The sequence below is a fragment of the Pinus tabuliformis genome, chromosome 9 (genome assembly GCF_031772625.1).
Source record: "Pinus tabuliformis cultivar Carrire ecotype Pingquan chromosome 9, CPIR1, whole genome shotgun sequence".
In the NCBI taxonomy this organism is placed as follows: domain Eukaryota; kingdom Viridiplantae; phylum Streptophyta; class Pinopsida; order Pinales; family Pinaceae; genus Pinus; species Pinus tabuliformis.
The window spans coordinates 861152157-861296335 of NC_142307.1; positions in this window are offsets into that span (position 1 = coordinate 861152157).

The following is a 144179-nucleotide window of genomic DNA, read 5'->3' on the forward strand; positions in this document are numbered from 1 at the left end:
GGGCTAGAGGGAAAAGGGAATTCATGGACAGTGACATATTAAATTTTGGTTAGAAGCTTGATTCACTATCTGAAATAGAAAGAGATAAACAAGGAATACCCGATTTTGATGGAAAGAGGAAGATCAAGGTTGCATGGTTTATGAAAATCAAAACATTGGAAGAGATTATTTTTTAGTGTGGAAACATAAAAAGTTGAAGAGAAGATGCATATGTTAAGCTGCTAGCGATTATTATGAATTTGAACAGTCTATCTATGACATATGAATTTAGATTAATTGTAAAGGAGAATCTAATGGTTGATTTGGAGAAGTTGAAACAATCACAAGTAACAAAGTTGGATGATATAACTAATTTTAGTGTAAAGGAAATTAGAAAATGGTTGATCACTTTTGTTGTATTAATAAAGAGTAATTTGCCTTGGTTTTGCAATTGAAACAAGAAGTAAAACAAATTGAGGAGGATATATTCAATGAACGTGTTAAGAAAGGAATTATCATTGCTCTGATGAAAGAGTTCATTGAAGCTAAAGTGAGGGAATTCGTTGTAGGAAACCTGATTGCAAGATATAGATGAGAGTTGAAGAATATGAAACTCTACTTTTTTGTATTGTAATTGTTTTAATGCATTGGAACATTTTTTTTTTCATCAAAACATTTAACTATTTATATTTTATGTATGCATTATGATGAAATATTTTAATTCTTGAATGTAGTTGCTTGTTATCTGTTGCAGATGAATTTTGGAAATTACAGTTGACAAGATTGCAATCAAAGTTATAATCAGGACACCTTTACAATTGAACTATTAACATTTTGATAAGTGATTTATCAAATAGAACCTATTTCTTCGATGATGGATTTGTGATGATAACTTATTTGAATTCAGATTATTGTTTTTCTATGTTTTCTATTTATGTAAACAATTGTGAGATAGTGTTTGACATGGGATGTTATATGGACTTGAGTCCTCAAATGTTATACAGAAAACAATAATTGAACATTTGTTTACTACTACTTTCTTTGCGCTTTTACATATTATCCAATGCTCTATAATGAGTAATAATTAAAATGCATTTATGTTTACTCTATCCTAATGCTCAAACTTTTCACCAGTTATTTCAATAATTATTAGTATGTTTTACATGTGAAGTTGTATCTATTGCATTTGTTGTCATTAACATTTGAATCTGAATACAATTCACTATGTTGATAACTATTGAGGGTTGTTTTACTATTTTTTTGTGTCGTATTTATTTATGAATGCATGTAAGAAAGTCAAAATGACACACATTAATGTTTCATTATATGGATTTTTCATTCTGCTAGAATTAGGATAAGAGTTTCCATAATGCAATGGAAACTGCTTGGCGTGAAAGCTCTACACAGTAACATATGATCATAATAATAATTATACATTGAACTATGATATCTTATTTTTACAATAGTCAATTGTAAATATTTTCTATAAGTGATTTCGTTATTGACGTATACAGTTTGTTGTCTTAAAATAAATAACTTTTTAAATGAGACCTATTGAACATAAAACCTTGTTTCATTATGGGAATCTTTTATTGTGAAAAACCCATATTAAATCTTATGTTGAAAGTCATAAAATCTACAGTAGTCAATTGTAAATTAGTATTTCTTAAATGTTACAAGATACAGAACTAGCTGCATGGAGGATTTGCAAGGAACATATGCATCTGCAGAATTAAGTATTTATATAACTCATGCTATATATAGAAACATGTTTAACTGCGAGCTTTATTAATAAAATGAAATTAATTTATAATATATTTTACCAATTGCAATAAAAAATAAATAATAATGTTATAGTTGAAGTTTTTCTAGTAATTGTAAACAATGCGGGAGGCATATACTGCATATGGAAAAGAGGTGGAATTGAAAAATTGCATTATGCATAAGCAAAAGTAAGGAGAATAATGAGAAATAGAAGAAACAAAAAACTTTCATTGTGAGGAGTGTACGTTTTCATTTTTGTAGATGGTATAATGATATTAACCATTTGGTGCTCAGTTGCCAAAATGGACAGATTGACATGTAATCAGAAACATAAATGCTATTACATCTACACTCACATTGATAGTGTAGTGGATGTGATTGTTTACAACCTCTGAGCTAGCTATTTTTATTAGTAAATATTCACATTTAATTTGTTTCGAACATGGAGTAACTGATTTCTGAATTTCAAGATTTGATTTTTAAACTATTTGTGCTATTTCTCGGCAATGTTTGTTTTGTTGTTTTTTAATTTCTATTTATTTAGTAAAACAATTTCACATGTATAATAGTAGCATGTATTAGAAATGAAACAAGGAAGAGAATTTAGCACTATCAACATTTATTCTAGTGGTGAAAAATCCTGTAGTTTGACAACTGTAATTTGATTTCCAAAAATAAAATAAAATGTGCTCATTTTTTAAAAAATTGTGTCATAATTTCTACTAATTTTTGGCTAGAATTATGGTATGTTTAGATTACTTGATTTATTTATGTTATTTATCATAAATGTAGATTTTTATATACAAAGTTGCTATATATTAGAAATGTCCCGTGGAAGGGATTTCATAGTCAAAGTAGGAACAAGTGTTTCTTGTTTAGCATATCATTGATCTATACCTATAGTGCATTGAAAGAATTGTTGGTTGAAAAATAAAATTCAAAGTTTGTTGTAGAAATGGCTTCAAGGAGAAGGAAATAAGTTATTTTCATTGATACTACTAACTCACTTGCATTTATCAATCATAGCTTTCAGTGATCAACTATGTATGAATGATATGTGAAGTTGTTTATGTAGGAGAAGAACAATGATAAGATTGGGTCTACCAGAATAGTGAATGCTCCATGCATTCGATAGGTATTTGATTTTAGTGAAATATTTTATCTATGTGTAGATAAGTTTCGTTTGGCAACAAAAAAATTTAACTATCAACAAAAGTTACTGATATTTCTTTGAATGCAGAGACATTTAGGCAGATATTGAAGCTATCAGTTTAGAATATGTGGTTAAGTTTGTCAAATGAAAATGAATTTCCAGTATCAGAGGAAAATAGCTTGAAATTATTATAGGAGTTTTCTTTGCCATATTCTGAGGTTCCTTCTGATCTTTCCTCTGTAGATATCACTTTATTTAGAAAATCGTTCAAAGAGTTTGATTAGTTGTATGAGTCTTTCATGGGCCTAGAAACTATGACCACTGTGTCGAGTTTCATTCCCTATCTGCTATATTACTCCTATAAAAAAAAATGTGTATTCGACTGGGTTGATCTTATTTCGAAAGAAATATGTTTTTAGTTAGTAGATTTGTAGAAGAGAAATATATTTTTCATGATGTTTTATCTGGCAATAGCCCTTGTTTTGAGTTGCACCTTGATGTGCTACCACATAATCCTAATTTGAGTGTTAACAAAGAACCGATGTAGTTTTTCTATCCCATATTGTGGAAGAAATAATTTATTTCAATTTTTTGTCTAATTCAAGATATTTTTGTAAAAAAATTATTTTCATGATAACTAGTAGACAACCCCATCGAATATCTAACAAAGCACAAGTTTACCTTTGGGGGAAAGGCATACATGAAGAAAGAGAAAACAATATGGTTATTTGAGTTTATGGGTTTCAAGATAAACTACTATTGCTTCCAAAAATTATTATGGGCAGGTATTTTTTATTCCGAAGTTTGCAAAAAATATTATGATTGGAAAGTTAATTTTGAATAGAAAAAGAAGAAAAAATTTATTTCATTGCCATTTACCATTGGCCAAGTAACCGTGAAGATTGGAAGTCAACTTGCAGAGTTTGTGAGGTCTTTGCATTATTTTAATTTAAAAGAAGTTGATGTAGAAGGTCTTTTTTTCATACATCTAGCTACGATAAAATGCAAGAGCTTGTTAAAAAAAGTTGCAAGAGAAAGAGAAAAGAGTCATAGTACTGCAAGCAATAATGAAGAAGGATCAATGACTGTTAGAGAAATTACTGAAGAAGAAAGTATTAGCAGTGAAACAAGGAGTAAACAAAGAAGCAGAAAAGTTGTACAACATTCTATTTGCATACTCACAAATTCTTTGTCTTCATCTTCATTTCAAAGAAAAAAAAAAAATATACATAAGTTTCATATCTAATTCATGGTTAGCTATTAGTTGTTGGAGATGACAAGAAGCTCCAATTGGTAAAATGCAAGAGTCATCTGCAAACAATAAGTAGTTAAGAAGCTATCAATGAGGAGATTGAAACTCCACTACCTAACTTGGCCAGTAGTTCTTTGAATGAAAAGAATAAAATAATGAAGCAAATTGACAAAGAGTTTTCTATTTTCGATGATCAGTTTATCGTTTTTCAAGATGCAACTATAACAGAGAGTAAGATATTGAAAATTGAAAAAGTTTGTCGCTTTTCATATATCTAGATTTATAGCCACAGATGTTTTGATATTGCATGAAGTGTTGGGTCCCTATAATACTAGTGATTACCCCATTACTATTGTAGTTATACCCCTTATTAATATTGTTGTGCCCCTATTGCCCCCATATTGTTATTACTGTGCCCCATAGAATCCCTCTATTGTTATTTTTGTGGCTTTATATCATTATTGTTAGGTCGGCTGGATTATACTGTGACTCCTTAGACTCCTATATATAGAAAAGAGGTTTTGTCATTTGAATCATCCAAGAATTGTTCATTTATGTAATGTAAAGGAGGTTGCCCCCTCGAAGATGCTGAATTTTAAGGCGTTCATCTATCTTTTCTATCTTTTCTTGAGCTGGTTTCATAACATTTGGTATCAGAGCTTTGGATTCTATGGTTTCGTTGTTCTAAACAGGTCATCGTGGCTTTTTTGCTATAACTTTTTTTATGCGACGTTTCAGAAGTTTCAAAAAAAAAAATTGAGAAGAAATCGCGCTAAACCTTGGGTCCGCATTTCAGAGCTTTTCACGCTATACTTGCGGAGATATGATCTGAGGAAGTTTGTCTTTTTGCAGACTCCTGAATTACATTCCAAACAGGTGACCTGGGGAAAATCGTCATAACTTTCTCTCTGGGGATCAGACTGAAATTTCGTAAAAAGGTACAGAAAGAGGATGAAATGTAGTTTCATGTGTGCATTTTTCAGATCCAGAGGTCGAAACAGTGACTCGTGGCAGGTCGTACAAGTTCGCTCTACTGAACTAGTCTATAATCAAGTCACTGTGGGAGATTTCGCATAACTCTTCCTTGGAGAATCTAATTTGGGTCAGACTTGGGGTATTGGAAAGAGGACACAAAGGGCTACTGCGGGTCACAAATTCAGAACTAGATGATTAGAAAGTACAGATATACATCAAAGGCAATATCGAGCTCCTACAAAGTGAAAAAAGGTGTGTAGATTTTCTTAAATTTTTGCTTAAGCTTGGTTTGAAAATTTATTTTGAAGGAATTCAAAGTGCATAATAGAGAATTATTATCGGTAACTGATGCCCCGAGGAAAGAAAATGCAAACGCCTAGTTAGGAACCTGAAAGCTCTAGCATGACTCATGAAGAAGAAGAAGAAATGTTATATGATATATCAAAATTACAAGAACAAGTGCAACAAGTGTCACTTGCACAAAAAGCAACAGAATCTAAGATGGATGGTTTAAGGAAAGATGTAGAAGCTAAGATGGATGGTTTAAAGAAAGGAGTAGAAGCTAAGATGGATTGTTTAAAGAAAGTCGTAGAAGCTAAAATTGATGGCATGGATGATAAGATGGAAGAATTGAAGATAAATATGAATAAGTTGCTACAAGAAATGGTCACTAAGGGTGGAAGGGTACTAAAGGAAACTCGTGATGAGAACAAAAGAAATGTTAATCATGATTCCATAGACTCTAATGTTGGATTGAAGACTCACCATATTCCAAAAATCGGTATGAGGAAGTTTGATGGCAAGGATCCCGCCACATGGATATTACAGATGGAGCGATTCTTCGATCTCAATAATGTGCAAAACACACAAAAGGTACGTATGGAAACTTTATATTTGGAACCAAATTAGTTTTTATGGTATCAATGGCTTTGCTCTCATAAACAATTTATCACTTGGGCAATTTTTACGGAAGAATTGATAGCACATTATGAGGATACAAAAAGCAACACTTTTTTTAGCCAATTGATAAGTCTCAAACAAAAGGGTTCAATAATGGAGCACATTGAGGAGTTCCAAAAATTGAACATAAGGGTAAAAGATATTCCAGAGGAGCATAGGATTGATGTGTTCATAGGGTCTTTAAATGATAATATCCAACATGATGTTCACCTTTGGGAACCTGATTCATTAGAGAAGGCATTCAGGTTAGCAAGAAAAATGGAAAGCAAAATTATGGCAACCAGGAAGCATACCACTCACAACTATAAAGACGGAAGTGTTGTTTCCCCTAGACTTCCACAACCTATAAGGTTGACACCACAACAATTGGAAGAAAAAAGAGTAAGAGGGCTTTGTTATTGTCGTGATAGCAAATACACTAAAGGTCATAAGTGTTCTGAGAAGAAATTATTCTACATAGATTGTGAAGAGGAAGAAGAAAAGGAGCAAGAAAGGTCAAAAGAAGAGGATATACTCTAGGAACAAAGCCTAGATGAAGAACAAATAAATCCGACCATATCTTGTAATGCATTGGCGGGGATTACCACTCCTCAAACCATCAAGATAGAAGGACAAATCAAGAAGAAAAACGTAATAGTGTTGATTGATTCAGGAAGCACCCACAATTTTATTCATTGTAAGGTAGCAAAAGAATTGAATTGATTCCTATATCCAGCACCAGAGTGTCAAGTGATGATTTCAAATGGAGGAACAATAAATTGCTCTGGAAAGTGCCATAATATCAAGCTATCCATGGGAGAATATGTATTGACTAGCCCAATGCTTTCCATTCCAATGGAAGGTGCTGATGTTGTACTAGGAGTCCAATGGCTACAATCCTTGGGTACAATAGCTTTTAATTTTCAAGAAATTTTCATCAAATTTTCTACGGAAAGAAAGGAAGTTGAATTAAGGGGTATTGCAGGGAAACCAGGAAAGATAATCAGCTCTAATGGTATCACAAAGCTTCTAAAAAAGGAGCAAAGAGGTGTAATTACACAATTATGTTCGCTAGATGTTTCCACATTGGAATCATCTATTTCTCCAACTCTCCAGAAAGTCCTGGACAATCATTCCAAGGTATTTGAGACTCCCAAAGGTCTCCCACCTATGCGTTATCATGATCATGCTATTCATCTGATTCTAGGAAGTGTTCCTCCAAACATCAGGCCATACAGATATCCCTATGTCCAAAAGAGTGAAATTGAACGTATGGTTGCAGAAATGCTAGAGGCTGGTATAAATCAACCGAGTCAAAGTTCTTTCTCTGCTCCAGTAGCATTGATGCACAAGAAGGATGGATCATGGCACATGTGTCCGGATTATAGGGAGCTCAACAAGCTCACTATTAAAGATAAGTTCCCCATTCCTGTCATTGATGAATTACTGGATGAATTGCATGGATCAATTTACTTCACCAAGTTGGATCTTCGTTCAGGATATCATCAAATCAGAATGAAGATTGAAGACATTCCGAAAACAACATTTAGAACTCATGAGGGTCATTATGAATTTTTGGTCATGCCTTTTGGCTTTACCAATGCACCTTCAACATTTCAAGGTTTGATGAATTCAATTTTGAAACCATTCCTCGGAAAATTTGTGTTAGTATTTTTTGATGATATACTAATCTATAGCAAGTCTTGGAAGGATCATGTTGAACATGTTGACAGGGTGCTACAACTATTGGAGGAGAAACAATTATATGCAAAAATATCCAAATGTTTCTTTGGAGTCTAGGAGGTGGAATATTTGGGTCATATTGTATCTCATGAAGGAGTTAAGGTAGACCCTAGCAAAATTAAAGCCATTAAGGAATGCAAAATCCCCACATCCATAAAGCATCTGCGAGGATTTCTCGGGTTGACAGGGTATTATCGCAAGTTTGTTAAGAATTATGGGAGAATAGCAGCACCTCTAACAACATTATTGAAGAAAGATGCATTTTCATGGACTCCGGAAGCAACAAAGGCCTTTGAACATCTTAAAGAGGAAATGCGCCAAGCACCGGTCTTAGCTACACCAGACTTCACAAAAACCTTATTATGCAATGTGATGCTTCAGGAAATGGAATTGGTGTTATTCTAATGGAAGATGAAACACCCATTGCTTTTGAAAGTCATCCAATCAAGGGAAAGTTTTTAAGCAAAGCTATTCATGAGAAGGAAATGTTGGCAATACTCCATGCACTTAAGAAATGGCGACCCTACCTAATGGGAAGACACTTCATGGAAAAAACGGATCATGATAGCCTTAAATACTTTTTAGAACAAAGATTATCCTCTGAAGAGCAACAAAAGTGGGTCACAAAGATGTTGGGTTATGACTTTGAAATCATCTACAAAAAAGGGAAGCAAAATGTGGTGGCAGATGCACTCTCAGGAAAGGATGAGGATGTGGAAGCATTTTTGTGTGCCATTTCTATTATCCAACAAGATTGGATAAACGAAGCAAGGGAGGAATGGAAGAGTGATGAAGAAGTGTGGGCACTTATTCGAAAGTTACAACAAGATTCTAGTATGTCTGATACATTTAGCTGGAAAAATGATTCGTTATGGTACAGAGATCGCTTATACCTCTATAAGAATTCCTAGCTAAAACAAAAGATTCTTATGGAATTGCACACTTTTCCCTTAGGAGGGCACTGAGGAATTTTAAAAACTTACCACAGGGTTAAGAACGAATTTTTTTGGGATGGCCTTAAATCAGATATTCAAAAGTTTGTGGCAGAATCTTTGGTTTGCCAACAAAATAAAGTTGAAACAATTAAGACACTGGGTCGATTACAACCTTTATCCATTCCAAGCCAACGTTGGGAGGAGGTTTGAAAGGATTTTATCACAGGTTTACCCAAGTCCGAGGGAAAGAGTGTCATCATGGTGGTAGTTGACAGACTTACCAAGTATGCACACTTTTGTGCATTATCACATCCATTTAAAGCCAGTATAGTTTCTACTGCATTTATGGAAACAATTCAAAAGCTACATGGAAACCCAAAGATTATTGTAAGTGACAGAGATCCCATTTTCACTAGAAATTTTTGGAGATAATTATTTTCTTGTCTTGGTACTCAGTTAGCTCATAGCTCATCTTATCATCCTCAATCTGATGGGAAAACTGAGATAGTAAACAAATGTTTGGAAGGATATCTTCGTTGCTTTGTATCTGATAAATAGACACAATGGTTCAAATGGTTGCCTCTGGCTGAATGGTGGTATAACACTTCCTTCCATACAGAAACAAACATGACCCCATTTATGGCACTTTATGGGTATCAACCACCATCCATCACATCATATTTAAGAGAAAATTCTAAGGTTCAGGCAGTGGAACATCACATCGAACATCAACAACAAGTCCTCCAAATCTTAAAGGATAACGTCGTGTTCGCACAGAATAGAATGAAACAATAGGAAGATCAACATCGCAGTGAAAGAAGTTTTGATGTAGGTGATTGGGTATTCCTACGGCTACAACCATATAAGCAAATGTCCCTCAAGCAAGCTAAGAAGGATAATAAATTATCACCAAAGTATTATGGTCCGTACAAGGTGCTGCAAAAGATTGGTACTATGGCATACAAATTGGAGCTTCCTGCAGCTTCTCGATTGCACCCATTTTTCCATGTTTAATGTTTAAAGAAGGTTATAGGCGACAAACTTGACGAGGACGGAAAAATTATATTGGAACCGGAAGCAGTCACAAAAACAAGAACTCGACAGCTACAAAATCGATCAATTTCAGAGTATCTTATTAAGTGGAAGAACTTATCCGCTGAAGATTCCACATGGGAGGATGAGGATTTTATGCAGAAGTATCCAGAACTACTCAAGCGTTGAGGACAACACTTTTTTGAAGGAGAGGGGCATGTTGGGTCCCTATAATACTAGTGATTACCCCATTACTATTGTAGTTATACCCCTTATTAATATTGTTGTGCCCCTATTGCCCCCATATTGTTATTACTATGCCCCATAGAATCCCTCTATTTTTATTTTTGTGGCTTTATATTATTATTGTTAGGTTGGCTGGATTATATTGTGACTCCTTAGACTCCTATATATAGAAAGGAGGCTTTGTCATTTTAATCATCGAAGAATTGTTCATTTATGTAATGTAAAGGAGGTTTCCCAATCGAAGAGGCTGAATTCTAAGGCGTTGATCTATCTTTTCTATCTTTTCTTGAGCTGGTTTCATAACATGAAGCCACTGGGAATGCACTTGCCGTGTCTATTAAGGAACAAAATCTAGATAACTTGATACTGAAAGAAACATTAGAGATGTTCGAAAATTATTTAAATCTGGGTCCTTTGTTAATGACTCCAATCAGAATACCAACTCAACAATCCCTAATTCGTGCTACTAGCACATCTCATAGATCTATTGGAGCACTACAACTAGTTAATGCAGTCGAATGTCATATATGGATGAGATTAGAAATCACTGAACATATATGGCAGATAGTTTCTGTTATGCTATAGTTAGCACAAAAAATCAACCCATTAGTCGATTTTCTCACAAATAATGCTACTAAAGGCAATCATTTCATCAACAATGACTTGCTTTCTTATGGTTAAATGCTTGAATTGCTATCTAATTTGAATAACAAAAATAAAGAACTATCAAATGATAATAAAATGAGAAAAATCAAAGCTGGATGGTCTAAGAGAATCATTACACTTGAAAACAATTTTCTGAATGTAAGGGAATAGAGAATAGAAGAGGTGATGTGTTTCTAAAGGCCATGAAAATTCTTAAATATTTAGATGGTCCATGCATTATATGAAATTCTGAATTGATTACAAAGGATACGCTAAAATTGGAACTGGACAAGAGAAAACAACCAATGAAACAATATTTTGATGTTATAAGTGATTTTATTGCAAAAGACATTGGAAAATGGGTAATTGACTTTGTCAGTATTAATGAAAGGAAATATGTGTTAACCGCTCAGTTACACGAGGAGGAAATGGAAATCAAAAACAATTATTTAATCAACATGGGAGGGTAGAGATTACAATGGGACCAATGAAAGAATTCGTTCAGGATAAGTTGAAGACATTGGTCCAAAGGGCCATGCATTCGGGAGGCAGCTGATAGCGAAACAATTATCCTATATGCATTTACAAATTGTAAGTGTCCTTAAATATTTTCATATTTGTTTTATGTTTACGAGTATTTAATCATCATTATTTATTAATTTTACTAATTTCACATAGTATATTAGTTGAATGCAGTTGCTTTATTTCTTTTGTAGCTTTCCTTTTACATCTTTCAGTTCATGTATTCACTTTTGGCAGATGTAGAAGTAAGTACATAAAGAGAAAATGCCGCAATAGTGGACTGAATGAGCTAATGAATTGAGCCATTGAGCATTTTCATTATTGATATAAGTAATTCGTGCTGAGAATCAGAGTTTTTAATTCTTAGCATCTAATATTCTATGTATTTGTATTTTGTTTATTTATTTCAAGTATAGCTATGATGATTGAAATTTGAAACTTGATATTGTTATTGTTGTTGCGATTGTATTACTTAATGTTATAGACTTATGCTTTGAGCATTTGTATTACGCTATTAATACATATATGCCAATAACATGAAACATGAAAATAGTTTGTTTTTCTATGAAATATAAACAATGTTCACTGTCATCACATTTTTAAGTTTATCCAGAGTAAGGGCGGAGCTTTTTGCAAACAACTTTTTTTGCAGAGTACAAAGATTTCGATGATGAAAGCTTCAAATCTTGCTACACAATGCACTTAATCCCTAGTTCTAATTATATGCCTATTTATACAAAGATAACTATAAACAAGTCTTTATGCTTATGCTCGTATCTACGAATAATTTTCAAATAAGGAATTTGTCCAGAAGTGCATAAAAACTCTTTTGTGCAAAGGAAGCTTTCAATGTGCAGAACACCGCACTTTGCACTAAAGGTTTTTATTACTAATATTTTAGTATTAAACAATGCATATTTGTTGCTTGCAATAAGACTAAGGTAACTGATGGAATTAGCGATAAATAATGCATATCCCCTGTCTCTATAGATAATTAAGTCAGGCCGACATTTCATCACACTTCACACTATTAGAACAATAATGAAAACACACTCGATAATGCCTTTGATCAGACATTGAAATTTGAGTTTACACCCAATACTGATAAGATTTGATGAAGATAATAAATATACTAAGGAGATATGATGTAGCATAGTCCATGCCTCTAATTCTTATTAATTGGTTCTCCCTAAAGAAATTTTTCCACACAATGAGTATTTATTCTCTGCACACACTTCCTCTACATAGCCACCTCTACATAGCGTCCTCCTCACATGCTTCCTCCATACAATAGAAGTGAGCCTTTGGAATATTGCATGTAAAATAAACCTGGAAAATAACGCCAAAAAGGAGAATCATCGAGTTGGAATGTTGCAATTTCTATTTATATTGCTAGATTTTATTGTTTAACAGAACAAAGCATAGCATAATGCACAATTCTATTTTGCTAAAGTGCGGAAGTCGTAATCAGTTCGCAAAACGTGTTTAGTGACATTTGTGCTTATGATCAAAGGATTTTTTGTTGCATAACTAAAGACTCTGCATTTTCGGATAAAACACATATGAAATACTAAATTAATTGATTGAATCCAATCTCTTGACAGCTTCCTTCGTGCATGATTCCTGCATACAAACACCTTCGAACAACTAGATGCTTCATCTGCACAACCACCAATGTATAAGCTTCACCTATTAAAATCCACAGGAATCGTATTGACATTAGCCTACTAGAAAACAAATGTGAACATTAGAGTATTAATAAGAATGAATATTAGACGTGTTGCAATTTTAAATTTGAATAAACCTCCTCGGTTTGTTAGTTAACTCAATTAGTAACAATTTATATGTTAAGATTAATATTTTGAAGATTTCAAAGTCATAACCAAATCTTCAAATCTTTATATTTTGTATTAATTTTGAGAATACACATTAACTGTAATAGTTCAATACTTTCAAAATCATGATTTTATGTTTGATATTTTAATGCTTTGAAATAATGCAAAGTTGGATAACATTGTCTAGTGATAATTCATATATATTGAATTGAATTTCCAATGAAACATTGTTGATAATATGAATTTCATTGCTCAATCCATAATAAAGAAACCAAATTTAAGTACCTTTATCCTAATTACCAAGTTTTCTAAAGAGAGAAAAATAGTTTATGGATCATTTCTTATGTGAATAGATAATGTGCAGAACATTTGACATGGATGGATGTATGGAAATAGAAACATAGCAATTTGTACCTGCCGACTAAGTGATCAATAAACAAAGTGTATAGTTGGAAAAAGTTTATTAATTAAGTTAATAACCATTTCAAATGTCAATTATTGATCAAATGGAGTTACTCAGTACGAAAGTAACTATGAAAAGTTTGTTTTTCATGTGCACAACCTATGTAGAGAATAAATGTGACAATACTTTTATAAATTTCGATATCGTATATACTATGAATGTTTACAGGCATCCATATATGTGTAGGATATCAGTTTCATATTAGTGAATGAAATGTGGACCTCTCTACACAATACAATTACATGTTGAGGTATAGCACATACAAGAGAAGTTGTTAGTTGTCATTGTGTAGAGAAAGCAGTGTGGAACAAGTCATGTGGATGAATTACAGACCTCTCTGCACAAATAAAAAGATATATTCGGAAGTACGAATATCACCAATAATATCGTATATGTTAATTTCTTACTAAAAAAATAGCAATAAAAGCCTTTAGTGGACGAAATAGATGAGACAAAAATGTGAACAAAATACGGACCTCTATGCAAAATAGAGTTACATATCAAGATATAGCATGTACAAAAGAGGCTGTGCACATCATCATTCTATGGAACAAGCATGGATTGAGACAAATTTAGTTGAAATATGAACCTCTCCATAAAAACACAAAACGATATTCATAAGTACGAATATCACCAATAATATCGTATACGTTTAAAATATTAGCAATAAAAGACTCTAGTGGACTAAAGGTGTACCTCTCCACATAATCAAGTTATGTGTCTAGATATAGCATGTATAAAATAAGTTTTGCATTCATCTTTGTGAAGAGAAAGAAGTGCAGAAAAAACAATGTGGATGAAATGCAAACCTCTATGCACGAATACAAAAAGATATTCAAAAATAAAAATATCACCAATAATATCATACACATTAATTTCTTAGTAAAATATTAGTAATAGAATCCTTTAGTAAATGAAACAAGACCTCTCCATACAATAGAGCTACATGTCGATATGGAGTGCATATGGAAAAATTGTGCAAAGTAAGCAGTGTGGAACAAGCAGTGTTGATTAAATTTGAACATCTTCGCACAAATACAAAAATATATTTGAAAATATGAATATCACCAATAACATCATATACATCAATGTAGATTTTAAATAGCAGGTTCATAGGGAAGTCAATGTTAAAGTATTTAGGTTAATATGGTATTATTATTATGTTTTGTTGCGCATATATTTCATTGTACATAACATGGGATATGTTTGTCAATTTCCCAAACAAATCTTCGCTTAATATTTCACTGTGCAAAGATAAGTTTGCAATTCTCGGATGTTATATCGCATAAATGTTTATGAAGGATGGGGTATGTGCAAGAGAATGACAAATATGATTATGTTTCACTATTCATAGATTTTACTGTGTAGAGTAAAAACTATGTTTGGGAAAGTAGTTGAGCAAGCGTATCCATATATAGCACGTGACAAAGAAAAATGAATGAAATATAGATTCCACTAAATTATTAGCAAAATATCATATTAGTATAGAGTTTACTTTGGTGTTATTTCGAATAGCAAATATGCATTATTAAATACTAAAATTTTAGCAATTAAATCCTTTACTAAAATATTAGCAACAATATCATATGATTTCAGTGTTTGATTTGCTGCTATTGGAAACAACAAATGTGCACTATCTAATACTAAATTATTAACTTTCTCCATACAATGGACTTATTCCACACTTCCACACAAATTCCTAATTTCAAACATAATTAAGAATATGAACATATACTTTATTTACAACTGAGGTATTATTAATAGTATAAGCATAAAGTATGCATTTTTAATACTAAAATATATAATCAATTGAATAACAATAGTATGCATTATTTTCAAGTAAAATATTATCAATAATCTATGCATGGACAATAATATTGAGAAAACATGCATTATTTAATACTAAACAATTAGCAATATAATCCTTTTGTGCTAAGTAGGGCAGTTTGCACATTAAAAGATTCCTCCACACAGCAGAGTTCTTTGGTACTTGAACACATATGCCTAGTTTGAAACATATTTGGAAATATGAACATAAGAATTATTTACACTTAAATTATCACCAATAATACCATTGCTTGTCACAATAACATATGGTCATAGATAGCTACACATCTACATGTCTGATGAACACTACCTACATCTTAGAAATCAACAGACACTGAACATGGGGGGCGAACTCGCGGTGGCATCTACATGGTGTGAGCCCTTCAATTACAAGGTGAAGCACTTCCTCCACATTTCTATTGATGGGTCCATCTTCAACACCATATTTTATTTGTATCCAATTTAAAGAAAATCGTAAAGTGCCTAGCTTAGAAGTTGAGTGAGGTGTAGGATTTGGATCTTTATTTGCATCTTCTAGATATCGAGAAACCAACTCCAAAGTTGTTAGAGCTCTATAGGTTCTTTTCTTTGCTTGAGGGCTTATGATACTTTAAAACATTAATTATAGGTTCAATTATGTGAACAATCATCATAATTAGGCAAACATATGTCTCATGTCTATGTCGATTTGTTAAATACATGCTTACGTTAATCGCAAAGGAAAATTAGTAATAATTTACTTTTACAGATTAAGGTTTAATGTTCAAAAGTTTTAAAAAGAATTGATACTCTTCACAATTTTGCTATTCTAAATTGTTATGCTTCCTTAACGGGGAAAAAAACAGAACAATGTAGTTGTGTAAATTCATCTGGGAACACGTAGCGTTGATTTTCTTTTTCAAAGGAAAGGCATTAAACTTAAATATTTGTAGTCCAACATTGTTTTTTTTCCTATTATTATTATTATTACAATTTTTTCTATCTACTAGTCCAACTATCTTAATTGTCTAATACATATGTTTAATATTCATATGCTAATGTCAAAATACCACTTACTAACTTTCATTGTTGTTCGTAGAAGCATTCACCAGATGTTCATCACTTTCTTTTCTAATGATTATTTAGCAACATTTTTCGGAAGTACAAAAGTGCTTGTACGAAGGTGGTTGTGTGAAGCTAGTTATTTGAAGGTATCATGTACAGTGAATTAAGGGAGTTATTGAGTGTGAAAGTAGTTGTGGGGATGAAGTTCTGTTGAGGTTATTGGGTGTGTGCGGATTTTATTCTAAATTTTTGTTCAAAGTTTACTAAGATAATAAATATACAAATCTTGTTTTTTTTTTTTTTTTTTTTTATATTTAGGGACGTATTTCATAATGTATAATTATTAATTAATATCAGTTTCAAAGATATCTTTTAATAGGTTTCATGTGTGGAGTTTGGAATGTCAATTTAGGGAATTATTGAGTGTGAAAGTAGTCGTGCAAATGAAGTTGTGTGGAGGTTGTTGTGCATGTGGAATGTTATGCGAAATTTTGTGCAAAGTTTATTAACATTAAAAAAAACAAAGCAACTACGCAAATCCATCTAGGAACACGTGGAGTTGACCATTTTTTTTTTTTTTTTCTAAAGGAAAGACATTAAATTTAAATATTCGTAGTCCATCATTTTTTTTCCTATTATTATTATTATTACAATTTTTCGTATATTCTAGTCTATCTTAAGTATCTAATACATATGTTTAATATTCATATACTAATGTCAAAATACCACTTACTAATTTTCATTATGTTGTCCATAGAAGCATTCATGAGGTGTTCATCATGCAACCTTTTCGTCATATACATTACAAACACAAGTCACAAGAGTTGGTTACAAATAGAATTCTCATTTGAGATGTACGATATTGTTCTTGGAATTGTAGACTGTGAATTACTATCATTTAAAATAGACTTGAAAAACATGTAACATTAGTGATAATTATCTGGTAATGACGTACAAAGTTTAAATATTATATGATGAGATAATAGAAAAAAATGTTTGGAAAAAATATGTTACTATCATATAGTTTTTATTTTTGAAGTACTCCCATCCAATGGAATTAGAAACACTTGTTTTTCTTAGTTATGTATATTTGATCTAACTCATATCATTATAGTAGAAAAAATGAATACAAGCATAACATATACTGTGAATGACAATCATAACTCTCCTAAGAGGCACGTTTATGTTTTATTGATTATACTTTGATTATATTTTCATTACATAATGCAACAATTGTTGTTGTTTATTTCTTTTTGTTCTGTGTGCTCCCATTGCCTTTGGGCCATATATATAATGTACTATGACTACAATATTTTTTAGATTTCTAGTAAACATATGACACTTAGAGATTTAGATTCATGACAACAATTACAAGGAAAAAAGTACTTTGAACATTCGTATAAGACTTTCGTATTTACTAAAACTAAATCCATATAGTATTTTTGTACATTACTTGTGAATTTTCTTTATCTTATTCCATTTCATTAGATAATTGTTACTTAGTTTCAATTATAGTGTTCTTTTAAGTAGTGGTTTCAGTGTAATATTTGTGAACATATAAAAGTCATCAAATTCAAATGATGTCACAGTAGACATGAACGATAGTGTGGACATAGCAATGAGTAGTACCACAAAAACACATATTGTAATATACAAAACATAATTAATGGAAACTATCGAAGAAATAAAAGAAAATAGGTACTTCTGGAAGAAATCAATTAACTCTATATTAAAATTTTCCCTTTATCCTCTTTTTTTTTACCTACCTTGATTTTTTTCTTTTCTTAAAAAAACAAAAAACATTTTTAAATTCAATGGTTATAATTAGGCAATATTACGTTGAGTTGATTCCATTGTTGATCAAAGATATCAGTAATAATATAACTAGAAAAAAAATTAATGGAGTTGTCTTGGTCATATATCGAACATTTTTGGACAAAACAAATAACTCAAAAGAATACCTTGTGCAAACTAAAAATGTAAGGAAGTAGAAATGATTATAACATTTCTTCGGCCAATATCGTTAATCAAACAACATGATTCAAAGATGATTGCAAATGTTGGTGTTTCTATTAAATATTTCAAAATTATTCCAAAACATAAATACAATTGTGGTGATTGTGAGAAAACATTTATCCAGCTTGTGCATAGTACCATTTTTTTCCAATCATGATAATTACCAATTTGTCACGCAATGACAATTCATTTCTAGTAGGCACAATCATAGATATTGCAATTTCGGCAACGTAAACGTCAATACAATATGTTCTAGATATCAGATATGACAATGGAGAATAGGAAAAGGCTATAGTAAGATTTCTTTTATTTAAAATTTGTGTCTTTTGAATTTCAGTCAAATAAAAAGACCAGTTACGTAAATGTAGGTCTGTATATTTCACTGTTTGGGGAAAAAATTATTCATTAACGATTATACGATTTTCATGTATTATTTTACAAATGTTGCATGTGTAAACAGTTCAAGTACACAATAAAATTGTTTTGGCATGTGTTACAATTCAAAGAGATTTGCAACAAAACATTTTTCCAATGATATTGTTAAAGTATATAGTTAAAAACAAGAAACCATTTTTCATACATCACAATCAACGTTCATTTGTGCAATGAACAAAAAAAATTGACAGTATAAGAAACTGTTTTTCCACGCTAAGCAGGATATGCACAGTAACCTATATCATATTTCTTAAATAGACATGGATAAAGAAAAAAAATAACAGTAAATTTTCATTTTGTGTTGCTAGGTATTTATTTTCTATATTGACTTTACAAAATTTTCAAGGATATCTAAATGTGGTTAGCTTATATAAGATGCCATTCGAAACTATATACACAAAATGTAGTACTCTAATCACAATTGCTATAACTATAAACAATACTATGCTTTATTGTAGTGCCTAGAACCAATACTTTGGATTTCTTTACTTTCATCATCTAAATTTCATCACACATGCAAATGAGAGGACTGAAAAAAAATGTATTCTAAGATGCGTCGAACTAGAAAAAGTATCACCTACACTACGTGAAATTTCCCATGACCAATACAGTGCACACAAAACAAATGTTATTGAAATATTGAGCAACTTCGAAATACATGACATATTTACGATAAGCCATCAAGAACTTAGTTGCATGTATACACTAATAGGTGTCTTTGTTTATTCTGTTAATAAATTTAGTAGCGGCACAATTTTAGCTCATTGAATTACTAGTCATCCTAATAGCTATTTCAGTTTACTCAAAATTTGTGATCTGATTTCTCATTATCAATCAGTTTATTATACCCATGTAAAAATAAGATTAACAATGTACTCATCACAACAATAAGAAATTTTTTTATACCAATACAATTGTTACTATGACATTGTAGATAAACTTAATCCAAGGAACTATTTTTTTTGTTCTAGCTCTCTGTTTTGTATTATGCTATGTCATTTTTTTCTTCTGTCATTATCATTTTTTCCATTATTTTCTTGATTTATAAAATGTGAGAGTTTTATAACTATGTTGACAGTGCTGGACCCACCAAAATGTTAGGGAATCTCTATTAACAAGGTTAATCCTCTCTATGGACAAAGACGATCTCTCTAGCCCAATGAGTAGGTCTAGCAACTAAAGTTACAATCAACTAGGCATCTTCCTAGGTTATAATTGAAAAGTAGAATGAAAGAGATGACCTACCTCATTCTAATGTTATTTTGATTTCCTTTGTTGATGGCCTTGAACCACTTGTGTCATGGACTTGTTCCTGCTTCTCTAAGCTCTTATGTACCTATACAAGTGATCAAGAGATATAAAAACATGCCAAAACCAATAGCAAATCCAATAACAACCTACTTAACTGATCAAGGAATGCCAAGCTAATACATACATGAAAATATATATTTGGGAAGATGAACCAGAAGTTGTATATTATTTAAGGAATAAAGGGAATCTTGCAAACATAGCCTTGATGTTGAAAGGCTCTCCTTGAGTGGTAATCCAAGTCCAAGCCAAGAAACTCTCCAAACACTCATTCTCCAATTCTAATGAATAGCCTCTAGGCACAAGCTGAGCATAGGGGTGGAAATGGACATAGACCAACCATTTGGGAATGGGAGAGGAGGAATTTATAGGCTGGGAGAGGGATTTAAGACTTCTCCAATCATAGGATTAGGCCCACATCTTGAGAAGGTAGCTCATAGAGATAAGAAAAAGAGGTCAAAATGGGAGGATTCAACCTCATCAATGCAAAACCACCTCCAACTCACCTCTTTGGAAGCTTCTAGATCATAAAGCTTCTCATCTCCTTCGGGAAAATTACCCTTTTGAGATAGTCCTAGGTATGTAAGGGAACAAATTGATGTCATCGCAGGTCAAACACAGTGCAAGAGTCGGCCACCATCGTTTTGAACCTCATAAGAGCAATGACTCTCATTTTAGGTTTTTAAGAGCTATTTCTTCAGGGAAATCTCAAGAGATTTTCCAAATGAAGTCTTAGGAGGGATCTAAGTTGTATACATGGTTGAGTATACTATATAATGGTCATTTTTCGAGCACTTCAGGGTATGTTAGAGGGAAGTGTAGGAGGCATGACAAAATACTGTGTAACAGATTCCCCCTAAATCTTGAAGGAAGAACAAGGAGTCATGACTGAGATGCTTTATGATATCTTTGCAAGGATGACGACATGCACTATCAGGAGACCTACAAATCAAGGACACATATACATATACATATCTGAGATCAAAACATGAATCCATGACATGGACGCAGCCATCTAGATGATGAAGACTATACGAAAAGATCCATGGTATGGGTGCCACCATCCAAATAATGAGGATCATCATACATATAAAGTTCCACGGTATGGTCACAACCATACATATAGTGGAAACATGTGTACAATCATGAATGACATATAAATCCGTCCAGTCTGAGTCATAACAGATAAGACTCAGGGTCTTCCACTCCATTCTGACTCAATCAATGTATGAACCCTAACACGCGAATAAATTTGTCGAAGTTGAACATGCTAGAAACCCACCTGATTATCGACCAATCAAGTGGACCTTTAACAAGTATGAGAGAAACCACCAATAGTGACGATGGCTCTCAAGGTACAATAGTACAATCCATGAATGTGATAATGAAGTTGAAGTCGAACACTCATGGAATCACCTGATCTAAAGTCAATAATGAAGACAATCATCGGATGTGAAGAACTGACCATTAGGGCATGCCAACTCTAAGGTATTGAAAGGGAGTTTCTAAGTCATCTTCCTAGATAATGAGTTGAAGTCGACAGGAAGCAACTCGTCGAAGGAGAGCAATGATGAATCCCCCATTATCGACATGAAACAAGGAATAAAGTGGAATAATATTCAAGATTGTAGAAATGACTCAAACATTGTATAGATAAAATCATACATATTGGAATTCTCTTGAACATCGACGACATGACTCCAGAGTGTGGTAGAATCTGATTCGACATAGGACTAAGGTCATGATGATGAAATGGAATAGTCAAATGAGAGGCAAAATGGATCACCCAAGCCTGGGAGGATAAGTGACTGAGTGAGGATATCCCAAACCCAACATGAGACTAGAAGAGTGTCATGTTCAAGAGAAAAATGCTACCTATACAAAGGTTGTCTCATCTTCATTTTTCCCCCGCTATTTCTACCGAGTACCCCAATTGTTTCTATCATAGGCTTGAAGGGGATTTTTATCATAGGCTTGAAGGGGATAGCATATGCTTGTCATGTAAGTTCATTCTTTGAATGAATCCATCCTAGTGAGTTTTACGAGCCCTAGGAAGGAGAAGCTTGGTCTCATCATGGTGATGAGTCTTTTGTCGTAGAGTTTTAACAAGTTTGATGCAAGAATAACTTGGTATCTTTTTCACATTTAGATATTTTGAAAAAGAAACGAAAAAGAAAACTCCATCATGTCCCTTTTTTTAATTTGTCCCTCAAACCCGAAAAGGTAGAAAATAATATTCCAGGGAAACTCTTGACCATGTCGACCAAGGTGTACCTTTTTTGTAAATTGTGAATCTCAGCCCAAAAAAGGGGTAAACGTATACTAAGATGACGTCGATTCATTTACTTTAACGAGTTAAAAAGTGTAATATGACTCCAGGGGTGTTATAGCTCCAAATCTCACTCTTGATGTTTGTGATGTTGCACTCATGGCCTAGGGCAACCCCTCCTTCCAGGCCTGGTCCAAATACTTTAAAAAATAGCGTTTTACTCCCTCTACATGACATTGCCCTGAGTTAAACGCATGTGTACGTGGGTTTGGGTATACCCAACCCACATATATTTCTTAAAACACTTAAAGAAAATTAAATCTCCTTAATTTTGGGCAGAGATCATGGGTTTTACCTATTGATTACCTATTGGTGCCTGTGGCCCAACTGTTCCTAATGAATTCTAAACTAAAAAACTACTTTGGGAGAAGTATAAAAAAGCTTCAATGGAAAGGCCTAAGGGAGGAGAGAATAGAGAGAAAAATCACTCTGTTGAGATTATCCCTGATCAGGTCTGAAGATCCTTGTGCTTCCAGCACTTACCCCATTACAGGAAACCCTTGTTTCCTTGAGTTATGATGTCTTTCCATTTGTTGAGATATCCTTGAGTGAGTTATGGAAGGAGCCTGTTGAAGGCTTGAGATTGGATGAATCCGGAGGACGGCTCCACTTCGAGCCTATGAAAGGAAGACTCAAGTGAAATCATTCCTCTCTATATTTTAGTTATCTATAATAAAATAAACACTTGTCTTGTTCCTGATATGAATCTTCTTCATGTTTATGATATCAATATTATGATTTAAAAATGAATTATTATTTCAATTTCATAACTAACTTTCAATATGATATGAAGTTGATTTCTTTATGATGTTTAGTCCATATACTGTTGTGCTTTCTTGAATCGATTGTTTTGCAGGTTAAAGGAGCAAAAGGAACTCTAAGAGGGTTTGGACCTTGGCTGGATCTTCCCAAACAAAGGACCCCTAGGTGCACCTCTCTTCGCGTAGTTTGTTTATATTAGCATCATGGCTGTGTGGAATGCTTGTTTTTCTTTATAGATAACCCCTGCTCTGCTAGGGTATTAACCCAAGACCCTAGGGGAAATTGTCCCTAAACAAGGGGGGTTCATTTTTCATTTATTTAATGAGTCTGAAAAAGATATAAAATAAAACTCATGAGAATTGGTCAATAATGATCACTGTTCACTTTGAAGGTACCTGTAACTGCACAAGAAACACACCCTTCACTAATATCTAGAGAAAATATTAGAATATTACAAAAATATCAACAAAAATGACTTGTAAAACTTATAAATACGAAAAAGTAATGTTATTTTTTACCATTTTACCAAAGTGAGCTCTGAAAGTGCATTTTGTGCCCTAATTCTCTTGATTTTCTAGTGGCTCTTGCGGGAGATCTAGGGTACTGTTTCACAAACCGTTTATGACAAGTAAGAGGCTCATCCGTGCTCTTGCATTTTATGACATTTTTATGCATTTTAAATGGTGACTTTTATGCTATAAGGGATGATTTTTAAAAATTTAGGGCGTCAATTACCATCATGGGTATGGTCATTGGACCTGCGATGATCATGCTCGAGCCCAAAGGCTCACGTGATGCCATCCCACTATTTGTAAAAAGAGACACGATGGTGTCGAGGGCAGATTTTATGAAGGAAAACTCTCTTTTTAAGAAAAAAATGATGATATTGATCCTTGAAAAAGGAATTAATGAGTGTCAAATGATGTTTTGCAGGAGAAAATGGTCTTGGAGTGGAAATAAAGAGGCCATGAGGTCGAATATTTCCAAGCAACTCAGGATCCTGAATGCATAACGCTCTAAGGAATTGTGGGTTGTTAAAATTATTTAGGACAACACGATTAAGGTCTCAGATGGAATTGCTACCCTATCTCATCAACCTATGCGATGTAGATCGAGAGATCTTCATCATAAAAGGTCAGGAACTAGAACTTGAGGAGCTGGATATCTACTTCATAATGGGATTGTCTCGGTGAGGGGAAGTGGTCCAAGTCTTTGGATCTCAACAAGGAGGTGAAAGGCCAAGGACTCTAGTATAGAGGCATTATCCTAGTGCCAAAATGACTAATGGAGGTAAGGTGAAGATAGCGACAATCACCAACAACCTCATCTTTGGAACAATTTTGTTCACTACGGCACGTGTAGGCAGCATACAAACCTTACATGAGGCTTCAAAATCTTAGTTCCAATATGCTATCACATGTTTGACCCCCAATGTCCTCAATTGGTGTGGAGGCCTTTTGGCAAAGATGAAATGGCAACTAACTAAGGGAAAGCATGGACACCTGAAGAAATTTGGGTTCGGTTCTATATTGGTGACCTCCTTTTTAAAGTGAGTGCCCTTATTTTGGTATCAGTGGGCAGAGGTACCAGATCCTGCCCCCTGAGATCCGAGACTCGTGCGATGGAGTCAACGCATGCCTCGAGGAGGAATGGGTCAGAACGTGCATTACCCGCCACATTTTTTCGTTTGGCTAGAATGCAAACTACTAGTGGTGGATGACTACACTTATGTTGGCATGAATTTCAGGTGGGATCCAGATCTTCCTTTGCCACAAGGAGAACAGTGGACCGATGTAGGTAAAAACTTGTTTTCTGGATTTTGTTTCAAATTTTATGTATTTATGTAGAAGTGTAAAATAAGACTCAACTTGTGATAAATGTGCAGATGTGAGACTAGAGAGACCACCAGGTATGTTGCCAATAGCACAGTGATTTTCACATCAGAAAGTGGGTGCAGACTACGAAGAAGGGGCATACCCCTTAGCCAAGATGGAGCGCAATCTGGAGGTGATAACTCGTGGAGTTCCATAGTATGCCACTACTGATGATGTTCCACCGTATTTGTAGAGACACACAGTGGGAGTCTTCGCGAGACTACGTCAGCCGCTAGGTTGATTGATCAGAGCAGTCTCATGCTATCATGAGCACTGTGCAGGCTGATAGTTTATCTAGTCCTTTTACACATTTTGGAGTTTTTGAAAACCAAGTGTCCTAGAACACTCTATTTTGATGTAAAGCACTATGAGATGCGATATATCTATATTTATATCTATATATATATATATATATATATATAGATATATATATATATATATATATATATATATATATATATATATATATATATATATATATATATATATATATTCATGTTTTATTTCCTACTTATGTGTCCATAACATGATCAATTTTATAAATGACACAAATTCCTATCAAGAACAAAATTCGCTAATGCATCTATTGATGTATTTAAATTATGCAGAATATGTTGATATGTAATGAAATCAAGACTTCTTTCCAGCAGTCTAACACATAGATACATACGCAATATTTGTGGATTTCTCACTGAGTAATGATTGTTTAATTGTAACACAATGATCTGTGAATCCAACTTGAAATCTAAATCCCTAATGCCATGTGAAATTGCTTCTTACAAGAGTTCAATAATTACACTATATGCAGTGATATTATTGGTTGTTTGTCCAAGGAAAATACCTGGTAATTAAATTAGCTCACAATTAGGGTCATAGAACTTGCCCATGCCACGGAAGAAATATTTTGTGTTCTACAACAAGCACCATCAGAAAAACCAACGTATTGTCTTGACGACATCTGCAAACCGAGTGGAACACATAGTAAGCATAGAAACGCATGTCTGCAAACAAAACAAACACATTAAAAATAAAAATGCACACTAACGAATTAACACACTAATGTTCAAAAGTTATTACATGAATTTCACGCCTAATACTTCTTGAGATACAACCCATTACGGGGTTTTGACAATGCATTTCCCTCATAATCACATAACTCATAGGCACCTTTTTGTAAGACATGCTTGATGATGTATGGGCCATGCCACATGGGTTCAAACTTTCCCTAATTTATCATTGGATTGATCATAAAGAAGGACCAAATCACCTTGACCAAAAGTGTGAGGAGAAACGATTTGTTCAAAATGAGATTTGACCCATTTCTTTTGAGATTCTATGTGCATCATAGCAATGTGACGAGTCTTGTTAAGCATCTCAAGATATAGTAGTCACTCCTCTTCAGGCAAGGTATTAAAAATAAGTTCAATAGCTAGCTTAAGTGAGGTGACTTCACATTCGATTGGAAGAGTTACCTCTAAGCCATACACCAGCTAGAATGGAGTGAATCCAGTGGTCATATTAGCAAAAGTTGTGTAAGACCAAAGAGATGAGAATAATATCAAATTCCAATCCTTTTTTTGCTTCCCAACAGTACGTTGAAGCATAGTAATTAAAACTTTATTAACTGCCTCAACTTAGCCATTGGCCTGTGGATAATAAGGAGTTGAGCTATCATGGTGAAGGCCCAACTGAGCAGTCATCTATGCCATCATGTGTTGACGAAAATGTGATCCATGGTCAGTCATGATAGCTTTAGGAACACCAAAACGTGTTATGACATGGTTAAAAAGGAACTGAGCAGCATTAATACAGTCAGCACTATATGTAGGCATCACCTCGGCCCATTTAGTAAAATAGTTGATGGCGGCGATTATATAACCATGCCCCCGGCCGAGCAAGGAATACATGTCATGAAATCAATGCCCCATCTAGAAAATGGATCAATGGAAATTACTGGGTGTAGGGGTGTGCTTGAGGCACATTACTTACAGTTGAAAATCTAGAATTCGTGGCATTTTGGAAAGCTAGAATGCAATATTTAAATATAAAAGGCAAAAAATAATCGGCGTGAAGGATTTTTTGAGTAGTGGCATATCCATACATATGACCGCCATAGGCACGAGAGTGGAAATCATTTAAGGTTCACTCAAACTCTTCAAGGGTGAGACACCTGTGAAGAATAGAGTCCACACTGACCTAATACAATGTATCACCAAGGATTCGATAGGGTTGGGACTGATGCCAAATGTGGCGTCAGTTAGATCAGGAAAACATAGATTGGAAAGTTTGGGTTTGGAGGTAAAAATTAACATCGCCATACCATGGTGTTAGAGGGAAAAGTGTCTATGCAGAACTGCTAATCCCACTAAGGTGTGGTAGCTACCTTAGAAACAAACAAAGTAAGGCTACTTTCATTTTCCTTTATGAAATATAGATGAGAGAAGAATAAAGGAGACCAACCTCTGTCTTGCGCTTGGTTCCTAGTTCGATTCCTCTCTCTCCTGATAGTCCTTTGCTACTTGCTTCCTTGTACACCCAGCTTCACAGAGTACCTGTAGAATCAAAGTAGCATAACACTATACAAGAACATGGATCTATAATCATAAACAATCTAGGATCAGATGTAAATTGACCATACAAATGCATGGAACATAAATGACACAAGAGTATGGAGGAAAACTTGAATAGCTTTATTGATAATCAAGAAAGAGCCAAGAGAGTTACAACCAGTTGTTCTGACCCAACATCATCCTCTCAGCAAGTAAGCCCTTCTTCACCTCATGAAAAGCTTAGATCACCCAACACTATGATGTTGCCTCAGGAAACCGACAGCAATTCCTTACAAGATGCAAAATTCCAGCCTCCCCTCCTGGATCTCTAAGATGAGAGATCTATATATAGATATTTTCAGATGTGTGAGTCAGCTCTGGGTTTTTCATTAGTGTCTTCTCTCTGATAGTTCTTAATTCCACTTGGAGATCTCATTGATCTCTTACTCATCCTTGGGCGATTCTGAGAGGCAAGTGTCACAGGAGAAGTTTCTGGAAGATTCCATGATCATCCACCTCGCAAAATGTCTCCGCCACTTGTCTTTTCTCATCCATCACACCCCATAGAATGGCTTTTTGAAATGCAACGCACTTCCCATGTGTACAACGTGAGATGCATCGCACCTTGGCCATGGAGCAAGTGAAATGATCCAATTTTGACCAGTTCTGAGTAGTTTTTCATTGAGAACTTCTGGGAGAAGCTGTAATCAGTTGAACTTGTTCTTTTAGGGGTTGGAACAACACCTTTAGGGACTTAGGAGCCCTTGGTTTATGGACATTTATGCTTGGGGTTGCAGTGCCCAAAAATGTCTATAACTGTTGCCCCCAAAGGCATGAGGTCGTTAATCTTTTTGATGTCGCATGAAATGCTTTATCATGAGGATCCGAAGTTCTTTCAAGCTGGAAGGAGACCTGTAATAAGATATAATACAATACATTATCTTCATAATATTTTCATGATCTAGCTGAGTTGGGCATTCCCATGCTCAGCTTTATAAATTCATTTTCATGTACATAGGACAGACAATCGTCTGAATGTAGACTGATGATTCTGGTAGAGCCATCATCCCTTTGATTGGATGATTATCTGTGCAGCAACGATGTAGATTTGATGTCTTTATTTCCCTAAATATATATCGCAGCCCAGATGGATGAAACTAGATCCAGGGTCTTCAATATCGTTCGATCTTCACCCAAAGTACAAGTTGATCCATGTGAGAAATGTTTTGGAGTTGAACATGGAAAGACATCGCCTGATTACCAGCCAATGATGTAAGCTATTAACAGGTGCGAGAGGAATCACCGATAATGATAATGACCCTCAAGGTACTGTAGTACAATTCGCGTGGTGTGAATAAAGGACTTGGCGTCGAACACCATGCAAAATCTTTCGGTCGAAGGTCATTGATGTAAACCTCTTGCCGGAAGTGAGAAACTTGCCATTGAGGCATGCAAGCTTCAAAGTACTGAAAGGGTTGTCCCTAGATCGACTTCTTGGATAATGAGCTGATGTCGACAAGAAGCGATCTGTCATAGGAGGGCCTTAATGAATCCCACATCAATGACACGGAATGGAGCAAATGATTTTAATGGAGGTGAAAACGATCTGGTGATATAAGGTTCAGGGTGGCGTTCATGAAAGAATGGAGCGTAAATGTATTGCAACGGGTGAGACACAGGTGAATTCTCTGAGTGACTTCTCTTGAACATATCGGTGACACTGACATGATGGATTGGTAGCACTAACCCCAAATGTGGATGGTGTGATGTGACCATGGTGATGTGACCGGTGAATGAAACAACCCAACCCGGCTTGGATGCGGAGTGAAAGTGTCATGTTCAAGAGCAACTTGCTACCAACAAAGTTTCTTCAAGTTTTCCTCCCAATTTTTCCCCAGTCATTGCTGACCAGTACCTTTTTATTTTTTTCAAGCTTGAGGAGGATAACATATGCTTGTTCTATAATTTTCCCTTCGGGAAAACCCATCGCTATGTTTTAACGAGCCTAGCAATAGTGAAACTCGTTCTTGTCTGTTATGGACAAGTTTGTCACTATTAGGTTTTAACGAGTTTAACGACAAAGATAACTCGGTCCTTTTCAATTTTAGAGAGTCTGAAAAGGGACGTAAAGGAAACTCCAAAAACCATTTTTCGTCATCTAATCCCTTAAGTCCGAAAAAGTATAAAACAATACAGAAGGGATGAATTTTCGATACTTTTTAACGAGCCGAATAAAACAAGCGCTCGATCTTTTTGTGTAATAATCCCTCAAGTCCAAAAAGATTAAAATCTAAAGGAGGGATAGCACTTCCGGTCCCTTTAACGAGCTGGAGAGGCCAATGGCTCGACAATATTTTCATATTTTACGAGTCAGTTGAAAAGAGCTTAAAGGAGACTCGTCTTTGAGGAACGAGCGATAAAATTGTGTAGCAGCTGATTCCAGGTAAGGTTTGGAATTTTCCAATCACGGCAGTGTTACAAGGATGGCTAACAGGATCACTCTTCGTAGCTGTTCCTCAAAAGGGGGTAAACAATCAAATGGAGGTGAATGATCGGCCAATACAGAGTGGAGGTGATGATGAGAACACGACCAAGGCTTTAAAGGCTGAAGTACTACATTCACAACGATTATTTACCAGAAATTGGTTCATTTTTTATTGAGATTAAACGCTGGGGGAAACATTTGCTCATTTCTTATGTTTATTTTTTAACGAGCATGAAGTCCACGTTAAAACTGCTCGATGCAGGTTTATTTTTTAACGAGCTTGAACCATGTGGTAACATTGCTCGTGGTGGGTTTGCATTCCCCCAGCATAATAATGCAAATCGAGGTGCATGCCCCCCAAGCTTCATTGCATTCAACTCGGTGGTTGGAATGAAGGTTTACCTTTGAGATTTGGAAAGGGATTTGTTTCATTTTTTAATGAGGTTGACATAGTAAAAGAACTATCCTCATGACTCCTTGTTTCATTTTTTAACGAGGTCGACACGAGATAAGAATCGTCCTCGGAATCCACCGTATTTACAGTATTTGATAGAAAATAAAAAACTAAAGGATGATCAAGGTCATTGGAATAATCTTCGTTGTAATCCAGGAGATGGGAACGATGGTGGTAATCTTCCCATGGTGCCTCTCCTAACATCATTGACTGAATGATTCCTTTGTCTGTAGAATGTACATGTGACCAAGGATCTGAAGAGGTACCATATTCCTTAGACCTATCTATCCAAACACTCGATGAGCATTGATTTGGGTTTTCTCCCCAAGCCAAGAAAATTGATTGCTACAATATTTCTAAAATGGTGATGATCCATGTTGACAAAATGTTTAGGAATCTTCTGAATCCATTAGATATAGAAGATTTCATATTGCAGGTTTCCACTGTGGCCACTTCCACCAGATTAATCGGAGGCGGTAGGGAAAAAGTACCCATTAAGGTAGGGTCTTTTAGGAGACCTACTCCGATATTTTGAAGCGAATGATTGCTTCCATGGATCATTGGAATGCTTCCCGTAACTTGTGAATTGTTGGGGAGAAATGTTTGTTGGTCGACGATTTTAATTTCTCCTTGAAAGGGAAATGAAATCTTCTTGAAGTAGGTCGACACAACTACGGCCATGGCATATATCCAGGGCCTTCCCAATAGGAGGTTGTAATCGAGGTTTCCGTCGATTACTTCAACATCAATTTCTATTGTTTTGCTCCCTAGTTCAACTTGCAAGTTACTTAAAATCCTGTTTGGAGTGTATGATCGTCGATAAAATGCTTTTAACATTGTTGACGATCGCGACAAGGGTGGTGAGCCTAAATTTTTCCAGCAACTCATCGACATAATACATGTAGATGCCCCCTCATCAATAATTGTTCGATGAACAGTTTTGTTGAGGGCTTTCACTTGAATAAGGAAAGCAGGTTGAGCTAGTAACTGAGGGTCATATCCTTCGTGATTAAAGGATACAAGATTGGAATCTGTTGGGTCAATCCCACCTATTACTGATAATAGATCCTGCTTTTGGGAGAGGCAATTTTGCGGTACCTCAAGTGTCGACATAGCGGACGGTGATTGGGCCAGGTCCTCTACTATATTATAATTTTGTGCTACTTTGGCACGAGGATTAAATGTCGATTTGTGTACTACTCCCTTTGGCGGCTTTATCGTTAGCTCAGGAATGATGGGCGGCGCAACTTCTGTCAAAGTTGTTGTCAAACTACTAGGTTGATCTTTATCCTTGTTGTTCGACAGCTGTGGATTCCCGTAATCTTTATTCCTTGTCAAAGCATCATTTTGCTGCTTTGAGATAGACAACATAAGCACTTGGGATCGGGAAGCATTTTGATTAGCAACCAGTTTGGTTCCCGGGTTTGGAAACGGATCATTCAATACTGCTGAGGTTTTTGAACTCTTAAAGAGTTTCCTAACTTCAGCTTTATATGGACAATCTCTCGTCCGATGATCCTCATCGCATATCTGACACCCTGCAGGGGGTTTCCTTTGCCCAAAAGGGTTTGCAGAAGGTTTTTTAGGAGATGATTCATCCTGCTTCTTTTTTCTCCCTTTCTTTTTCTTCTTGCCCCCTAGTTTCTTCAGTTGTTTGCCCTTGTCGGTCGACATGGCATTTACTTCCGAGGCGAGAAGTACCTCATTTGCATTTTGACTAGAAATCTTACGTCTTTTAGATGTAGCCTTTGTCGATTTCGTGCTTGTCGTACCTATCACACCATCACCGGCATGAGAGTCTTTGTTTTATTTAGGAGGGGGAGGAATGGAAAATTCCAGTCTAGGAGCATCAAGTATTTTATCGTAGAGCATGCCAGACTGAGTATAGATCAAGTCTAGATATTGTGCACGAGCAATAACTTGCTCTTCAGTGACGACTCCTCCCTTTGCCACATCTTCTGTAATGGAAGGTAATAATGACTTAATAAACCATTCAGCTAAAAGCTAATCAGGAACATAGATTTTTACCATTCTACGACGACGTCGCTACTCATGAATATGATCAGATATGTGAGTGGCCGTCGTTTGTTTGAAATTGGTAAGGAGTTCCGTTCCTGTTTCGTACCTTATCGGTAACTGAAAATGGGTTAAAAAGGTTGTGGCTAGGGTACTAAAGTTGTCAAACGTAGCTCTATGTAACTCGATATACCACTTTGCTGCCGGACCAGTTAACGTCCTCTAAAAAAGTCGAAGCCTAATCGAATCATCATTTTGGCTGTTTGATGAACACCACAGATGAAAGGTCATCACATGATTCGACGGGTCTTCACCCGGATTTCCATTAAATTTAGGAATATCTGATGGAAGTTTATGTGGAATCGTTGGCCACCAAGGGGCATAAGCAATTGGATAATTCGTCAGCCAGTTTAGATCTAGTAATTCTAGAGTTGCTACAAAGGGCAACTGTTGATTCAGGTTAGGCGAAGCATACCTAGGATAAGATGGAATCACCTAAGCAGTGGGTCTTTGCATACCAACATAGTGTATTTGATGCTGGTAACTTTGATAAGGTTGATGGGCATAACCATTATAATATGGTTGTTGATAACCGGTTTGGAAATGCGGTTGCCCATTACTTACAACGACTTGTTGCTCAGGTCCTTGATATGATTGTTGGAATGGCGGTTGTTGAGATTGAATTAGCCATGGTTGTTGGACCATTTGTTGTTGCCCAATACTGGGTGATTGACCAAGATGAGGAGTCATAGTACTTGTTTGAGCTTGAGGCGCTCCAGATAAGGAGGCACTAACCTAAGGTTGTGATTGAATCATTGAGACAAGAGGCTGTTGTATTGCAACCTGAGAAACTTGAGGTTCACCTACAACAGGTAGCGCTTGTACTTGCGACGCAGTCACCATAATAGGTATAGTGTGAATATTTGACACAGGGTGGACTGGTTGCATTGAATATACAACCCTTGGTTGCTGAGGCAGTATTGGTACCCAACCGCTAGATGTAATTCCAGTTTGACTTGAACTTTGTTGTAAACTCCCATATGGTTGTTCTTTGGGAGGGAACAATGAAAAGGCATACTGCCCTCCATATGGTGCAAATCTAGTACTTAAAGGGTAGATTGGCCTTTGAAGACACATTGGATCAATTTGTTGAGTTTCGACATAAGAAATACCAGATGATAATCCGGATGAAGCAATAGGAACTGACCATGTCGTCGAAACAGTCCCTGATTGGACTCTGGCTTGTTGTTGATAACTTGCCGGGACAGATGGTATACCATCAAACATCATTGGAGTAGCAGCAGGAGGCTCTGCCACTGCTGTGTCGGATGACACAGTCTTGGATGTCGATGGTTGTTCAGACATATCTAGTCTATCCAAAAGATTTTCTAGCGATTCTACAAGAACTTGCGATGAAGGGAGACTAACTTCTAAGACCAACGAGGGAACAGTGATGTTATTCCGATTAAAATAAATTTTAGACGCTTTGACACAACTTGTTTTTTCAATTTTTAAGAGTCGAGAAAAAACAAAAGATGACTCTAGTCGCCTTCGATTTTTAATGAACCTGAAGTGACAAGTGCTCAAATGGACCTTTTCCGTTAAGGAGTCTGAAAAGGAACGAAAGGGACTACTCTGGAAATCTAGGTAGAGGGATTACCAAACCAATCGCAAAACTGCAGAATACTTTTTACGGTACGACAGTCAATCTTCCCGAATGCTGTGTTCAGTGCATTGCGATCGATAGGGCGGCAGACACGGCTTCCTAAGGATAAAGGATTAAGCCTATTGTGGTCTCCAAAAATATAATCGACGATACGTGGGAGCACAAGTCCGTACTGGCACTTATCATCTCAAAGTGGAGGAATCACCCAACCAATAGTGAAAACAACAGTTACCAGGCTTTATGACACCGGCATACATCTCTAGCCTAGACTTCTAGATGTTTTGTGTTAGGTTCCGAAGCGTTGTTAGATTCATTAAATTTATTTCATAGTTGATCTTGCTTAAGAAACTTTCCTTTCAGGTTCATCGCGTGATGTAGACGTACAATTCCTAAAATGCAATCTAAGATGATAAACAGTCTTTTTATCTTCTTTGTGAAATGAAAATCCTAGCTACTAAGGAAAGAGAGACAGTATTCTTTCAACAAAGAGCAAAGAGCACACACTATATTCGCTGTCCTAAATCAAACCAATCAAACAGTCTAAATGCAAATGCACATGCATGTATTTGTTTTCAGCCTTCTTAATATGTGAATGATAAAAAGAAAGCTAGTGCGCAAATTTGAATTACTTTTCAAGCGACAATTACTAACAAGTTTCTTTTCAAAATCAAAATGAAGACAATGACAACACTTTGCAATTTGGAAATGAAGACTTGCTTTTGACACTAGAAAAACTACAAATTTAGATCAAATACAATAGTAACAGGGTAATCGACTATCAAGAGCAATCAGACTCTCTTCTATGACTGAAAACGACACTTGCGACACTTTCAAATCAAGAAACGACAGTGCAATTACGTTACCTTTTCGCAAAGGAGAACTGAAAATGACTCAACAAATACACAAAAACATTTACAGTTCTTTGCACAATGGAGGCAGAATATCAGCAAGGAAAGGGGTTTCAAATAGAGGTGTATTGACTATAGGTAGCAAAATTCTTGAATAGATCTGAAAAGAGTGAACAGAAACCAAAATCAGGAACAATGCCTAGTCTGATCAGCGCACCTGTAACACAGTGAATTTGAAATGCATCGCACCTACTACACTCGAGAAGTGCGCTGAATTTTAGATTCATAGAACAGAGAGTGCGCTGGGCCAGAGACGAGACTTTTCTTGGGTTCCGAGTCACAGTTTGCAGTTCAGTTCAGGGATTTTGGCCGAGCAAGTGGTAATCAGTAAATCAACAACAGGGATAGATCTAAGGAGGTTACTAGAGCCACCACAAGGGCAATTAGAGAGTTTGTAAATCAGTTGTTTAATTCATAAACAAAACACGGATATTGACTGAAGTGGCATTTATCTACTTTGCATTTGCATAGAAAATGCAGTTTGAAAGCTACCTGGCTCAACTTCAAGCTTCGTCTGTAAGTTTATAAAATACACAAATGTAGATAAACAAACAACCTAGTCACTCCCCAGTGGAGTCACCATTTTGTTACAGGGAAAAGTGTCTATGCAGAACTGCTAATCCCACTAAGTTGTGGTAGCTACCTTAGAAACAAACAAAGTAAAGCTACTTTCATTTTCCTTTATGAAATATAGATGAGAGAAGAATAAAGGAGACCAACCTCTGTCTTGCGCTTGGTTCCTAGTTCGATTCCTCTCTCTTCGGATAGTCCTTTGCTACTTGCTTCCTTGTACACCCAGCTTCACAGAGTACCTATAGAATCAAAGTAGCATAACACTATACAAGAACATGGATCTACAATCATAAAAAATCTAGGATCATATGTAAATTGACCATACAAATGCATGAAACATAAATGACACAAGAGTATGGAGGAAAACTTGAATAGCTTTATTGATAATCAAGAAAGAGCCAAGAGAGTTACAACCAGTTGTTCTGACCCAGCATCATCCTCTCAGCAAGTAAGCCCTTCTTCACCTCATGAAAAGCTTAGATCACCCAACACTATGATGTTACCTCAAGAAACCAACAGCAATTCCTTACAAGATGCAAAATTCCAGCCTCCCCTCCTGGATCTCTAAGATGAGAGATCTATATATAGATATTTTCAGATGTGTGAGTCAGCTCTGGGCTTTTGATTAGTGTCTTCTCTCTGATAGTTCTTGATTCCACTTGGAGATGTCATTGATCTCTTACTTATCCTTGGGAGATTCTGAGAGGCAAGTGTCACAGGAGAAGTTTCTGGACGATTCCATGATCATCCACCTCGCCAACTGTCTCCGCCACTTGTCTTTTCTCATCCATCACACCCCATAGAAGGGCTTTTTGAAATGCAACGCACTTCCCATGTGTACAAGGTGAGATGCATCGCACCTTGGCCATAGAGCAAGAGAAATGATCTAGTTTTGACCAGTTCTGAGTAGTTTTTCATGGAGAACTTCTGGGAGAAGCTGTAATCAGTTGACCTTGTTCTTTTAGGGGTTGGAACAACACCTTTAGGGACTTAGGAGCCCTTGGTTTATGGACATTTATGCTTAGGGTTGCAGTGCCCAAAAATTTCTATAACACATGGGTCAAGAGTGTTGATTAGAAATAGAGCCTCATCGGGTATCTTCTCAATAAAATCAGTTGAAGTGCTTGCAGATGGAAGAGCACAAATCAACTCAGCAAAGATGAGTGATTTCTTTGATTTGGGAGCAGTAAATTCCAAATCCAACTCCTTCAGGATAACGATCCATTTGGAGTATTTTCCCCCTAGTAATTGGTGAGTCAGTATATATGTCATGGGGTTGCAATCAAAAATCACCATTGTTTTCCTTAAAAGGATATAGTGTCGAAATATTTGGATATCATGAACGGTTGCTAAGGCAAATTTCTTGACATGGGCATATTGATATTTAGAAACGAGAAGATTTCAGCTCAAATAATAAACCACGTGCTCGTTTACATCATCTTCATCTTGAACTAACACCATAGAAATAGTAGTATGAGTTGCAGCCAAATATAGGAAGTAATCAAAATGATAATCATGGGGATGCAGTAAAGGAGCACTAATCAGCTTGTCTTTTAAGGTATCAAAGGATTTTTGAGCAACTTCATCCCAAATAAAAGCCATCCCCTTCTTAAGTAAGCGAGTAAAAACTTTGGCGAGCTCGGCATAATTAGTGACAAATCAACGGAGAAAATTAGCCTTTCCCTACAGGCTCTGCAATTATAGTAATGATGTAGAGTAGGTAAATTGACAATGGCCTCAAATTTCAAAGGATCAATTTGGATGCCTTTGTGAGACACCACAAAACCCAAGATTCAGCTGGACTCACCACAAAATACAAACCTGTGTGGATTGAGATAGATATCATATTGCCAACATCGTAAAAATATGGACCTCAAGTGATCTGGATGGTCACGACACTTAGCAAAATGAGTTGGTGTAGTATACCTAGGGGGGATAGTATGGGGTATAGATGGAGGTACACAAGGGAATAATGTAATAATGGAATGGGCCATAGTAATAAATAAAGTGGTTAACCTTTATCATGTAAACGACCACAAGTGGTTAACACTAATGTAATAAGCCATGGTATTAGATAGATGGTATTGAGGGAACCATGGTGATGGCCCATGGTATTGTATGTATGAGGCCTATATAGAGGCTAGAGTCTCCCCATTGAGAAATCTCAAGGATTATTGTATGAACAAGCATATGGCTTGTGGAGTGCTCTCCTTCCTTAAGGAGTGAATGTATGGTGTTTCCCTACCTTAAGAGTTTGATCAATAAATAAGAATTTATCTATATTTAGATCTTGTTATTTCTTGGGTTTATTTCTATTATCATATATTTATGGGTTATATCTATCACAAGTGGTATCAGAGCACTTTCTTGGGAAAAGCAAAGATTTTTTTTATTTTTTGCAGGAACATTTTGGGGCGGTGAGCTTGTAGATTAGATCAGTATGTTCTGGTGAAAATCTTGTAGAATCTCATTGTAGATCTAGGTTCTTTACAAAAAAATACCGAATTTGAAAAAAAAATCGGCTGAATCGGAGTCCGAATGAGGGAGATATCGTTGATTTAAAAATACACTGCGTTGTAGACATTTTTCAGGGTGGCGAGTTTGCATATCAGATCTGTAAGTTTGGGGGAAACATTTGTAGAATCTAATTGTAGATATAATTTATTTGCAAAAACATACACAATTTCAAAAAAAATCAATCGAATCCGAGTATGAATGAGAGAGATATTGCTGATTTAAAAATCAGCTTTGTTGCAAACATTTTTTGGGGCAGTGAGTTTGTAGATCATATCTATATGTTCTAGTGCAAAATATGTAGAATCTAATTGCATATCTGGGTTTCTGGTGAAAAAATACCCAATTTGAAAAAACAACGGCCGAATCGAAGCCCGGATGAGGGAGATATCGCTGATTTAAAAATCAGCTGTGTTGTATATATTTTTCGGGATGGCGAGTTTGCAGATCAGATCTGTATCTTGTGTGGCAAAATTTGCTTAATGTAATTGTAGATCTCGGTTCTTTGCAAAAAAATACCCAATTTCAAAAAAACATCAGTCAAATCAGAGTCTGGATGGAGATCTAATACCAGTGGACTACTCTTTTGAGTAGATATTATTATTTGTGTTCTTCTTATGTTTTGGGGATGAAACATGTTTAAGGGGGGTGGAATGTAATATACCTGGGGGGATAGTATGGGGTATAGAGGGAGGTACCCAAGGGAATAATGTAATAATGGAATGGGCCATATTAATAAATAAAGTGGTTAACCCGTATCATGTAAGGGACTACAAGTAGTTATCAATAATGTAATAAGCCCATGGTATTAGATAGATGGTATTGAGGGAACCATGGTAATGACCCATGGTATTGTATGTATGAGGCCTATATAGAGGCTAGAGACTCCGCATTGAGAGATGCCAAGGAATATTGTATGAACAAGCATATGGTTTCTGGAGTGTTCTCCTTCCTTATGGAGTGAATGTATGGTGTTGCCCTACCTTAAGGGTTTGATTAATAAAGAAGCATTTCTATCTATATTCAGATCTTGTTATTTTTTGGGTTTATTTCTGATACCATATATTTCTAGGTTATATCTATTACACTTGGTAAGTCGTCGAGGTATGGTTGAACAATGTGTGAAATGTCATGAAATGCATAAGACATTGCTCGTTAGAATGTAGCGTCTGCATTCTTCAAACTGAAAGGAAGATTTTTGTAAGTGAAAGTACCCCAGGGACAGATAAGGCCCATTTTACGTTGATCGATGGGTGAAAATTTAATCTGGTTATAGCCAAAAAAACCCTCCATGAACGAGAAAATCTCACTCCCAACGCATTTGTCGATGATTTGATCAATAAATGGAGTAGGATAATTTTCCTTAGGACATGCATGATTGATATCGTGGTAATAAACACAAACATATATTGTGCCTTGCTTTTTCACAATAGGGACGATATTTCACACCCAATCTGTCAATGGAATAGGATAAACAAAACTCACCTTTAAAGGCTTCTCCACTTCTACTTTGAGAGCAACAGCCTTTTGAGGGTGCATAGGGTGAAGCTATTGTTGAACAGGCTTAACACCAGGATAGGTCAGAATCTCATGCACCACTATTGCTGGGTCAATACAAGGCATTTCCTTGTATGACCATGCAAAGATGTCTCAGAATTATTTAAAAAGTTGAGTATAAATCCTGATCTCATCTGGAGAACAGGAAACCCCAATATGAATGTTCTCGAAAATTCTAAGTTTAATGGAAATGTCAAGAGGCATAGTAGCAATGATGTTCCCCATATTACCCTTCAACGAGACCTCATTAACCAAGACAGGTGTCTGAAGTGGAAGTGTGGGATAATGAGAAACATACGCTTAAGGACAGGAAGGAACTCATCGAGGTTAGGAAGAAAAGAAGAGTGATGATGTAGACTATTCCATAGTCTTTCATCCAGAGACATGACCTTAACGATACTCTCATTGGTGGGGAATTTCTCGTTCAAAGGATCTGGAGAATCCCAAGAACCAAGCCAGGGAGATGGCACATAAGTGTCTAGGTTCATATTGAAAACAGTATGACTTTCTAAAGCAACCATTGAAGCCTAGATGATTTCTTGATAATTTTTCTCCAATTGACTTAAAGGAATAGCATCGCCAAATAAATCAATTTGATCTGTAGTAGGGATAATCCAAGGATCTGTAGAGATCAAGATCATATTGATTGAATGAACATTTGGAGGTGGGAAAGGAAAAGTACCCATTAAAGCAATGTCTTTGAAGAGACCTGTCCCCACACTCTCATTAGGAATTTCATTATTTCCCATGTAAGGAACATTGTCATTCGATGAACCAAAAGAAAAGAAGGACAGTTGATCAAAAGTGGAAATTTTCCCTTCATGGGTAAAATGAAGTACTCGTAACAAAGAAGACACCACACAAAACATAACATGACTCCAGCTTCTTCCGAGAAGAAGGTTTTAGTTAAAATTGGAATATACAACTTCTACTCCTAATTTAACTATCTTTGCCTCCAATGTAATCAGAAAGTTCGTGAGAATACCATTAGGACGTGAACCTCTACCATCAAAGGCTTCCAAGGTGTTTGGAGACTGGCTAAGAGAAGGAGAGAAAATGGCTTTCCAACATGAAACTGGCATGATGCAGCTAGAGGCACCTTCATCAATAACCATCTGATGAATCATCTTTCCTTTGATAAGGACCTATATTAGAAATGCAATTTGATGAGGAAGTTGAGGCACATGATTTTCTAGATCGAAGGTAATCAGACTCAAATCAGAAGGATCAATCACACCAATGGTAGACAACAGTGACTTTCATTGGGTTGGAAAGGATTGGCGAACCTCCAAGGAAGACATCGTCAAAGGTGCCTGAGCTAAATCCTCAACAATATTGTAATGTTGTGCAGCTCTAGCATTTAGATTAAAATATGATTTCCAAAGAACACCTTTGGGAGGTGGTCGGATGATAGACTCACTGTTATGGCACTCGATATGGAGTGGACTAGAACTGGATGGAGTAGAAGTAGAAGGAATATCGGTAGCTTATTTATCGACCATCTGCTAAGGCATGGTATGATAGTCTTTAGTTCGAGTAACGATCGAGATAGGTGATGATCCTTGCATCATGAACACTTGAGAACCTGAGGAAGCGGAGGACTGTGGCTGGTCTACCAACTGCATCTGCTGAGATGGAAAGGGTTCTTTCAAGACAGTAGGAGTCCCTTTCAACAAGAAATTAACTTCAAAATGTCGGGTACAATCCTTAGTGTAATGGTCCTCCTCACATTTGAGGCAAGGATATTTCGACTTTCTCTTAGAAGCATCATCAGCAGATGATTTAGGAGTGTCCTATTTTGGGGCATCGGCTTTGGCCTTACCTTTGCCCATCTTTTTACCTTTACAGGCATTATCTACTATAGTAGAATGAACAACATGTACAACAGAGGTTTTAACAGGACCAGATGATTTTTTGGGGGATTATTGGAACCAGTGTTTGAGACTGACTTCTACTTCAAAGAAGCTTTCGTTGAAGTTTGAGACACAAAACCAATCACACCATCAACAGGTGGTGTATCCGGAGACTTTGATGTTGTCAGATCCGATGATGGTCCTTGAGCGTCTGGTAACATCTCATACAATGTGTCAGATTACAAATAGATAAAGTCTAGATACTAGACACAAGCGATAGCTTGCTCTTTAGTAACACATCCACCGATAGCTATGTCCTTAGCAGTCTTGCTAACGAATGATTTTGTGAACCATTTTGTCAACAACTCATCAACAATCTAAAATTTGATGAGGTGATGTCGACATGTCCATTCATGGATATGATCGAAAATGTGGGTCATGGTGTCTTTCTTAAAGGATTTAAGCAAATGAGTGTCAGTTTCATTTCGAACTGGAAATTGGAAATGAGTGAGGAAAGCCATAGCCAGTAGGTTGAAGTCACCGTGGGTACCTCGAGGAAACTGAATATACCATTTAGCGGCAACACCTGTGAGAGTTCTCTAAAAAATTCGAAGATGGATAGAATCATCGACATACGAATTGGAGGAGCACTAGAGGTGATATGTCATCACATGGGCTTGCGGGTCCTTCTTAGATTTTCCCTCTAATTTGGGGCAATCGCTCAGAGTTTTGGAACTGGAGGCTAGTAAGGTGAATGAAGAATGGGATCATTCATCAGCCTCAAGACATCGGGCAGCTCCAAAATAGCCAAGAAAATCAATTAAGTGTTAAACAATGTAGGTTTTAACCCCATATAGAAATTACTTGCATACGAATTCTTAAACATAGAAAATAAACAATAGCGAGAGCATAACACATAAAACAAATATACACAGAGACTTTCCCCTGGATCCCAAAACTGAGACTACCAAATTGATTTTTCGTTATGTTCCTTTCAATGTTACAATACATATATATACATGCTGAAGCATCCAATAACATGGACCGAAAACCATTGCACCCAAAACCTTGTGCGCAAACCATGCACAAAATGATATGTAGGTCTACCCACCTAATATAGGGTCCAAATTATTTTCCCAACATTCTCCCACTTATTGTTTTCTTTCCATAGGGGGCCACAGGAGAGCTTAGTCATTTATCCAGCCATGCAACGCGCATTGTTTCTCTACTCCATGAGAACTTCTCACAGCTCACAGATTTTTTCAATGCATGTGCAGTATTCTTCAAAGTGTCCACCTTTACCAACAACACCATTTTGTCTTCTATCATATCCCTCACAAAGTGATACTTGAACATCAATGTGCTTTGTCTTTGAATGATAAGCAAGGTTCTTTTCGAAGAAAATTGCACTTTGGTTGTCACAATCTATCTTATAGCTCCCTGTAGTAACCCCATACATGAACACAATATCTACAACCAAACTGCTTCCTTGCTTGAATGAGTGGCTGCCATGTATTTTGCCTCTATAGTTGATGGTGCCACTACAGATGTTTCTTACGTATCCAACTGACTGCACCTCCAAATAGGTTAACCACATACTGACTTGTAGATCTTCTCTTATCCAAATCTCTAACCCAATCTACATCAACAAAGCCATGAATATCCAACACTTTATCCAATCCTAGTCTTCCTTGGTAGCACAAACCACAATCACTAGTGCCACGCAAATACTTGAAAACTCGCTTCACTGTTGTCCAATGCTCTTTCCCTAGTTTTGACATAAACCTGATCAATACTCCCATTGCATGTGCAATGTCTGGAGTAGTATAGACCATCGCATACATCAGGCTATGGACTGCACTTTCATATGGAAAATGGGACATGTCCTCTTCCTCTTCTTGTGTCTTGGGACACTGTTCAACTGATAACTTTACACTTACAGGAATAGGAACCTCCACCCATTTACTATACTGCATATTAAACCTCTGCAGTATTATCTCGACATACTTCGTCTGGTTAAACCAGATTTTCCTCTTTGCCCGATCTCTTTTAATTTCCATGCCTAAAATATAGTTTGGAGCACCAAGATCTTTCATGTCGAATTTGGAGGACAATTGGGTCTTCAAATCTTGGACAATTTCTTTGTCATTTCCAACCAGCAACATATCATCCACATACAAGACCAGATAAATAAGATGGTCATCAATTAATTTAAAATACACACAGTGATCTGCTTTGCTTCTGGTGAAGCCAAGTCCCCATATAAACGTATCAAACATCCGATACCACATCCTTAGTGACTATTTTAACCCATACAGAGAATTCTTTAACTTGCATACCAGTTCTTTCTTACCCTTCGTCGTGAATCCTTCAGGTTGCTTCATGTATATCTCTTCTTCCAGATACCCATGAATAAATCTTGTCTTCACATCCATATGTTCTACCTCAAAATCAAAAGCAACAACAACAGATAAAAGTAATCTAATAGAAGCTACCTTGGCAACAGGGGAAAAAATATCACCAAAATCAATTCCTGACACCTGGGAATAACCTTTTGCTATCAACCAAGTTTTTTATTTCTCCACCTTTCCTTCTGCATTTGTCTTCTTCTTGAACAACCATTTGCTGCCAATGGGTTTCCTTCTAGATGGAAACTCCACTTGATCCCAAGCCTCATTTTTGTTCAAAGATGCCATTTCATCAACCATAGCTTCTTTCCAGAGTTTTCCATCCTCTGAATCTACTTCTTCCTTCACAGTTCTGGGATCATCATCAGTAATAGAGATAGAAAAATTTGAATAGAAAGAAGATGGACTATACCTTTCTGGTTGCCTTCTTTCTCGAACTGATCTTCTCACAACCAGAGTTTGTGGCTCTTCATCTTCTGATTCCTCTTCTGCTGTAGAGTTTGATTCTTCCTCCTTAAGCTCAAACTCTATCTTCTTAGGTTGCTTTGGTTGGACTTCATGTTTAATAACATATTTCACCTCTCTGAACACCACATCTCGGTTGTACACAACCTTCCTTGCTACTGGGTTCCAAAGCTTATAACCCTTTAAACCATCCTTATACCAAATAAAGATGCACTTTTCAGATTTACTATCCAACTTTGTTCTTTTCTCATTTGGAACATGTACATATGCATCACATCCAAATACCCTCAAATGTGAAAGAGAGGGTTTCTTACTAATCCATACCTCTTGTGGAGTCTTATCCTCCAACGTTGATGAAGGTGATCTATTGACCAAGTAACATGGAGTCTCCACCACCTCTGCCCAGAATTCCTACCCTAACCCGACACCATTGAGCATGCTTCTTGCCCTTTCCATCAATGTCTTGTTCATTCTTTCTCCAACTTCATTTTGCTCAGGTGTGTATGGGGTAGTCTTCTACCATGCTATACCACACTTCCTACAAAATTCTTCAAATTCCTTCCTCCAAAACTCTTCACCATTATCTGTCCTCAGCACCTTTATCTTCTTCTATGTTTGGTTTTCCACCAGAGCCTTAAATTCTTTAAACCTGTCAAAGACTTCAGATTTCTTCTTAAAGAAATATATCCATGTATTCCTTGAGAATTCATCTATAAATGATACATAGTACACATACTTATGCAGTGATGGAACCTTCACAGGTCCAAACACATCATTGTGCAAAAGCTCTAATATTTGTTTTGCTCTCTTACCACGAGAGGGGAAAATCACCCGATTCTGCTTCCCATATGCACAATTTTCACATAAATCAAAATCCAGAGAGTTATTATTCATACCTTCTACCATACCTTTACCATGAAGTATTTGAAGGCCCTTCTTTCCAATATGTCCAAGCCTTTGATGCCATAGCATGCCATTTTCTCTAGAGACCACTAGACTTTCTGCTTCACTTTCAGGAACCACATAACTATTGCACCCATCGACAATAGTGCTACCTTGCAGCTTGTACAGAATTCCAATCCGAACTCCATGCATCAATACCAGTGCTCCCCAAACCATCTGTAGGTATACTTCTCGAACACTATTTTTACACTTGCATCATCCAGCTTGCTTACAGAAATCATATTTATGGCTAATGCACGAATATGCAGAACACTCTAAAGTGTTCTAATCCTTCCACCTTGCAAATTTAACTTAAATTTTCCATGATCAATGATTTTAGCCTTCCTGTCATCCCTCAAGAAAACATCACCACCATCATATTTCTCATACTCGCAGAACCACTCCCTATGGAGAGTGAAGCGAAAGGATCCACCTAAGTCAATCAACCATGCCTCATTATCTACATGTGTACTTGAAGAAGCCAAGTACACATCCCCACCTTCAACTGAGGTCGTTTTATCCTCTACAGAAGGAGCATCATCATATCCCTTTCCTATATGAGGAGTTTTAGATTGATAGTCCCTTTTGTAGTGCCCTTCATTTCTGCATTTCCAACACACGTTTACACGTTTTCCTAGAGATTTAGATCTCCCACTCGATGAATTTTATTTTATGTTTTAGGACCGTCCTCATATAGACAAGGCATCACCATTCTATCTCTCCATATTTTTCCATCTAATCTCCTCCATCAGCAAGGATGAGACTATTTAATCAAACTGTAAAGCAGTTGCATTGCTGCCTATTGCAATAACCAGACTATCCCACGAATCTAGTAGAGAACACAATAAACTGATGCATTTATCTTGATTTGAAATTTTAATATCAACAGATAACAACTGACTTACCATAGTATTAAATTTGTTCAGATGCTCTGTCACTGAGTCTCCATCATTCATCCTTGGGTTATACAGCTTTTTCCACATGAACGTCTTATTCACCAGACACTTATATTTGTACAAAGTCCCAAACTTTTCCCACAAATCCTTCGCTGTAGCTTCCCCTGATACATTCAGCAATACTGAATCTGAGACACACAATCGTATTGTGCTCTTTTCCTTTTGATCCAACTTATTCCATTATTCATCAGACACTCTCGATGTTTTAGTACCTGGATCTACCGTGATCCACTGATATTTATCCAACAACAGATCCTCCATATTGAGTTTCCACAAATCAAATCTCTGACCATTAAATTTCTTGATCTCTATCTTTCCATTGCTCGCCATCTTCTTTCACCACCAGAATCAATCACACAGATCTCCCATAGAACAAGGTCTACCACAGACCAGAGCGAAACTCCTAAGCAACAAAGGTGTCCCCTTGAAGCCAAAACAACTCTGATACCAAATGTATGTTTCAACCCCATACATAAATTACCTGCATACGAATTCTAAAACACAAAAAATAAACAATAACGAGAGCGTAACAAATAAAAAAAATATACACAGAGATTTTCCCTTGGATCCCAAAACCGAGACTACCAGATCGATTTTTCATTATGTTCCTTTCAAAGTTACAATATATATATATATACATGTCGAAGCATCCAATACCATGGATCGAAAACCATCGTGCCGAAAACCATGTGCGAAAACCATGCAGAAGACCATAGGTAGGTTTGCCCACCTAATATAAGGTCAAAAAAAAATTCCGAGGGGCGTTGCCCCGAACCCCATAGAGGGGGGCTAACTGCCCCCGTCAAACCCCTCATACAAGGGGGGCTAACTGCCCCCGTCAAAACCCTCATACAAGGGGGGCTACTGCCCCCAATCTAACCCCCCAGTTAACTAGGGCAGCTGGTCGTGGAAAGAATATAACACAACCCAACAAACAACATATAAGTCCTTTGAGGAGTCCCAAACTACGGATTCCATCCTTGCTGGTAAGGCGTTTTCCCCCACAATGGAGGATTTTGTCCATATGGGACCTGATTTTGTCCCCACTGAGGGTTCCCTTGACCATAAGGTGGATTTGGTCCATGGCAGGCTTGATATTGTCCTACCATAGGCTGATGATAAGCATTGTATGTGAAATACAAGTTATAAGGTTGTTGAACCTATTGACCCTGGATGTAAGGAGATTGACCCTATTGCTATAGGGGTTGACCTTGGGCTTGCAAAAGGATGACCTTGCTGATACACATATAAATCTTGCTACTACCAAGGTTGACCTTATTGCTTCAAAGGCTGACTTTGTTGTTGTAAAGGCTAACCTTGCTGCTGTAAAGGTTGGAATTGTGAGGACAAAGGTTGAGAGGGCTGTTGAACAAGATAGGTTTGCAGCTGCAAAGGTTGTTGTGACTGTAGCAAAGGTTTTCCCTGCTACTGTAAGATTTTCCCTTGTTTCTGCAATACTTTCCCTTGTTGCTGCAAATATTTCCCTTGTTGTTGCGAAGGTTTCCCTTACTGCTACAAAGGTTGTCCTTGTGACTGTAAGGGTAGCTAGATAGTTCCTTGGCTTATACCTTGAGGGTATTGATAGTTCCCAAATTGAATCTGGTCATATCCACCAGGAATAATGGATTGACCAGGCTAGACATAAGCTCCCCCTTTAGGAATGCAAGACGGATTAACCAAGGCTTGCGAACCATATGGGACATAAGCTTGTTGGAGTGGAACATGAGCCATATAAGGCTATTGATATTGGATGTTACCTAACCTGGATAGACCAGCAGGGTTAGGAATAACACCATAATAAGGTTGATTAACTCCAACCATGTGTGTTTGCAATCCACTCACATTGCTTTCACCTAACACAAGAGGAGTATTCTGATCCTTCCCCCCAGGGAGTGGCACATTCTATCCACTTGATGGAGGGGTAGAAGAACTTACTGAAACTTGACCTAAAACAGTCAGTTGAACCAATGAGATAAGCTATGACAGAATGATAGGTTGAGTAGGCATAGAGGTGACTGCATTTTGTACAGAAGTTCGAGAGGTCCTGTTAGGAATGAACAGACCTGATGTAGGCATAGCATTGAAGACCAAATGGTGTTTTGATACAATGATGAGGCACCATGAGTACCTGAAACGAACTGAGCTAAAGTGGAATAACCATGTGGCAATGTGGGTCCACTAGTTTCAGGAAAGGTGAGAAATGAAACTCTTCCTTTATAAGGAAAGCCTTCTAGAGGAAATTCATATCCTTTCTCATCATCAATGTGAGGAGTATGTGTAGTGGAAACTTCTAAATGACCCAAAGAAGAAGTTGGGATTTCATCTTTTGACTCAAAAGATGGAAATAATTAGTGATGAGGAACCCGAGATGTATGAGGAGATAACTCCAAAGGACAACCAGGCCAATCATAGGGACTATAAGGGCACTAAGGAGATATCACAATAGAATCGAACAACAGATTTGACGAATAGACAACAAGCCTTTGTGGACTTTCAGGAGCCTACAGACTCTTAGAGATCTAGATAGGATTATCATAGGTATCTAGATCAAATGCTTGAGACGACCAGGAATATGATGGAGGTGGGTGAGAAGACAAAGGTTGGAAACTTCAAATAATCCCAAGTTCAATACCTTGATCCTCAAGTGACTAAGGAAGTTCTGGATGAACTCCTTCGGAGGACCCTTCAGTATCAGAAAATGAAGGGGAACTATGACATGAACTCAATGGTTCAGCCACAATGAATTCCTCTCAAAAGAAAAAAAGGAAAGGGGATTCGTTTAGGGATTTTAACAATCTTGAAATTAACATAGAGTTACTCAATATTGGTCCAAGAAGCAACTACTTGGGTTTGACATGTTTATTGTGGGAAGTTATTTTTAGAAACAGAAACTTTTCCTTTTCATCTTTTAAGATTCGATAAAAGGACGAAAAGGTGACTCTAGTCACTTTTAATGATTTAGAAATCTTGCAAGGACAAGTTTCTCGATGATCTTTTCAAATTTAAAGAGTAAAAGAAGATCGAAATGATTTCTTAGGTGAATCTACATAAAAGGAGTACCAAGTAACCATGAATTGCAATATACACCTCAACAAATAAATTTACCAAGGACTTGACGTACGTGTAGGAAATCTCCCTGAATGTTGTGTTCATTGTATCATGTTTACAGGGTGGAAAACTCAACTTCCTGTGGATAAAGGTTTGCAACCTATGGGGGTCTCCCTTTATATATACGATGGTACGGGGAGAACAAGTATATGCTAGCATTGTCTAATGCTGAAGTGAACGGCAGATGCTATGTTTTAAAGGTGTCAAAACATGTCTCTAACCTAGACCACTAAATATGAATGTGAATGTTTCAAATGCTCAGACTAATTGATAGATTTTAAAGTTGATCTTGGAATTATTTTTCAATTTCAAGGCTTTAACGATGTTACCTGTTCCTAAAATGAAAACTAGATGGCGAAATGAAATCCTTCAATTCGATGAAAGCTATCTATGTAGGGAAGAATATCACTCAAATCATGCATCAAACCAAATGGAAAAGTGCATCCATGACAATCTTCAAATTCTAAATGAAAAATATGAAGTCTAATCTTTCATATGATAAGAAAATGTAATTCCAAAAACAAACCTTAAAGCAAATCTACTTTAAAATATAATCATGATTTTTCTCTTTTCAGAAAAATGCAAATGTAATCTAGTGCAAAAGTAAAAGAGAATCAAAGCAAGCAAACAAATATGAAAATCTCTTTCACAGTAATGATTTGAATGCAACCCAAAATGCTTCGAAAACTGTGAGAATATTAACACTTTCACTTTCACTTTTCGAAACACCAAACTCAATGGAAACACTTCCTTTTGATTCAAATGAGACAATCAATGTGTAATCTATCGTTTGTCAAATGGATCTTAAGTAACATTCACAATATCTACTAATGAAAACAACTTAAGACACAAGAACCAAAAGTGATCTGCAAAGGATGTCTGAACACATGAGGACTCTTTAACACAGGTAATTGATCTCTGTTCTCTGATTAAAAGACCAACGAGTGGACGAAGGTTGACCTACAAGACCTAGAAAACCTAAAACACTAATCAAACTTCAAGCACACTCAAACGAAGTTAAAAGGTAATTGCAATCAGAAAATAAGAGAGTCAACCAAGATCACACTAGTAAATCACTGTGATAAGGCACACAAAATTGAAAATAAGAAGACAACCCCTAAATTCCTTAATTTTCTACAATCATAGCACCTGTTAGGAGGAAAGTAGTGATCATCACTACTGTAATAAACAAACTCGCGATATCATCGCGATTGTCAGGGTTAAAAATATGATGGTCGAGAAAAAAAAAAACTCAAAATCTTCAAGAACAACTCAAATCGACAACCTTCAAGTATCTACCAGAAGGTGGCACTGACTAAATACAAGCAATGAAGTCTAAAAATGAATGGTTGATCAAACTCGTCAAAAGACAAGGTGAATAAAGGGAATGAAAGGGTCACAGGTTCCCTAGTGGAGTCACCATTTTGTTGATAAGGTTAATCCTCTCTGCGGATAGAGATGACCCCTCTAGCAAAATGAGTGGGTCTAGCAACTGAAGTGACAATCAACTAGACATTTTCCTAGGCTATAACTGAAAAGTAGAATGAAAGAGATGACCTACCTCATTCTGATGCTATTCCGAATTCCTATGTTGAGGGCCTTGAACCACTTGTGTCACGAACTTGTTCCTACTTCTCTCAGCGCTTATGTACCTGCACAAGTGATCAAGAGACAACAAAACATGCCAAAACCAATAGAAAATCCAATAACAACCTACTTAACTGATCAATGAATGCCAAGCTAATACATACATGAACATATATTTTTTGTGAAGATGAACCAACAGTTGTATATTATTTAAGGAATAAAGGGAATCTTACAACCGTAGCCTTAATCTTGAAAGACTCTCCTTGAGTGGTAATCCAAGTCCAAGCCAAGAAAATTTTCAAACACTCCTCCTCCAAGTGTAATGAATAGCCTCTAGGCACAAGCTCATCATAGGGGTGCAAATGGACATAGACCAACCATTTGGGAATGGGAGAGGGAGTAAGGGCTTATCCAAAGATAGGATTAGGCCCACATCTCAAGGCAGTAGCTCATAGAGATAAGACAAAGAGATCAAAATGGGAGGATTCAACCTCATCTATGTGAAACCACCTCCAACTCGCTGCTCTAGAAGCTTCTAGATCACAAATCTTCTCATCTCCTTTGGGAAAATTACCTTTTTTGGATCATCGCATGTATGCAAGGTAATAGAGTGATGTCATCGCGGGTCAAACACAGTGCAACAGGTGACCATCATTGTTTTGATCCTCATAAGAGCGATGACTCTCATTTTAGGGTTTTAAGAGTTATTTCTTTAGGGGAAGTCTTAGGAGGGATCTCAGTTGTATACGTTGATTTGAATATTGTATAATGGTCATGTTTCGGGTACTTTAGGGTATGTCACAAAGAAGTGAACAAGGCATGGCAAAGTACTATGGAGCAATCTCCCCAGAAAGAAGTCCCAACTACACCTCAGACCTTTCAATGTAGGAGTCCCAACAATGGGTCGTACGGTATCTCCTTAACCGCGGTTGTGTGCAGAGGTAAGTAAGATGTCCTTTGTAGTAGAAAGGGTGTGACATGTGAAGCAAGCCAAGGAAGGTGCATGAATGGTTCTAATGCACGAAAGATGGAATGAGTGCAACCCTTGGAAACCTGTGTAAGCACACAGCTTGGAAGGGAACACACAAGCAAAGATGCATCATGAACTAGAAGGCAGGCGAAAAACCAATCCAAAGTGATGGTTAAACCAACAACACATCTTAGTAAGATTCATACATACATATACAGAAAGAGTCTATACATACATGTGTAAGAAGACAGATACATATATCATTAGAGTAACCAAGTTAACTGAAATACAATAAAAACATATGCTTGAAACGTGTTGACTCTATGATATTAAGAAGTGGAAGTTCCAATCATACAATACAACCATGACCAACCACTAGTCCTGATAATTAAACGTTAAAGTCACTACCACGTGCTGCTCCAAATGTACTAGCTCTACACTTTGGAGAAGCCAAGGCTCATTACAATACTCTCCAAGCTTTCTCTAAGATACTCCTATTGGAAGCTTGGTTGACCAAAATCCCTTACAATGAGTTATGAGGTTCTATAAATAGAAAAGGGTGGGGTGACCCTTGACATTCCCCTTTGTGACTCTTCACCTACCCTCATGACTCTTCAACTACTACATGACTGTTACATTCAACTATCGACACTTGGATTTTCACTTTACAAGATGTTACATACAATCTGTACATGTACCCATGTGAAACAAAATAGACTTGAGCAAGCCATGAAATTTATCACTAAGACTCAGACAGTTATGGTAAGATGAGCTCCTTGACATCCTTGCGATGATCGATGGTGGTGAACTGATGCCAAGCTTGGTCATCCGTGATGGTGTTCGCGCGCTCAATGGTGACATCCTCTTGAAAGAGAAATCTTTCCTCTGTTGCATCTGGGTACACCGATATGGCTCCTCTATCCAAGTTTTCTGATAACATGCTCATCATCGTCTCAAGTGAAACTAGACTAGAAACATATTGATGCATAGTGTTTGCATTGATCTTCAAGTGTCTGTTGGTGACTATGTGCATCAACCTATCGAAATACATGTTCAGCTCAAGTCGGACTTGGTTGTTGTCTTCACCTCAATGAGTGTGCCAATGGGTGGGATCACATGCATGCACACAATGACATCGATTTTCCTCAACACCCTTGCATGCGATCAACAACATTGCTCACCCTGTCTACTACAACTCCTTCTCTTGTATGTGCAACTCCTATACTTCCTTGAGGTTTTGCTTCATCTCCTATAACTCCTTCTCTATTTCTCTGTTTGCCTTCGCACAATTGTATTGTTATGCTATCACGTCATAGCCACAATATCCAAAGCTTCTTTCATCACTAGTCGATCTACTTGAACTTGCAACTTTTCTCTACCCCTTTGCTGTCAACAACCTTCCTCTTGCATTTGTCGCATGCATGTCTGCTACCTTATGCTACTATTGATGGTGTTACTCGCTGCGATGTCGTTGCCATTTAATCTTGATATCCGTGTCCATGAACAACTTTATGTCTTCATAGATAGTCAAGTTAATAGAAACTTGATCAACTGCATCCCAAATTGCACTTTCAATGGTGTCTTTGATTGTGCTCTTCTAGAAGCCATTGTACCTGTGCTGCTGAGAGGCAAATGAACACTTGTGATACTTGGAGACATAGAAACACCCATGTAAATTAATCTCCCAGTTGAAAACCAAAAGAAACTATAGGACTAACATGCAACATACTTGTGTGACTATCCGTGAAGTTTGCTCAATTTTCACTGGGAGGTTAGGAAGCTCACTGCCAAAACTGCACAAGGCATAGTCCAGGTTGTTGGGAGGCTGATTGACTACTAGTACTTTGAAATTCATAGTTCATCCTGGCTAGCTAAGGATTGAAACTGCGCAATGCACAATTTCAGTCAACAATGATATGCAAACCAGCAAACTGCATTATGCAGTTTCTGGGGCCAGCAAGGCACTCCCTCCTAGAATTGTGTAATGAAACCTTGGAGGTCAATGTTGGGCTAGATTTTCACAATTTCTGAAGGGAAGGTAGAGCCTTCACTTCTATAAATGTGCAATGCCAGCTGGGCAAGGCAACCCAGACCCTCCGATGGGCGACTGAAAACATGAGAAGTCTAAATTCATGGTGAAACTCAGTGTAAACAAGAGTGAATGGTCATGCATGCAAACAACAAGTGAAAGATATAGAAAGCAAGAAAGCATGCATGTGTGTGAAGAAGGGTGCCACAACGATGACTGTCGATGCAAAAAACAATGTCATCCATGCGAGAGCAGTGAGATGAAAACAAAAATTGAAACGGTGCTTCTACAAGCTAACATACATTAAAATGACATCAAGCGCTTATTTAAATCAAGAAAACAACACTTACACAAAGTGAAACACAAAAAGCGATAGAAATACAATACATGATGAGGGATTCTTGGAGCTCTGCAACCCTAAAGACCTTGCAGCCATGAGGTAAGCGGCACGGAATACCTCAAAAATGAGCGGACAGACACAAAACAAAGTGAATAGGTGGCTCAGAAATGGCAGAGGAGACTAGGAGGGGAGAGATCCCCTCCTACAGGGACGTGACAATGGGAGAAGAAATAAGCAACACCAAAGCATAGGTGGAACAAAGGACACTGGGACCAGTCTTGGGAGCACACTCGCAAGCAGGAAGCAAATGAAGATGTCTACCCTACGCAGTGGAGAAATCGAGGTTTGTCATTCCAATTAAAAAACTGGAAAGGTATAGAAGCTATATGAAATACCATGCATTGATCTACAAGTTCATTGTAGTCTGGCCCTCAGAAAAATAACTGACAAGATGGTTCCAACAGATGGCAGCCACGTGGCCACATTGAACTAAAGCTAGGAACATGCAGATTCTTTACAGTAATCTTCTCAAACCTGCAAGACAAAGAGAAAGTTTTTGAAAACAGACCATATTTCCATAACAATGGAGGTTTATTTATGAGGTATTGGGAGGAATGCTACACCCCAGACAAAGAAAAATTCCTAGCAGCACCTGTATGGGTTAGACTGTTTGGCATACCTATGGATTTCTATGACCCAAAGATACTTGAAGGAATAGGGAACACCATAGGTAGTTTCGTAAAGATAGTGGATTCAACTAAAAGAGGAAGATATACCTCGTATGCAAGAATATGTGTTTACATGAACATTGCAAACCCTATACTAGGTGTAGTTGACCTATAATATCATGAGGAGGTCTGGTAGCAGGCTTGGACTACAAATATATACCTTTTAGATGTAGAAAATATCATGAATATGGACACTTTTCAAGGAATTCCCCTTAAAAGCAGAGGAAGAGGAGAGAAAGACCAATCAACAGAGGAGAACCACTGAAGACGATGAGGGGTTTCAAGAAGTAAAAATAAATAAATGACCTACCAAAGAAATCCATAAGGATGGCAGGAAAGAACAGAAAACTAAAATTAAAGAGACAAATAGGTATGACATACTGCAAATAGAAGAAGGAAAGGAAGAAACCCAGAAGATGGACTACCAAGAAGAGACAGATCAGGAAGGTGGGGGGGAAATTATTACACCAACAACAATAAACAGAAATCTCAAGAAGAAATAGAAGTAAAGAGGAAAAAAGAAAAGGAAGTAAACCAGGAGTATGAAGTAATGGAAGTAGACATAAATAAAGGGGATGACCCAACCACAGAAGAGGAAATTCTAAGAAATCTACTGGATAAGTGGAAAAACCTGGATGAGCAGTTTATCCCAGAAGAAGATAAAAAACTATACAAAGACAACTTCCAAAAATACAAAGAAAAACGGGAGAGTGGAAACACGAGGATGAATGAATATCTTGGAGCACAACATGACAACAGCCAGTAACATCAAAACAAATGGAAAGGGGGGAAAAAATGAGGACAGAAGAACCTACAAGAATCCATTCAAGTAATGGGAGAAATGTTATTCAACACAGGAAGAGTCATGTCGCTTTCAGCGATCTTCCATCAAACAACCCAACCGTCTCAATGATTATTACATCATGGAATATAAGAGGGCTTAATAGCAAGGGTAAGCAAAGGTATCTGGCTGAGAGGATCAAAAAATGAAAACCTCAGATAATGCTGCTTCAAGAAACAAAAATAACGGGAGCAAAAATGGAGGAAATTCTTTAAAAAATCAACCCTTATTCTGAAAGCATGACAATAGATGAAAAAGGGAGTACAACGGGTATAACAATACTGTGGAATCCAACAGAAGTAATGGTTGACCTATGGATAGGAATGAGAAGGATTATATCAAGGAGATTTAGAATGGTAGGACACAAAGATTGGTTCCTTGTATCAGTGGTGTATGGGCCTGACATACTGCTTGAGAGAGAGGCCTTCCTAACACAGTTGCTTCAAATAGGAAACCTGCACACAGAAAAACTATGGGTGATAGCAGGAGATTTTAATATGATCACAACCACAACGGAAAAGAAAGGAGGATTGTAACAGGAGGATGCAGATATGGAGAGATTTAGGGAAACCCATACAACACTCCAATTGATTGATATAAATACTATCAATGGAAAATATAGATGGAATAATAGAAGAGGAGGCAGTAGGCAGATAGCCTCCAGATTGGAAAGGTTCTTAGCAACAAAAGACATCCTTGGGAAATCAATATATTCTACAAAGCAATGATCTTACGATGCCAAGGATCAGATCACTGGCCAATAAAACTTGAAATTTCCATGAACAATCAAAACTAGCAAAAACCTTTTAGGTTTGAAGCCTTCTTGCTAAGAGATCCAACACTAATAGAAAAGATGGAAACCTGGTGGGAGAACAATGAAGTAGAAATTCAAGGTAAGAATAAGATGCACACACTCCAATTGAGACTTAAGGAGCTAAAAGGAAAACTTAAGACTTGGAATAAAGAAGAATTCAGAAACATCCATAAAGATAAGGAACAACTCCAAATAGCAATGAAAAGGATACAACAAAAAATAATAGAAGAAGGAAGAATAGAGGAGCTTGCACAGGAAGAAGGAGAGGTGCTAATTAGACTGGAGGAAAGAAGAAAAAAGGAGGAAATCCTATGGTGACAAAAGTCAAGGGTTTAGTGGTTAAAACATGGAGAACGGAATACAAAATTCTTCCATCGAGTGATGCAACAACACAAGCAGCAGAATCGAATTTTCTCCCTCAAAAATAAGCAAGGTAACAGGGTAATCCAGAAAGAGGAAATGGAAAATCTCCTAATCCAACATTTCAAGAGCATACTGACAGAGCCACAAAGTAACAGAGATGAGGAGATATCAAAGATAAGACAATACATCCCAAAAAAGGTAAACAGGGATCAAAACCTGGCTCTTCTAAGGGTAATTACTGAGAATGAGGTCGAGGAAGTAGTCATGTCAATGGCTAAAAACAAAGCCCCTGGTCTGGATCGTTTTACAGTAGAATTCTTTCAAGCAACTTGGAGTTTCATGAAAAAATATATTGTTAACATAGTAGAAGAATGAAGAAGCCATAAAAGAATGCACCCCACATGGAATGCTACCTTTCTGGCTTTAATACCAAAAGTAGAGTAGGCTAAAGAACCCCATAGCTTCAGACCAATAGCTCTTTGCAATGTAATCTATAAAATTATGGCCACCATAATGGTAAAAAGATCACAACCTCCACTCCCAGAATTGATAGCAAAAGAATAAATAGGGTTTGTGAAAGGGAGACAGATGGTGGATGGGATTGTAGTTGCGCTAGAGGTGATCCACTCCCTAAAGAAGACGGGAAATAAACAAATGATGGTTAAACTTGACTTAACAAAGGCCTACGATAAACTCAGCTAGAAATATCTACAAGAGATCCTACATGCCTACGAATTTGATGATAGATGGATAACATGGATAATGTCCATGATATCCACACCAAGTATGTCAATCCTGCTTAACGGGAACCCTACTGACACCTTTAAGCCATCCCGCGGCCTAAGACAAGGAGACCCTCTCTCACCGTTCCTGTTCATTTTAGCAGGGGATGGATTAGGTGATTTAATCAATGCCATAGCAAGTAGAGGAGAGTTCAAAGGGCTAAACAAAAATAACACATCAGCAATTTGTGGATGATGTAATGATGTATAGCCAAGCAAACCTCAAGGAAGCAAAAAAGCTAGGGGAGATCTTATCAAAATTTACATAAACTTTGGGAACAGAGGTGAATAAAGAAAAAATTGAAATCTTCTTCTTCAACATGCCAAGAGTGAGCCAAGCCTTCCTGGCAAGAACAATGGTTTCAAAATTAGGCAGTTTCCAACAAAATACTTAGGAGTACAATTGAGTGATTAGCGGTACAGAATAACGAATTGGTAAGGTTTGATAAGGAAAATTCAAAAAAGAATGGACAATTGGACGTTTAGAATGCTTAATACACTGAGATGTCTCATACTCCTGAAATCAGTTCTTTAAGCCATGTGAGTCTATCAGATGGCTAGTTAAGCGATCCCTAAGACCATATGCCAGAAAATGGTGCAAATCTTCAAAAAAAAATTGTGGCAAGGGGCAAACGAATCAAAAGAAGGGTCTCTACTTTCATGGACATGGTTAAGCAGGTCTATCTTAGAGGGAGGTCTAGGACTAAGAGACCCTTATGTTTTAAACCAAGTCGTGGGGGCAAAATTATGGTGGAGATGGATTCAATGAGGGAATGACCTATGGAAAATGCTGTGGCAATAGAAATATGAGATAGCAAGGACTCCGGAAGGTAAAATCCAAACCCTGTCAGAATGGAAAGGCTCAACAATTTGGAACCTGGTAAGTATGAATAGAGCCCTGATAAGAGACAATAGCTTCTGGGAAATTTGGAAGGGAGACAAAGCAGATTTTTGGCAGGACGCGTGGAAACAAAGAGGAACCCTGATTCAAGAACACTAGCTACATGAAATCCAATAGTACACAACCCAAATAGTGGAAGACGCAGTAAGAAACTGTTGGGTAGTTGAACAAATTAGTTATTGGAGACAATGGGAGATGAAGAGTGACTGGCCCGAAGCCCCAGAAACTGATCAATGGACAACCTATCAAAAAGAATTGGCAACCAGGAAAATAGCAATTAAAGAAGGACCAGATATAATAAGATGGGGCAAATGCATAAAAGGCATGTTCACAATCTCAAAAGGCTACCATATGAAAACAGGAGGAGCTATAAACGTAGACATAAAAAAATGGAAAAGATTTGGCAGTTAAAAACCTGGCCAAAAGTGGCGTTTTTACCTGGGCAGTGCTACATGGGTGAGCCCTGACTTGGGATCAATTAAGAAGGAAAGGGATGCATGGGCCTTCACGATGTGCGTTATGCCAAAATCAAGAAGAAACCATGGAGCACGTCGTAAATTCCTGCAGTGTAAGTAATAACCTGTGGAAAAATCACCAACAACTTTTTGAGATTACAGAAAGAAATTTGGGGAGCATCAAAATAACAATAGAGCAGTGGATAAGCAAGCCATACCGCAACACAATCCTAAACCATGCTTGGAACCCGTCAATCAGGTTTCTCCTATGGAACATTTGGAAAGCACGAAACTGGGTAATATTCAGCGAAGAAAAAAAGACAAAGGGGAAATCTAGAACCAAATCATGAAAAACATAAGAGAAACAATCATCTTGGGAAACTGGAAAGAGGAAGATTGGAAGATGGAAGGAACAGAAACTAGCATCATGAACCGACTAGAAATCAAAGTAAGAAAATCAATCACCATAGGGAAGGAACATGATGTAGGTAAGGCAAGAGCCAAAGAAAGATACAAGAACCCTCCACAAGGATTCATAAAACTAAACTTCGATGGGGCAGCCAAAGGCAACCCAGGGGAGGCAGGTATTAGAGGGATATTAAGAGATGAGGAAGGAATGATCAAATGGGCATATGCAATGGACTACAACATTGCCACAAACAATGAATCAAAATACCATGCACTAAACAGGGGACTGGAGATAGTGATACGAGAAGGGTACCATAGACTGCAAATAGAAGGTGATTCCATGCTGGTCATAGAAACCATAAAACAACTACAACAGGAAACACCAGTGGAAGAACTAAGCAAAAGCTAGAGGATGGCGTGGGTAATAACAAACATTAAAAAGCAACTTCAGCGGCTGGTGTACACCATCTCGTCCCATGTGAAAAGGAAAGGAAATGCCCTGGCAGACCTCCTTGCAAACTAGGGATGTTGAAATAGAGAGCAACAATTAGACGTAGGAGAAGAAGACCTTAGCCAGAATGAGGAAATGAACCAAAATGATACAAGCAGTTGAAGCAGATAGGCAACATCTAGAGAATTCGGGTGACACTGATGGGAGGGTAGAAGGACGAGGGTAGGTGCAGGCAGGTTAGCACATATCACCCACGGAACAGCAAAGGAAAGAAGAAATGACAGAGAGGACTTGGATGATGAAGAGAGAAGAGAAAGGACTGACCCGAGCAGCACTGGGGCAGAAATGGAAAGGGGTGGGAGAAGGGAGAACAAGATAGCAATATCGAGAAGGGACAGCAAGGGAAAGCCAAATGGAAAAGCGGAGTCAGCAAATGGACAGTAAGAGTAGCTGGGAGAAGAAAAACATTAATGAAGCACGGAGGACATGACATTTGGGCAGCATCCTAAGGAAAGTGGGACAGAAAGTGAGCCAAGGATGGACGGAAACGGGGACAGCTGGAGGGAACATTAAGACAGGGGAATATTAAAAGAGTAGAGTCTGAGGGAAACCATGCACTTTGCATGTGGACGTGAAAGAAGGAAGGTGGCGAGCGAGAATGCATAGATTGCAAACAACAACTCCAGAAGATAGAACAGCGCAACCAGATGTTCCACCCTTCTTGGAAAAATGATCTATTATGAAGTATAGAGTAGGCATGAAGGTAGATAGGGATGATCTTCATCATCTTAGATTCAATTACAGAGTTAGGGTAGTTTGGGATAGGGAAGAACCCCTGGAATCCATGGCTGGGAAGGGCGGGTATAAAAGTAAGGAGAAGAGAAGAAAGGAAATGAAGGACCCATCCACCCATGTCCCCTGTAATAGATTTGAAGCCCTGGGCATCTCAAACCCTGAGCCTCCACCTATTGAGGTGCACTCGGTCAGGAGGGAAAGGAAAACCTAGAAAAAATGAGAGCAGAACCAGGAGCATCTCATAGGGAAAACAGAAACTGAAGAAAATTGGGAAGGTGACGTTGGACGAGAGGAATCCAAACCGAGGATATTGATAGGAAAACCTAGGAGAGATAGGAGTGGCCATGAAAGAAAGGTGATCACTCGTCCCAGAAAAAGTATGCTAAATCTCATAACGCAACTCTAAGTGTTGGAGGCTTGGAGCTTGAAAGCAATAGAGAGGCCCTGGCTCTGCAAAAACGAGAAAGACATAGGACGAGAGGAACTATGCATAGGGGTGGTAGCACTACCCTACTCAATTATATAACAGCAAGGGCTAAAAATGATAATTGTGTTTATAATGTGATAGCTCTAACAAATGGTAAGGGGGCAACTGCAACCTAGTCAAAGCATTCTAAGGATAAGAGCACCAGGACACTGACAAGAAAAAACATGGTACCTAGGCGTAGTAAGAGAAATGTAAAACAAGAAGAAGGAACAAGAAGCACAGGACAGAAAAAAGGAAGGAAATCGAATAGTGACTAGATGAAGAAACTAATTGACGCCTACATGGAGGCAAATTCGCAGGAAGTCCGGGACCAAATTTTGGGTTGGGAACGCAACCTCAAAAAAAATATAAGAGGCGAGGACCTCTCTATGCATGAGTGGGAAGAAATGTTACATGACCCAGGTACAACAAATGGAAGGAAATCTCTCTATCACAGGACTCTGCAACAGTACTGGATAATGAAACATATTGTTGCTCGAGCCATGACCCTACATAAGGAACATATAGAAGGGAAAGTGTTGAATAGGCAGGAGAGAAAGAAGGAACCAAAACTAGGAAGAGGGGAAATTATGAAAGAACTGGCGACCATCCAGACACAAACATACAGGAAAAATCTTGCCTTCGGCCTAATTGAGTAGACTCTATTGGAGATAAAGTGGAAAATGTTCCAGCAGGGAAGAGAGCTTCCAGGCCTAGGGGTGAAGCCGCAGAATTCTGGCAAGAAGATGTTGAGCCCGAAAGAGAAGGCAACATTTCAGATAGCCTCCTCGGATGAGGAGTAGGTTATTTGTCTTTAGTTTTTTGAATTTTTTTGTTTTAAAGGCCAAAGATAGGAATTTGGGAAATGGATAGTAAACACAAGATGATACTGATGAACTTATTTAAATTTTGGAGTGGATACAATGCTGATCAATGGTCACCTGGTTTCCTTTGTGCAGGTGACTAATCGAAGGTTTTGAATGTAAATTTTCGAAAAAAGTAAATGCATAAAGTACTACCATGTTTACAAAAAAAAACAAAGCGACAGAAATGCAGCACAGGACATGAGAAGCAGACTTACCCTGAAACAACTAAGATGAAATTGTTGAAGACTCCTGGTTGCAATGTGGGATGTCATAGCTACAAGGTCAATGTGAGGAATGAGCTCTACAACATCCTGGTTCATAAGTTTTGATAAGATCGAGGTTATGACGTGCATGCCACTAATCTAGGAAAAAACGACACTTGGCGAGAGGTTTCTAAAATGATCTATGCATGTAACCTACATATACTAAAAATAGATCCCTAAAATCTAAGGATGCCTTTTACATTCTGCCTTTTCCTATTTCGGGAATAGAAGCTCATGCATGCAAACCAGTTTTTCTCGGTCCCGAAGGCAACAAGTCAAACTGAAGGTACATGCATCGGTCTACGATCCTGGAATGAAAATTTGTGCAGTTTGTGGGCTAAGAAGAGATGGTTGTCTGTCAAGTATTATGTAATTTCTGGGCTAAATAGGTCACTACCTCCAAGAATTGTGCATTTTATGGGCTGAGGCCAAATGCTGGGTCAGATTGTGCAGTTTTGTGAAGGGGGACTACCTGATTATTATGCAAAATTCTAGATCCCAGCAGGTTGTCTAGCTAATTTGCACAATTTTTGGAGGGAAGGTTGGTTCCCCTCCAGAATTGCACAATTTTCTGGGGCAGTCTCTCAGCCAGTAAATAGTCTAAGTCCAGAATGACAGTCTACAGGAGGGAGACAAACAGGTTGACATGCATATTCCAGTAGGCCACTGAAACTCAGCTTTAGCCTATGTTCTTGACAGTGCAAGACATGTTGTTAAGGATGGTTTGCAGGGAGGATCCAAAACGAGGCTAAGGAAAAATTTTCGAGGGTTTTTGTATCCGCTATAACACTTGGCGACACACTGGTAGATCTTCGGCTCTCTACATGGACCTTGTTCATGAAAATCAAGTCTAATAGCTCCAGAAATATTGTTCAGTTCTCTGATCGTCTCAGCTTCCACACTTGCTTGATTGTAAGATGTAGCATTCACCATGCTCTTGATTGATTGACACACATTCCAAGCTAAGTCAACACAGTTGTTTCGATTGGGATGAGGGGAATGCTAATGCACAAGCTATATTATAGTCAAAGTTTAATTTTTCATCTCTGGTGTTTCTCCGCTGCCAGCAGGCCTGAACAGTACCCTGACAGAGTCACGCACTCTATTGCCAGTGAGCCTGGTCAATATCCCAGTGGAGTTACTTGTATCACCTCTCTATGCTGGAAGCCGTTCTCCCCTTTTGCCTTATTAATTTTCATTTTTTTGAAAAATTTTCACCTTTTTATTTTTTCATTTTTCATTTTCATAACTGGGCATAAGACTTATTCATTTCAGAGGTGGAAGAGGGATCTCAACTTATTGAGAGCATAAGAGGTTGTTCCTTTAGAGAAGTAGTTTGTATATACCTCTGATGGCCTTGTTAAGGTTTCCCCCCTCACCTTATTCTACTTGATTGAGCTGACAAGGGTTAACCCAAAACAACCAACTAGAGTAGGTGACACTAGTTAGCGCACAAGAATTTTGTTTTCACCAAGGCTCACTTTGATCATAACGTATTTTCAATTGATGTGTCATGGACTGAAGACCACAAGTTATTCATACAAAAGCAGGAGGACAGATAACCAAGTATTGATAACTGCACAAGTCCTCTTGTTCTTTACCAAGCCTCTTTCAAAAGTCACACACGGTTTCATGTGAAACTAACCTACAAACATAAACAAGCAAAAAAACAACAAAAAAAAAGAAAAAGAAGAAGTAAATGTGTAAGTAAAGCGAGTAAGAAAACAAGCAGGCACACAAACATACATGCAAAGTAAGAAGAAAACATGCATGCAAGAAAACAAACCAAAAGCAAACACTACTCCTACTCCTAAACTAACAGTGCATGGGTCTGCTCATGTAAAGTGATGCTTCCATTGCAGCCACCAATGCATTGGTCGACCCATGTTGGTGAAGGCATGGTTTGCGAACTGTATAGTTATGTGAAGCAACAAACATGAAAGATTTAACACTAAAGCTAAACACACTTCGCGCTTAAGTGAGTCCACAAAAAAGAAGTGATTGAAAGCACATGACATGTATTCCATGGACTTGCCATGGTGTTGTGCTACATTGTGTGAAGATGTTAAGCATACACATTCTTCGTACTGTGACATGCGAGAAAATGTGAAAATGGTAGACCACTTACATTGTGCATGTGTGCTCGCTTTGTAAGATTATTCCAATGCAAGAGCAATGGGATCATGCAATTCAAGTGGAGGATGTGAAATCTGTGTGCGAGATTGATCTTCAATGCATAAGTGAGGGCTTGACATAAGCATCAACTCAGGCTGAAGTGCCTCGAAAACTTGTGCGGTTTCGACTTCATCAATAGGTAGATCATTGGAGACCAGTGGCTTAGACAAATTAACAATGAGTGAATCAACATCGTGATCAAATGAAGAAGCACAGAGATCATGATAGCCATGATCAGAAAATTCAGGATGTTCATCAGCATCCTCATGATTTGATGAATCACAGAGAGGGGTAGATGAGAAGCAAGAATGTTCACCCTCTACATTTCCGGAAAAAGCAGATGAAAAATCAAGTGGATCTTCAATGAATCATTTTTCCTCTCCATTGTCGGATGATGGACTGACATCTGGTGTGTTTTGTGAATGATCAAAAATGGGTGCATCTGTAGACGAAGATACACATGCGAAATTAGGGATGGCAGAATCACCAAAGATGTTAGGGAAAAACAGAGGAGGCATGGATAGAAGGGAATCATCCTTCGTCACAGGTTGATGTTCAATCTCCCAGTCATAATATTCATGAATGACAATGTAATTTGGTTTTGCGACACCAACTATGTCGATAGCTTGACCCTCATTCACAATAGTTGTAGAGTCCAAAATGGAAGAACACAAGACAGTGCAATTTGAAGGATCTGTGGAACATGAAGATGAAGGTTGTGGCAAAAACATGCATGTGACAACCCATGGGATTCACAACCAAATCTCCAAAAAAATTGAGAGAAGTGATGTTGGGAGGGTGTGGTAGTTGAATAGACACATGTGCATGTTTTCCCACATCACCCTACGATGGTGAAGTTGTTTGATCAGGGTACAATGGACAATTACTTGTGATAGTGACTGTGTCTGTCTGTGATTGTGTTGCTTCATCAATGAATTATGCTAAGTGGGGTTCGAACTTGAACTTCATCTTCGGATGGACTAATTTGTTAAGGAAATATTCAAATCTGTCCATGAGATACTAAAATTTAATCTGACTTTTCAAAGTTTCAAACATGAATAGAAGGAAGCGCTTTGAAAAATCCATAGGTGATTCATGTGGGACCTTCCATTCCTTTTAAAAAAAATTATCAAGTGATTCAGGACCAAAATGGCGAAAACAGATTCAATTAGATCATTGAACTGTCTAAATGAGTGCATAAAATTATGAGGCAGCATGCCACACCATTGCAATTGGTGGTCGCGAAGTGTGTGTGTGAGCAGTGAACATGCCTCTATTTCATTAAAATCTTGCACATTCTCCATGAGCACATGGAAGTCATCTAAGTGCTCAGGCTAGGCCATCTTGCCTTCACCATCATATGTGATTCATGACAAGCGATCTCAGAACTCCATATCGACTTGAAAGATATGTCCATTAGACAGACATTTTAGAGGGTGAACTATAACAAGCTCCATGATAGATGTACGAAGATTCCAAACAAAGTGTTAGGACTCATCTTGTCATATAGCCCTCCTTCTAGCACCATAAATGTTGATGGTGCTAGACCCGCAAACATGTCAGGAGATCTCCCTGGTAAGAGGTCCCAACTAGACGTCAGATTTTTTGGTGTAGGAGTTGTAGCAGTGGGTTGTACGGTATCACCTTGACCGTAGTTGCGTGCACAAGTAAGATGTCCTTCTTGGTAGCAAGTGTGTGACATGCGCAACAAGCCAAGGAAGGTGCATGAATGTTTCTAACACAAGGGTGGTGGAATGAGTGCACCTCTTGGAAACCTGTATAAACATGCAGCATGGAAGGGAACACACGATCAAAGATGCATCATGGATTGGAAAGCAGGCGAACCAACAACCTAGAATGATGGTTAAACCAAAACACATCTCAGTAAGATTCATACATATAGATACGGAAAGAGTCTATACATAAATGTGTAAGCAAAAAAATACATATATCATTAGAGTAACCAAGTTAACTCAAATACAATAACAACTTATGCATGAAACGTGTTGGCTCTGTTATATTAAGAAGTGAAAGTTCCAATCATAGAGTATAACCATGACCAATCACTAGTCTTGATAATAGAACATTACAATCACTACCACCTGCTCCTCCAAATAGATGTACTAGCTCTGGACTGTGGAGAAGCCAACGCTTATTACAAGACTCTCCAAGCTTTCTCTAAGATACTCCTATCAGAAGCCTGGTTACACAAAATCCCTTACAATGAGTTATGAGGTTCTTTAAATAGAAAAGGGTGGGGTGACCCTTGGTATTCCCCTTTATGACTCTTCACCTACCCTCATCACACTTCACCTACTACATCACTGTTACATTCAACTATTGACACTTGGACTTTCACTTTACAAGATGTTACATACACTCTACACATGTACCCATGTGAGACAAAATATGCTTGAGTGAGCCATGCAAGCTATCACTAGGACTCAGATAGTTATGGTAACAGAAACTCTTCAACATCCTTGCAATGATCGACAGTGGTGAACTAATGCCTATCTTAGTCATCCGTGATGGTGTCCATGCGCTCAGTGGTGACATCATGCTGAAAGCGAACTCTTGTCTCTATTGCATCCAGGTACACCAATATGGCTCCTCTGTCCAACTCATTTGATAACATGCACATCATTGTCTTGAGAGTAGTTGGACCAGAAACATACTGATGCATGGTGTCTGTGTTGATATTTAAGTGTGTGTTGGTGACTATGCACATCAACCTGTTGAAATAGATGTTCATCTCCAACTAGACTTGGTTGTTGTCTTTGCCTCGGTGAGTGTGCCAATGGGTGGGATTGCATGCATGTGCACAATGACATCCATGCTCATGAACACCCTTGAATGCGATCGATAGTAGTGCTCACCTTGTTTGCTCCATGATAGCTGCTGAATAGGTCTATAACCTGTATGGGTGCAGTTTCATCAGTATGTGCATGTAGCACCTCCCGCTGTACCTATTCCTGCTGCAGCTCCATCTCTCATCTGTTCAACTCTTGTTCTTCCTTGAGTTTTCTCTTCAGTGCCTTCAAATCATTCTCTGTTTCTCTCTTTGCTTTCATACGATCCTCTTGCCATGATGTCACCTCATAGCTTCAATATCTGAAGCTGCATTCATCACCAAAGGATCTGCTTGAGCTTGCAACTTTGCTCCACCCCTGTGTTTTCAGCAACCTTCCGCTTCCACTTATCACGCACAGGTCTGCTACCTTCTACTGTTGTTGATGGTGCTGCTTGCTGTGATGCCACTTCCATTTCACCTTGATATCATTGTCCATGAACAACTTTATGTCTTCATAGATAGGCAAGTTCATAGACACTTGATCGACTACATCTTGAGTTGTGCTTTCAACGATGTCTTTAACTCTCCTGTCCTAGAAGCCATTGTACCTCTACTTCTTAGAGGCAGACGAAGACCTATGATACTTGGAGACATAGAAAAACTCATGGAAGGGAGTCTGTTAGTCGAAAACCAAAATAAACTGGAGGACTAACATGCAACATAGCTATGTGACTATCTATGAAGATTACACAATTTTCACCGGGAGGCTGGGAGACTGACTACCGAAACTATGCAAGGCATAGTCTGGGCTATCAGAAGGCTGATTGACTACTGGTACTACACAATGCAAAGTCGAACCTGGCCTACTGAGGACTAGAATTGCACAATGCATAATTTCAGTCAGCAATGACATACAAACCAGTAAATTGCATTGCGCAGTTTCTGGGGCCAGTAAGGCACTACCTCCCAGAATTGCACAGTGCAACCCTAGAGGTCAGTGTTGGGCCAGATTTGTGCAATTTCTAGAGGGAAGGCAGAGCCTTCACTTCCAAAAATATGAAATGCTAGACAAGATAGGTAAGATCCAAGCCAAGGCAGCAAAAACCTAGCGACGTGCGATTGAAAACATGAGAAGTCTGAATGCATGGTGAAATTGAGCATAAACAAGAGTGAATGGTCATGCATGTGAACAAGAATTCCATGATTTAAACAACAGGAAAGCATGCATGTGTGTGAAGTGGGTCGCCGCAACGACGACCGTCGGTGAAAAAAATAGTGTCATGCATGAAGCAGCAGTGAGATGCAAATGAAATTTGAAACGGTGCTTCTATCATCTAGCATACATTAGAACAACATCAAGCACTCATAGAAATCAAGCTGACAACACTTTCACAAAGAGAAACACAAAAAGTAATAGAAATGCAATGGAAGACATGGGAAGTAGACTTACCCTAAAATAGCTAAGTTGAAAGTGTTGAAGACTCCTCGATGCAATGTGGGATGTTAGAGCTACAAGGTCGATGTGAGGAATGAGCTTTGTAATGTCCAGTTGTTATAGGGAAAACTAGTGTCGATTCGAACTGCTAGTCCCACTAAGATGGTAGCTATCTTAGAAACAAACAATGAAAGCTTTTCAAGAGTTCCTTTAAGTGTGATAGATGGAAGAGAAGAAAAGAGGACCAACCTGGATCTTCTGCTTTGATCCTAGCTTGATTTCCCCTTTGCTTGATAGAATTTGCAACTTCTCTCCTACTTGTCCCACTTCAAAGAGTACCTGTAGAGTTAAACTAACACTAAACTATCAAAGCATCTCTATCTAAAACATCATAAACAATGCAAAATCATAAACACATTGATCATACAATTGCATTCATAAACAATAAGATTCACAAAAACAAGATCATATGGAGGAACACTCAAAGAACTTTATTAATAATAATGTAAGAGAGGATTACAACCCAGCTATCTAATCCAGCGTCATCCTCCTAGTTGTAGAAGCCCTCTTCACCTCATGAACAAGCAAATCACCCAACAATGCAATGTCTCTTCTCACCAACAAACCAGCAACACTTCCTTACAAAATAAAAAATTCCAGCCTCCAGATCTCTCAGATGAGGGATCCATTTATAGATGTCTTGCAAGGGTGTGATTCTGCTCTGGGTCTTTGATTAGTGTGATTCCATTGATAGTTCTTGGTTCCACTTGGAGATTTGATGATCTCTTACTCATCCCTTGGCGAATTGAGAGAGGCAAGTGTCACAGGAGAAGTTTCTAGAAGATTCCATGATCATCCACCTTGCAAACTGTCTCTACCATTTGTCTATTCTCGCTCGTCGTACCCCACAGAAATCCATTTCAGTATGCATCACACTTGGCCAGTTAGGCAGTCAGTATGCATCGCACTTTGCCCATGGAGCAGTCTGTATGGTCTAGTTCTGGCCAGTTCTGAGTATTTTTTCAGGTGGAACTTCTGGGAAATGATGTAATCAGCTGATCATGATCCTTTAGGGTATGAAGCAACACTTTTAGGGACTTAAGGAGTCCTTAGTTTATGGACATATGAGTTTGGGGTTGCAGTGCCCAAATATGTCTATAATAGATGAACCCTAAAGAATGAGGTCGTAAATCTTCTGATGTCCAGAGAAATGCTTTATTCATGAGGATCCGAGGTATTCGAACTGGAAGGTGACTTGTATAAGATATAATACAATACATCATCATCATATTATTTTCATGATCTGGCTGAGGTGGGTATTCCCATGCTCAGCTTTATTAATTCATTTTCATGTACATAGGACAGACAATCATCTGCTGTTGCAGACTAGTGATTCTTCACATGAAGAGTCACCTTCCCTGGTTTAGATGACTATCTGTGCAGCTTCTGTGTACAATTGATGTCTTTATTTTCCTCAATATATCACAGCCCAGATGGATGAAACTAGATCCGAGGTCTTCAAAACTCATCCAATCTTTGCTCGATGTACAAGTTGATCCATGTGAAAAGATGTTCTGAAGTCAAACATGGAAAGACATCATCTGATTACCAGCCAATAATGTGAGCTGTTAATAGACACGAGAGGAATCACCGATAATGATGATGACCCTCAAGGTACTACAGTATAATTCATGTGGTGTGAATATTTGAGCTGATTTCGAACACCATGTGAAGTCTTTCGATCGAAGGTCATTGATGTAAACCTGTTGCCAGAAGTGAGAAACTTGCCATTGAGGCATGCAAGCTTCAAAGTACTGAAAGGGTTTTTTCTAAGTCAACTTCTTGGATAATGAGGTGATGTCAAGAAGAAGTGACCTGTCATAGGAGGGCCTTGATGCATCCCACATCTACAACACAAAAAGGAGCAAATGATTTTTGCGGAGGTGAAAACGATCTGATGATATGAGGTTCAGGAATGGCGGCCATGAAAAATGAAGAGTGGATGTAATGCAGCAGATGAGGCATTTGCTGGATGGTGAATTCTCTGAATGACTTCTCTTGAAAATATTGGCGACACTGATATGGACTGGTAGTGTTAACCCCATGGATGGCACGGTGGACTAATGGTGACTGTGAATGGAAAAACCCAACCCAACTCAATCACGGTGATGGAGTGAAAGTGTCATGTTCAAGAGCGACTTGCTACCAATAGAGTTCTTCAAGTTTTCTTCCCACTTTTCCCCAGTCATTGCTGACTAGTACCTCTTTATTTTTGACAAGCTTGAGAAGGATAACATATGCTTGGTCTATAATTTTCCCTTCTGGCAAACCTGTCACTTTATTTTTAGCGAGCCTAGTGTGAGTGAGACTCGTTCTTGTCTAGGTGGAGAAGTTTGTCGCTATTGTTTTAACAAGTTTAACGACAAAGATAACTCGGTCCTTTTCATGTTTAGAGAGTTTGAAAATGGATGAAAATGAGACTCCAACAGTCCTTTTTTGTGGCATAATCCCTTAAGTCCCAAAAAGTGTAAAATAATACGAAAGGGATGACTTTTTGATAGTTTTAAACGAGCCGACAAGGACGAGTGCTCGATCTTTTTTTAATAATCCCTCAAGTCTAAAAAGATTAAAATATATGAGAGGAATGGCGTTCCCCTTACTTTAACGAGCTGGGAAGGCCAATAACTCGACAATCTTTTTATATTTAACGAGTCTAAAAATAGTTTAAAAGAGGCTCGTTTTTTAGGAACGAGTGGTATTTCTGGGTAGCAGTTGGTTCCAGGTAAGTTTGGAACTTCTAAGAACATGGCAGTGTGAAGAAGGTGGCAATCAGAATCACTCGTCGCAAATGTTCCTCAAAAGGATAAACAATAGGGTGGAAGCATATGGGTGGCTAAATGAAATGGAGGTGATGGAAGGAACACAACCAAAGTTCAAAAGGGCAGATAGAAAAGCAATTACAAAGGGTATTTACCAAAGGTGGGTTTATTATTTAATGAGCTTGAACCTTGTGCCAACATGTGCTTAGTGCAGGTTGATTTTTTAATGAGCTTGAACCTTGCAGGAACATTGCTCTTTTTCCTTTTTATGTAAGCTAGGAACGACCAAACTATAAAGCTAAAAAGCTAAAAAATGAAATTGGTCGTTTTTTCTTGTATAAAAAGGGTTTGCATGCCCCGAGCATAAAAAAAAGTATTCAATAACCATATGGAAACTTACTGTGGTTAAGCAAGATGATTTTTTGTCAATACTTAGACAAAACACTTTCTGCACTTTGTCCGCTAAATAGACAAAGGTGAAAGGTCACTTAGACCGATCAGATAACATATAAGGAAACTTATCTCTATAGTTGGGTTTTTCTGGAAAATAGACAAGGGTTCAATGAAAGCTTTTCAAGAGTTCCTTTAAATGTGATAGATGGAAGAGAAGAAAAGAGGATCAACCTGGATCTTCTGCTTTGATCCTAGCTTGATTTCTCCTTTCCTTGATAGAAATTTCCACTCCTCTCCTACTTTTCCTACTTCAAAGAGTACTTATAGAGTCAAGGTAATAGAAAACTATCAAAGCATCTGCATCGAAAAAATCATAAACAATGTAGAATCATAAACACATTGACCATACAATTGCATCCATAAACAATAAGATTTAGAAATACAAGATTATATGGAGGAAAACTCAAAGAACTTTATTAATAGTAATGCAAGAGAGGATTACAACCCAGCTATCTCATCCAACATCATCCTCTTAGTTGTAGAAGCCCTCTTCATCTCATGAACAAGAAAATCACCCAACAATGCAATGTCTCTTCTCACCAACAAACCAACAACACTTCCTTACAAAATACAAAATTCCAGCCTCTAGATCTCTCAGATGAGGGATCCATTTATAGATGTCTTGCAAGGGTGTGAGTCAGCTTGTGTTTTTTATTAGTTTCATTCCACTGATATTTCTTGGTTCCACCTAGAGATTTCATGATCTGTTACTCATCCCAGGGCAAATTCAGAGAGGCAAGTGTCATAGAAGAAGTTTCTAGAAGATTCCATGATCATCCACGTTGCAAACTGTCTCTTCCATTTGACTATTCTCACTCATCGTACCCCACAGAAGGCCATTTCAGTATGCATCACACCTGGCTAGTTAGGCAGTCAGTATGCATCGCACCTTGCCCATGGAGTAGTCTGTGTGGTCCAGTTTTGGTCAGTTATGAGTAGTTTTTCAGCTGGAACTTCTGGGAAATGATGTAATCAGCTAACCATGATCCTTTAGGGTATGAAGCAACACTTTTATGGACTTAAGGAGTCCTTAGTTTATGGACATATGAGTTTTGGGTTGCAGTGCCCAAATATGTCTATAACAGATGCCCCCTAAAGCATGAAGTCGTAAATCTTCTGATGTCGGGTGAAATGCTTTATTCATGAGGATCCGAGGTAGTCAAACTGGAAGGTGACCTGTATAAGATACAATACAATACATCATCATCATATTATTTTTACGATCTAGTTGAGGCGGGCATTACCATGCTTAGCTTTATAAATTAATTTTCATGTACATAGGATAGACAATCGTCTGTTGTTGTAGACTGGTGATTCTTCGCATGAAGAGTCATCTTCCCTGGTTTAGATGACTATCTGTGCAGCTTCTGTGTACAATTGATGTCTTTATTTTCCTAAATATATCGCAGCCCAGATGGATGAAACTAGATCTGGGGTCTTCAAAACTTGTCCAATCTTCGCCTGATGTACAAGTCAATCCATGTGAAAAGATGTTCTGAAGTCGAACATGGAAAGACATCGTCTGATTACCAGCCAATAATGTGAGCTGTTAACAGACGCGAGAGGAATCACCGATAATGATGATGACCCTCAAGGTACTACAGTATAATTCACGTGGTGTGAATATGTGAGCCGATGTCAAACACCACATGAAGTCTTTCGGTCGAAGGTCATTGATGTAAACCTGTCGTCAAAAGTGAGAATCTTGCCATTGAGGCATGCAAGCTTCAAAGTATTGAAAGGGTTTTTTCTAAGTCAACTTCTTGGATAATGAGATAATGTCGACAAGAAGTGACCTGTCATAGGAGGGCCTTGATGCATCCCACATCTATGACGTAAAACGAAGCAAATGATTTTTGTGGAGGTGAAAATTATTTGATGATATGAGGTTCAAGAATGGCAGCCATGAAAAATGAAGAGTGGATGTAATGCAGCGGATGAGGCGTTTGCTGGATGGTGAATTCTTTGAGTGACCTCTCTTGAACATATTGGCAAAACTGACATGGACTGGTAGCATTAACCCCATGGATGGCATGGCGGACCAATGGTGACGGTGAATGGAAAAACCCAACCCAACTCAATCACGGTGATGGAGTGAAAGTGTCATGTTCAAGAGTGACTTGCTACCAATAGAGTTCTTCAAGTTTTCTTCCCATTTTTCCCCAGTCATTGCTGACCAGTACCTCTTTATTTTTGACAAGCATGAGGAGGATAACATATGCTTGGTCTATAATTTACCCTTCGGGCAAACCTATTGCTTTGTGTTTAGCGAGCCTTGCATCAGTGAGACTCATTCTTGTCTAGGTGGACAAGTTTGTCACTATTGTTTTAATGATTTTAATGACAAAGATAACTTAGTACTTTTCATGTTTAGAGAGTTTGAAAATGGATGAAGAGGAGACTCCAATGATCCTTTTTCGTAGCATAATCCTTTAAGTCCAAAAAAGTGTAAAATAATATGAAAGGGATGACCTTTCGATAGTTTTAAGTGAGCCGACAAAGACCAGCGCTCGATATTTTTGTTTAATAATCCTTCAAGTCTAAAAATATGAAAATATATGAGAGGAATGGTGTTCCCCTTACTTTAACGAGTTGGGAAGGCCAATAGCTCGACAGTCTTTTTATATTTAACAAGTCTAAAAAGAGTTTAAAAGAGTCTCGTTTTTTAGGAACGGGTGGTATTTCTGGGTAGCAGCTGGTTCCAGGTAAGTTTGGAACTTCTCAAAACATGGCAGTGTGAAGAAGGTGGCAATCAGAATCACTCATCGCAGATGTTCCTCAAAAGTGTAAACAATCAAGTGGAAGCGTATGGTTGACCAAATGAAATGGAGGTGACGGAAGGAACATAACCAAAGTTCAAAAGGGCAGATAGCAAAGTGATCACAAAGGTTATTTACCAAAGGTGGGTTTATTTTTTAATGAGCTTGAACCTTGTGCCAACATGTGCTCAGTGTAGGTTGATTTTTTAACGAGCTTGAACCTTGCGGGAACATTGCTCTTTTTTCTTTTTATGTAAGCTAGGAATGACCAAACTATAAAGCTAAAAAGCTAAAAAATGAAATTGGTCATTTTTTCTTGTATAAAAAGGGTTTTCATGGCCCCAGCATAAAAAAGTCTTCAGTAACCACATGAAAACTTACTGTGGTTAAGCAGGATGATTTTCTATCAATACTTAGACAAAACAGCTTTTGCACTTTGTCCGTCAAATATACAAAGGTGAAAGATCGCTCGGACCGATCACATAACTTACAAGGAAACCTGTCTCTATAGTTGGGTTTGTTCACAAAATAGACAAGGGTGCATCTCCCCTAAGGTTCGTTACATTCACCAGACTACTCGTGGTAATTAGGTGGATGGAATGAAGGTTCCTTGACAAGATCAAGTGAAAGACTTGACTTGGAACTTTGCTCAGCCTTGTTTCATTTTTTAATGGGCTTGAAACAAGACAAAGAATTCTACTCAAATCCTTAGTTTCATTTTTTAACGAGGTTGACACCAGTCAACGAACTATCCTCTGGAAACCTTTGATCACAACTCATAAGGGCTCATGAAGGAAAGATCTGGTTCCAATGTGCCCAATACATAATGTACAACATCACTGAACTGATCGTCAGATGATGTAGGTACGGCAGGTCTTGGGGGCAATACCTTACGAAGATCCACACTATCAAAATGGTCAAAGTTCATCTTAATCTTTGATGATGTAGAAGATATCATATGACAAGTTTCCACTATGGCCACTTCCGCCAGCTTACTCGGAGGCAGAAGGACAAAAGTACTCATTAAGGAAGGGTCTTTTAGGAGACCTACTCTAATATTTTGAAGCGATATAGAGCTTCCATGGATCAATGAAATGCTTCGGGTAACTTGTGAACTGTTGGGGAGGAATGTTAGTTGGTCAATGATTGTAATTTTGCCTTGGAAGGGGAATGCAATCTTTCTAAATTACGTTGACACAACCGCAACCATAGCATAAATCTAGGGCCTACCTAGTAGGATATTGTAGTCAAGGTTTCCATCAATGACCTCGACTTCGATTTCTACTATCTTGCCCCCTAGTTCAATTTTCAAGTTACTTAATATCCCATATGGCATGTATGTTCTTCCGTCGAACGTTTTTAATGTTGTTGATGATCGTGACAAGGGTGGAGAACCTAAAGTTTTCCAGCAACTCATCGACATAATACAAGTAGATGCCCCCTCATCATGAGCAGTTTTGTTGAGAGCTTTAACCTATATGAGAAAAGAAAGTTGTGTTGGTAACTAAGGTTCGTATCCTTTATGACTAAAGGCCACTAGATTGGAATTAGCTCGATCAATCCCACCTATCGCTGATAACAAAGGCTGTTTTTGGGAGGGGCAATTCTGCAGTACTTCAAGTGCCGACATAGCGGACGGCGATTGGGCAAAATCTTCCACTATATTATAATTTTGTGCTGCTCGAGCACGAGGATTAAAAGTTGATTTATGTACTACTCCCTTAGGCAGTTTTATTGTTAATTCAGGAACGATTCTTGGGACAACTTCTGACGAAGTTGTTATTGAACTGCTGGGCTGATCTGTAGCCTTACCGTTCGATGATTGTGGATTTCCATAATCTTTATTCCTTGTAGATATCAAAGCATCATTTTGCTGTTTTGAGATGGATAGCATAAGCACTTGGGATGGGGAAGCACGATCACTAGCAACCAGGTTAGTTTCTAGATTTGGAAATGGATCAGTCAATACCACTGAGGTATTTGAAGTCCTTTTGAAAAACTTCTTGACTTCAGCTTGATGTGGACATTCTCTTTTGTAATGGTCCTCATCGCATATGAAACATGGCTGATTAGGTTTCTTCTTTCTAGTAGGGCTTCCAGAAGGTTTTTCAGGAGTCGAATCCTCCTGTTTCTTCTTTTTATTTTTCCCTTTCTTCTTGCCCTCTGGTTGCTTAGGATTTTTGCCTTTGTCAGTTGACACGGCATTGACCTCCGACGCAAGAGGTTCTTCATCCACTTTTTGACTAGAAACCGTACGAGCTTTCTTAGATGTATCCTTTGCGATTTTTGTGCTTGTCGTACCTATCATGCCATCACTGGCATGAGAGTATTTGTTTGATTTGGGAGGGGGAGGAATGGAAAATTATGGTCTAGGAGCATTAGGAATTTTTTCGTAGAGCATGCCAGACTGAGTATAGATCAAGTCTAAATATTGTGCACGAGCAATGAATTTCTCTTCAGTGACAACTCCTTCCTTAGCCACATCCTCTGTAATAGAGGGTAAAAATGACTTTATAAACCATTCAGCCAAAAGATGATTAGGAATGTACGTCTTCACCATTCTTCGACGACGCTGCCACTCATGAATATGATCAGATATGTGAGTGGTTGTCATCTGTTTAAAGTTGGTAAGGAGTTCTGTCCCTGTTTTGTACCTTATTGGTAACTGAAGATGGGTTAAAAAGGTAGTGGCAAGGGTGCTGAAGTTATCAAACGAAGATCTAAGCAATTCTATATACCATTTAGCTGCCGGACTAGTTAATGTTCGCTAAAAAAGGTGAAGCCTAATCGAATCATCATTTAGGGTGTTGGATGACCACCACAAATGGAATGTCATTACATGATTCGACGGATCTTCACTTGGATTTCCATTGAATTTAGGAATATCAGAGGGAAGTTTATGAGGAATCATAGGCCACCAAGGGGCGTAAGAAATTGGATCATTCGTTAGCCGGTTTAGATCTGGTAATTCTATAGTTGCTACAAAGGGCAATTGTTGATTCAGGTTAGGCAAAGCATACCTAGGATAAGATGGAATCACCTGAGTAGTATGTCTTTTCATACCAACATAATGTATTTGATGTTGGTAACTTTGATAAGGCTGATGGGCATAACCATTATAGCATGGTTGTTGATAATCGCTTTGGAAATGCGGTTGCCCATTACTTACAAAGCCTTGTTGCTCAGGTCCATTGTATGACTGCTGGAATTGTGGTTGTTGATATTTGCACCAGCCATGGTTGTTGGAACATTTGCTGTTGTCCAATACTGGATGATCGACCAAGATGCGGAGTGATAGTACCTATTTGAGCCTGAGTCGCTCTAGATAAGAAGGTACTAACTTGAGGTTGTGGTTGAATCACTGAGATGAGAGGCTGTTGTATTGCAACTTGAGAGACTTGGGGTTGGCATACAACATGTAGTTCTTATACTTGCAATACAGTTACAATAGCAGGTGTAGTGGGAATATTCGACACAGGATGGACTTGTTGCATTGAATATGCAACCCTTGGTTGTTGAGGCAATATTGGTACCCAACCGCTGGATGTAATTCCAGTTTGACCTGAGCTTTGTTGTAAACTCTCATGTGGTTGTTCTCTAGGAGGGAACAATGAAAAGGCGTACTGCCCCCCATATGGTGGTAGTCCAGTACTTAAAGGGTAGATTGGCCTTTGAAGACACATTGGATCAACTTGTTGAGTTTCAACATAAGAAATACCAGGTGAGAATCTAGATGAAGAAATAGGAACAGACCATTTCGTTGAAATAGTCCCTAGTTGGATTCTAGCTTGTTGTTGATAACTAGCTGGGACAGATGTTATACCAGCAATCATTGTAGGAATGGCAGCAGGAAGCTTCGCCGTAGCTGTTTCAGTTGACACAGTCCTAGATGTTGATGGTTTTTCTGACATATTTAGTCTATCCAAAAGATTTCCTAGCGATTCGACAAGAACTTGCGGTGAAAAACAACTAACTTATGTAGTAGAAGGATGTAAGTGGATCCTAGTTCCAAAATGCACTGGAGTGCTAGGTGGAAGATCCTCTACTATCTCTTCTATAGCAATCAATCAAGGTGGAAGTGGTAGACCATCGGGTCCGTAAAATATTTCTGGAGCCAAAGAAAGTGTAGCTTTTGCAGTAATAGATACTGGAGGGTTGATACCTTCTGAATTCTGGAATTCAACTTCCAGATGTTTAGGCAAGTGAACTTCAGTTTATGGATTAGTCCTAGGTGGATTTGTTTCAGGAATAGAGGTGTCTATCGTTACACTAGGATTAGTTCTAATGTCTTCTTGTAACTGCAGAACTTCTTCTGTAAAGGCAGATGTACCAGATATAATTGGAGTAACTGTACTCTCTGATGATGTTGAAACACAAGTTTCAAATAAATCAGGTGAATTCGACTCAGTTAAACGAGAACGCTTTGCTCGAAATGGTTTCGTTTCTAGGGTCAAAGACGTTTGACTCGCTAGTCTTCGTGAACGACGGGGTTTTGATTGACTTTCTTCCACAATTGCGGATTACTTGATCAACTCAAAAAAATAAAGGGAAAAAGTTATTTTGATTAAATGAATTTTAAGACACTTTGACGCAACTTGCTTTTTCAATTTTTAAGAGTTGAGAAAAAGCTAATGGTGAATCTAGTTGCCTTCGATTTTTAATGAGCCCGAAGTGACAAGTGCTCAAATGGAGCTTTTCTTCTAAGGAGTCGAAAAGGAACGAAAGTGACTGCTCTAGAAGTCTAGACAGAGGGTTTACCAAATCAATCATAAAACTGCAAAATACACCGTGGTGATAAATGATAGAGAAATTACCAAGGACTTATGTACGGTAGTCAATCTTCCCAAATGTTGTGTTCAGTGCATTATGATCGATAGGGCAGCAGACATGACTTCCTAAGGATAAAGGATATCAGCCTATTGTGGTCTCCCAATAAATACATGACGGTACAAGGAGCACAAGTCCGTACTTGCACTTGTCGTATCAAAGAGGAGGAATCACCCAACCTTCGATGAAAATGATAGTTACCATGTTTTATGACACCGTAACAGATCTCTAGCTAGGCTTCTAGATGTGTTGCGTTAGGTTCCAAAGCATTTCTATGTTCATTGAGATTTATTTTTATGGTTTATCTTGCTTAGAAGTTTGTCTTTCAAGGTTCAGCGCGTGATGTAGATGCGAAATTCCTAAATATGAAATCTAAAATGATAAACAATCATTTATGTTCTTTTATCAATGAAAATCCTAGCTACAAAGGAAAGAATATGATGATTTTCTTTCAGCAGAGAGCATAGAGCACACACTAAATGCACTTTCCTAAGTCAAATTTCACATGAAATCAAAATGCAGATGCACATGCATGTATTTGTTTTCCGCTTCCTTAATATGTGAATGCCAAAAGGAAAGCTAAGTACAGATCTGAAATATTTTCTTTCAAGGAGACAATACTAACAATTTTCTTTTCAAAACGAAAGAAGGACTAAGACGACACTTTTTGATTTCGAATTGAAAACTGTTTTTGACACTTGAAATACTAATAATTTCAAAATCAAGTATAAAGACAAAAGTACAATCAGCTATATAGAAGAGGAAGACATTACGACATTCTTCTTTTGATTTAAGATGACAATTATGACACTTGCATCAAAAACGACAGTTCAATTAGAATACTTTCGACATAGGAATACTGTAAATGATTGAAAAATACACAAAAACATTTACAATTCCTAACTGATGGAGGCTGAAATAACATGAAGGAAGAAGGTTTCAGCAAGAAGGTACTGATCATGAAAAACATTTACAATTCCTAACTGGTGGAGACTGAAATAACATGAAGGAAGAAGGTTTCAGCAAGAAGGTATTGGTCATGAACAGCAAAACTATTGAATAAAGTTGAAAACAAGGAGAAAAAAACCAAATTTCAGAGAAGAAAGCATAGTTCACTCAATCATCGCACCTACAACACAGGGAAAAAGGGATGCATCTCACCTGCAACACACGAGAGGTGCGATGCATCCAGGTTGCACAGTTAAAAACATTGCGATGGGCCAGGGAACGAATCTGAGATTGGTTTTTGATCAAAACTTGTAGTTAAGTTCAGTGATTTAGGCTGAGTAATGATGGACAGTCAACACAAAGCATAAGGGTAGGATCTGATGAGGTTATGAGCTACCACAAGGGCACTTAGAATGCTTTGTAAGTTAGATGTTCAGTTCATAAACCAACCCGGAGATTGACTGAAGCAGCATTCATCTACTTCGCAATTGCATAGCAAAGGTGTTTCGAAGGCTAGTTGGCTAAATTCAGGCTCCATCTGTAGTTTATAAAGTAAACAATAAACAAACAAAACAAACTATTCGTTCCCAGTGGAGTCACCATTTTGTTACAGGGAAAACTAGTGTCGATTCGAACTGCTAGTCCCACTAAGATGGGTAGTTATCTTAGAAACAAACAATGAATGCTTTTCAAGAATTCCTTTAACTGTGATAGATGGAAGAGAAGAAAAGAGGACCAACCTAGATCTTCCGCTTTGAACCTAGCTTGATTTCTCCTTTCCTTGATAGAATTTGCCACTTCTCTGTTACTTGTCCCACTTCAAAGAGTACCTATAGAGACAAAGTAACAGCAAACTATCAAAGCATTTCTATCTAAAACATCATAAACAATGCGGAATCAGAAACACATTGACCATACAATTGCATCCATAAATAATAAGATTCAGAAATACAAGACTATATGGAGGAAAACTCAAAGAACTTTATTAATAGTAATGTAAGAGAGGATTACAAACTAGCTGCCTGATCCAGCATCATCCTCCTAGTTATAAAAGCCCTCTTCACCTCACGAACAAGCAAATCACCCAACAATGCACTGTCTCTTCTCACCAACAAACCAACAACACTTCCTTACAAAATACAAAATTCCAGCCTCTAGATCTCTCAGATGAGGGATCCATTTATAGATGTCTTGCAAGGGTGTGAGTCACCTCTTGGTTTTTGATTAGTGTCATTCCACTGATAGTTCTTGGTTCCACTTGGAGATTTCATGACCTCTTACTCATCCCTGGGCGAATTCAGAGAGGCAAGTGTCATAGGAGAAGTTTCTGGAAGATTCCATGATCATCCACCTTTCAAACTGTCTCTGCCATTTATCTATTCTCGCTCATCACACTCCACAGAAGGCCATTTCAGTATGCATCACACCTGGCCAGTTAGGTAGTTAGTATGCATCGCACCTTGCCCATGGAGCAGTCTGTATGGTTCAGTTTTGGCCAGTTCTTAGTAGTTTTTCAGGTGGAACTACTGGCAAATGATGTAGTCAGTTGACCATAATCCTTTAGGGTACGGAGAAACACATTTAGGGACTTAAGGAGTCCTTAGTTTATGGACATATGAGTTTGGGGTTGCAGTGCCCAAATATGTCTATAACACCAGTTCATAATTTTTTATAAAGTCGAGGTTATGACGTGCATGCCAGAAATCTAGGAAAAAGTGACACTTGGCAAGAGTTTTCTAAAATTATCTATGCAATTAACTTCTAGCTGCTAAAAATAGATACCTAAAATCTAGGAATGAATTTTCCATGTTTCCTTTTTCTATTTCAGGAAAAGCAGCTCATGCATGCAAATCAATTTTGCTCAATCCTGGAGGGAACTGGTCAACCTGAAGGCACATGCATCAGTCTGTGAGCCTGGAATGAAAATTTGCGCAGTTTCTGGGCTGAGAAGAGTTGGCTATCTATCAAGCATTGCGCAATTTCTTGGTTGAACAAGTCACTGCCTCCCAAAATTGTGCAATTTCTGGGCTGAGGCCTAGAGTCGGGTCATATTGCATAGTTTTGTGAAGGAGGACTGCCTGATTGTTCTTCAGAATTTTGGAGTCCATTAGGCTACCCAGCTGATTTGTGCAATTTCTTGAGGGAAGGTTGGTTCCCCTGCAGAATTGCTCAATTTTCTGGAAGAGTCTCTCAGCAAACAAATAGTCTAAGTCTAAAATGTCGGCTTGCGAGAGGGAGATAAACAAGCTGACATGCACAGGTCGATAGGCCACTAAAACTCAGCTAAAACCTAAGTACTTGACAGTGCAAGACATGCTGCTAAGGATGGTTGGTAGGGATGCTCCAAAATGAAGCTAAGGAAAATTTTTGGAGGGTGGTTGTAGCTGCTACAACAAACTACTCAAGCTCAGTGACATTACTTTATAGTAATTGTCTTCTTCATTTGCAAATTAAGTATGTTTTTCTTGTTTAAATAGTCATTTAATACAAGATTTGAAGAAATATCTAAATAACTCATCATACAAGGCTCAAATAATTTTCTAAACCGATATAAATTACAAAACATTTTGCATTTATACATAGATCTGTAATCCATAATAGTTTGATATGTTTCTTTGCATTAACTTTGTTGGCAATATTACATTGCATAGTCTTTAGCATACACTGAAGTTCAAAATTTATTTAGCAAATAAAAGAAATTTGATAACGCATTGTCTATTAATGAACCATTGTTTATAGGAAATAACGATTGTATTGATTATGCTATCGAAAATGAGAACTGATTCATCTATTCATGATTTGCAATAACTCTTCTGGTAACATTCTTACGATATCTAGTTCATCTTTGAGATGCATAAGCATTTGTTGAAGTTCTTGTATTTTATGAATTAAAATTAAAATATATTTTCTAAGCATTAAGTTATCTTAGCTGAGCATTAAAATTATATCCTTGCTTCTTGCATATATATCTTCCTCTACATCCCTACCACTGTTTCTATAAGCCATTTCTTCGTTGTTAGTAACAAATAAAAAAACAATAAATAAATTATAAAGAAATACCTTAAAACACTTAATAGTTTCATAACAAAATGACCATTGAAAACTTGTTTTTATAGGAAAAAAGCATATATATAATGCGTAAGAGACAATAGGTAATATAAATCAAGAATTGACATTTAATTTCTAAAATGACATTTAACTACTATGGATTTCAATGATGACCATTAAATAGTAATCATTATCAATGTAAATAGTACTAATTTTTCTGAAAATCAGAAAAGACAGTTGTAAAATATGCTACTTTAAGTCATAGACGTTTTACTTGAATTCCAATTGACATGGTGTAATTGACACGATTACGTTTCATTATTAATCTACCTTACACGCTTTAGAAATCAATGTTGACATACTATTTTATTAAAATCGTAAATCGCATTCTATTTTCATTAACGAAAGCTCTTTTGCGAATAAATAAAAGTAATTTCTGTAATTATTCATCAAACTAACACGTATCAAGTAGACTTACTATGTAGACTTGTTATGCTACCCACTAGCTTTTACTTTGCAAAATTAATTTTGGAAGTTGGATGTCAATTCAACACTTGAATCCCTTTTTTCCTTTCTCACATTATTTACATATTAAATGAACTATGTTCACTGAAATAAGTAATGTGTCTCATTTATGTCTTATTGCCACTTCTAACTACCGAGATAGAATCTACAGTAATCACATATTAAAATATATTATAAACACTAATGTTATACTACACGGATAAGGATTATAATATGTGATATCAAATTTGTAAATGAAAATTGATACTACACGTTAGCATTGAATTTTTTCGCAGCTAAACTCGGAACTTATATATGAGTTCCGAGAAAAAAATCTACACAATTCTTTAATGTGAAATGGGAGCGTTCGTAGAATCAAAGCTTGAAATCTTTCTCCACGCTATAGACTACCACATAACCATAAAGAAGGCTTGTGTTCAATGATATCAGATTGTTGATATTTGAGAATACAGAGATACACATTACTTAAAATTAAAACATTACAAAAGAAAATATGGAATATTTAATACTAAAATATTAGCAATAAAATGGATTATTTATAATTAAAATATTGTGAATAATATCGTATCGGTCCACTGGTTACCTCGTTGTTTTTAAAAACAACAAATATAAATTCCTTCAATTTGAATGTTGGTGGATTCTAGTTCATAGTGCCTATGGAGGAAGTGTGTCCACCCATAGCATACATGAAAGAAGCCATGCAAATTTCATTGTACAGAGTAAGCATGAGCTAAGACAAAAGTGCAAGTGAAATGCGGACCACACCTAATTAGCTATAGAGGCAAGTAGATACACATAATTTATGATTAAAATATTATCAACAACTGTATTATTCCACCACTTGCTTCAATGGTATTGCAATTATTTAATACTAAAGTACCAAGCGCGGTGATTCACAGATTAAAGCTTCGTACGCACAATGGACTTTTCATACACTTTTGTACATATGCAGATTTGAAACATTATTTACAATTGAAGTCTACTTAAATAATAGTAGGATACATTATTTACAATTAAAATATTATCAATAATATATGCATGAACAATGCTATTAGGTGCACAATGCAAACTTCAAAGCTTCTATTGCTACAAACAAAGCTTTTGATCAATGAAATGTGGTTTTGTACACAACTTTGTGTGCAATCCGCACTACGTTTACTCACTTGATTACTCATATGCATTATCTATAACTAAAGTATTAGAAATAATATTAGCAATAAAATTGTTTACCTAAAAGTGTATAAATCCACACAAAAAACATTTTCACATAAGAGCATAAAGAAATAGATATATGAAATATTATTTACAATAACAATATTATAAATAATACGAACATAAACAATGTTATTATTTGTGAAAATTTTACTAAATTGACTGCTTATATGCATTATTTATCACTAAAATATCAACAATAATATTGTCACTTAATGCAAACTATGGATATACGTACAATGAGAACTTCCACACAAGAATATGTTTGAAATATATATAATATTAGCAATAACTTTGCATACGTTAACTATTTATTGAAATAGCTATTCGCTCTCGTTGGGTCTCCACATATAGAATGTACGAAAAAAGCGGTGCGGACCAAGCAATGTGGAAAATATGGACCTCTCCGCACAATAGTGTCCATATATAACACATACAAAAGAAGTTGTGCAGCCGTAGTTGTGCATAACAAGTAGCGTGGAATAAACAATGTGGATGAAATACAAAAATATCCACACAAATACAAAAAAATATTTAGGAATACGAATATCACCAAAAATATTGTATACCTCAATTGCTGGCTAAAATATTAGCAATAAAACCCTTTAGTGGAAGAAATGTGGACCTCTCCACACAATAGAGTTATGTATCCAAATATAGTGCGTACAAAGGAAGTTATGTAGTCATCATTGTGCAGAGAAAATAATGTAGAAAAAGCAATGGAGATGAAATACAGACCTCTCCGCACAAATAAAAAAAAGGGTTACTAATTATTTGAAAGAAGTTGTGTGGAGGAAAAAATAACGAGGAAATGCAAGTGCAAAAAACACTCTCGAATAAGGATTTAATAACGTATATATGATAAAATGACTAGCTGTGTGGAGAAATCTATTCAACAAAATACAACTCATCCGCACATATGCCTAATCATTTACAATTGAAATATTATCAATAATTGAGTTGATATTTTTATATTATTTTATTATTGGAAAACAAATACGTCATTACCGAAAAAACACTATGCAAAATAAATCAATTATTTGTATTTTAGTTTATTATTGGAAAACAAATACATCATTACCAAGAAAATAATTAATAACTTTGGTGCGAGAAGCTTAGTCTGTTTTGCAAAAACGAGAAACTTAACCTATTGTGCGGAACTTAGCTCATTCTATGAAACTTATAACATATTGTGCGGAACTAAGCTCATTATGCAAATATTATAACATATTGTGCGGAACTTAGCTCATTGTGCATAGTTATTTATTTTATCTTATTAATGGAAAACAAATATGTCATTATCAAGAAAACACTATGTAAAAAAATGCAAAACTTAGGTCATTATGCAGAGCTTATAGCCTATTGTGCAAAACTTAGGTCATTGTGGAGAGCTTATAACCTATTGTGCAGAACTTAGTTCATTGTGTTTTAGCCAATTGTGCGAAGGTGAGAAACTTAGCCTATTGTATGGAACTTAGCTCATTGTGAGGAACGTATAGCATATTATACAGAACTTAGCTCATTCTGCAGAGCTTATAGCCTATTTTGTGGAACTTAGCTCATTATGTGGAATTATTTATTTTATTTTATTATTGGAAAACAAATATGTCATTACCTTTACTATTTCAAAACGAATACATTATTGCGGAGAAAACAACTAATAACTTTTGTGCGACAAACTTATCCTATCGTGCGAAAGTGAGAAACTTATCATATTATGCGGAACTCAGCTTAGTGTGTGGAGATTGTAACCTATTGCATGGAACTTAGCTCATTGTGTAGAGTTTATAGCCTATTGTGTAGAACTTAGTTCATTGTGCAGAACTTAGCACATTCTGCAGATCTATTTATTTTATTTGATTATTGGAAAATGAATGTGGTTACCTTTATTTTCCAAGAAAACAACTAATAATTTGTGTGTGACAAAGCTAGCCTATTGTGTGGAACTTAGCTCATTGTGCAGAGCTTATAGCCTATTGTGCAGAACTTAGATCATTGTGCTAAGCTTATAGCCTATTGTGCAGAACTTAGCTCATTGTGTGGAGCTATTTATTTTTTTTATTCTTAGAAAACGAATATGTCGTTACCGAAAAAATACCCTGCAAAAAAAACAATTATTTTATTTCATTATTAGAAAAGGAATGTGTCATTACTTTTATTATTGAAAAATGAATATATTATTACCAAGAAAACAACTAATAACTTTTATGCAACAAATTTAGCCTATTGTATAGAAGCGAGCAACTTGGCCTATTGTGGGGAATTCAACTCATTGTGCGGAGCTTATAGCCTATTGTGTGAAACTTAGCTCATTGTGCGGACCTTATAGCTTATTGTGCAAAACTTAGCTCATTGTGTGGAACTATTTATTTTATTTTATTATTGGGAAACGAATATATCATTACTAAGAAAATACTATGCAAAAAAGATAGTGATAATGGAAAAAACTAATTGCATTGCAACTATTACCCTTGTTTAAAATGCCTTTGAAAATTTGGTACTAGTGATAATGGGAGGGACTACGTTGAAGCGATTACCCTTAGTTTAAAATGGCTTTGAAAATTTGGGCCTTCCACGCAAGCGCTCATTATTCTTTTTAATGTATATACATCATGCGCCTTTTAAAATGGCTTTGAAATTTTCATTTTAATTTGAAAATGATTAAATAGAAAGTCCAAAGTTTTGTTTCATTTTATACTTTGTTTTTATTTTTATAACTTAATAACTTTGAAAATCATTTAAACCTTAAAAATGGAGAAACTATACTGGAAACTTTTTCCAAGCTTCTGCCTATTTTATAAGGATGAGGAACTATACTGGAAACTTTGTCCAAACTTCTACGTATTTTATTATAAAAAAAGAGGAGAAATTCGGCTTTGTGGTATCATTATTCAACCCCTCTGGATACTGTACACCTATTCAGAGGCACGAAGACAGTAAATTACAGTACATTGACTCTCGTGCCCACTGCCAACTTTCTAATCCTGCTTTCTATCTTTATGACATTGGGGAGATTCATAGTTGTCGATATGTGGTCCATACAAGTTATTTCGAAAGACTGAAAAAAGGGACAAATGCGAGAAAGCATGTTTCACCAACTCTGAACGGAATCCGCAGACTCTTAGCCTATCAACTTGAATGAACGTTGAAAGGAATCTACCAACCCTAAGTCCATCATTTGACGTGGGCATTGTCTTAAGATTTTAGATGTTCATTGGTGTCCTTTGATGCATAATAGCAATCAATGGATCAGAATCAATTACTGTATAATGTTTAGTTGGTTAGTTGGATGCGGCCTAATTATGGTATTATGATTAAAATTCAATTAGTTTCGTAGACATCCACTTCCCTCACATCCGCTTGGTCCCCGTAAAGATGTTAAGGTGCTGCTACCAAGAAAAATCAATTGCTAATTTTTATTCGCTGTAACATTCCTATGCTACTACCTATCCTCCTTTGACCCATAGGAAAGTAACCAGAAAACTCTCTAAAAGTGCAACTGAGCCTTGCACCCCTTGCTTTTGCCTCAAACCTTGCATACCCCGTTTGTGATATTTTTCTTTTTAGCGCTTTTGGGTCATCCAAAGTGAAGCCACATTGATCATGTGTTGATGACGGTGCAATAACATCGTAATATGTGACATCGCATTAAAACGAGGGATAACAATAAATATTTTAAAACTAAAAGTAATTAATTCAAAATGAAATTATTAATAACAGTAAGTTTAATTTTTTAAACATTAAGCTATTAATGTAATATGAAAAGATAAAAATTAGTTCAAGGTTAAAATTATTAGTTTATTATGAAACAAATATTTTCGTTGAAATATTGTGTACATGTGTCACATTTAAAAAAAAATGGAAATTAAAATAGAGAAAATTATTTTCACTAGATCACATTTTTTTATTAGTTTATGCTTCCCCAAGGACTATAGCATTTACTTCACAGTAAAAGTACATTGAATTTGTATTATTTTGTTCAGTTTTTACAATTTTAACCAAAGTTTTCAGAAAGTGTTGAATATTTCTATTTTCTTGTAAATTCAAAAATGATTTTTAAAATTTTAGAAATATTATTTCTAATTTTCCGTTGGTTGAGAGAGCCTTGATGGGACATTATTCCCTTGGTGGAGGATGATCTATTTTTGGTATTTGTCAATGCCTCACAAATCATTTTAAAATTAAGAAAAAAAAACTAATTTTGAGAGTGCTCCTTCAGTCAATGAGTGTTATGACAATGGTATTGACATAATGTTTTAAACATGTCCTTTACGTAAGGAGAGGGTGGGGGGTGTGGAGAACGGGGGTGGCGCGTTTTTTTCGGTTAGTGATATGACACTCATAGCAAGACATGTATTGCTAGTGCACTTATCTCTTATTATTTCATTTTAAACTTATTTCCATTTAAAACTTTTATAAATTTAGTTGTGCAAAAAACAATTGCATAGAGTTGTGAACTTGTGTGGAATGAAAGATGTGCAGAGAATGGAATATGTATGGAAGAATGGGGTGTAGAGGCAACTTTACTCTATAGACAAAAAATTAATTTAACTATGAACAAAAACTTTAATTTGTAATGTTTGGTGGATCAACGTGAGATGAGTGGTTTTCAAAACTAGATAAAGTGGTTTATAAACTAGAAATAGTGAATCTTGGTATTCAAGTTTTTTGAGTAGTATGCGCATGTGTGAGTTCACATTTGTGGATTAAATACTTATTATTATTATGCAGTGTTGAATTAAGTCTTTTTAACATGTTTGACCAAGTAGTGTTGTGCGGTTGAACGGGTGTGTGGAGTAGGGAATAAAGACTTTTTCCCGCAATGTTTCCACGAAGGGTTGTAGAGGGAACTTTATTCCACATAGATGGCAGAAGCTTAGTAGCCAATAAATGAACTATATCTTTTATGTGTGTGAGAAAGGAATGTTGAGTAGAAGAATGGGTGTATGGAGCAAGGTACAAAGACTTTAATTCGAAGTGTAATAGAAACTATCACATGCACCTCTATACTCTATACAATGTATCAACTATAGAACATTACTTTTATTAAACTAATAATAATGCAATTGCATGAGTTATGACATCATTAGGCAGAGAAATAGCATAATACTGATAAAATTTATATGATATGCAAGGATATGACCTTCACACTTGCGTATTCAATGAATTGAATGTTGAAAAGACTAATATTTACTTGCAATGATTTTTTTTGTTAATCTATGATACAAAGATTTTATAACATGTTTCAAACCAAAATAGTAGCAGGTGGTGACTGTATAACGAAATAAGTCAACGAACATTTGAAATGGTTAGCAAAGTGAGGAAATAAGCTATTTGCAGTGATACAAATAACTCATTTTCTCATATTGATACCAACTTTGATGGATTGACTGTGTATTTGGAATAGTAGAATGTGTGATATTTTCTCTTTGAAGAATACATTTAAAAGATGGGAGTATTGTTGGAGATTCAATTACCTCACATAAACTATTACCCCCAAAGCTGAGTTGGCATAAAATCACATCCTTAGACTTTCAATAATGTAATGAAAAGTACAAAATTATGAATATAAGGTCTTTGGTAGACAATATTAATTGACTATTGATGAAAAATCAAGCTTCAGGAAGTTGCGTGTGATGAAAAAAGGATAAGTCTATCTCAGAGTAATGTAGTGTGATCTTCCTTATCATTGATAGTTAGTACAGGTTGGAAATGTTGTTCAAACTCAATTGGAAATTAAGATGTGATTTTATGTGATGCCAACTATGTCATAAACTATTAATTCATGGTTGGGGGTGTTAGTTGGAGAATACTTTAGTGTATGATGGTAGATCTTTCTCCAATATTTCAAATTATGTTCAAAGATTTGGGTTTTTCGATACATTGTATATAATGGATAACTAATAGAGGTAATGTATGCGAAGGTACAAATTATTCTAAAAGAGAGATTTTGTTCTTTTATTTGGAAACTTAGTTGAATGCGTTGGTTTTTTATTTCGAATAGATTATAATGTTTATTTCTCTTTGCATTGAAATTTTTGAAATTTCCACTATGTGTGATCTTAGTATTTCTATTACCGAAATCAAATAACTTGAATGCATTGAACATAAAGCTACCGACATAAAATATTAATTCGTGGTTGGTTGCATTAGTCTGGGAATACTTTACTGTATTGCAATAGTTTCTTTTCCAATATTTCATATTCAAATATTTGGGTTTAGTATTGTGCGGGAGTTAGCTACATGGAAGAAATGTGTGGGGGAATGTATGCGACTCATTATAGATGACTTGAATGTGTTGTGATAATTAGCTTCACACCATAGTGTTCAAAACTGCATGTTAGGTAATTTGTAAATAAAATTTTGTTCAATTTTTTTTTGTAGTTCGATATAAAATAAAATGAATCAACATCGACATAGTGGTGGGGACCAACTCAACCATCAAGTTGAATTGTTGTAGAAGTTAGTTGAACACGTATTTGCATAATATTAATTTGCAATTGTCTTTGCACATATTTATATTTACGATTATTATTGGCAGTTTCTTAGCTAATTCTCATGATCACAGGTAATTCATATTTATTTTTGTATCTTAAATTTATATTTCTTTTAACATGTATATCAATGATATTAAAAGTACTGCAAAGTGTAGAGTAAATGGAGAAGATGGTTTTAGAATTTCAAGATTTATTTGCATAACTTTCTATAAACGTTGGCTTTCGTATCTTCAATTTATTTTTATTGAGAGTGTTATGTATAATAGTTTTCACATGAGTAATAGTAACAACTGTGGGAGAATGGGTGTGTAGAGAAAGAAAGAGAAAAGGAAAATCACAAACAAGTATTATGCAAAGACATGCTCAACTACCTCTAGAACAAATCGGCTTGATGGTTGAGATGGTCCCCACCACTATGTCAATGCCTAGTTGTTTTATTTGATATCGAACTACAAAAAAAATATAAAAAAAAATCGCCCAAATTTGATTTATGAATTACCTTGAACGTAGTTTTGAAGAAACAATTACATGTAGCAAGGAACAAAAAATCTCTTTCATAATAATTTGTACCTCCACATAAACATCCCTGCACATTTCTTCCATGCACTGCCCTCCCACACAACACTACATATTAATTAATTAGTTAGCCATGTTTTATTATGAAAATTTGTACAATGAAAACTTTCACAAATTCTCAAAGTAAACCATTAGTATGGTCTATATATTATATGTTATTATATTAATTTTTTTATTATAACATTAATCATTCGGAACAATGTATCAACAAAAAGTTGTCGTGAAAAGTGTGGAGGAGTGGAAGAAGTTGTGTAGAGTGTGGATGTGCATAAAAATATTTCATTTTGTTTCTTTTGTAACTAAACACAACTCCACATGTTTCTTGCTCGACACACCCGCTCTCTTGCACAACACTTCTTCACACACAATAAAAATACATTTCATTGTATATTTCATAATAAATATTAAACTCACAAATGCATTCAATATTGCATAATAAGTATGTAAAAATATTGAACATAATTTTGACAGTCGAACATAAAATCATCGAATAATCTCTATATTAAATAAACATTACCCACATCAATTAAGCCTCAAGAGAAAATGTAATTGGTGATGCAGAACATTATGAATTAAATTTTCTATTCCATGTTCTTACTGTTCTTTCTCCTTCTCCCAATCCTTTACCTAGTAGTCTAATAACATTACAACACCTATATTCTGATCTGATGATGTTCATGGAAGATAAATTTTGTAAATTATGTCAAATTGGATCATCAAAATAATTTAAATGTTATGTATGAAAGTGTTTTATTCTGTTTTCTAATCTAATGAATTTGTACAATTTTAAGTGGGTCGAAATACATTCTCTAATATTGTTTGACTAACTATAAGATTTTCAAATTTGATAAATAAAAAAAACAAGGTAAGAAATCACATCGCAGAAAGGAAGACACGACATAACAGAGTGAACTAGTTAAACATTACAACCAAAACATAGTAAATAATCTTAGTAAATAGCATAGTACAAACATCAATACTCAAAAGGGGGAGGGGAGATTATGCAAAGTGCAGATGAAGAAATGAGTGGGAGGGAGGGTGAACAAATATTCCTCCACACCTCTGCACAATGTATCAATTTTAACAATTTTGTGGACTATGCAAGTGTCTTGAAATGAGAAAGAATACTTTTCAACTTGACATGAAAATAAATTTGTTGTCTATAAATTTAGTCCACACATTTTTTCAGTTAGTGTTATGACACTAGAGGTAAGAAAAGTATTGCTATTGTTTTTTATCTCTTATTATTTCATTTTAAACTCTTTTCCATTTAAAACTTTTACAAATTTATCTATGCACGAGAACAATTGCATAGAGCTATGAATTTATGCAGAATGAAGGATGTGTGGAGCACAAGTTATCTGCAGGAGAAGGAGGGTGCAAAGGGAGTCTTTTTCAGCAAAGACAAAATTATTTTAACTAGGAACAAAAACTTTAATTTGTAATTCTCAGTGGATTGATGTGAGATGTGCAATTTTCAAATCTAGAAATAGTGGTTTAAAAATTAGAAATAGTGAATCTTGGTATTCAAGGGTTCTAAATACTATGTTCAATTTTTTATGCGTGTGAAGTAGTTTTGTGCAGCAGAATGAGTGTGCATAGAAAGAAAGAACTATTTTTTTATGCAATGTTTTAGTCCTCCTTATGCACACATTTCTTGTAAAGGACAATACATGTCACTAATCAATTAATAATGTGGGATGTGGTTTCATAAGGAACTTTATTCCATAGACATGAAATTATTTAAACTTTAAGTAGAAACTTAGAATCGAATATAAAAAAAATTTGTATGCAATATAACTTTAAACTGAGCATGCAGAGTAATAGAAACTTTGATCCACAATGTTGTTGTCCTACACATAAATTTGTCGTCGAAAAATATCTTCCACACATTCATTTTTTTGAATGCATCCAAATACTATGTGAATTTGTGATTTTATAATTGTGAATTAAATACTTATTATTGAACATTCAATTTAGTGTACTTTTAATGCGTGTGAGGAAGAGGTATTGTGAAGAGAGAACAAGCGTGTGGAGAGAATGACTGTGCACTTAATGTTATTGAATTTCATAGATTTTTGTTTTTGGAAACATTGGGTGTTTTAAAATTAAATTGTTAAAAATGATTGTGGAGCTTGTTGAGCTTTTGGAGAGGGTGAGTTTACAAATACAAGGCTTATTAATAGTTTCATACAATAGTCAGAATTTGGCTTGAACAGGTGTGCAGAGAAAGGAGCATAAAATTCCTTTGGTAATGTTTCGACCATCCAGATAAATTTGTTGTTTGCATTGATGCTCTTTTACACATCTCCCTCTTGTTAATATTGAAACTAAAACCATTTAATATGATGCATTTGGCATTGAAACTCCAAGTCTTATCATGACTATGTGTAAACTATGATGGGAGATTCAAAGGAATCTTGATTTAATGGAATTATCCTCTTTTCTTCGTTCACGCATCCTTGTTTTCATAAGTAGCTTGCAATTGTGTTAGCTTCAGCTTCATCGGGTGAAGCATTAGCATAATATTGATACAATCCAAAATATATGCAAGGAGATGACCTCTGTACGCATATATTCTGTGAATTGAATGCTAAAACGACCGATATTTACCCATAGCAGTACTTTCTATTAATCATATATACTATTTAACTTTATTCATGAGTTATTGGCTGTTTTTATGACAATGAATAAGAAAATATATGATATGAAGCTATTAGCACAAAACAAACAATTGATTAGGACACAAATATAACCATGCAAAGATGAGATCGGTCAATCAGGATGGACATCGAGATGATAAAAAATATGGATGCTACCTTTATCTATGATACAAATATTTCATAACATGTTTCATGTGTAAAGTAGGAGCAAGTGGTGACTATATAGGAAAACAAGCAAGCAATCATTTGAATTTCCTAGCAAAGTGAGGAAAAGGGTTATTTGCAGTGATACAAACAACTCATTTTCTAATATCGAGTACATATTTGGAATAACAGAGTGTGTAATGTTTTCTCTTTGTGTAATGCATTTAAAAGTTGGGAGTATTGCTCGAGCTTCCATTTCCTTACATAATTTATTACCTCCAAAGTTGGTGTGGCATAAAATGACATCCTCACTTATCAATTGTATCTAAATGGCATGACTAATTACCAAATGAAAATAATAAATTTCTAAACATAAGGCCATTGGGATACAATATTAATTCACTATTGATAACAAATCAAGGTTCAAGAAGTGGCATGTCATGAAAAAGGGATAATTTTATCGCAAAGAAATGTATTGTGATGTTTGTTATTATCGATAACCAATATAGGTTTGAAATATCTTTCAACCTCAATTAGAAAGAATGATGTCACCTTATGCAATATGAGATGTGGAATAAACTGTTGATTCATTACTGGTGGCATTTTCACATTAGCTGAGGAATAATTTATTATATTGTGATATTTTGTTGTCGAGTATTTCATATTATAGTGAAATGAAATTCTTGTCTAGGTTTGAATATTGGGGGTTTTGGATACATTGTATATGATGGCTAACTAATTGCTTAATATATAGTGTTGTGCAAGATGGAGGTGTGCAGAAGAAATGTGCGGGTAATGTATGTAGAGGTAAAAAATATTATGTAAGAGAGCTTCTATTTCGTGCTTTGTGTAACTAGCTTAAACACATTAGTTTTTTATTTTGAATGAATTGTAATGTTTATGTTTCTTTGCATTGAAATTTTTGAACTTCCCACTACATGTGATATTTGCATTTCTCTTAACAAAATTTACCGACTTAAATTCACTAAACATAAATCTACTACCATAAAGTATTAATTCATGGTTGGTGGCATTAAGCCAAGAATACTTTAGTGTGTTGCGATAGTTATTTGTCCAGTATTTCATATTATGATCTTTGTCTATGTTAAAATATTTAGGTTTTGTGTTGGTGGGATGTAGGTGTAGAGAAGAAAGGTGCAAGGGAATGTATATAGATGCATAGAATATTTTGAAAGATATTTTATGTTTCTTTCTTTGTGCAACCGAATTGAACAAATTGTGATAGTTTGCTTTGCATCATATTCTTCAAAACCGTGTGTTAATTCATTAATAAATCAAATGTGGTTCAATTTTATTTTTTTTGTATTCTGATATCAAATAAAATGAATTGACATTGACAAAATGGTGGGGAATAACTCAACCATGAAGTTGATTCATGATGGAAGGTAGTTGAACACATTTCTGCACAATATCTACTTGTGATTGTCCTTACACAATTTTCTATTTATAGTTATTATTGATAGTCACATAGCTAATTTTCATGATAAAGATAATTCATGTTTATTTTAAATCATAAATCTATATTTCTTATGGCACGTATATCATTGATATTGAAGCATGACCAATGTGTATATGAAATAGACAAGATGGTTTTGGAATTTTGAGAGCTATTTCCATTACTTCTCATAAACATTGGCTTTGATATCCTTAAATGATATTTATTAAGAGTGTTGTTTGCAATAGTTTTCACACAATTAATAGTAATAAGTGGAAATTATGAAGAGAGTAGATAATTGTAAAGTTAATCATATTTGAGAAGGTTATTCATTGACAGAGTAATTTTTAAGGCAAAGTAAAAATGGGTAGCAAAGGAAGGAAATAGGTTATTCACAATCATATGATTAACTCAACTGCTTGTATTGAAGAGAACATTGATTGGTCGACAATGTATGAGAAGTATGTGAATTTTCTAATGGAAAAGAAAACAAGAAACAAGATTTGGAGTAGAGGATTAGAATATTCTAAATCTGTTCCATAAGTCTTTAATTTTAAAGAAATTGTTATTTGTATGCAAACAATTTCGATTAAAGAACAAGAATAATTATGCTAGTAATGAAAAATATTCCTTTGAATCCAAAGGCATTTATATGGTTACTCAAGTTACTCAAACTGAATCAATGTTTAAAATTGTATGATGCAGATAGTTTTTTGAAATCAAAAGCAAGCAGGGTTGACATTATTTGAGAATTCATTTCCCGAACTTCTTAGGTTCCTTTCGATCTTTATATACTATATATTTCTTTGTTTAGACAAATTTTTAGGGACATATTTTCTTTGTGCCCACATGATGGGCTGAGAAACTATAATGAATGTCCCATTTTTTTATTTATTTCGTATATCACTCATACAAAAAAGTTATATATATTGACTTGGATGATGTCATTTATAATGAAATAGATGTTTAGTTAGTTAATTTTTCCAATATAAGTAGATTATCTATGATGGTGTATCTGATAAAAACCCTCATGTTAAGCCATATGTTTGACGAATTACCCTGTAATCCTAAATTTAATTTTGGCGAGGAACCACTGCAGTTCTGGTATCATATAGTGTGGAAGTATACATCTCCTTTAGATTTTTATTTAATTCAAAATACATCTCCTTTAAATTTTTATTTAATTCAAAATGTCTTTGTAAATAAAGTCTATTACATGATAACTAGACAAGAGCCTCCTTGAATATCTACACAGGTTCAAGTTTTCCTTTTTGGAGAAGGGGAGGATGAAGAAAGAGAATGTAATATGGTAATTCAAATTTATGTTTTTGAAGATAAGACATTTTTGTTTCCATAATTTGTTCTAGTTACGTATTTTGTTGTTGAAGCTTGTAGGAAATACATACATTGGCTAGTTATATTTGAACATAGAAAGAAAAAATAATTTATTTCTTTTTTATTTACTATTAGAGAATTCATTGTGAAGAATATGACTCGCCCTATAGATATTGATAAGAATTTATATGCTTTTAACTTAAGTGAAATTGAATCCATTAAATCCTTTGATACAATTTTTTTTTTTGATGAACACCTAGAGTTTGTTAGGTATGGGAACTTGTTTCTAAGAGCTAGAGAGTAGAGTGAGGAAAGTCACAATGAACCAAAAAAAAATTAAGAGTTACTAATAGATGTCGAAGGAATCGTTGAAGAAGAGAGTGTGAGTGGCATAGGAAGATACAAGAAAAGAGGAACAAAATCTACAGGACAATCTCAATCTTACACATGTGGTATTGTTTGAGTTCATCCACTAGTCAAGAAAACAGGAAAACTACTGCAACTGAAAGGTTGGATCGCAATGTGTTATTATGTGGTAGAGATGATGATGATGCTCTTCATAGAGTCACTCTAGAAAGAGAGCACATGATGCAATCATTTGAATCCAAGAGTCTACACAAAATTGGGAGCATTGATGAGGCTATGGACATAGAAGTTGATAGCGTTATACTACCTGATTAGGTTAGTACTTGTTTGAAAGAAAATCAAGAAATGATGGAGCAAATTGTTGAAGAGGTCACTACGTTCGATGTTTTCCCTATCACATTGTAAAATGAAAATTATGATAGGGGTAGTAAAATATTTAGGATTGAAAGATATCAGTTTGCAACAAAATGGTTATTGATTAAGAATAAATGGATGTTGATGTGTCTAGGGTTGGAACGATACCGCTTAGGAAATTGCATCAAGCTACTAGTGGCATGCTTGCATAATCTATTAGGAAGCAAGAAGTAAAAATTATGAAACTGAAAGAAAGGATAAAATAGTTAGAATATGCTCTAAATTCAAGTCCTTTCTTAATGAGTCCATTGACAATATGTGCACTGCCATTGGCAGTTTCTAGCCTTGGAACATCCAATAAATCTGGTAAACCCATCAACCTCCTTAATGTACTGAAATCATATAATATCAGTAATATATCCAAAAAAATTAAATTATTGAATCTTCATGGCAAGGAGCTTTTGATCTACGAGATTTATTCCATAGAATTAGGTCGTATGTTGAGTGGGTCAAAAGCGAGCTCGAGAGAGACATAGAATTAATAGACAATGCATTACTTACTTTTAATCACAACCTTGATTTATTGTTTAACCTAGAGAAAGAGAAGTAAGGACCCTTAGATGTTAATTGAATGATGTAAACCAAATTTGCATGTGATGAGAGAATCATAACATTAGAGGAAATTATTTATGAATGTGGAAGCATAGAAAGTAGAGGAGCTAACACATATGTTAAGGTGGTAGAATTATTCGATAGTTAAATGGTTTGCACATTACATATGATTCTGGATTAATTTCAACGGAAAATTGATGGCTGAATTGGAGAAGCTAAAGCAATCAAAGGCAATAGAGTTTGATGATATAATTGATTTTAATGTAGAGGAAATTAGTGAATTCCTAATTACTTTTTTTAGTGTTAATGGAGAGTACCCTACCTTGACTATACAATTGCAAGAATAAGTTAAGGAGATTTAGTAAAAGATATTCATTAAACGTATTAAATAGGAGAGCACTGTCATTAAGATGAAAGTATTCATTAAAGCTAAAGTGTTTTAGACTATGCTTTTACATATTGTAAGTGTTTGAAATATTGGAACATTCATTTTTCTGTTTATATTATTTAATTATTCAAGTTTCATGGATACATTACTATTAAGTCATCTAATTCATGAATGCAATTTGTTGTTTGTTGTTGTAGGTGAATTTTTTACATTGTAGTTCACGGGTGCGCAATCCTAGTCCTCATTGGGATGAATGAATTTACTTTTGTGATTTAAGTATCAAGATTTTGATAAGTGCTTTACACGAAAAATATTATTCTCTACACCATGGATCTATATTCAATCATTGATTCAATTTTGATTAATGTATGTTCTAATTATTATATTTTTTACCAATTATGTAATGAATTATGAGATAATGCTTTGTATGACATGTTGTATAGGTTTGAATTCTATTAGGTTGTGATAAAATACTAATTGAAAATATGTTTTCTGATATTTTCTTTGAGATTTTATATATTAGTTAATGTTTTGAAATTGATGATTATCAAAACGGTTTTCTAAATACTTTACTCTAATACTGAGAGTGTTAACAAACATTGTTATATAGTGTTTTTCGTATGAACTTGTATAGTTTTTGATTTTGTAGCATTCTCCAAGAACATTGATTGAACATATGTTTATGAGTGTATGCTTTTGTTATTTTATATTGTATGTAATGGCCTATAATTGATGACAATGAAAATGAATGTTTAGCGAGAGTTTTGGTTCTCATAAATAAGTTCCATATGTAATGTTTATTTTAATCATAGCTATGGTGATTGGCATTTGAATATGAATACAATTGTTGCTGTTGTAACTTTGTTGGTTATTGTTAAAGGCTTGTCAAGTAAAAATAATTAGAGAAATTTCGAGGTAGAAAATGGACCTCCAAAGGATTATTATAAAATAACAGTGGAAATAATAAAATATAATTAGATTACCTCATCAAGTTTTAGATGGAAAAAAGAAAAAAATTATGTTTTCAACTCTCAGAAATTTCAAGTGGGAGCACTCGTTGGATGCAAAATTGAATTTTGCATCCAAGGAGTACCCATGCTACATAATTTTGATGGAGTCTACTAAATGAGAAATATGAAATACATGGAAACACATGATTGTAATCATGCTTTTTTCATGTATTTCACATTTTTCATGTAGTAAGGTCCATCAAAAGTATGTAACATGAGTACTCCTTAGATGAAAATTTCAATTTTGCATCGAACAAGTGCTCCTATTTGAAATTTGAGTAAAATAGTAGGGAGATAAGTTGAAAAGTAGTTTTTTTTTTTTTTTTACCTTTTTACTCCAAAAATGGTGAATCAACCCCCACCATTGACATCATCATATTGAATCCTATTGGTTCTTATAAAGTTGGTTTTTGTTGTACATTTTTGTTTTGAGGCCCATTTTAGACCTCCAAATTTCTATAATACTTGATTACTCTATTTTAGTTCTGATTTTGTTTACGAGTTTTGAGTAGAATTCTAAGATATTTTTTTGTGTAAGTTTTCAAAAATATTTTTTGAGCTTTTATATGATATCTATTGTTGTTTTTATATCCAAATTTACTAGTTTCGAATATATGTTTTTGTTTCATGCATCAATTAGGTGTAAGACTAAATTATTGTATGCTTCTATAATTGTGCAAGGAATCAAATGATAATTATTCCTTCAAATTGATTGACGCTTTACCTTTCTACATTGTTTATTTTTGCATAGACATTAGCTTATCACGTGTCTATACATACTCACTACTGCGCATCCAAACACATTTTTCTTTTCATACACTTTTGACGAGTACCTATATCGATCAAAATCTAATCTAAGAACATTCATTCTCTATTTTTCTGTGCATGTCTTCAAATTTTCAATTCTCATGATATTTGACATATGTGAAATGTACCATATAGTTAATAAATATTCCACAGTAAGCACTAATGATTATTTTAAAATTAATTGAGGTTTAATTAATGGATAATCAGGACATTGTTCAAGTGCTTAATAACATTTAATTTGACACATTGTGTAATGATCATTGTGCATTTTTTAGAAATGAAAAAAATATTATATCTTGGGCATGAATATTTTGTTGTGCGGAGTGTGAAAGAAGTTCACATATAATCTTCATAACTATTCAAAGTGTTGAAGTGCAGAGGAAGAAATGAGCGGGTGCGGGGCTAAATGGAGTGGAGAGGAAGAAACTCGATAACATTGACACGTGGTGTTGATTGCGGAGGATTTTTCTTCCTGTACATCTCCACACTTGTTTCATAATTCCAGTATAAAACAAGAAGCTGGTACACAGAACTTACTTCTTAAAATCTCGCAGCTTTCTGGAAATAAAAGTCTGACTCTCTAGTTCTTCTCCTCAAGGAACATGCACGAGTCTCTAACGACCTCTCTCCACGGGTCTTTACTCAAGCGCCTTACAGTTCAACCTCTTTCAGATTTCAGAAACTATCCTCAGACATGCAGAACTCTCCTCAGACAGACGGCCCAGTAGGCTTCGATATTAATAAAAAGCAAGAACAGAAATACAAAGCTTATTACAACAGAAGCGTCTCAGAGTTCATTACAACACCAATGCTCTCAATCGAACGATGATCTGAACTCATGAGGACTCTTTCTTAAATAGGCCTGAAATGAATCTAAACTTAGCTAAGACATGACATAAAGTAGAAATAATTGAGGGTCCTATCGGTATCTTTTTCCACCGACGGTGTCTACTCAGTCTTTCTTTTGTACAAAAGATTCTTGTCACAACATGTGACCAACACTGTCACATTGCTGACAAGAGATTCTTTTACCAGGGTCCCATCGGACTCCTATTCTCCCATAAATCTTCTTTTGACGATCCGGCAGATGGTTCGTACTCATCGATGAGCTGTTGATGGTATCTATTCATAAGTCGGTCATACCGCTCTTTGATTCCTTCGTTTGGATCTTGTGCATCTGTCATTTCTTCTTTTTCTTTTGGCGACATTATTATACGACGAGATGCTGCAGATGATGATTCTCCCTTTATGATATTTGTTTTGATCTTGTGAAGTCCTGGCCGTTGTGGTGTATGCATCAATTCTTTCTTTTCCCACTTGTTCAAAAAAGGAAGAGCACTTATCTCAATATCAAGGAAAGAATCTTTAAAATCATTGCGTGTTGCGGGTGATCTCTGTACTGCCAACTCTACACCATCTAATGATTCCCATTTGAATATCTGAAACATATTGGTTGAGCTCTCGATAGTGTGTTGAATTGATAACCTGCAGTTTTCACTCAAACAGTCCCTATGTTGCCATCCTAACTCAAAAATCATTGACGTGCATATCCTTTTTGAGATCATCAAACTAATAATGTGGATGACATTATTGTTCCAATTTGGAGATAAGACTGAGATGGTGATTAATGCCTTTTGATTAATTGCAAATTTTAAAGCTTTTGGCTGTCCTTGTAGACTATCCATTTTATCAAGAATTTGGATTTTCTCTACCAGTCTTAAATTTCCAAACTCGTGGAACCATTCAGCATGCTGTTTGATTAACTCCTGATTGTTACTAGTTTCAGAATTACCAATCCTTTCATGATTGAATACTTGAGAAAAAGGATTTGGTTCTATGCTGTCTCTAATTCTTAAACTATGAAAATCCCACTCATAAGCATATGGCTTCAAATACTGTATGGATCTTTGTATGCACTGGGATACTCTGGTAACTTGGATTTTTCTGCATTCTCCTCCTTGGATCCTCCAATCTACAAAATTCTCAAATATTTCATACTGAGGGAATGTGTCAGTATTTGCATACTTCTCATCAATCCTTTGAAGGAAAGAGGATTCTAGTTCTTCAAAAATATCTGGAATCTTTAAGGAAACCAAATATTTTATCATTTCTTCTTTCATGGGAATTTCTTCTAGATCCAAAATCTTGGCACTTGTAAAAAGACTTAGGGCAAAATCAACACTTCCTATGATTTGATAATAGTTCAAAATTCTGAGTGTCCAGATCATTTCTTGTGTGTAAACACTAGACCATAAATCAGATAAGCTTATGAAGAAAAGCTTAACCTTCATATTTGGTAAAGAGAAAACTTTGACCAAATTTTCATCTAGGCCTAATGATATACCCAAATTCTTTGACTGCCATGCTTGGCATCTTCTGATCCACCAATTTCTCCTTAGTCTAAAACTGACCACTTTCTTGATTTCATCTGTCACACGGCTTGCATGATTTTCTAAAATTCTAAATCTATCTACAAAAGTGGCAAAACTATCATCTGCAGGGTTCTTGCCCGGAATCTCAAAAACTGAATATTTACAGGTTATGAACATTTTACTCATATCTCTGGTTAGAACGTCTGTCAAGAAATTTGAGTTGCCTGGTATCCACTCAACCTAAAATTCAAATTGCTGAAACCAGATTTGCCATGCCAAAATTCTGCGTTTTGCAAGTTGTCTTGAAATCTTTGCTGACAGAAAATACTTAAAATTTTTGGAGTCTGTTCTGATTAAAAACTTAACCGAGGTTAGATATACCTCAAACCACTGAATTCCGTTGAAGTTAGCTAATGTCTCCTTTTCAACTATGAAGTAGTTTTCCTGACTTGCTGTAAACTCCCCAGAAGCATATCCACACAAATTTTCTTCAATCTCTCCTTTACTATTTCTTCTTTGTTCTAGAAGTACAGATGACCAAAAATCAAGTGAAGCATCAGTTTGTAAAATTAATAAACCGTCACCTGGCAGTTGAAGCTTTGGCAGATGCTGACATTCTTCTTTGAGATGTTTTACTGCTTCAGTAGCTTCCTCTGACCGTCCTCCGTTGATATATCTTCTTATAGGAGCTGTCTTTTCTGAGAGATTTGGGATATATTTGTCAAAGTAATTCAGAACTCCAATAAATCTTTGGATTGCCTTTTTATCCTTTAGTTCATCAAGAAACTGTGTTAATTTTGTTAGCACATGGGGCTGCATTTTAATAGAACCATTTGCAACATTTATCCCCAAAAAATCAATGATGTCCTGAAATAAGGACATCTTAGTTCTTGACAAAACAATTCCATGATTTTTAACTTCTTCAAGAAAAATCTCTAGATGTTTCAAATGAGTATGTACATCTAGACTATGAATCAAAATATCATCTACATATGTGACAAAAATGTAATCCATCCTTCTTTGGAAGAAGGCTGGAGCGTTCTTCAAACCGAATGGGACACCTTTCCACTGATAGAATCCTGCTGGACATATAAAAGCTGTTTTATGTCTATCTTCTGATTGAATTTGGATCTGGTAGTATCCTGACTTCATATCAAATTTACTGAACACCTTACTATGCTGAATCTTTTGCATAATCACTTCTGGTCTTGGCAATGGATAATTAAAATTATGAGTAATGGCATTAAGAGGTTTATAATTTATAACCATCCGTGGTTTTCCTCTTACTATCTCAAAGTGATTTCTAACTAAAAAATGCAGAACATGCATAGTGGGAATCACTAGGTTCTATAAGCTGCATCTTTAGCAGTTCTTGAATTTGATTCCTCATTCTTGTTCATCAGCTGGTGTACAGGGAATCACCTTTCCTTTCACTCCATTTTCATGTAAGGTGACTATTTCTTGCATCGGACTTTCAGTTTCCCAGAATTGTTACGGGTTGTCCGAGCAACTTTTTAGAAGTCTTTGGTAGATGTCTCTCTGCTCTATAGACCAATTTTCTTCAATACATGCCGATTGTTTATTTACCTTCTCTGCTCCAGCCTCATAAATCTTTAGGACTTCTTGCCAATCATTTGAATCTTTAGTCGGCCTTCTAGTTCCTACTTTCTTTTGGCTATTCTCGCGCCTAGCTTCAGAATTTGCAATACTTAGCCTGGGCACAGATATAGCTTTCTTCTTCAAATTTATTATCAGCTTATCTTGGCTGATAGTTACTGGGAGCACAAAATTTATAAATGGCATGCCTAACATCAAACTTGCTGAAGGGTCATAGTGCTGAATTGCTGAAATTTTAACAATACTCCCCCCAACTTTTAAAGAAACATTGTCTACATAGTGTGTGAGTTGGACAGATCCTCCAATTGTTTCTGAAACCAGTATATTCTTTAATGGTTTCCACAGAGGCTTAAACAAAGATGGTCTAGCTAGATTATTAGATCCTCCAGTGTCTATAAATGCATCTACTGAAATCCATTCATTTCTGACTTGTACTTGCACTGGGATATAAATCAAGCTATCTGTTTTGACAATCTTTTTTAACAAAGTGTTTTGTTCTTTTCTTATAACCTCTGGTTGTGGTATACTGGTTGATGGTGCTATTTTCTTTTCAAATGGACAGAAGAAATTTAACTGTGGCAAAGGTAATGCAGACTGTTTACTTTTGTCTGGTGTCACTGATATTTCTGATTCTTCAGATTCTTCCTCTGTATCAACTCCTGTCTCACTTGATGACTCAACAGTTGAAGAACTTTCGATTTCACTATAGTGCTATTCACTAGAAAAATCATCATCAGAACAATTCAAACAAATATTCATTTTCTGTACAGGATCTTCATCTTCATTAACTGAAACTTTTGTAAGAATATATACATCATAAATTTCTTCATCAGATTCTACTACAGACCAATCATCTTGAAGCTCTTCAACATCTATACAAGCTTTGAGTTTACTAGATGATTTCTGGGGACACTTTCTGGCAAAATGTCCTTCCTTTTTACAAATGAAACAACAATTGTTGTTCCTTGGAGCAGTTCTCTTTTTCAAATATCTGAATTTTCTGAAAGGTCTCTTCGGGTTCGATACTCTTTTGGGTTTGTATCTACCATACCTTTTGTATTTCTTCTTCTTTGATTTAAAATGCGTCCATGGTAGTACTGTTTTGCAGACATTTGAGCTTGGAGTGATGTCATGCGCCTTCTTTTGCCAACATAAATATTTGACTTTTTCTGACACTTTAAACAGAATATCAACCCAATAAACTTGATCTAAACTTTACATTTGAACCTCAAGATCTTTCATTATCAAATCTCCTAAGTTTCCTGGTAATTTGGATAAATAATAAATGTTTTGAGCAAGGTCATTGAACAGATTAGCTTTAAAGACTCTAGCCATAAAATCTTTACTGAATTGATCTAAATATTTTAGATCTCTTAATTCCATACGGCTAAGGTCAGTCAATAGCTGTTTCTTTTCATCTACTGGTTCTTGCACAAACTGAGTTTTCAACAGCATTTCTAATGTGGCTAAACCAGCTTCCATGACCGCTATTCTCTCTGTTTATGAACCTCCCATCCACCAACCAAACACAATTCCCGACATCCTCTTTTCTGCTAGAATTATGATAGACACATTGTCTAACTTTGTTGTCACCTGCATTTGATATAAGGCTCCTATCCAGATTCTAATAGACTCTCCACGATTGGATGAGTTATCTAGATCTAGAATGTAACCACTAGAATTTGTAGCAAACAGATCTTCTTCGATTCTAGGATACTTAACAGCTTCCTTTAGGATGTGAGATTTATTTTGATTTTTATTGATGGCATAATAAAGGATGGAAACTTTATTGCAGCTTGTTCCAAAGTCATGACTTCCTTATTGGACTCAAAAGGTTTTTCTGCCTTGAACGTTCGAGAAGATCCACTGGTTAATTTTCTAGTGTCTCTGGAAGTCCCTTCTCTAGCACTTGTTTCTGGTACTTCTTCTTCTTGTTCTTCTTCTAAGTCCCAATAGTGCGGGGCTAACATATCTATATGAAATTTAGGGATTTTCTTTGCCTTTTTCTTCAGTTTTCTTTTTCTCCTCTCTTCTCATTCTATCTTTTCTTCGTGTTGCTCTTCGTATAACAATTTTAGATTTGCATTTATCAATTCTGCTTGTTGTCCTAAATTATCTAGAACATCTTCGGCATGAGAACACCAAGTAGTCAAATAATTTCCTACTTGATAGACCTGATCCATGTCATTGGGATCTTGAGAGTTATATTCTAGCAAAGGTGCACAGTATGCTCTTGTAGCGGGCTGTTTTGACAATGATGAAGAGACACAAAATTTTGTTTTTGGTGGCCATTTTCCCCCTCTAACAAATCTTTTGTTAGCATACTGATATTATTCCATAGGTGGAAAAGTATGTACATGAGTTTTAAACATTTTATTTACAGCTAAAAATGGTTCGTCTTCAGGTATATACAACTGATTTTCAGACCGGGGTGTACTTGTGGAAGTAGAAGGTTGTTCCTCTGGTATGGTCAACTGTCTATAAATTGATTTTCTTCCACTTTGGACTGGACTTTCTATTGGTAGTACATGTTTCTCTCGCAAGACTATTGTCTTAGGAATTGTTGGGTAAATAGACTGATTAGGAATAATTTTTACCCCTCCATCTTCAAGAGCCAATCTTTTAACTTTACTGCTTGCATTATCTGAAGCCAAAGACTTATATTGTATGTACCAGTGATCGGGTAGTGTTTCTCTATCATAATGCACACCTTCAATCTGTGCATTTCCTATCCCTACTGTCACACAATCTCTTAACACCGGCTATTTTAGTTTTGGATGTACTATATTTGTTAATTGAGAGGAAGTTTGAACAATTACAGACAAAAATTCACTTTCATCTGCCATAGACAATCCTTGTACTCCTATCAAGGCTTTCCAACATTCTTTCAGATGAATAACTGTCAGACTGATAGCATAATCAGGATAAATTGTTCCATACTGACAACCAGACATCAGATTTCCAAGTATTGTTCCTATTCTGGCATGATCATATTCATTGTGCCTTGAATCAAACAATTCTGCTATGCAGGGAGTATTTAATCCATGTCTAAACAAAGGAGCCAAACCAATCCTTATTGCCCCAAAATGTAAATAGTGAAATCTTCCTTCCTTGACATATTTTCTAAACTTTTTTATTTCATCTTCTGAGAATATATTTAACCCTATTATCTGTACAAGTGGACCTTTAATTCTGATCTTAACTTCAACTTCTTTGAAGTAATATTTCTTTGAAATCTTAAACATTATTGGAACCGGATAGACTTCCTTAGTATCTAAGGCAGGAGGGTTCCAGCTTTTGGAATCTTCAACTTGTTCATGTTCATTTATATCTGACTCAACATATCTATTTTCTACTTCCAATATTGACCTTTTATCTATGGTAGAAAAGGATCTCAAAAGTCTAGCCATAATGGACTGATACAATCTATTCCAGAAGTCAACTGAAGGAGCTTTTATCTACTCAGCACAATGTAAAACAAAGATGCTTTTCGAAGGCTTCCTGTCTTTCTTCAGATTCTGTCTATAGAATGTATTTCATCACAGAAATGTTTTCTAAGGAACGGGATATGGCTCTGATACCAAATAAGGGGGTGACCATTCAACAGAGCAATTTAGAATTCAACAAAGTATAAAACAAGAAGATGGTACACAGAACTTACCTCTTAAAATCTCTAGTGTGGTGAAGTAAGTTCTGTGTACTAGCTTCTTGTTTTATACTCTGTTGAATGCTAAATTGCTTTGTTGAACGGTCACCCCCTTATTTGGTATCAGAGCCATATCCCATTCCTTAGAAAACATTTCTGTGATGAAATACATTCTATAGATAGAATCTGAAGAAAGCCAAGAAGCCTTCGAAAGGCATCATTGTTTTACATTGTGCTGAGTAGATAAAAGCTCCTTCAGTCGACTTCTTGAATAGATTGTATCAGTCCATTATGGCTAGATTTTTGAGATCCTTTTCTACTATAGATAAAAGAACGATATCAGAAGTAGAAAATAGATTTGTTGAGTCAGATATAAATGAACATGAACAAGTTGAAGATCCCAAAAGCTGGAACCCTCCTACCTTAGATACTAAAGAAGTCTATCCGGTTCCAATAATGTTTAAGCTTTCAAAGAAATATTACTTCAAAGAAGTTGAAGTTAAGATCAGAATTAAAGGTCCACATGTACAGATAATAGGGTTAAATATATTCTCAGAAGATGAAATAAAAAAGTTTAGAAAATATGTCAAGGAAGGAAGATTTCACTATTTACATTTTGGGGCAATAAGGATTGGTTTGACTCCTTTGTTTAGACATGGATTAAATACTCCCTGCATAGCAGAATTGTTTGATTCAAGACACAATGAATATGATCATGCCAGAATAGGAACAATACTTGGAAATCTGATGTCTGGTTGTCAGTATGGAACAATTTATCCTGATTTGTCTATCAATCTGACAGATATTCATCTGAAAGAATGTTTGAAAGCCTTGATAGGAGTACAAGGATTGTCTATGGCAGATGAAAGTGAATTTTTGTCTATAATTGTTCAAACTTCCTTTCAGTTAACAAATACAGTACATCCAAAACTAAAACAGCTGGTGTTAAGAGACTGTGTGACAGTCGGGATAGGAAATGCACAGATTGAAGGTGTGCATTATGATAGAGAAACACTACCCGATCACTGGTACATCCAATATAAGTCTTTGGCTTCAGATAATGCAAGTAGTAAAGTTAAAAGATTGGCTCTTGAAGATGGAGGGGTAAAAATTATTCCTAATCAGTCTATTTACCCAAGAATTCCTAAGCCAATACTCTTGCCAGAGAAACATGTACTACTAGTAGAAAGTCCAGTCCAAAGTGGAAGAAAGTATTTTTACAGACAGTTGACCATACCAGAGGAACAACCTTCTACTTCCACAAGTACACCCCGGTCTGAAAATCAGTTGTATATACTTGAAGAGAAACCATTTTTAGCTGTAAATAAAATGTTTAGAACTCATGTACATACTTTTCCACCTATGGAAGAATATCAGTATGCTAACAAAAGATTTGTTAGAGGGGGAAAATGGCCACCAAAAACAAAATTTTGTGTCTCTTCATCATTGTCAAAACAACCCACTACAAGAGCAGACTGTGCATCTTTGCTAGAACATAACTCTCAAGATCCCAATGACATGGATCAGGTCTATCAAGTAGGAAATTATTTGACTACTTGGTGTTCTCATGCCGAAGATGTTCTAGATAATTTAGGACAACAAGCGGAATTGATAAATGGAAATCTAAAATTGTTGTATGAAGAGCAGCAGGAAGAAAAGAGAGAATGAGAAGAGAGGAGAAAAAGAAAAATAAAGAAAAAGGCAAAGAAAATCCCTAAATTTCATGTAGATATGTCAGCCCCGAACTATTGGGACTTAGAAGAAGAACAAGAAGAAGAAGTACCAGAAACAAGTGCTGGAGAAGGGACTTCCAGAGACACTGGAAAATTAACCAGTGGATCTTCTCGAACGTTCAAGGCAGAAAAACCTTTGAATCCAAGAAGGAAGTCATGACTTTGGAACAGGCTGCAATAAAGTTTCCATCCTTTATTATGCCATCAAAAAAAAAAAAAAAAATGCTCACATCCTAAAGGAAGCTGTTAAGTATCCTAGAATCGAAGAAGATCTGTTTGCTACTAATTCTAGTGGTTACATTCTAGATCTAGATAACCCATCCAATCCTGGAGAGTCTATTAGAATCTGGATAGGAGCCTTATATCAAATGCAGGTCACAACAAAGTTAGACAATGTGTCTATCATGATTCTAGCAGAAAAGAGGATAGTAGGAATTCTGTTTGAGTGGTGGATGGGAGGTTCAGAAACAGAGAGAATAGCGATAATGGAAGCTGGTTTAGCCACATTAGAAATGTTGTTGAAAACTCAGTTTGTGCCAGAACCAGTAGATGAAAAGAAACAGCTATTGACTGACCTTAGCCATATGGAATTCAGAGATCTAAAATATTTAGATCAATTCAGTAGAGATTTTATGGCTAGAGTCTTTAAAGCTAATATGTTCAATGACCTTGCTCAAAAAGTTTCTTATTTATCAAAATTACCAGGAAACTTAGGAGATTTGATAATGAAAGATCTTGAGGTTCAAATGAAAAGTTTAGATCAAGTTTATTGGGTTGATCTTCTGTTTAGAGTGTCAGAAAAAGTCAAATATTTATGTTGGTAGAAGAAGGCGCATGACATCACCCCAAGCTCAGATGTCTGCAAAACAGTACTACCATGGACGCCTTTTAAATCAAAGAAGAAGAAATACAAAAGGTATGGTAGATACAAACCCAAAAGAGTATCGAACCCGAAGAGACCTTTCAGAAAATTCAGATATTTGAAAAAGAGAACTGCTCCAAGGAACAACAATTGTTGTTTCATTTGTAAAAAGGAAGGACATTTTGCCAGAAAGTGTCCCCAGAAATCATCTAGTAAACTCAAAGCTTGTATAGATATTGAAGAGTTTCAAGATGATTTGTCTGTAGTAGAATCTGATGAAGAAATTTCTGATGTATATATTCTTACAGAAGTTTCAGATAATGAAGATGAAGATCCTGTACAGAAAATGAATATTTGTTTGAATTGTTCTGATGATGATTTTTCTAGTGAATAAAACTATAGTGAAATCGAAAGTTCTTCAACTGTTGAGTCATCAAGTGAGACAGGAGTTGATTCAGAGGAAGAATCTGAAGAATCAGAAATATCAGTGACACCAGACAAAGGTAAATAGTCTGCATTACCTTTGCCACAGTTAAATTCCTTTTGTCCATTTGAAATGAAAATAGCACCATCAACCAGTATACCACAACCAGAGGTTATAAGAAAAGAACAAAACACTTTGTTAAAAAAGATTGCAAAATAGATAGCTTGATTTATATCCCAGTGCAAGTACAAGTCAGAAATGAATGGATTTCAGTAGATGAATTTATAGACACTGGAGGATCTAATAATCTAGCTAGACCATCTTTGTTTAAGCCTCTGTGGAAACCATTAAAGAATATACTGGTTTCAGAAACAATTGGAGGATCTGTCCAGCTCACACACTATGTAGACAATATTTCTTTAAAAGTTGGGGGGAGTATTGTAAAAATTTCATCAATTCAGCATTATGACCCTTCAGCCAGTTTGATGTTAGGCATGCCATTTATAAATTCTGTGCTCCTAGTAACTATCAGCCAAAATAAGCTGATAATAAATTTGAAGAAGAAAGCTATATCTGTGCCCAGGCTAAGTATTGCAAATTCTGAAGCTAGGTGCGAGAATAGCCAAAAGAAAGTAGGAACTAGAAGGCCGACTAAAGATTCAGATGATTGGCAAGAAGTCCTACAGATTTATGAGGCTAGAGCAGAGAAGGTAAATAAACAATCGGCATGTATTGAAGAAAATTGGTCTATAGAGCAGAGAGACATCTACCAAAGACTTCTAAAAAGTTGCTCGGACAACCCGCAGCAATTCTGGGAAACTGAAAGTCCGATGCAAGAAATAGTCACCTTACATGACAATGGAGTGAAAGGAAAGGTGATTCCTTGTACACCAGCTGATGAACATGAAATGAGGAATCAAATTCAAGAACTACTAAAGATGCCGCTTATAGAACCTAGTGAATCCCACTATGCGTGTTCTACATTTTTGGTTAGATATCACTCTGAGATAGTAAGAGGAAAACGACGGATGGTTATAAATTATAAACCTCTTAATGCCATTACTCAGAATTTTAATTATCCATTGCCAAGACCAGAAGTGATTATGCCAAAGATTCAGCATAGTAAGGTGTTCAGTAAATTTGATATGAAGTCAGGACACTACCAGATCCAAATTCAATCAGAAGATAGACATAAAACAACTTTTGTATGTCCAGCAGGGTTCTATTAGTGGAAAGTTGTCCCATTCGGTTTGAAGAACGCTCCAGCCTTCTTCCAAAGAAGGATGGATTACATTTTTGCTAAATATAATTTTATAGTCACATATATAGATGATATTTTGATTCATAGTCCAGATGTACATACTCATTTGAAACATCTGGAGATTTTTCTTGAAGAAGTTAAAAATCATGGAATTGTTTTGTGAAGAACTAAGATGTCCTTATTTCAGGACAGCATTGATTTTTTGGGGATAAATGTTGCAAATGGTTCTATTCAAATGCAGCCCCATGTGCTAACAAAATTAACACAGTTTCCTGATGAATTGAAGGACAAAAAGGCAATCCAAAGATTTATTGGAGTTCTGAATTACTTGCACAAATATATCCCAAATCTCTCAGAAAAGACAGCTACTATAAGAAGATATATCAACGGAGGATGGTCAGAGGAAGCTACTGAAACAGTAAAAAAGCTCAAAGAAGAATGTCAGCATCTACCAAAGCTTCAATCACCAGGTGACGGTTTATTAATTTTACAAACTAATGCTTCACTTGAATTTTGGTCAGTTGTACTTCTAGAACAAAGAAGAAATAGTAAAGGAGAGATTGAAGAAAATTTGTGTGGATATGCTTCTGGGGAGTTTACAGCAAGTCAGAAAAACTACTTCATAGCTGAAAAGGAGACATTAGCTATCTTCAACGGAATTCAGCGGTTTGAGGTATATCTAACCCCGGTTAAGTTTTTAATCAGAACAGACTCCAAAAATTTTAAGTATTTTCTGTCAGCAAAGATTTCAAGACAACTTGCAAAAGGCAGAATTTTGGCCTGGCAAATCTGGTTTCAGCAATTTGAATTTGAGGTTGAGTGGATACCAGGCAACTCAAATTTCTTGACAGATGTTCTAACCAGAGATATGAGTAAAATGTTCATAACCTGTAAATATTCAGTTTTTGAGATTCCGGGCAAAAACCCTGCAGATGATAGTTTTGACACTTTTGTAGATAGATTTAGAATTTTAGAAAATCATGCAAGCTGTGTGACATATGAAATCAAGAAAGTGGTCGGTTTCAGACTAAGGAGAAATTGGTGGATCAGAAGATGCCAAGCATGGCAGTCAAAGAATTTGGGTATATCATTAGGCCTAGATGAAAATTTGGTCAAAGTTTTCTCTTTACCAAATATGAAGGTTAAGCTTTTCTTCAGAAGCTTATCTAATTTATGGTCTAGTGTTTACACACAAGAAATGATCTGGACACTCAGAATTTTGAACTATTATCAGGTCATAGGAAGTGTTGATTTTTTGCTAAGTCTTTTTACAGGTGCCAAGATTTTGGATCTAGAAGAAATTCCCATGAAAGAAGAAATGATAAAATATTTGGTTTCCTTAAAGATTCCAGATATTTTTTAACAACTAGAACCCTCTTTCCTTCAAAGTATTGATGAGAATTATGCAAATACTGACACATTCCCTTAGTATGAAATGTTGGCATTATGATGCATGTGTTGTACTTGATGGCAACCCTCTCATAGAAGATCATCTCACTTATATACATTCAGATGAATATACAGAAGAGATATCAGATGTGACATAATACATAGATGCAGGACAGCTCAAAGGAATCAAATGGCAAGTTCTTAGTAAGCTTTGCCATCAAGTCCAAAGGGGGAGATTGTTGGCATTATGGCTAAAGTGTTGTCGTTGATGGCAACCCATTCAGGTGATAGATCACAGCAGTAGAGATTGATGATCAGCTATCAAATATTGAAGAAAATAAGGGGTACGCAGGTACACCTTACAGAAGGTGCGTACATGCAGGCCAATGTTACATAAAGTGCGTACATACCCGCAGTTATCCCGTTCAGGAGGTGCTTACCCCCAGTGCACACATTTCAAGGCAAAGAAAAGCACACGTGGGGTTTCTTATGTTTCACTAGCCGACAGTATTTGCGTTTCTATGGTTTTGGCTCATGGTATTGATCCATGATTTTAGGAGGAGCTTGCCTATATAAAGCAAACGAGATCATTTGGCTTGGGCATGTTTTGGGTTTGAACATCTTATGAGAGCTAGATCTGAAATATTATGATCTCTTGGGAGTAATGTCTAGATCTAAATAAGGCGGATCTACTGATGGATTGAGATGTCTTCGGCGCATGATCAGATCTATAGATCTGACTATCTGGGTTATTCTTGAAGTCTTAAAATTATCTATGCCCGAAGGTATGCAGGTACAGTGAAAAGAAAAGTCTGTATATACGCTGGAACAAAGCGTTTCAGGTGCGCCGGTACGCAGGCACAGAAGGGTTGCAGGTGCGGAGGTCCGCAGGCAGTTCAATGGACACGGAGCGTAGGTAAGCAGGTGAGTAGTTGTGTATAGTGCGTATGTAAGCAGGTGAGCAGTTGAGTAGGGTGCGTACTGTAAGCAGGCAGTACATGGGTGAAGCTGCTTACTTCTCTTGAAATCTCTGTTTATCATTTTTATGATCTGGGTTTTTGAAGTGATGTTTGGTTCTGGTATTATGTTCTGATAACAACAGTGATTAAGTGAATGATTATGATTAACTTCAGTTTTGTTGGATGAATGGATTGGTTTTAAAAAGACTTATCTCCATGTGATCTGATGTACTAGATTTGGTTGATAATATCATTGTATATGGATGGATCTGGTGATTGGGAGATTAAGAAGGTTGTTCGATTATGAGCTTCAATGTTGTTTGGATGAAAAGTGGCCTTTCAGATTATGTGTTGTGCTTGAATGTATCCAGTCTGAAAATTGATGAAACGTGGTACCTGGAGGAGAGAAGATTGTAGGTCAGCACCTACGTACTAGTATCTAAGCTAGTACAAGAGCTAAAGGAAATTTTTGGAGCAATGTAGTAGGTAGCAGCCTGCGTACTAGTAAATGGATCGGCTAGTATAAGAGCAAAGGGGGTTGTAGCTCCCGTACTGATATAAGACTGCACCAGTACAAATATTGTAAAAGGATTTTCTTATTAAGAAGAAGATTGAGATGACTTGCAGCAGGTGGTTTTTCTCCCACATTGGGTTTCCACCTTATATCATGGTGTTCATGTGTGTGCCTTATGTGTGATGATCTATTTATTACTGCATCTGTTATCTGATAATATGGTTAATGCTCTCATTGAAGATCAATTAACTTAATCATAAGAAGTTGTGGAAGTAGCATATATGAATCTGATTATGGAAATGAAAAGTTTTATTAATGTGATAATACTGATTCACCCCCCCCTCTCAGTATTATTTCCAACATGAAATATTTGAGAATTTTGCAGATTGGAGGATCCAAGAAGGAGAATGTAGAAAAATCCAAGTTACTAGAGTATCCCAGTGCATACAAAGATCCATACAGTATTTGAAGACATATGCTTATGAGTGGGATTTTCATAGTTTAAGAATTAGAGACAGCATACAACCAAATCCTTTTTCTCAAGTATTCAGTCATGAAAGGATTGGTAATTCTGAAACTGGTAACAATCAGGAGTTAATCAAACAGCATGCTGAATGGTTCCACGAGTTTGGAAATTTAAGACTGGTAGAGAAAATCCAAATTCTTAATAAAATGGATAGTCTACAAGGACAACCAAAAGCTTTAAAATTTGCAATTAACCAAAAGGCATTAATCACCATCTCAGTCTTATCTCCAAATTGGAACAATAATGTCATCCACATTATTAGTTTGATGATCTCAAAAAGGATATGCACGTCAATGATTTTTGAGTTAGGATGGCAGCATAGGGACTGTTTGAGTGAAAACTGCAGGTTATGGATTCAACACGCTATCGAGAGCTCAACCAATATGTTTCAGATATTCAAATGGGAATCATTAGATGGTGTGAAGTTGGTAGTACAGAGATCACCTGCAACACGCAATGCTTTTAAAGAATCTTTCCTTGATATTGAGATAAGTGCTCTTCCTTTTTTGAACAAGTGGGAAAAGCAAGAATTGATGCATACACCACAACAGCCAGGACTTCACAAGATCAAAACAAATATCATAAAGGGAGAATCGTCATATGTAGCATCTCACCATATAATAATGTCACCAAAAGAAAAAGAAGAAATGACAGATGCACAAGATCCAAATGAAGGAATCAAAGAATAGTATGACCGACTTATGAATAGATACCATCAACAGCTCATCGACGAGTACGAACCATCCGCTGGATCGTCAGAAGAAGATTTATGGGAGACTAGGAGTCCGATGGGACCCTGGTAAAAGAATCTCTTGTCAGCAATGTGACAGTGTTGGTCACATGTTGTGACAAGAATCTTTTGTACAAAAGAAAGATTGAGTAGACACCATCGGTGGAAAAAGATACCGACAGGACCCTCAATTATTTCTACTTTATGTCATGTCTTAGCTAAGTTTAGATTCATTTTAGGCCTATTTGAGAATGAGTCCTCATGAGTTCAAATCATCATTCGATTGAGAGCATGTGTGTTGTAATGAACTCTAAGATGCTTCTGTTGTAATAAGCTTTTGTATTTCTGTTCTTGCTTTTTATTAATATCAAAGCCTACTGGGCCGTCTGTCTTAGGACAGTTCAGCACGTCTGAGGATAGTTTCTGAAATCCGAAAGAGGTTGAACTGTAAGGCGCTGGAGTAAAGACCCGTGGAGAGAGGTCATTTGAGACTCGTGCATGTTCCCTGAGGAGAAGAACTAGAGAGTCAGACTTTTAATTCCAGAAAACTGCGAGAATTTAAGAAGTTATGTGTACTAGCTTCTTGTTTTATACTCTGTTGAATGCTATGGAAGAATATCAGTATGCTAACAAAAGATTTGTTAGAGGGGGGAAATGGCCACCAAAAAGAATGCTAAATTTCTTTGTTGAACGGTCACCCCCTTATTTGTTGATAAATAAGAAACTTTTTGAGCAAGGTCATTGACCAGATTAGCTTTAAAGACTCTAACCATAAAATCTTTACTGAATTGATCTAAATATTTTAGATCTCTTAATTCCATACGGCTAAGGTCAGTCAATAGATGTTTCTTTTCATCTACTGGTTCTGGCACAAACTGAGTTTTCAACAGCATTTCTAATGTGGCTAAACCAGCTTCCATGACCGCTATTCTCTCTGTTTCTGAACCTCCCATTCACCAATCAAACACAATTCCTGCCATCCTCTTTTCTGCTAGAATCATGATAGACACATTGTCTAACTTTGTTGTGACCTGCATTTGATATAAGGCTCCTATCCAGATTCTAATAGACTCTCTAGGATTGGATGAGTTATCTAGATCTAGAATGTAACCACTAGAATTTGTAGTAAACATATCTTCTTCGATTCTAGGATACTTAACAGCTTCCTTTAGGATGTGAGCTTTATTTTGATTTTTTATTGATGGCATAATAAAGGATGGAAACTTTATTGCAGCTTGTTCCAAAGTCATGACTTCCTTCTTGGATTCAAAAGGTTTTTCTGCCTTGAACGTTCGAGAAGATCCACTGGTTAATTTTCCAGTGTCTTTGGAAGTCCCTTCTCCAGCACTTGTTTCTGGTACTTCTTCTTCTTGACATATTTTCTAAACTTTTTTATTTCATCTTCTGAGAATATATTTAACCCTATTATCTGTACATGTGGACCTTTAATTCTGATCTTAACTTCAACTTCTTTGAAGTAATATTTCTTTGAAAGCTTAAACATTATTGGAACTGAATAGACTTCCTTAGTATCTAAGGCAGGAGGGTTCCAGCTTTCGGGACCTTCAACTTGTTCATGTTCATTTATATCTGACTCAACAGATCTATTTTCTACTTCTGATATTGATCTTTTATCTATGGCAGAAAAGGATCTCAAAAATCTAGCCATAATGGACTGATACAATCTATTCCAGAAGTCGACTGAAGGAGCTTTTATCTACTCAGCACAATGTAAAACAAAGATGCTTTTCGAAGGCTTCCTGGCTTTCTTCAGATTCTGTCTATAGAATGTATTTCGTCACAGAAATGTTTTCTAAGGAATGAGATATGGCTCTGATACCAAATAAGGGGGTGACCGTTCAACAGAGCAATTTAGCATTCTGGTATTAGAGCCTACTGGGATATGGCTCTGATACCAAATAAGGGGGTGGCCGTTCAATAGAGCAATTTAGCATTCAACAGAGTATAAAACAAGAAGCTGGTACACAGAACTAACTTCTTAAAATCTCGCAGCTTTCTGGAAATAAAATTCTGACTCTCTAGTTCTTCTCCTTAGGGAACATGCATGAGTCTCAAACGACCTCTCTCCACGGGTCTTTACTCCAGTGCCTTACAGTTCAACCTCTTTTGGATTTCAGAAACTATCCTCAGACGTGCAAAATTGTCCTTAGACAGACGGCCCAGTAGGCTTCGATATTAATAAAAAGCAAGAACAGAAATACAAAGCTTATTACAACAGAAGCGTCTCAGAGTTCATTACAACACACATGCTATCAATCGAACGATGATCTGAACTCATGAGGACTCATTCTTAAATAGGCCTAAAAAGAATCTAAACTTAGCTAAGACATGACGTAGAAATAATTGAGGGTTCTGTCGGTATCTTTTTCCACTGACGGTGTCTACTCAATCTTTCTTTTGTACAAAAGATTCTTGTCACAACATGTGACCAACACTGTCACATTGCTGACAAGAGATTCTTTTACCAGGGTCCCATCGGACTCCTAGTATCCCATAAATATTCTTCTGACGATCTGGCGGATGGTTCGTACTCATCGATGAGCTATTGATGGTATCTATTCATAAGTCGGTCATACTGTTCTTCGATTCCTTCGTTTGGATCTTGTGCATCTGACATTTCTTCTTTTTCTTTTGGTGACATTATTATACGGCGAGATGCTGCAGATGACGATTCTCCCTTTTTTATATTTGTTTTGATCTTGTGAAGTCCTGGCTATTGTGGTGTATGCATCAATTCTTGCTTTTCCCACTTGTTCAAAAAAGGAAGAGCACTTATCTCAATATCAAGGAAAGAATCTTTAAAAGCATTGTGTGTTGCAGGTGATCTCTGTACTGCCAACTCTACACCATCTAATGATTCCCATTTGAATATCTGAAACATATTGGTTGAGCTCTCGATAGCGTGTTGAATCCATAACCTGCAGTTTTCAGTCAAACAGTCCCTATGTTGCCATCCTAACTCAAAAATCATTGACGTGCATATCCTTTTTGAGATCATCAAACTAATAATGTCGATGACATTATTGTTCCAATTTGGAGATAAGACTGAGATGGTGATTAATGCCTTTTGATTAATTGCAAATTTTAAAGCTTTTGGCTGTCCTTGTAGACTATCCATTTTATTAAGAATTTGAATTTTCTATACCAGTCTTAAATTTCCAAACTCGTGTAACCATTCAACATGCTGTTTGATTAACTCTTGATTGTTACCAGCTTCAGAATTACCAATCCTTTCATGACTGAATACTTGAGAAAAAGGATTTGGTTGTATGCTGTCTCTAATTCTTAAACTATGAAAATCCCACTCATAAGCATATGTCTTCAAATACTGTACGGATCTTTGTATGCACTGGGATACTCTGGTAACTTGGATTTTTCTGCATTCTCCTCCTTGGATCCTCCAATCTGCAAAATTCTCAAATATTTCATGCTGAGGGAATGTGTCAGTATTTGCATAATTCTCATCAATCCTTTGAAGGAAAGAGGATTCTAGTTCTTCAAAAATATCTGGAATCTTTAAGGAAACCAAATATTTTATCATTTCTTCTTTCATGGGAATTTCTTCTAGATCCAAAATCTTGGCACCTGTAAAAAGACTTAGGGCAAAATCAACACTTCCTATGATCTGATAATAGTTCAAAATTCTGAGTGTCCAGATCACTTCTTGTGTGTAAACACTAGACCATAAATCAGATAAGCTTCTGAAGAAAAGCTTAACCTTCATATTTGGTAAAGGGAAAACTTTGACCAAATTTTCATCTAGGCCTAATGATATACCCAAATTCTTTGACTACCATGCTTGGCATCTTCTGATCCACAAATTTCTCCTTAGTCTGAAACTGACCACTTTCTTGATTTCATCTATCACATAGCTTGCATGATTTTCTAAAATTCTAAATCTATCTACAAAAGTGGCAAAACTATCATCTACAGGGTTTTTGCCCGGAATCTCAAAAACTGTATAGTTACAGGTTATGAACATTTTACTCATATCTCTGGTTAGAACGTCTGTCAAGAAATTTGAGTTGCCTGGTATCCACTCAACCTCAAATTCAAATTGCTGAAACCAGATTTGCTAGGCCAAAATTATGCCTTTTGCAAGTTGTCTTGAAATCTTTGCTGACAGAAAATACTTAAAATTTTTGGAGTTTTTTTTTATTAAAAACTTAACTGGGGTTAGATATACCTCAAACCGCTGAATTCCGTTGAAGACAGCTAATGTCTCCTTTTCAGCTATGAAGTAGTTTTTTTGACTCGCTGTAAACTCCCCAGAAGCATATCCACACAAATTTTCTTCAATCTCTCCTTTACTATTTCTTCTTTGTTCTAGAAGTACAGCTGACCAAAAATCAAGTGAAGCATCAGTTTGTAAAATTAATAAACCGTCACCTGGTGGTTGAAGCTTTGGTAGATGCTGACATTCTTCTTTGAGCTTTTTTACTACTTCAGTAGCTTCCTTTGACCATCCTTCATTGATATATCTTCTTATAGGAGCTGTCTTTTCTGAGAGATTTGGGATATATTTGTGCAAGTAATTCAGAACTCCAATAAATCTTTGGATTGCCTTTTTGTCCTTCAGTTCATCAGGAAACTGTGTTAATTTTGTTAGCACATGGGGTTGCATTTGAATAGAACCATTTGCAACATTTATCCTCAAAAGATCAATGATGTCCTGAAATAAGGACATCTTAGTTCTTGACAAAACAATTCCATGATTTTTAACTTCTTCAAGAAAAATCTCTAGATGTTTCAAATGACTATGTACATCTGGACTATGAATCAAAATATCATCTATATATGTGACAAAAATGTAATCCATCCTTCTTTGGAAGAAGGCTGGAGCGTTCTTCAAACCGAATGGGACAACTTTCCACTGATAGAATCCTGCTGGACATATAAAAGTTGTTTTATGTCTATCTTCTGATTGAATCTGGATCTGGTAGTATCCTGACTTCATATCAAATTTACTGAACACCTTACTATGCTGAATCTTTTGAATAATCACTTCTGGTCTTGGCAATGGATAGTTAAAATTCTGAGTAATGGCATTAAGAGGTTTATAATTTATAACCATCTGTGGTTTTCCTCTTACTATCTCAGAGTGATTTCTAACAAAAAATGCAGAACATGCATAGTGGGATTCACTAGGTTCTATAAGCTGCATCTTTAGTAGTTCTTGAATTTGATTCCTCATTTCATGTTCATCAGCTGGTGTACAGGGAATCACCTTTCCTTTCACTCCATTGTCATGTAAGGTAACTATTTCTTGCATCGGACTTTCAGTTTCCCAGAATTGCTGCGGGTTGTCCGAGAAACTTTTTAGAAGTCTTTGGTAGATGTCTCTCTACTCTATAGACCAATTTTCTTCAATACATGCCGATTGTTTATTTACCTTCTCTGCTCTAGCCTCATAAATCTATAGGACTTCTTGCCAATCATTTGAATCTTTAGTCGGCCTTCTACTTCCTACTTTCTTTTGGCTATTCTCGCGCCTAGCTTCAGAATTTGCAATACTTAGCCTGGGCACAAATATAGCTTTCTTCTTCAAATTTATTATCAGCTTATCTTGGCTGATAGTTACTGGGAGCACATAATTTATAAATGGCATGCCTAACATCAACATGGCTGAAGGGTCATAATGCTGAATTGCTGAAATTTTTTACAATACTCCCCCCAAATTTTAAAGAAATATTGTCTACATAGTGTGTGAGCTGGACAGATCCTCCAATTGTTTCTGAAACCATTATATTCTTTAATTTTTTCCACAGAGGTTTAAACAAAGATGGTCTAGCTAGATTATTAGATCCTCCAGTGTCCATAAATGCATCTACTGAAATCCATTCATTTCTTACTTGTACTTGCACTGGGATATAAATCAAGCTATCTGTTTTGAAAATCTTTTTTAACAAAGTGTTTTGTTCTTTTCTTATAACCTCTGGTTGTGGTATATTGGTTGATGGTGCTATTTTCTTTTCAAATGGAGAGAAGGAATTTAACTGTGGCAAAGGTAATGCAGACTGTTTACCTTTGTCTGGTGTCACTGATATTTCTGATTCTTCAGATTCTTCCTCTGAATCAACTCCTGTCTCACTTGATGACTCAACAGTTGAAGAACTTTCAATTTCACTATAGTGTTGTTCACTAGAAAAATCATCATCAGAAAAATTCAAACAAATATTCATTTTCTGTATAGGATCTTCATCTTCGTTATCTGAAACTTCTGTAAGAATATATACATCATAAATTTCTTCATCAGATTCTACTAAAGACCAATCATCTTGAAACTCTTCAATATCTATACAAGCTTTGAGTTTACTAGATGATTTCTGGGGACAGTTTCTAGCAAAATGTCCTTCCTTGTTACAAATGAAACAACAATTGTTGTTCCTTGGAGCAGTTCTCTTTTTCAAATATCTAAATTTTCTGAAAGGTCTCTTCGGTTTCAATACTCTTTTGTGTTTGTATCTACCATACCTTTTGTATTTCTACTTCTTTGATTTAAAAGGCGTCCATGGTAGTACTGTTTTGCAGACATCTGAGCTTGGGGTGATGTCATGCACCTTCTTCTGCCAACATAAATATTTGACTTTTTTTGACACTCTAAACAAAAGATCAACCCAATAAACTTGATCTAAAATTTTCATTTGAACCTCAAGATCTTTCATTATCAAATCTCCTAAGTTTCCTAGTAATTTTGATAAATAAGAAACTTTTTCAGCAAGGTCATTGAACAGATTAGCTTTAAAGACTCTAGCCATAAAATCTTTACTGAATTGATCTAAATATTTTAGATCTCTTAATTCCATACGGCTAAGGTCAGTCAATAGCTGTTTCTTTTCATCTACTGGTTCTGGCACAAACTGAGTTTTCAACAGCATTTCTAATGTGGCTAAACCAGCTTCCATGACCGCTATTCTCTCTGTTTCATAACCTCCCATCCACCAATCAAACAGAATTCCTGCCATCCTCTTTTCTGCTAGAATCATGATAGACACATTGTCTAACTTTGTTGTGACCTGCATTTGATATAAGGCTCCTATCCAGATTCTAATAGACTCTCCAGGATTGGATGAGTTATCTAGATCTAGAATGTAACCACTAGAATTTGTAGCAAACAGATCTTCTTCGATTCTAGGATACTTAACAGCTTCCTTTAGGATGTGAGCTTTATTTTGATTTTTTATTGATGGCATAATAAAGGATGGAAACTTTATTGCAGCTTGTTCCAAAGTCATGACTTCATTCTTGGATTCAAAAGGTTTTTCTGCCTTGAACGTTCGAGAAGATCCACTGGTTAATTTTCCAGTGTCTCTGGAAGTCCCTTCTCCAGCACTTGTTTCTGGTACTTCTTCTTCTTGTTCTTCTTCTAAGTCGCAATAGTTCGGGGCTGACATATCTATATGAAATTTAGGGATTTTCTTTGCCCTTTTCTTCATTTTTCTTTTTCTCCTCTCTTCTCGTTCTCTCTTTTCTTCCTGTTGCTCTTCATACAACAATTTTAGATTTGCATTTATCAATTCTGCTTGTTGTCCTAAATTATCTAGAACATCTTTAGCATGAGAACACCAAGTAGTCAAATAATTTCCTACTTGATAGACCTGATCCATGTCATTGGGATCTTGAGAGTTATGTTCTAGCAAAGGTGCACAGTCTGCTCTTGTAGCGGGTTGTTTTGACAATGATGAAGAGACACAAAATTTTGTTTTTTGTGGCCATTTCCCCCTCTAACAAATCTTTTGTTAGCATACTGATATTCTTCCATAGGTGGAAAAGTATGTACATGAGTTCTAAACATTTTATTTACAGCTAAAAATGGTTTCTCTTCAGGTATATACAACTGATTTTCAGACCGGGGTGTACTTGTGGAAGTAGAAGGTTGTTCCTCTGGTATGGTCAACTGTCTATAAAAAGACTTTCTTCCACTTTGGACTGGACTTTCTACTGGTAGTACATGTTTCTCTGGCAAGACTATTGGCTTAGGAATTCTTCGGTAAATAGACTGATTAGGAATAATTTTTACCCCTCCATTTTCAAGAGCCAATCTTTTAACTTTACTTCTTGCATTATCTGAAGCCAAAGACTTATATTGTATGTACCAGTGATCTGGTAGTGTTTCTCTATCATAATGCACACCTTCAATCTGTGCATTTCCTATCTCGACTGTCACACAGTCTCTTAACACCGGCTGTTTTAGTTTTGGATGTACTGTATTTGTTAACTGAAAGGAAGTTTGAATAATTACAGACAAAAATTCACTTTCATCTGCCATAGACAATCCTTGTACTCCTATCAAGGCTTTCCAGCATTCTTTCAGATGAATATCTATCAGACTGATAGCATAATCAGGATAAATTGTTCCATACTGACAACCAGACATCAGATTTCCAAGTATTGTTCCTATTCTGGCATGATCATATTCATTGTGCCTTGAATCAAACAATTTTTCTATGCAGGGAGTATTTAATCCATGTCTAAACAAAGGAGCCAAACCAATCCTTATTGCCCCAAAATGTAAATAGTGAAATATTCCTTCCTTGACATAGTTTCTAAACTTTTTTATTTCATCTTCTGAGAATATATTTAACCCTATTATCTGTACATGTGGACCTTTAATTCTGATCTTAACTTCAACTTCTTTGAAGTAATATTTCTTTGAAAGCTTAAACATTATTGGAACCAGATAGACTTCTTTAGTATCTTCCAGCTTTCAGGATCTTCAACTTGTTCATGTTCATTTATATCTGACTGAACAGATCTATTTTCTACTTCTGATATCGATCTTTTATCTATGGTAGAAAAGGATCTCAAAAATCTAGCCATAATGGACTGATACAATCTATTCCAGAAGTCGACTGAAGGAGCTTTTATCTACTCAGCACAATGTAAAACAAAGATGCTTTTCGAAGGCTTCCTGGCTCTCTTCAGATTCTGTCTATAGATTGTATTTCGTCACAGAAATGTTTTCTAAGAAACGGGATATGGCTCTGATACCAAATAAGGGGGTGACCGTTCAACAGAGCAATTTAGCATTCAACAGAGTATAAAACAAGAAGTTGGTACACAGAACTTACTTCTTAAAATCATGATTCAAGACACAATGAAGCTATATGCAAATACTTATTATTATAATTGTTATTGCATATAATGGAACTCGGGCTAATTTTTTTTATGATAATTCTTATATTCTTTTTAAATATTCTCATTAACAAATTCAACTCATTAATAAATAATATTGATCTTATGTTTTCAAAATGAAAATTTGGTGACAAGTCACTTATGAATATCACTAATGATGAATAACATGATTTTTGAGAAGAGAATTAATGAAGAATAGTAATATTTGGTTCTATTAAATGTTTACACATAGTGGTAAAAAAATATGCTTGAATGATTTTTTTCGGCTTCTCCAAATCACTGATAATAATTTTGATTGAGCGAATAAATGCATCCATGTGTATAAATAATTTTTCATAAGATTTTTCATTATGAAAAGTGCAGAAGTGTAGAGAAATCTCTACACAATGAAAGTTATATGCATTATGCATACTAAATTACCTTGGTTCCATCTAGTCCAGGTGCTTAATATGAATTTCATTATGTGCAATGTAGAGGTGTGGTTTGTAGAAATGGTTGCTAGTCGATGTAAAGCAATTATGCTATTGACTCACGAGCAATATTTGCAAAGAGCCAAATAGGTCCAGGATTGTATGAGCTTCAAATCTATGGATACTAAGGATAACGATATGTATTTAGGATTAAATATACTATATAACAGTACAAAATGTTTCTTGGTGCTAAAAGCTCTAATTATAATTCTTATTGATTTTTTCAGCTTCATTTCTACTCTTGATTATTGAAATCGTTAAAGCCTATTCCCACAAATTTAAGTCCCCACAAAATTAATACATTAATTTCACTTCGACATATGAAAGAAAATTTCAGTATGTGAGGTATAGAGATGCGGATTTGCGAAGGAAACAAAACGAAATCTTGCTTCACATCTCTGCACTTTGAAGAAATATATTGTGTATTTCTTGTGAAATGTATTTTATAAAATCCAAAGAAAAGCTATAAAACAAGGTAACACATTATTCAAGGTTAAGACGACTTCCTATATGCAAAGAACTCATTCATTTGGAATTGTGGTTTCTAAACATAGCCAAAGGGATTTTCACCCAATTCTTTTCTTTTGCCTTTTTCCTTGTTGCAATTGAGTCTTACTATGCATTGTCACATCACCCAACTTTTAGTTATATAAACACATAACTATTACCTTGTCAAGCTAATACCAAGCATGTCAGCCTACAACTACTCACACACGTCAGTATCACGTTCCAAAGATCAAGACATCATTTATATTAATTTTAAATCAACCTTTACCAAGTCTAACTACCATGTCATATCAACAATCAACTCGCATTCATCAGTCATAATACACAAATCTATAACTATCACCTACTTACACTCAAGTACATATCAGTTGTCTCAACACATATGTATTAGTACAACCATCTTAAAACATGATCATTTTGGCAAGAAATATTATAGAGACATACTCATATCATTCAAGTAATCAAACATTCAAGCAATAGATAGATGACATAATAGACAACAAACACTCAAACACCAAATAAATTACATAGTCAAACATTCAAACGCCAAATAGACACCATAAGAAAACTCATATCTTAATTTATCTTAAGGGAAGCTATCTTGTATGTGCAATAAATCTAGATTAGCACAATATAACTTCACAAAATATCAACTCAAACATAAATAAGGTTGTGATTTCCATAATAGTCACTAGCTAACATGTTCACATCATAAACTCATAAACAATTGTCACTCATACATAATAATCACATTTGCACAACCAGTATATATTAGTATGACATAATATCAAAACATATTAACTCATACCTTAATGTCATAACCTTAACCATTTTCATAGACCAATCCAACTTAGTATCATACATATAACATCAAGATCTTAATGTAATATCCCTAATCATAAAGTTACTAGCATATAACTAAAACAAGTTATATATCATGCTCATCAACAACATATAACCTAATCATCAAGTTATCTAACACAAAAAATAATAGAAATGCATACGTCAACATGTTATTATCATTCATGACTATCCAACACAGTTGCATATGACTACACTAATCATCTAGCATCTATTATGTATGTAACCATAACATTCATAGAATGAAATGCACACACATATTCATAATGGATATAAAAATCCTTAACCTACATACCTGCATGCCTACCATACAAACCTGTATGATGATCTTCTCTTACCCAAAATTTTAGCGCTCCATCTCACTCTGGTGATCTACATCTCCTCCTCTATCTCATCCAACACATCAACAACATAACAACCAACAACATCATGATGAAAGAAAATGCATACAATGAGCTCATAATGCATGTTTGACCTAACATGCATGCGTAATTATAACCATGACAATGCATGCATAATAACATATGGACACTCACATGCATAACAAATGCATATACAACTGATAGGCATTCATGACTAAAGCATCCCAACAACAACATCATAGTGTTTCACATGGATACATCACTACAACCATGATCAACACTATGCAAATGCAATAAGCACATGGACTACAAGCATAAGGAACACATATGCAACCAACATGAATGCATGAACAACACACCACCCATCCAGTCTGAGGGTTGAAGCATGCTCTGATACCACTCTATAAAACCCTCTTCCCATATCTACCTAATTAACATGCTAACTGGGATAAACATGTGACGAGAAGTTACTATGATATGGTTCGACTCCCTATGTCACCATAAGGAAGTGGAATTGATGGAAACACACCACACATACCTTCCACATCAACAACATAACTCCTAGGAACCATCCCAACTACTTAGGTAACTAACCCTTGGTTTCCACTGAGTTTTTAGACAATTAAACCCTTAGACACTCCCTTGATATGGACAAGAAAAAATCCAAGAGGCTCTAGACACTCCCACAACATGGGCATGCATGTGTTTCGGGACTTTTCTCATCAAACCCATGCCTACGACTTTGGGATTTGTGCCACCTTTTCAGGCCTAGAGCTTAGGTCACTACCCATAACTCAATGGTAGGTTCAGAAATGAATTATCCCAATGTAAAAATGATAGATATAAAAAAACATTGATAAGGAATAAATTGGACCCCTACTAGCCATAACGTGCATTTCATCAAACATGTCGCAGACATGAATGCTACATGTCCTAACTGAAAAATTGAGCAAAAGAATCTCATACTTATCTGAGAATCATTAAGAAGAAATGATGCCTCAACATATTAGCTACAATTTAATCTATTAGGCCATAGATACATTGTTCATTTAGTTACAAGTAAAAACATGATGATATCTATACACAGCCACTGTCATAATACATGTTTATAACCAACATAATAACAACAGAAAATCCAAGGAAACAACAACCATATAATCCACAAATAAACCGGTATAATAATCATGAATTAACAAGGAGAAATAATGTCATATTAATGATGCAAAGGCCAACCAAGTTTTGGACTTCCACGAACCACCCGACCATAGACATGGCTGAGCCAGATCTTTCTTCAACCAGTCACCCTTGTGCCATATTCCAAGGATGAATGTGGGATCTCATAAAACACATCAATTAAAACCATATAGGGCTTCCAAAGGCCAAACCACCTCAGCTCATCAAACAATGACTCAACCTCATGGTCATACATCACAAACCATCACCAGATTGGTCTCTTTCCAAGCCTTCCATGGCTCGAGAGTGTTTGTTTGAACCAAGGCTCTAAGACTGGTAACTAAAACCACAACTTTCTTGAGGCGTCCAGAGTGTTTTTCCAACCAGGGATTCTAGGACTAGTAACTCAATCGACCAAGGGATTTTAGAGAATTTTTCCAACCAAGGCTTCTAGGACTAGTAACTCAACACAAGTTGTTAGAGGGCTTCCAGAGCGTTTGTCCAACTAGGGCTTTGAGGAATTAGTAATTCAACCGAAGCTAGAGGAAACGTGAGAACCAACCAGAAAAGCAAAGAAAAGAATGCACGACACCACGAATATCTAGGAAATGGAAAGACTAGGAAAATCCACTATCAGTCCAGGCAATCCTCCTTGCGAATGAAATATCATGACCAATAAACCACATGCATGTGTCATGCATGCTAAAACTAGTGAGGAAAACATATATGTAGCTCGATACCTATAAGAAAACCCCACTGTAGATGTTGATCCCAATGTCCTCTTTCTCTTTCATACTTTTCCTTTGCTTTCTTGCTCCAAATTTCAAGTATGCCACACTCCCCCAAGAGTGCTACAAGAAAACTCTAAGTGTCTAAGAGTATGAGAGAGAGAGAGAGAATAGAAGACATGTCCACCAATGATCCAAGATATTTTACTTATAGATGCATCAAAATTACATGTAACGGAGCTTATTAACCATGGAACTTAAAAGCACATAAAACAATGTGGATATAACAAGATAAGAATGAAACCATCAAATAAAGATTTGATTATGGATTTCATCCAATTCGGACTACATCTATGGGCCCTACTCAATAGTGGGGAGGCCTTCATTCATTAAGTGGCATAAAAAGTGATAAATTACAAGAAACATTCATTTACAATCCTTATACCTTCAAGCTAGAAGATGGACAAAGAATGGAGAGCACAACTTCAGAAAAAAATGGTACCACTGAAATCCTAGCAGCAAATCGTGCATAATTGCCTATCTGAACACCAAATTCGAAGAAATGAAGCTTCTGCACCCTCTTGTAACCTCCCTGCTACTCAAGGCAAGGTTCTGACCTTGTGCCATGTTGGGTTACTACTCCACGCAATGTGTTCTAAACTATCTTGCTAGTCTCCTCCTCTTTTGATGTGTGGATTGTCCATGATATAACCTTGATCGGTCAAATACTCAATCCTAGGAAGTTCCAACAGAGGACAAGTTTAGTAGTGGTTCATTTCCACCAGAGGATCTCAGGCCTGGATTAGTACTCGGTAAAAACTTGTTTAAACATAGAATAAACCTCCTAACCACATGTTAATCCCTTAACTCGGTGGTTTTAACATCGGCGGAAATAATCCATCGACACAAAAAACCTTATCGCAAATCGCAATCGACGTTTTCAATTGGCCGACAATCCTCACATTTGTGACAAGTTCCATGTGGTAAAGGTGGTCTCAATAGGCTATTAAACACATTGTATAATATATCAGATCCAAAAACCATCTCAAATTGCAATCGGTAGGAACCGACAGGTCTTATGGTTTGTGCATGTAGCATGTGCGATATGCGATTGCAATATCGTAATCGCATCCTTGACTATCTGGGGCCAATCCTATAACTCTTGCCCTTTATGATGTGCAATTGCATCTCAACCCTGATCCTATCGAGGCCGATTATTTACCACCGACCTCTTCTAATCTACAATTATGAAATGTGGGACCAATGGCGGCCTACCATTTGGTGCTTCCCCATTCGCTAAAGAATTCTGCCACGTCACCTTCTCCTATTATCTGTCCAAGTCAAACTTGAAATTTGACTTGCTCTAACATCTTCATATGAGCTTGGATTCGAGTGTCATTCGCATCGTTACAATCAAGATTATGAGAACTTCAATCTGATGCTAAGTTCATTTAGTTTCTGCCACTTTGGGTTTTGTGTTCTTTTAGCATGCCACTGATACTTTTTAAAGATCCACCTAGATCAATCCTCCCCACTAAGAGTTTTTGGACCACTGAAAACATTTTCAGTCAATTGGCAAGTGAGGAAATTTCTCCCTCGCTTTTTTCTTTCTCCATCCATCGAGCTTTACATAAATGCATTCCTTTGAAGCCCACATGAATGTACTCCACATATCCCTGTCGTGAAGTTATGGTTTTCCTGTTGAGTATGAGATCTTTTGGAAACTTCTCTAGATACTTTGGTGAAACATCGTCCACTATAGGAATCTACGCATCCTCTCTGATATCCATAATCAATGGAGGTTAATAAAGCTTAAGGTGTTCAACATTCACTACTGAGTACATTTGCAATCATATACAAACCATACATGACTCAAACAACCCCACACTTTCCAAGAGTTTATAACACACACTCTCTTTGGTCATGTTTTACATGATAGAAAGAGATACCCAAACTACTCATATAAGGCCTAAAAACAACTCCATTGGATTTTCAAGTGATGGGAAACACATCATCACTTTTACATTTATTCACAATGCATGACTTACAAACGGTGGCCATAAGAAGCTACTACATCTAAAAACCCCATATTTGACTTAATAAAGAAGACCATTATGAATGTGGTGGATTTGTTTGTTGAACATTTTCACCCGTTGGCTTCTTTATCGATGCTTTCTCATCATGGAGCATATGACACATGGCTTCCTGGTGTCCCACCTCGTTACAATGACTATAATGATTCTTTCTCCTCCAAACTTTTTGGGTCATCTTGGAGCGCCTTCCCCTAGTCTTCCTTTGATAAGAGTTCATAGAGCCCTCACTATCCTTGGAATGTGAGGAATTGATCTCATCATCCATCGTTGGTTGGTCACTAGCTGTTTCGGAGCATTCCCCAACTTCCTTCCTAACAATACCCAAGTCCTGCATGACAAGGAAATTCCTCTAGTTTGATGGGGTTTATGATGCCTTGTCCATTAATGCCGAGGTCCTTCCCCTGATACTCCATTTTATTCAACAGTTTGGATCTGATACCTGTAGTATGTTTTTTCAAAAGAAGCGAAATGATCATTAGGAAAGGTACATAAAATCGAGGAATCACTTTTTAATTGAAGGTAGTTATGCTATATCCTTTCTAACACTTCATCCTTGGCTTGCAACTAGCATAGCAACCTTTGTTTCTCCTTTTCTACTTCATGTAGGAGTCTCCTTAGCTCAATATTCTCTATTTGAATGCTTTGGCTGATCTCCTTAAGTTCTTGGGGCCATGCCACATTGGGTGTCCTTTTCATCTTTGATACAATATCTATTGAAACTTTTGTTTCATTCCTCGAATTGGAACCCAAATCGATGGGTCAATCTGTTGCGATCCCAAGAGATGCATTCTTCCTTTCATCAACGGAATCTAACCCCAAGTCAATTGGTCTACCTCGTGCAAATCTCGCAGTTGTGACCTTCTCATCTACCTCTAATTCAAACCCGTGCTCTTGTTGCATGGTGGAAGTTGTCTTTGGCCTCTCCTTTCTATCATTCCTCTTAGGTCATATCTCAAAGTGTAGTTTCTAGCAATTCTCCTCATCGTGTCCTTCTTTCTCACAATGTGTACAAGAGGGCTTTGTCCCATTTCTCTTGATTTTTGTGGCTCTTTTTAGGTGGTCATTTTTTTCATGCATCCCCCTTCACTCAAGATGCATGGCCTTCACACTAGCCTCGTTGATAGTAGCAGGTTCAAACAATAATAATGAATGCCTTATGTAACTATGTAAAGCACCCATATACTTAGTTACAATCTCTAGTGAATCTAATGGAATGCTCAAACTGAATGCTTGTTTCCTAAATTCTTCGGTGAAGTTTTGCACATTTTGACCCTTGCCTTGCCTTAGGTGTTGCCATCCCATTAATGCTTTTTTTTTATATCCTAGAGGGAAAAACTAATTCTTCAATGCATAAACAAAATTTGACCATGAGGAAAGAAGGTTACCCACATTTTTTCTACCCTGCAATCTGCTCTCCCACCAAATGAGAGCGGTGCCACTCAGTCGAAGGGATGCCAACTGGATCTCTACCTCTTCTTCCTTGATCTGTTGAATCTGGCATGTTAGATACCTATACCAATAGGTTTCATATTTCGTGATTGGCAAAGGAAGGTCCAAATATGCTCTGTTTTGATGATGCAAAGATCCCATATTTCCAAGAGAAGACAAGGTGTGTATATAGCTTGATATGGACTCAATTTTGATGGATGGTCCAACAGCCTAATCTGGACCATGCCATGTTTTAAATTTTCAGCTGTAGAATAGAGAAAGAAGTCTGGCCAAACTGTTTAATCTTGGCAGACAAGTAGCTTAGGTAGAGAAGTAAGGCTCCCAACTGCTTAATCTGGGACCTTGGAAGCAATAAGGGTAGCATTAGATAGAAAATCAAAAGGAAAAAGCCAGAGAAAAGAAAAGGCAAATAAGGGTCTGCAAGTCTAAGTGCACCCTCCAAGAAGAAACAAAAAAATGTTAGGCAAATAGATGGGTAGGCAGATGGGGTTGCAGAAGTGTCATTCCTTAAAATTGAAGGTATGCTAACCTATTTCACAAAGCAAAATCAATGGATTGAGAAGTCCTTCTTCTCTATCAGGTTGCAGCTACGCAAAGAAGCATGTCTAACTTCCCAATTTTCCCCTTTTCCATTCATTACTAACATCCCCTCATCAGTTGAGATTCATGGAAGAATTGGTGGTTTTATGGTGGTTCTTAGTCCTTTAAAAGCCACATTTCTTGTCTAAAGTTATTTTCATTTTGATCTACTCCCTAAGCTAAGTTATTTTCAAATAAACTTAGTAATATCACCCCTCATCCACTCTTTCATCCACATTAATTCCTAACTTCTATTATATAATTCCCCTATGATACCCTTTCCCTACTATTATAACACCATGGTGTATAAACCCCCAAGCACTGTATAAATATCCCTCCCCTTGGCATTATAGCCATAAGTCCTCTGTCAGGGATCAAATGGACATCTGGTCAGTTTGAGAAACCTAAGCCTTACCCCCCTTCCCCCTTCTGAATCCATTTGACCCATTAAACCCTTTATTTGCTAAGAAAACCTTATGAAAAACCCTTTTTACCTATAACCCGTTGCATTTGCAAAAAGCGCACAAAAACCCACTTTTTTCACTTATCCAAAGTATCGGCGCCATATCATTTTTATTTGAAAATGCATTGAAAAACCATTACAATCCGCCACATCCCAAAGGTTTCCGCCAAGCACAAATCCCGAAAGAAATATTAATTTAATCCCGCCCCCCTTCCGTATTGTCCGATCACCTCACTGATCCGTCAACCGTCGGATCGGACCCCTTTGATCTGACGACCCTCATCCATATCGGACCAGCCCCGACGTCCGACAGATACCTTCCGATATTTGTCAGAGGGTGACGGCAGGCCTCTGCCACGCGTCATCCCCACAGCGTATCGGAGGTACGCCTGACAATTCTGCTTCCGTATCAAAAGCGGTGCAATGAGAAACCGCTAACCACTTCCGGTTTCGGTCGATCCGCCCGGCCAACGTCATCACCACGTCAGACCCACGTCAGTGCCACCCCGCCGTCGCGTCAGCACCCTTGTCCGCCCCTGCACTAATATTCCTGCCACCTCATTATCCCCGTGGAACAATCACAGTTTGCCACATCACCCAATGACATCATGCTGACGTCATCCGGCCTTAACCCCACCCGATGACGTCATGCTGACGTCATCCAAAAAAGGCGCCAATGTCCCAAAAAATCCATATTTTGGTCGGATTTTCGCGTTTTTCATACCTTTTTGCCAAAACGCTGTTGCTTTCTTTGCATGGTTTTTACGTTCAAACGTTCACCACCTTGCTAAAATCGACCTGGAGACCTTCGGCGCGTCATTTCTACCTGCATTCATGACTGTTGCTCGCTCTACGCCAAGTATTTATCTTCATAAATCCTTCATACACCTGATTTGTCTGTAAATTCCCTCAAAAAAGCTTAAGAAACAAAGAAACTTGCAATTCGCCGACAAAATCCCTGTGCCTAGTCCCCATTTGCAACTCTAAGGTCGAAAATTATCAGCTGAGCCTTGTTTGCCTAAATTTTCACCAAAAAACTGCACTCTGTTCACGCAATCGCGAACCGGCCACTCAAACTATACCTACCTACTATAAGAGAGAGATTAAGACCAGACATTAGTCTTATCCGCACTTTAAAACAATATTTCAATTGCTGCAGCTGATCATTTATCCTGTATCCCTGAATAATTCACATTTCTCTGTTAAAGAAAACTCCTTTGTGATTGCTCTGCATAGCAACACCCATCTATAATCCTAGGAGAAACCATGGATCCACCAGTAGCTCCTATAGCGTTGAACGTTGCTCCATTGAATGCCCCTCAGAGAGAATTGGAATGGCAACCTCTGGCAGACATGGACTATCAAATCTCAGAGGAAATGCTAATGAGAACCAAGTTCCACATCCATCTGCTCAATGAATTGAAGGCAAAACATGACACTGGAACAGATGTGCTGGGCATATGGGACTCTTTTCTCCCTATATTCAAGCTTCCTCAGGTCAATCAGTTCCCTGATTTGATCCACCTATGTGCTGAAAACTATGACCCTACTCAGAGGGCAGTTCTTGACCCTTCAGGCTCAACTGTGTTCTATATCACTCCAGAAGCTATCAAAGATATGCTCTGCTTCAGGACTGAGAAGAAACTGGTCCCTCTATCACTTGTAGACTTGATAAATCAAGGAGCCAGATTGACAGATGCTCAGGTCACCAAATTAAATCAGCTGTACATTGACTCTGACTCTGTGAAGTATCCTCCTATCAATCAAGTATACCTCAACCAATTGGGCAGAGATCTTGCAGACATGATTAGTCCCATTTTGGGCTACAATTCAATTGAGTTCGTTGATCAAACTGTGCTGGTGATGATGTTTATGTTTGCTCCTGGCAAGTCTCCTATCTGCTACGACTATGCCACCTATATAGCAGACAAAATACATGAGCAATTAATGAACCTGGCAAGAGAAAGAGTGTTCAGATACACCTCTTACATTTACCACTTAATCTTATATCATCAACATCAGAAGTTCTCTTTCCCAATCAAAAGAGTGGATGCCCAAGGCAATCCAAGATCAGTGGTCTATTGGTCCTCTGCATTCCACTGTAGACCCGAGTCTCCTTATACTTATTGTGAGTTCATAGATCTCTTCATCCACCCAGCTATGTCTATGTTGATGAGCTCACCTCCTCCAAGGCTCACTGATGACATGCAAAGGATCCTTCAGTTATCCAAATCATACAGCATTGGGGACTAGTACTTTTACCAAAACCACACCGTCATCAGGATATATGGGTGTGAATTGCCTCCCTACAGACTACCCAGATATGTGCATATGAGGCTGTTTGCCCTAGAATATTTCAGGCAGTTTGGCAATGTTGATGTGCTTCACTTTTCAGGAAAAGGCAAGAAAGCACAGTTGAAGGTCAGGAACCAACTTGGCCACTTTGTCTATAACAAAAGGGAGGAAGGTTGGAAAGAAGAAGACAGGATGCTTGAGTCCCTTGGCCTTCAAACCAGTTTCCTTTGGAAACCTTATGACCCCAACCACTTCATAACTTTGAGAAGGCTCAAATATAAGCTATCTGGCTATGATCATGTGAAGATTCCTCACATTGAAAAATATGCAAACCAAGTAAAATGGAGGAGAGGTACCTTAGAAGAGCCTGTTACACAAGAAGAGCTGAATCAAAGAGCAGTGAGGAATCTAAAGAAGATGGCTAACCTTGAACTTTGTTCACAGGTGTTTTCCCTTCCAAGCACACAAGTGGGAGCAGTTGCATCTTCTTCGACTGCAAATCAGCAAGCAGCCAAAGCCACTGAAAATATATCTAGCAAAGGCCAGGAAAAGGAAATGGAGACCGAACAGCCACCTCATGAGAAGGTGCAGCAACAACAGCAGCAGGTAGAACAACAACAACAACATGAATTACAGCAAGAAGAAGGGCAGCATGACAAAGAGCAGCCCCCACAGCAAGAAGGGGCAGTTGAGGCCCCAATTTTCACTGAACAACAGGCACAAAACACGGTGCCTCCTAGGCAAGAAACATCAGCCGAAGCATCAATCCTCCAAACTCCACAAAAGGAGGATATAAGCAGGAAAAGGGACAGAGAGACTCCCTTAACCACATCAATAAGTCATGGGGAGAAAAGACAGAGATTGAATCCTTTCTCTGAGGAGGAAATGCCAATAGGGCAGTCTCTGGGCATGGGCCCACCTAGTAGAGAAGCATCTGCTAGCTCCTTCCAGCAGGAACAAGACAGAACAATAGGAGGAGAAGTCAGCTCCTCAAGCCACCAAAGAGAAGCTGAAGGAGGAATCAAACAGCAGTTCATAGACATAAAGAGGAGGAATGAGCCAATAAAGATACAACTATACAATCATTTGTTGAAAATGGCTCCCACTAACCAGCAAAGACTGATGTCTGCATATGATGTTAGTGAAGGAAAAATGATCATGAGTCATTTCTTGCCAGCTGTAGCACAGCCCCAGTCCCCTGCAGATTATATAAGGACCAATCTTGAGGTCCTTGCCAAGGACATCCACCCAATGGACAAAATTGAATTACATAAGCAAACGGGTGAGATGGTGTATGCCTCCTTGGCAGACAAAACATTGGACAATTATAGGCTAGAAAATAGCCTTAATAATACAGCTGCCCAACTTGAGTTGGAGAGAGCATCCTCTCAAGCAAAGGACAACAGAATAAGGTCCTTAGAAGATATAATTATAGAGATTGGGCATGATCCCAAGGATATCAAGGGCATACAAGAAATATTGAAGTTGAGGGACGCAGACATGGCAGCTTTGAAGAAAAAGATCAAAATTCCAGCCACTATTCACCCTCAAACAGATGAAGTTGCCCAGCAGAGGCATGATCAAGATGTCATAGCTTTGCTGGTATCACTATATAAGCAGCTAATCCAGACTCAAGAAAAGCTGGGAGAATTAGAGGCTGCACAGGCAGCATTACAGGTAGCTTTGAAGCAAAAAGAAGAAGGTCAGACCCCCCAGCCTCCTCCTGAAATAATAAACCTTGACGAAACTGCTCCAACTACTGTTCCTCCTGCTCAACAAACAGAACAGGCAACACCATCCACCTCAGCACCACCACCAATAACAGAGCAGGCCCAAAGCCTGGACATGCAAAAGTTGAGAAATGAGATTCAGGCCTTGGAAGCACAAATGACAGAACTAGATGAGGCCAGGGAGAAATTAGCCAAGGTAAATGAAAGATATGAAAAATCCAAGCAGATCGTGGTAGAAAAGGGCAGGGAAATAAAAGCCCTCAAAGACAGGATAAAGGAGCTAGAAAAGGAGCTCCAACTGGATAAAGTGGTGGCCGAGATCAAGACAGTGCTATGGGCCAATATTGGCCAGTCTATTACTGCCCAATGGCAGCTTATTGAGACAATCCATGAGCAGTTGGAGCTCATTGCAAAAGCACAGAAGGAGATTCAGAGATCAAGGGCAGCTCTAGGCAATATGCCTGAAATTGCCACCAGGATGATCAATGTGCTCAACAATAGAACAAGTGCTCAGCTAGCAACTATGGGAATTTCTAACAGGACTGAGACTATTTTGTTGATAAAGAGGGTCCTTACACTGAGAAGCTTAGTGCAGACATTAGAGAGAAGGACCCAAGACATGCAGACCGAGGTGAACAGATTTATGGACAAATTTGGGGTATTACAGAACAGAGGTCTCCCTGGCTTACTGAACAGTGCAGGAAGACTGCTTACCCATGAGCAGTATGCCAAGAGGGTCAATACATTTGCCACAAATCAGATCACTGAAAGGCCCAGCACCTCAGAGGAAACTGGGCCAGCTACAGGGCAAAGTCTCTACAACAGAGTGGAGAATCTATTCTTTATAATGAATGAAATTACATACCTGTTTGAAGTGCCTCCTAACTTCTATAAATACACAGAAGCAGATGAGACTATGGATGCAATTCTTAGGCATCAATTGCCCACACAGGAATGGTGGACAAAGGCAATACAGATGATCTTATAGACCAGGAAGCCATTCACTAATTTTTTTCATCAAAAATACAAGGTGGCATGCACATGAAAAGTTAATAAAATCAGCATGCATAAAAGGTGAGAGCTGAGCCAACTCAGCAGAACTCTCGGCCAGCAGGTCAAGATGGACAACTACAGGCGACAGGGCTGAAAAGTTACAGCAGAGCATCCACAAAAGTGCATTTTCCAGCATTTAAAGCAGATCATTCCAACCGACTCAGTGGCCTCCAAAGGCCAAAATATCTTCTGACTGATAGAAATGAGCATTTATGTTGTATTAAAGGCAGCAATAACTTTTTATCTGTTTTTCTAAACAAAGTTGGTGAAATATTTATTTCTCAGATGACTCAACGCCTTAGATATTTTGTATTACCGATTGTATATATTTGCCCCTCGCATAAGCTTGCAGGGTTGTTGTTGATTTCTTTTGAAGAAATTCCTATGCTGTAATCTTTGCAGAGTTTAATAACAGAAGTAATGGAATTTTTGAAATTCTGAGTTGTTTGAATGCGTTCATGGTGTTTGTTGAAGTTGGCAGGATCCCTGGGTATCTCATATACAATAAGTTTTCTGTAACTCTCTTCGTTTTGTGTTTCAGTCTTTTGCAATCCATAAACATTTCTAAGTTCTAAGTATTTAGCAGCAAAGAAAAAGAATAGCCTTCAGGATTTATTCATGGAATACCCTGGGCTCAATCTATGTTGTTAATGAATGTTTTCCTCAGTTATAATCTTGATAAGTGTAATTCTTAATTGCTACACTTTCAGAATATATCTTTCATAGTGACCTTTGTTTCAGGAATTCAATTTTGCTCCTGAGTAATATATTTCATTTTCACTGCATTAGCTTAATGGAGAATTCTTAATTGCTTTTCATTGGCTAAACATGCATCATCATACATCATCACTTAAGCTTTAAGTTTTGTTTGCTGGGATACCCAATAGGCCCTGCAGTCTGAACATTCCCACCGAAGCATTTCAAACATTTCACAGCTTTAGACTCCATTGCCCAATGAAATACAACTGTCTAAACATTACATCTTAGTTATTGAAAGACATCCTTCAACCAAAACATAAACAAAAACCTTAGCATAATAGCTAGCCTAAAATACTATCATTACATCTTAGTTATTGAAAGACATCCTTCAACCAAAACATAAACAAAAACCTGAGCATAATAGCTAGCCTAAAATACTATCATAACAGAGACAAATCATAAAGAGAGAGCCCTCTCTGATTATAGTTTGGCTAGAAACTGTAGTCCAAAATTGGTTAGTGGTTACCCCGGCCGTATTCCCTTGGGAGTCACAGGGAACAACCTGGGTCATAACATAAATGGCGACTCCACTGGGGAACAAGCATACTTTTCAAACCGTTGTCTGTCCATAGACAGTGGTTCTAAAAAGGCTTAATCAGTCCCTTAAACAATCCTAAAATATCTTAGAAAATACTCAAAAAGAAGTTCAGAAGCTGGCTCCTAAAAGGGAAAACAGGTACACTAGGTCAAACTCTGACCCAAATCCACCAGCTGTGTTTGAGAATCCTAATATAATCCCTAGAATAATTAGGAAGCAGCAAAGGCAGGAACATCCTAGTGATTTGACTCCTGAGACAGCCCACCCTGAGCTAGTTCCAACCCCAATCAAAGTTCTATTTAGGTCTACCCCTGTCTCCCCCAGTTCACCATCTACATCTCAAAGCCCTCCTTGCACATCTTCACCCATTGCACATATCCCCTTGAACAATACCCTAGGTACTGCTACACCTGTTACCCCTGTGGCATACATCGTTCCTTTTATCCCAGTTGCTCCTGTGAATCCCCCAAACCTTGTGAATATGGCTAACAAATATGCACCCTTGCAGATACCAGCTAATGCTGCAGCTCTACCGCAAGACTACCAAACCAAAATCTCATATTTTGACTCCACTGGCCCTTTAACAGCTATTCAGCATGCCAAAAGGATGCAAGACCATTTTGAAACTTATGAAATAGATGATGACAGTGTGAGAATGAGGATGTTTGTTCAAAGTCTGACTGGGGATGTAAGAACTTGGTTTAGATCCCTGAATGCAAATTCCATCACAACTCCTGATGAGCTTTATCAAGCCTTTACTAGCAGATGGGAGAAGAAGAAGGATCCTCTGCACATACTTGGTGAATATGACACTATCAAAAGGGGTCCCCAAGAGACTGTTTTGGAGTATTGTGCAAGATTCAACAATGTATATAACGCAATCCCACAAAATTTAAGACCCTCTCCTGATTTAGCTTTGTACAAATTCCCTGATGGTTTTGACCCCGACATGGCCTATCAGTTGAAGGAAAGAGACCCTCAAACCCTTGCAGATGCCCAAAAGGTTGCTGTCACAGTAGAGGCTAACCTGATTGCCAAAAGAAACAGAGCAAGGTTGGAAAAGAGAACCACCTTCAAAGAAGAACCCTCAGCCTTTGATCAAAAACTGGATGCAATACTCACTGGTATGAAGAGATTAGGGGATAGAGTGGAATCAGTTGAGAGAAAGTCCTCATGGGAAGCACCACAAAACAACCCTCCTAGGAACCCAAATTTTAGGAGAAATCAAAATCCAAACGTTGGCAAGACCAATTCTGACCAAGACATAAGACCCCCTTTCCAAGAAAACTATGCTGAAACTTCCACATCAAGTGAACCCAATGAAGATTCTCAGATTAATTTAATGGGTCTAGATGGTGAAAGTCAAGTCTTTTTGACACAAGAAGACCATGAGGATGAGGTAATCAAGCTGTTCCCAATCAAATCAGGTGAGTCATTTGACTTCAAACAAGGCTATGACATAGCTGTTTATGAAGTCCATAAGCAATACAAGCTAAGGAGCAGAACTGTAAATGTAACACAGCCTGAAAGGATAAAAGATAATCAGCAGCCCAAAAGAGCCACAGTTACAGAGCCAAATGACCCAACAGATTCACTTGCAAAAGAAGTAGTCATTGAAGAGATCACTGAACCAGCTCCTTCAAAACAGCAGCCCATGGCTGCATCATCCTTGCACCCTGACCAAAGTGTCACTCCTCAAGAGATGAGCAAGAAGGGCAAGCCTCAAAATCAGGATAACAATCAAGATGAAGAGTTAGTGAACAAGGAAAGAAATGTCATCCACAGCCAAAAGACCCAATCCGAAAAATCCTTTGACCTAGAAACTGAAATTAGTAAAGTGAAGATAGCAATTCCTCTCTCAGAATTGGCCAAACACAGCATTTACAAACAACAAATCAGGAAATCCCTCCAACTTACTAGCAACAAAGATGATGTTAATGTGTTGGATGATACCCCAGAGCTACTTTTTGGCCCTGAGGTGGATGGAAAAATAGCAGGTGTAGGCATTTTACCTTTCTATGTCAGCCTGCATGTTCATGACAAGATATTACACAATGCAATGTTTGACTCGGGTGCCTCTCACAACCTGATGCCCAAATCAGTCATGGAAAGACTGAACCTGGATATTACCAGACCATA